At 36.9% G+C, this 144,179-nt stretch overlaps 9 protein-coding genes and 3 pseudogenes across 17 annotated transcripts; 6 read left to right on the top strand and 6 right to left on the bottom strand.

The window, feature by feature from the left end:
• Positions 1-7,939: 7,939 nt before the first annotated feature.
• Positions 7,940-13,381, bottom strand: LOC117703821 (olfactory receptor 4F6-like). Its single transcript, XM_034495661.2, has 2 exons — positions 13,107-13,381; positions 7,940-9,388 (listed from the first exon to the last, which is right to left on the bottom strand). Exons 1-2 carry the CDS (start codon positions 13,107-13,109, stop codon positions 8,423-8,425), a joined length of 969 nt encoding a protein of 322 aa, XP_034351552.2. The 5' UTR covers positions 13,110-13,381; the 3' UTR covers positions 7,940-8,422.
• On the top strand, positions 9,519-10,876 carry LOC117704010 (heterogeneous nuclear ribonucleoprotein A1-like; annotated as a pseudogene).
• A 5,905-nt stretch (positions 13,382-19,286) lies between the features above and the next one.
• LOC117703775 (olfactory receptor 4F6-like) lies at positions 19,287-25,628 on the bottom strand. The gene is made up of 2 exons (XM_034495605.2): positions 25,220-25,628; positions 19,287-23,012 (listed from the first exon to the last, which is right to left on the bottom strand). The coding sequence occupies exon 2, from the start codon at positions 23,008-23,010 to the stop codon at positions 22,072-22,074; it is 939 nt and encodes a 312-aa protein (XP_034351496.1). The 5' UTR covers positions 23,011-23,012; positions 25,220-25,628; the 3' UTR covers positions 19,287-22,071.
• Positions 25,629-29,385: 3,757 nt separating this feature from the next.
• On the bottom strand, positions 29,386-38,777 carry LOC117703795 (olfactory receptor 4F15-like). Of its 3 annotated transcripts, none has more exons than XM_076929441.1 (4): positions 38,666-38,777; positions 36,718-36,867; positions 33,304-33,375; positions 29,386-32,051 (listed from the first exon to the last, which is right to left on the bottom strand). In XM_076929441.1, the coding sequence occupies exon 4, from the start codon at positions 32,037-32,039 to the stop codon at positions 31,077-31,079; it is 963 nt and encodes a 320-aa protein (XP_076785556.1). In that variant the 5' UTR covers positions 32,040-32,051; positions 33,304-33,375; positions 36,718-36,867; positions 38,666-38,777; the 3' UTR covers positions 29,386-31,076. The 3 variants fall into 3 exon arrangements, with proteins under 3 accessions (XP_076785556.1, XP_076785557.1, XP_076785558.1); XM_076929442.1 differs by having other exon boundaries at positions 29,386-32,074; XM_076929443.1 differs by having other exon boundaries at positions 29,386-32,462.
• A 2,248-nt stretch (positions 38,778-41,025) lies between these two features.
• Positions 41,026-41,747, top strand: LOC117703206 (iron-sulfur cluster assembly 1 homolog, mitochondrial pseudogene; annotated as a pseudogene).
• A 4,728-nt stretch (positions 41,748-46,475) lies between these two features.
• On the bottom strand, positions 46,476-54,186 carry LOC117703838 (olfactory receptor 4F3/4F16/4F29-like). Its single transcript, XM_076929444.1, has 2 exons — positions 54,038-54,186; positions 46,476-49,570 (listed from the first exon to the last, which is right to left on the bottom strand). Exon 2 carries the CDS (start codon positions 49,547-49,549, stop codon positions 48,614-48,616), a length of 936 nt encoding a protein of 311 aa, XP_076785559.1. The 5' UTR covers positions 49,550-49,570; positions 54,038-54,186; the 3' UTR covers positions 46,476-48,613.
• Positions 54,187-68,091: 13,905 nt separating this feature from the next.
• Positions 68,092-74,972, bottom strand: LOC117703827 (olfactory receptor 4F3/4F16/4F29-like). 6 transcript variants are annotated; one of them, XM_076929450.1, is made up of 3 exons: positions 74,710-74,972; positions 71,937-72,002; positions 68,092-70,681 (listed from the first exon to the last, which is right to left on the bottom strand). In XM_076929450.1, exon 3 carries the CDS (start codon positions 70,658-70,660, stop codon positions 69,722-69,724), a length of 939 nt encoding a protein of 312 aa, XP_076785565.1. In that variant the 5' UTR covers positions 70,661-70,681; positions 71,937-72,002; positions 74,710-74,972; the 3' UTR covers positions 68,092-69,721. The 6 variants fall into 6 exon arrangements, with proteins under 6 accessions (XP_076785565.1, XP_076785564.1, XP_076785562.1 ...); XM_076929449.1 differs by having other exon boundaries at positions 74,155-74,972; XM_076929447.1 differs by having other exon boundaries at positions 68,092-70,704; positions 74,710-74,971.
• Positions 74,973-81,387: 6,415 nt separating this feature from the next.
• LOC117703771 (olfactory receptor 4F3/4F16/4F29-like) lies at positions 81,388-89,474 on the bottom strand. Its single transcript, XM_076928286.1, has 2 exons — positions 89,394-89,474; positions 81,388-84,174 (listed from the first exon to the last, which is right to left on the bottom strand). Exons 1-2 carry the CDS (start codon positions 89,397-89,399, stop codon positions 83,215-83,217), a joined length of 966 nt encoding a protein of 321 aa, XP_076784401.1. The 5' UTR covers positions 89,400-89,474; the 3' UTR covers positions 81,388-83,214.
• A 3,981-nt stretch (positions 89,475-93,455) lies between these two features.
• LOC117703703 (olfactory receptor 4F3/4F16/4F29-like) lies at positions 93,456-96,658 on the top strand. 2 transcript variants are annotated; one of them, XM_076929451.1, is made up of 3 exons: positions 93,456-93,541; positions 93,690-93,786; positions 94,543-96,658. In XM_076929451.1, the coding sequence occupies exon 3, from the start codon at positions 94,579-94,581 to the stop codon at positions 95,527-95,529; it is 951 nt and encodes a 316-aa protein (XP_076785566.1). In that variant the 5' UTR covers positions 93,456-93,541; positions 93,690-93,786; positions 94,543-94,578; the 3' UTR covers positions 95,530-96,658. The 2 variants fall into 2 exon arrangements, with proteins under 2 accessions (XP_076785566.1, XP_076785568.1); XM_076929453.1 differs by having other exon boundaries at positions 93,466-93,541; positions 93,693-93,786.
• A 13,186-nt stretch (positions 96,659-109,844) lies between these two features.
• LOC117703696 (olfactory receptor 4F3/4F16/4F29-like) lies at positions 109,845-113,365 on the top strand. The gene is made up of 2 exons (XM_034495492.2): positions 109,845-110,164; positions 111,245-113,365. Exon 2 carries the CDS (start codon positions 111,281-111,283, stop codon positions 112,241-112,243), a length of 963 nt encoding a protein of 320 aa, XP_034351383.1. The 5' UTR covers positions 109,845-110,164; positions 111,245-111,280; the 3' UTR covers positions 112,244-113,365.
• A 3,950-nt stretch (positions 113,366-117,315) lies between these two features.
• LOC117703923 (olfactory receptor 4F15-like) lies at positions 117,316-118,246 on the top strand (annotated as a pseudogene).
• An 8,061-nt stretch (positions 118,247-126,307) lies between these two features.
• Positions 126,308-131,217, top strand: LOC117703776 (olfactory receptor 4F6-like). Its single transcript, XM_076929454.1, has 2 exons — positions 126,308-126,494; positions 128,672-131,217. The coding sequence occupies exon 2, from the start codon at positions 128,705-128,707 to the stop codon at positions 129,641-129,643; it is 939 nt and encodes a 312-aa protein (XP_076785569.1). The 5' UTR covers positions 126,308-126,494; positions 128,672-128,704; the 3' UTR covers positions 129,644-131,217.
• Positions 131,218-144,179: the final 12,962 nt, after the last annotated feature.

Genomic DNA, 144,179 nt, shown 5'->3' on the forward strand with positions numbered 1-144,179 from the left:
CATTCAAGAACATTGTCCACCCAAACCCTTAATTGGACTTGAGACTTGTTAGGTCTGAATGAAGATGGCACTGGCCACTTCTCATCAACATCCTTTTGAAAGCAGCTTCTGCCTACCCACCCCACCCAGGGAGATACATGGGTGAACACACACAATCATGCATCCACACACATACACACTCACTCATACAAACACATTCACACAGATACACAGACATAAATACTCATACACATATGAACATAGCTTCTCATACACACTTGTGCCCAAGCAAAAACACATGCACAATCTATACCCTCTCCATATGGATGCACACATAGACATATGTGAATTCCTATACACACACATACCTAAACACAAACAATTGCAAACATGCATGCCCACACACGTGCGCACGCACATGTACATGTGCACACACAAGACACAAAAGCACATGCACACCTTCACACACATACGCACAGACACACATGTGTATATTTATGTATATATAAAGAACTCTACTAAGAAAATATGTCGAATTTCATTAATATCTCAAAATATTACCCCCTTTGATTTGAAATACTCTTTCCAGAATTAATCAAGTTAGAAATGAAAACATTAGCAAGAATACTAACAGATGTTTTTTTAAAAAATGGAAATTTTAAACAGGAAGAGAGAGAGAGAGAGAGAGAGAGAGAGAGAGAGAGAGAGAGAGAGAGAGAGAAACTGGGGCTCATAAGTTAAGATGTACCTAAACAGTTCACCTGATACTTGCCCCAGTATATTTAAAGGGTGTAGTGATTTATGGCTTTATTTGTTCAGTTGTTATATAAACTTCAGAAAATTGGTGCCATATTGGAATATAGTACATAGACATGATCTCATATTTAACTATAGGGATAAGCTATCTCTTGACCCTGTGAATTGAGTGCTGTTTCTACATTGAGAGCAATACATAGAAGAAACTTCTCTTTATTCCATCTCTGGTTTTATTTATTTACATAAATTTTGCAGTTTACTCCCTTTTCCTGGAATTTTAATTAAATATTAATCAGCTTTATCAACATTTTTTAAAAACACCAATTGTTTGTTTGTTTGTTTGTTTTAGTGTATATATTTGCATTTGTTGCTTTATCTATGGATCCCAAGACTAACTTGAATGCTGGTTCCTCATGCCAAGCTTTGAGACTGTTATGATTTTAGCAACAACAAAAGCTTTATATCATTGGCTTTTCACATGCTTTTCATTTTTATTTATGTCTGCTCTGATTTTTATTATTTCTTTTCTTCTACTAAATTTTGGGTTCATTTCCTCTTATCCATTTCTAAAATGTTTTTTACCTTTACTCTGAATATATTTAGCTACTTTGATTTATACTTTACTTTAAAACTGGATAATATTATGTAGAGTTTCTTTTCCTTGTTTAGCCACTGGGCATCTCTTTCCTTATTTCTTTTTTATTTTTCTTCATTAAGTTACTTATTTATTCAGTGTATATCACCATCACAGCCCCACCCCTTCCCAGCCCCCCTTCTTCCCACAGCCCCTCCTCCATCCCTTTCCCTTCTCCTTCAAGAGAGGAAAGGACCCTCTGGGTGCCACTCAACCCTGGCACATCAAGTCACTACAGACTAGGCACATCCTGTCCCACTGAGGCCAGACAAGGCAGCCCAGTTAAGGGAATAGGATCCACATACAGGCAACAGAGTCAAGAACAGCTCCCTCTACACTTGTGGGAGGACTCTCATGAAGACCAAGCTGTACATCTGCTATATATGTGCATGGAGATAAAACAGGTCCATGTATACTCTTTGGTTGGTGATTCAGTCTCTGGGAGCCCCCAAGATACAGATCAATTAACTCTGTTGGACTTCCTGTAGAGTTCCCATCCCCTCAGGGTCCCTCAGTCCTTCCTCCAGCTCTTCCACAAGACTCCCCAATCTCCATCCAATGTTTGGCTATGGGTCTCTGCATATATTTCAGTCAGAACAAACATAACAGTAGCATTAATAGTGTCAGGGTGACATAATTTATTGAAGAGTATCTATTTCACCCACTTTACAGAGTGCTTACTGAGTGCTAAGGAGTAAGAAAGCAAAAGGATTATCTTCAATAATACAAAATGATTCAACAGAGAGAGAATTATAATGACACTCCACCTTAGACATAGGAACTAGCTTTCTATAGGGACAGAAATGGCGCATCAAGAACATTATTAAATGATGAGTAGATTTGGCCAATTAAATTTTATTCTTTTTCTTTTTTATCTATCAATTTGTATACATTATGTATTTCTAACATACAGATTCTATAAAATAAATAAATAGTAAAAGCTAAAATTTATAAAACACATAGCTATAATAATCAGTATATTGCACTCTAAAACAATTTTTCAACTATATCTATGCAGTTATTTGACCAGTATTATTACTTTTCTTTAAATATGTTACTGTTATCATCATTATTGTTATGAAACAGGAATTTGTGTAGCTCCATGTAGCTTCAAACTTGCCATGTATTTAAGAATAACCTTGAACTTTTGAATCTCCTGTGCCCATTTCCCAGGCGATGAGATTACAAGAACATACCACCATGCCTGGTTGCTAAATATTTTACTAGAAATGTAATATACAAATAAATTCAATTTGGATACATGCAATTAAATTATTGTGGTAGTTTAAATGAGAATTACACCTATAGGATTATATTTTTGAATGCTTAGTCCCCAATTAATGGAGTCATTTAGGAAAGGTTAGGAATTGTGATCTTATTGGAGTAGGTGTGGGCTTGTTAGATAAAATGTGTTACTGTTGGTGGGTTTAGAGATTTCAAATTCCCACACTAGGCCCAGAGTCTCTGCCTGCTAGTTTTGGATTAACAGGTAAACCTACTAGGTACTTTTCTAGGCCCATGCCTGTCTGCTCCATTCTATGATGGCCATAGACCAACCCTCTATATCTGTCAGCAATCCCCAAGGTAAATGTTTTGTTTTGTAAGAGTTGCCTCGGCCATGGTGTCTCTTCCCAACAGTAAAACGATAACTAAGACAATCATGTTTGAAAATTCGTTTTTTTTCTCTGACAGTTTAATTTTTTATTCACTTTACATCCTGATGACAGACCCCCTTCCTTCCTCCTCTCCTTACAACCCCTTCCCCCGTTGCTACCCATCTTTCTCCTCAGAGAATAGGGAGACCCCCTTGGGTAACACCATATCCTAGGACATCTAGTCCCAGCAGGATTATGCACATCCTTTCCCACTGAGGCCTAACCAGGCAGTCCAGGTAGTAGCGAAGGGATTCAATGTCAGGAAACACAGACCAAGACAGTCCCTGCTCCACTTGTTAAGGGTCCCACATAAAAACCAAGCTACACATTTGCTGCAAATGTGTAGGGTTCCCTGCATGCTTTCTGGTTGGTGCCCTCTTATCTGTGAGCCCCTATGGACCCAGGTTAGCTGACTTTGTAGGTCTTCTTGTAGAGTCCTTTATACTACCAGCTTGCTCAATTCTGTTTCCTACTCTCAACCAGGCTCAGCCTGATGATTAGCTATGGCTCTCTGAATCTGTCTACATCAGCTGCTGGATGAAGCATCTCAGGAGATGATTATGCTAGGTTCCTGTCTACAAGGTTAGCAATATCATTAATAGTGTCAGGGGTTGGCTCTTTCCCATGGGGTAGGTCTCAAGTAGGGGAAGTCATTGGTAAGATGTTCCCTCAGTCGCTGCTCCATCATTATCTCTGCACACCTTGTATGCAAGACAAATTTTGGTTTGAAGGTTTTGTATGTAGATTGATGTCCTCATCCCTCCTCTGGAAGTCCTGCCTGGATACAAGAAGTGACCACTTCATTCTCTATATTCCCCCTCTGGAAGGAATCTCAGCTAGGTTCACGCACATAGACTCCCTGTATCCTCCTCTCTTCCAGGCCTCTATATAGTACCAGAAATGCCCCCCACACACACACAGATTTCCATTCCATTCTCACTCCAAGTCCTCTCCCATCCCCCTCCCCACACCTGATAGCCATCTGCTTTCCCCTCCTCATCCCAACTAAATCACCTAATTTTATTTTTCTTTATGGCTACACAAATACACACACACACCAAGTTGCGTTTTTTGTTTGTTTTTGTTATTATTGTTGTTCTTTTTCTGTTAACAGACACATAGGAGGAGTTCTGGAGCTTAGTGTCATAGTTTGGTTTTTCTTGCTGTGATAAAGTGCTGAACAAAAGCATCTTGAAGGGACAACTTACCGGTTACAGTACATCATGGAGAAAAGCCAAGGCAGGGAGGGACTCAAGGCAAAAAGCTGGAGGCAGGAACTGTATCAGAGACCATGGAGAAATGCTGATTCCGGCTTGCTCTCTGAAGCTTTTTAAACTTGCTTTCTTTTACAACTGTGGATCACCTCCCACATGGTGGCATTCACTACAGCAGGCTGGAGCCTCCCACATCAATCACTAATGAAGAAAATGCTTCACAGGCATGCTGCAGGCCAATCCAATGGAGGCAAATCCTCAATTAAGGTGTCTTCCCGGGAGATGCTAGCTTGTGTCAAGTTGACAAAAACTAACCAACACATGTAGTGATTGTGAGTCCTGCTGCACTATACATGATGGGAAGGCATCTCTATAGAATTTTGCCTTATAGGCTTTTGGGTCCCTATACTCAGAAGTGATGTACTTGGTTCATAGAGTAGTTCTATTTCTAGTGTTTTGAGGAGCGTCCATATTGATTTCCATAGTTCCTAGAACAATTTAGACACATCTTTACCAGGATCTGTGGTTGTTTTCTGAATGATAGTCATTATGACTGAAGAGGGATGGAATCTCACTGTAGTGGTTGTTTTCTGAATTATAGCTGTTATGAATGAGGAGAGATGGAATCTCATGATAGTGTTAATTCTTACTTCTTCAATAGCTAAGCATGTTGAACATTTCTGGGTTTTGGTTTGTTTTGTGTGTTTATTGGTCATTTATTTGTACTTTATCTTCTGGTATGTTTGCTATTTATCCTATTATTGAGGTGGTTGCTTAGTTTAATTGGTTCTTTATATATTCTGGACACTATTCTTCATAAAATCTATTGGTTTACTTCTTATGGGCATGTTGCAAGTTTTTCTCCACACTTCTCAGGTGTCTTCTCACTTCTTTGCTGTAAAGTTTTTGCTCTGTTTCTTTCTTTGGATGAGAGGTTGCTTTTTCTTTTTTTGACCTTGTCCTTTGTTAGATCACATGGAGGCAGCTTCCAGCCAGCCATTTGAACCTATAACTCTCATGGTTGTTTTGAGACATTGGCCCTCTGACCCTGAACAATGAAGCAAATGACTGATCAAAATGAAGTAAATTCACACTTTAGAAATTACACCATGGGGGGGGGGGGCAAATTTTTTATATGGTCTTTGACCTAAGTTTGAGGAACTTTAATTTATTCATGTTGATATGTGCTGTTTTATGTTAAAGTTTCCTGACAAAACGTTAAAACACCTACTAACATAGAATTAGTCTATAGGACCTGGGTGAGAAAGGAACATGAGGATCTCAGTAAGATACTTTCCTGCCCCATTCTTTGTCAAGAGCAATTCTGAGTTCATATTTTTCAGATGGGTGGTTATCCTCATCCCTCAACGGGGGCCATGCCTAACCTCTGGATATGACCTCTACAGGTTCTCTCTCCCCTTTGTTGGGCATTTCAGCTAATGTCATACCCATTGGGTCCTGGGAGCCTCTTGTTTTCCTGGCGTCTGGGACTTTCTGTTGGCTAACCCCAGTTCCTCATCCCCCATTGCTACAAACCTCTACTAAATTTCCTGACCCTCTGTACATCTCCTCAGTCTCCTTCCAACCCTGATCCTGCTCCTCCTTTTTTTCTCTCCCCATCCTTACTTCCTCCTAAGTCCTGCCCACCCTCTACCTCCCATGATGATTTTGTTCCCCCTTCTAAGTAGGACTGAGGCATCCACACTTTGGTCTTCCTTCTTCTTGACCTCCATATGGTCTGTGAGTTGTATCATGGATATTCCAAATTTTTTCCTAATATTCACTGATCAGTGAGTATATACCATGTGTGTTCTTTTGTGACAATGTTACCCCAATGAAGGAGTTAGGAGCTGAAGAGGTTTGCAATCCCATAGGAAGAACAATATCAAAGAATCAGACACCCCCCCCCCCAGAGCTCCCATGGACTAAATAACCAACCAAAGAATACACATGGAGGAACCCACTGCTAAGTCCTGTTGAGTGAAACTCAGAGACATGATAAGTATGACATAATATCTAGTACTGAACATGGCCAGAAAACAGATATAAATTAAAACAAACAAAGATGAGTTAAATATGAATAAACTGGAGTTAGAGTGATGTTGGTGTCCCACAGACTGGAAAGTGTGCCAGGCAGATGAATAATGACAACATCAGGAGAATCTAAACTTGGGTAAAGGGCATAAGGAGATTATACAACCAACCTTTTAATGCTTATGAATCTGAAGTAATTTATGGATAAGAATTGAAAGATTAATAGGTAAAGGAATTAACATCTAACTAAATATCATTAAAATTTGGATTAAAAAATAACAAGAACTTGTTAAAATTCAGTACTCAACTCACATGAAAAAAAGGAGAATTACATACATGGTCATGTCAGTGATAAAACAGTTGGAATTTTGGCTCCTTGAAGAAGCCAAACTAACAAATAAATGGTTGACACTATTATATAGCCTAATATTTTCTGGGCATTAGTCCACACTATTGGGCAGATTTCCTACAGAATCAATATAAAGATGTACTTTTATATAATAATGCTGTGTAGATGAATTAACACGTTCATAATTCCTGATAATGATTTTGTCAAATTAGTAAATTTATACGAGTATCTCAAGTGCCCTGTAGAATAAAAGTTGCAAATAGAGCTCTGTAAACCTTCATATGTCATGGGCTAATTGTACTAGGAAAAGAAAGCAGAAAAAAAAAGAAAGAAAGCAGGTTTGGAACAAACTTACAGTGAAGGAAAACATTACTGCTATGTTAGAAATGAGGCCACTGTCTGGTAAATACAGGTCATAAACATAAAGTAGACAATTAATTGTAGGTGCAAGGATAGAAAATAATATATTGACTAGTCTATCTATACAAGACTTCAAACTAATGAGACACAGGGAAGATGATTTGTCTCTTGACAAACCATCCAAATTATGACATAAAAAATTGCTTTAAAATTATGATAAACTTATAGAGTTAATAACAGATAATGAACATTTAGTCAGATACGAATTTTAATGGAAAGACATGTAAATAATTATCTATAACTTCTTATCCATCTAAGGCATGAATTATTGCCTTAAACTTGCTATGAACTTATGACGGTAAGAGTTTTTAGAAAACTATGAGTTCAGTTATCCTGAGAAAGTATAAACATTAAGAATGACAATAAAGAGATAGTTTAAGCCTTCTCTGCTTAATCCAGTTCTCTCTCTCTCTCTCGCTCTCTCTCTCTCTCTCTCTCTCTCTCTCTCTCTCTGTGTGTGTGTGTGTGTGTACGTGTGCGTGCGTGTGTGTGTGTCTAAACTTTCTTTTCCTTCTTTCTTTTTCTTTTCTCTTCTTTTCTCTTCTTTTCTCTTCTTTTCTTTTCTTTTCTTTTCTCTATGCTTCACAAAGTGTTAACAAACTCCAAGTCTCTTGCCTAGCCAGCAGAAAGCCCACAAGCCAAAGACAAAAGAACCCTAGTAACTAAGCCATTTTTTCATCCCCTGCCACTATCAGGGGAATTAATCAGAAGAAGGCAGTGGCTTTTGGCCACAGAATAAAAAAGAGTTAAAGAAAGAAAAGTTACCAAAAGTAAGTAACTTTTGCCTTCTTAATTGCCAATGCCACTCTTCACTGCCTTCCCCAGGAAACCCTGTGATGCCAGGCTGGGCATCAACAATACAAATAGATAATATTCACACACTGATTTTACAAACAGCTTCTTGAACATGTTTTATTATTGTATTCATGATAGTACCCAGGTCATCCCTCACTGGGATATATAAACCTTAGTTTTCAAGTATGTATGCTTTTAGACAGATTTTTTATTTTATGTATATGTGTAATTTTTCTACAAGTATGTATGTATACTACATGCATGTTGGTTCAGAGAGAGTCCAGAATGTGCGATTAGAGCCATTTGAAACTGGAATTATAGATGTTGTGAGCCTCCATGTGGGTAATAGAACCAAATTTGGTCCTCTGTAAAAAGACAAAGTGTTCTAAATCACTGAGCCATCTTTACATCCCATCAAGTCTCTTAAAGACACTATTTAGTAGTTGGTAATTTCACTATAGTTTTGAGGAAAGCAAGGAAGGGTAAATCTTCTATTAGCACACAAAACATTCTAGACAAATATAACACAGTACACAGCAATATCCTCCTGAAATATGATTTGTGTGCTCATATATCTTCAATATATTTAAGAAATTTTACTGTAATTAACAAACTGACTGCATAGTCTTCTCATTGCTACCTTCATCTCTTTGTTCCTAAATGTATAAATCACTGGGTTTAGAAAAGGAGTAATAACTGCATCAAAGATGGCAAGAAATTTATCCAGATGTGATGTTGGAAATGGCCACGAGTAGAAGAAGATTAAGGGTCCAAAGAACAAAACTACCACCATGACATGAGCTGACAGAGTGGAGAGGGCCTTACATAAACTACCCAAAGATTTCTTTTGAACAGTTACCAAAATAAATATGTATGAGATTATCAGAATTAAAAAGGAGGCCACAGAAATGAGCCCACTGTTAGCAGTAACCATAAACCCCAATGTATATGTGTCCACACAAGCAAGTTTAATAAATCTTGGAAGGTCACAGAAAAAGCTGTCTAGTTCATTAGGGCCACAGAAGGGCAAGTCTATCACAAAACTCAGCTGAGTCACTGAATGAATGAAGCCAATAATCCAAGAAGTAACCAAAATCAAAATGCACTTTTGTGGGCTCATGATGATCAGGTAGTGCAGAGGCTTACATATGGCAACATATCGGTCAAACGCCATGGCTATGAGCAGCACCATCTCAGTGCCACCTACTGCATGGATAAAAAAGATCTGAGTGATGCAACCCCCAAAAGAGATGGTTTTGTGCTTTCTGAAAAGGTCATAAATCACCTTTGGTGTTGTCAAGGAGCAAAATATCAAGTCAATGATGGAAAGGTTGCCTAATAGGAAGTACATAGGGGACTGTAATTGGGGGTCTGAGGTTACAGTTAGCACAATAAGAAAATTTCCCAACAGACTTGCCACATAGAATATACAAGAAAAGAAGAAGAGAAATAGTTGGATTGCCCATGAGTTGGAGAGTCCCAGGAACACAAACTCAGACACCACAGAGAAATTTGTTTCACCCATTGCTTCTGGTGATAACTGTTGTGCTATCTGAAATAAGAAAATAATGAGAAACTCTGATTTAGGACAACAGCATTCAGTTGATAAAGTCACATAAAAAAAACTAACATGCCTTTGGAGATAGTTTAAGGAAAAATATCAATTATTTGTCTACCAGGAAATGCCAAGATCAAAAGTAATACTTTTCTCCAGGGGAGAATCCATCAATTGGTGTCAAAGAGAGCACTATGTAGTAAGCCTGAAATCATATACATACAAGTAACATTATATGAATTGACCATGTTATATTTATGTATTTGAGAAGATAGACAGATAGATAGACAGACAGACAGACAGATGTAGCAACAATTACAGAAAAAGAGAATATGAGTGTTTGAGACAAAATATGGACGAATACATAGAGAAGTTTGGAGGAAATAAATGAGGAAATGATGTAATTATAAAAGGTAAAAAAAAAAAAAAAAAAAAAAAAAAAAAAAAAAAAAAAAAAAAAAAAGGCCTTTCTGCTCTTTGACACTGCCGAGGAAGAGTCGCTGAAGGCTCCCATCACCCTGCCCTCATGTCTAAGTCAAGAGTCTCCCAAGGAGCCAGAACAGCTGTGGCAGCTCTTCATAGGAGGGCTGAGCTTTGAAACAACTGATGAGAGTCTGAGGATCCATTCTGAGCAATGGGGAACACTAACCGACTGTGGTAATGAGAGATCCAAACACCAAAAGATCTAGGGGTTTGGGGTTTATCACACACGTCACTGTGGAGGAAGTAGATGCTGCCATGAATGCAAGACCACACAAGGTGGATGGAAGAGTTGTGGAACCTAAGAGAGCTGTGTCAAGAGAATTCTCAGAGACCAGGTGCCCACTTAACTGTGAAAAAGATCTCTGTTGGTGGTATTAAAGAAGACACTGAAGAACATCACCTAGGAGATTACTTTCAGCAATATAGGAAAATTGAAGCAATAGAAGTTATGACTGACAGAGGCAGTGGAAAAAAGAAATGCTTTGCTTTTGTCACCTTTAATGACCATGACTTTGTGGATAAGATTGTTATTCAGAAATACCATACTGTGAATGGCCACAACTGTGAAGTAAGAAAGGCTCTGTCGAAGCAAGAGATGGATAGTGCTTCATCCAGCCAGAGAGGTCAAAGTGGTTCCGGAAACTTTGGTGGTGGTCGTGGAGGTGGTTTTGGTGGCAATGACAATTTTGGTCAAGAAGGGAACTTCAATGTTTGAGGTGACTTTGGTGGCAGCTGTGGTAGTAGTGGATATGGTAGCAGTGGGGATGGCTATAATGAATTTGGCAATGACGGAAGCAATTTTGGAGGTGGTGGAAGCTACAATGATTTTGGCAATTACAACAATCAGTCTTCAAATTTTGGACTGATGAAGGGAAGGAACTTTGGAGGCAGGAGCTCTGGCCCTTACGGTGGCAGTGGCCAGTACTTTGCTAAACCATGAAACCAAGGTGGCTAGGGAGGTTCCAGCAGCAGCATAGCTATGGCAGTGGCAGGAGGTTCTAATTACAGCCAAAAAACAAAGCTTAGCAGGATAGGAAAGCCAGAGAAGTGACAGGGAAGCTACAGGTTACAACAGGTTTGTGAACTCAGCCAAGCACAGTGCTGGCAGGGCCCAGCTGCTACAACGACGACATGTTTTAGACAATACTCATATGTGTGGGCAAAAACTCCAGGACTGTATTTTTGACTAATTGTATAACAGGTTATTTTAGTTTCTGTTCTGTGAAGAATGTAAAGCATTCCAACAAAAAGGTTTTACTGTTGACCTTTTTCACCCATGCTGTTGATTGCTAAAAGTAATAGTCTGATCATGACGCTGAATAAATGTGTCTTTCTTTCTTTTCTTTCTTTCTTTCTTTCTTTCTTTCTTTCTTTCTTTCTTTGTTTCTTTCTTTCTTTCTTTCTTATGTGCTGTGTAAAGTTAGTCTGCTCTTGAAGTCATCTTGGAAAACTTTCTCAACAATGTGAAGTTAGAAATTCCATCAGGGTGGTGCCAAGTTCCATTTGGAATTCATTTATGGTTGCTTGGATGGAGAAGCCATTGTCTTAAAAAAAAAAAAAAAAACCTTGGTGTTGTTAAACTGTCAGTTACTGTTGTAACTTTTAATGAGTTTCACTATTGAAAGGGTCACCCAAGCAAGGTCACAATTTGGTTATAAAATGTTTGTTGGCACACCCTATGCAATATCAGAATTGAATAGAAGTATCAGATAAAATAACAGATGAGAATGAAGCTTGTATGCCATCCATTATCATGTGTACTCAATAAACGATTTAATTCTCTTGAAAAAATAAAAGGTAAAATAAAAATATAAAAGGTAAAAAAGTGCTTCCTCCAGGCCAAATAAATATAATTCATATTTCTCTCATATATCTTTTTGTCAAAAATATACCAAACAAATTACCTTTGTCATTTACTTGGATTAAATATAGTTGTTATATTTTAAAATATCATTTTATAAGGATATCTTTCAGAATACTCTGAGCTAAAAGGCTTTCTCTGTGTTAAATGTCAAATTCTTAACTGACTATGGTTTTCAATTTTTGAAAATATATATATTCATAGTAAAATGCCTATATACATATTTCAGGCCCAGAGATGGATATTTATCTGTAAATTGAAATGACAAGGTGACAGATGAGGGCAGAGGATACAGGATTATAGCACTCACTGTGTGTTTTACAGAAGTTAAGAAAAACATGAATACTGTGAAGCAGGTTGTGACTGATGCTCAATGGAGAAAAAAAATGGAAACTACCAGTGAAAGAGGTAACAGGAATGAGAGCAATGTGCTATAAATCTCAGTGAAGGACAAGTGAGAGGGAACATGTCAAAGGATGTGTGAAGACCAGTCTCCTTGTAAGTGAAGATTCTTAAGCTCACTCACAATTAAATTAAATCCACACCAAAATATCAACATAACAGCCTTTCTCATTCGTTAGATAGAAGATTAAACATTTGACAAGACACAAGGTTTGAGTGTGGATGGAGAGGCAGACAGGATCATAGCTGAAGACAGAAAAATCAAGTGGATAAGTTTAAAATGCCTTCTGAGTTTTTACATAGGCATTTGTTCTGATTCAGCTCTTCTACATCTAAAATTCAGAATTCATATTCATGTGAATAAGGTGGACAAAGAATGCACATTTCTTTCTTATTTTAGCCAAAGCACTGTTTTAAGCTCAATAGCTTGAAAATGCCATGTGTGTGACCTAGAATACTAGGTAAATAGCATGTCTTAGAATATTGCTGCTTTAATCTTTCAATTTAACAAAAGATTAAAAGCAGAAAAGTTACTATGGTTTGTAAAAATCTGGAATGTAGGCATCGATGTTATTCTGAACTGCCCAGTTAGTCAGTGCTCTGCTATACTTAAATTTATTCCTCCAGGCTTCAAATTTTCTATTTGTTCCCACAATAATAATGGCTGTTTTCTAAAAAGAGGGCAAGATAGTAGTTTAAATCTGTTCTTTAAACAAAAAAAAAAGATTGAAGCTGTATATAACTGAATATAGTGTATTAGTGAGAATACAGACCTCAGTCCCACTGTGTCTTTGCACTTGTGTCTACCTCTCTGTTCACATTTCCACTGTTAAGTGTAAACCACAACAGAAGGACATGCCTCTGAGACCCACTATGGGTCAGTGTCCTCCTCCCTTCTGTGCTCAGGGCTGCCTATCCTTTCCTCAGTCAAGATAAACAGAAAATAAACTTTAAAATATCTGAACTTACCATTGATGGAGCAGGCTGATGGTCTTTTTTTTGGTTAAGATTGAAAATCGATGTTTGTATTTCCTCAGGAAAATACTGGCTATTCTCTCCTGAGCAAACTCTTTTTTTCTCAATTATTAACAAAGTTGAATTAAATTAAGTGTCTCAATAGTATTGAAAATATTCTAGAAAGAGTTTAATATGGATCATCACATGTTTCTCTACTGTTTCTTCTTCCAGAGATGGACAGAGAGAGCTCCAATGTCCTAGAATTTGTGTGGAGAGGCCATTAGAGCTACACAGTTCAAAATGAGAGTCCTCGTACTGTCAGAAAAATAGACCAAGAGACTCATATCACTTCAGTGAAACTTTGCTATAGTGTCTATGATGTTCTTTTAAATTCTAAACTACAGGGGGAAAGGTTAAAGGCAGGTGATGACTCTGCTTAAGCCACAGAACAGAACAAGTTGTTGGCAAATCTGGAATAGCATGTTTGAGTCGCTTCCTCATCACTCCAGGTTGTATTCATTCCATATACTTATTTTGCTATGATTATTCTATGCTTTGTATTCTGTCTGTGGCCCAAGGAATCACAACATATCACTTGGATGAACTTGTAATAAGAAAAAATGTTAAAGACTTCAACACAAAAAATGATAATTATTTAATTCATTCTTGCTAATTATCCTAATTTGATTATATAATTTGAACATATATCTTGACAACAGATTGTATACCTATAAATATGCCCATTTTTTGAGTTTACATTAAAGATTCAATCTTTCATCCAGTATATATGAAACCTAATTTCTTTATCATTGTCCAAAATTATTAATATGTTCCTTCTGGCATACTCTCACTCTTACTTTACTCCTTTTGCAGGACTCACGTGTAAGATGTTCATGAAAATGCCACTGGAGTAACCTCTACCATGTTGAATGTACTGTCACTTTGCTCAATCCTGTGGCTTGTATACTATAGTTGCTGGTTAACATGCTTCAATTTCCACATTGAATTCATTTCTTCTGGTTGGTTAGGTTTTCTCTATGTGGTATGTGTTTCCACTTGAAATTGTTATTTTCCTCAAAGACAGTTTATATCAGAGGGTTAGAGAGGGGTATAAGGAGGAGAGATGAGTGGATCTAAAAGAACAAAGTACAACACACACACACACACACACACACACACATGCACACACACAAATACATGTTAATATGAAACTTACCATTTTGTGTACTAACTAGAGAAAACAATGAAAAAACAGCTTCCATCCATCTAACCTACCTGGATCAGTGTTGGAATGTTCATGGGTTAGACAACAACCCAAACCTGCTGAGCTCTAGCCTATGCCATGGCTTGACAGAAAAAAAAAAGTCAAATGTAATACCTCCACAGAGGAAAAGGCAGCTAATAAGAAGCACTGGAAATTTACCTCAGTACTGCCATAAAATTCTGAAACTGCCATTCTGAGCATATTTGGCCAGGGGAATTGTTTCCTAGAACCACTGTAGTTTGGCCAGAGCCAAAGGGAAAATGTGGTAATGGGTCACTTGAGGAGAAAGAAGAGAGGCAAGGGATTTAATGTTTAGTATTTAGTTTGGTTATTGAAGATCACATAATTTTACATATTTTAAATCCCTTTGCCTTAATTATGTCTTATTTATAAGAAAAAACTCCATAAAAATGAAAAAATATACTTTCCAAAAGTGAAAAAGTAATTTATCACTTTCATAAGGTAGGAATGGAGACATAAAAGGAACAAAATGTCCTGTAATGTTGACTACAGAATATAATCCATGTCCCATGATAAGGGCTGACCTAAGTAGTGGTAATAAGAGGTAGAGCTGTTTGGTCAACACTGGGCCAATTTTTCATTGATTATGTAATATGGAGAGAAAAACAGAAGTCAATAAGAATAGCTCAAATTCAGGAACTGAAAGAGTCAGGAAAACAATGAAAAGAAAAGTCATTTACACTTTGACCTTCTATAGAATAAGGGTTTTTTTCCTTAAAAAAAATCAACAAAATACAAATTTAGAGGTAAAATATGTTACTTTTCCTAAAGACCTCATAGAAATGGTCATTTGTAAACTATAACTATACAGTGTATCATATTCCATTGACAATTACATGGTACCTTAAATTAATAGTAATTTAGCTGTGCAGAAGTCTAAAGTACAGGCTAGGAAACTGAACCACTTCTCTGGTCTCAACTGGAATTCCTCAGAAGTATATAGTCAAAACATTCTCTATCATACAACAAGAACATTTGCTCAACTATGTTCACATCATCTATATTTGCAATAGCCAGAAACTAGAGACAACCTAGATGTCCCTCAACTGAAAAATGGATAAAGAAAATATGGAACATTTATACAATGTAATATTACTCGGCTATTAAAAACAATGGCATCATGAAATTTGCAGGCAAATGGATGGAACTAGAAAAAAAATCATGTGACTGTGGTAACCCAGATCCAGAAAGACAAACATGGTATGCAGTCACTTATAAGTGGCTATTACCTGTAAAGTACAGGATAGCCATGATATAATTTACAGACCCATAGAAGGTAACAAAGAAGGCCCAATGGTGAGAGATGCTTGAATCTCACTGAGAAGGGGGAATCAAATAGACATGGGGATAGTATAGATGGAGGGAAGGAGCTGGGTGGGAAAGGAGTTGGGAAAGGGTTCAGGAAAAATCAAGTGGTAAGAGGACAGAGAGAGAGAGAGAGTGCAGGGAGAGAGAATGGGAACTGGGGTGGGGGCATCTCTGGGACAAGCTAGAAACCTATGACAATGGAAGCTCTCAAGAATCTATGAGGGTCACCCTAGCTTAGACTCCTAGCAGTGGGGAATATAAAGCCTGAAATGCCCATCTCCTCTTACCAGAAAATACTAATTGAAGGACTGGGACACCAACACAGACACAAAATCTTAGAGCCACAATTTCTCCTGGCATCAACATTGTGCTGGAATAAAGAAATTGCAGAAATGGCCGACTAAAGACTGGCCTACATGAGACTCAAGCCATGAGAGAGAGTTGACACTGCCAATGATATTCTGCTATACTTCTAGAGAGTGCCTAGTGAAACTGTAATTAAGAAGCTTTGGTCAACAACTGATGAAATCAGATGCAGAGATGCACAATCAAACATTAGTCAGAGGTTGAGGAATTTTATGAAAGAGAGAAATAAAGCATTGAAGGAGCCAGAGAGGGAGGTCAAGAACACCATAAGAAAACATACATAATCAACTAATCCAGGCCTATAGAAGCCCACAGACATTGACCCACCAAACAGAGAGCATACATAGAACACACCTAGGCCTTTGCCACATATGTAATAGCTCAGTCTTCGTGTGGGAATTCTAACAGCAGGAGCAAGAGCTGTATCTAACTCTATTGCCTGACTTTAGAGACCTTTCCCCTAACTAGGCTGACTTGCCTAGCCACAATAGAAGATGCATCTAGTCCAACTGCAACTTTATATGCCAAGGAAGGTTTATATCCATGGGAAGTCTATATTTTTCTGAGTCTATTCTAAGGGGAAAAGGAGGACAGGAGGATGGCAAGGAGGTAAGGTGAGAGAGAGGGACTGGAAGGAGAGAAAGAGTAACTAGAAGCTACAATTATTGGGGTGCAAAGTAAATAAATTTAAGAAAAAGAAAAGAAAAAGAAGCATAGGCTACCTACCAGACTGGATTTGGAAGGGTTTATGTGGCTTTGCTCACATGCCTGGCTCCTTGGAGATCTATGGTCTAAACACGTCTTTGAAAACAGTCTTTGGTCATTAGTCTTGCCCAAGCTTTATCAGTTCCTGACTGTTGATCAAGCAATACAAGGAGAAAAATACCAAGCACATGCTGCAAAGCACTATTAACTTCTGAAATTCATGAAGCAAAATCTTTGCTATATCACATTGATCAAAGCAACCTCAAGCACTAAGTCAGCTCTAAGATTGGAAAATTAGATTCAACCTATTGGCAGGGAGAGTTACAGAATATATTTTTTAAATCAACCAGAGATTTTTGTGATGATTTTGAGTTGTATTGATTAGGCAAATCTCTATTATAATTAAGTTGTATCTTGAGTTTGTGATTCTCTTTTTTGCATCCACCTGAGTTCTGGAGATATAAGTTGGTGTTATAGCACCTTGCTGGGTGTGACGTGAGTCTAAACTGTTCTGAGATGACATCTTTACAACTTCTCAGCTGTCTTCCATGTCTGCTATTTTTTTCTTTTTCGCAGCGGATTTTTAATAAGCCTATAAAATATTTTCTTTCTTTATTATTTGTTTATTTTGCATCTCCTTTCCCCTACCCAGTGTGTTTCTGTGCTCATGCTACATCATGCTGTGGAGTTCAGAGGACAGCTTGCAGGAGTTGGGTCTCTCTGGCCATAATTTGAGCTTAAGGCAATGGCCTCAGGTTATTCAGCTTGGTGACAAATGTCTCTCTACCTGCACATCCACCTTTCAGTCCCTTAAAATGTCTCCTCAAGGATTTTAAATATTGATACTACAAACATGGCATGATTTGGTCACATGACCTTCTAGAATCTCATGTGCCTTCTTCTGAAGAAGCTTCTAATTCTCAAATAAGTTTCAGGAACATAAAGTAGAAGCACAGCCTGGTTACTGAAGTTGAAAGAAACTTCCTCATAAGAAAGTACTCAGCATAAAAAATAAGACTGTGTATACAAACATATATATATATATATATATATATATATATATATATATATATATATATATATATGTGTGTGTGTGTGTGTATACATACATACATATATATGTTTATACATATGTATATACATACATACATATATACACATATATATGTGTGTGTATACATATGTATTATATATGTGTGTGTATATACATACACATGTATATATATATATATATATACACACATATATATATACAGGCTCTGATTAACAGAGTTGTTCAAAGAATGGAAATTTGTAAGCTTTAGACATAAGCCTTTTGGAATCCAAAAGATAACAACAGAAAAGGCCATCCTAATCAACAAATCCAGAAAGTCATATAGCTTTATCCCTATTCACATGATCAACAAATTCCTGCATGTTCCTGCTTGTATAATGATCCTTCTTCACTAAAATATATATATCAAGGTTTTCCTAATTGCATTCATTTATAATTTTTGAGCTTTAGGTGAATGACCTTTACTCATGTTAACATTTTAAATGTGCTTTTGTGACTCTGGTTATACTGCATCTTTTAATGGTGGGAGTTTTAGAACATGTTAGTAAATGCAGAGTCAGTATTCATGAAATACTCTCTGCCATTTCATATTGATGAGACTAAATCACTTTTTCTTCTATGTAAAAATAATTTGAGAAGGCTCTGAGTTTGTTTCCCAGAACACATTCCAGGGATAGGGGTATGGGGTCGTGCCCATAACTATCTGTAATTCCAGTTAGAAGAGATCCAATGGCCTCTAGGCCATATTAGACACCTAAAAGTATATGACATACTCTGTTTCTCATCCTCTCTCACATATATAAAAATAAAGATAGATTCTAAAAATAATTGCAAGTGAATTTAGAATAAATTCATAACCTACTTGCCATAATGATTTTAAAATATAATTTGCTATAATTTATTCACAAAATCAGACTCATCTATATAAGTTTAAATAAAATAGCAGATGGTGATCAATCTAATTTGATCAGTTTGATCTAATTTGATGAAGTTTGAGTTGTACAATTTATAAAGTTCAGCTTTAGCTTTACAAACCCTTTACAAGCAACAGAAATAATCAAGTCAAAGCAATTAATCTCCAGTTCTCTCTCACTTTCAATTTCCCCTTCTGACCTTTGTTTCACGGGGCATGTTTTATTGCACAAACCTCAGAAGGCATTCTCTTGTAACTGGGTAGGGACTCTAGCTTTTATGTTCTAAACTTCTCCACCCTTCCAATAATCAGGCTGATGTTCAGAAATGAAATCACATTACTCTCAGGGTAATAATGTTCCCATTGGCTTTTATTACTTCTACTCCAGCACAGTAAGTAGGTCCACATGGCCTCTGCCTGTATCTTCAGCTGTATTTTTATTCCCATGATCCAAGAGGAAAATTCTCTAAAACCATTCATTATGTATGCTTTTGAACAGTATTCAAATCTTTGAATAATAATTATAAGACATGAAATATTTTTAACATCTAGTTGGCAATCTTCATTCAAATTTCCTCCCCCAACTACCTTTCTTGATGTATATCTCAAAAAAATGTTTAAAAAACACAAAACAAAACAAAAATTATGTGTATTTGAGTTATAAGAAGCTGTCTTTGATACATGTACATAAAAGAAATTATATGTCACAGTGATGTTAGTTGACATAGTTACTAACTCCATCATCACTTTGCTATGATGAGAGCAGTTCAGTCTCTGTTCTCAGCAATCTCAAGGATATAGTTTATATATAGGAGCTATAGTCGATATACCACATACTAGAACTCCAGGACACATCAATTTTCCTACTCAACTTTCAACACAAAACTCATTTTCCTGGCCAAATGAGACCATTAAGATTGTTGTTTGTTCTACATTTACATCAACAACTTGCCATAAATGTAGTCCCAAATGTATAAATAGTTACAGAGAAGCAGAAATAGATATCCATTATATGTCATATTTGTGTTATGATACAATATTTTTTTTCACAACCCACTATTCTACCTGCTAGTGATAGAACAAAAATCTGTGACTGTGTGTTATTCATTTTATTTTACACCTCCCCAGCGGCACACAGAAATTTTTCTAAATATTGTGTGATGCCTGTATACAGGTAATTGACCCAGTTTTACTTTCTCTGCCTTAGAAAAGAATGGGTTAACAAGAGACTCTCAGCATAGGATGACTTTTGACAATCATTTATAAGTATACAGGTCTGTTTTATTTAAATAGTGATTTTAAAAATGTATATACAAGTTCAGTAAGGATTAGTGATATACATTCATTTCAAAATAGAATTAAATGATCCAGGCTTAGAATAAGATTTCATTTACCATCAGCAAGGAAAGAAGGAGAGTAAGGGAACCAAGTGAGGTGAGAAAATTCCATCTAGATAGGCTTCTTCCTGGTCCTCTGTATACTCCAGAACAAGTCTTAGTCCATAAAATAGAGTCCAGATTGTACCCTCAAAGAATCCAAAAACCCAACCCCACTACCAATTTCTTGGGAGAAAATAGGAGTGAATTAGTTTCTGTTGTGGGAAGGCAATTGGATGGAAGAAAACAGGAAAGCAGTTTACAGGGCATATGACTACAAGGAACCAAATACTGACAGGAAACAGACAAAGAGCTTTTCAGTGACTTAGGTATTCATGGGATGTGAGTATTAAAGCAACAATAAATATGTTTCACTGTGAACAGAGATGTGATCAACTAACAGCAGTGTCTGGCAGTCATTTTTTCTATCTGTTAATCAAACGCTAGTTTAAAATTGGTTAATCTTTTGCATCAAATAATACAAACTCAGTATCGGTGATGATAAAGAAACTCCATGAAATGTCCTCCCCAAGTCTTCAATAACTTCCTCAAATGACATGACACTACCATGGAATAAAGATATCCCAACAATAGATTGTCCAGGGTCCTTCACTTATGTATTATTGTGTTTGCACTGAAGTAGACCATAGAATTATTTTACTATAAAATTTACTGCTCAGTCTTGAATATTTAACAAGAAATCAAAGTGGCAGTTTATAAATCTCAAATATAATATTTTATTGACGTGTTTACTATTTTACAGTGCTATGTGTAAAATTGTCTTTAGAAATTCTAAGTACACGTGAAGGGACTCACTTTCCTGGTGGGAGTATTTTGATTCAAAGCAGGGCTGCTTGGCTTTGCAGCCTAGATCTGCCACTTGCCAGCAGGTGTCTTGGTCTAATTAGTGAGGTTCTTGTGTCTTAGTTCTCTAATCCAAGAATAAAAATATTACCTACTTAGCATTTGCTAGAATTGAATCAATGCACAATATGCATAAAATAATTGTCGGAGGTTGTATGGAAGGGACCTGTGGGCTGTTGCAGGTCAAAGTGGTTTTGGAGGGAGCTCAGAAGTTAGCTGCAGTACAGGCATGGGTGGCCAGAATATGCAGGGTCACTAGCTGTCGGACCCAGGCTGGATCTGGAGAGTTTTTGAAAAAGTGTCAAGCTAGCCTCTAGAGGAGGACTTGGGTGCTGAGTAAGGTGGTTATATAATTAAATGTTCAATAATTTAGAAAAATATATGTCAGAATATTATCAGTCTTATTTCCTAGCCTTTGTGAGTCTGCCATAGCTTTCTCCACGTAAGCATTCTCACAGGATTTGGGGGTGGGGGAAAGAATAAAGGTATGTTTTGTTATCATATAAACATTTTTTAAGAGTTTAAAGATTTGAGGATTTTATTTAGGGCCTATTAATTTCTATAATTCAGCTGCAAACACAACCATTGCCTTCCATATCCACCACCATCAAAAACATTTACTGAGAACTTTCTAAAACAGGAACTATAACAGCAAAAAGGAGTTATGCTTATCTTCAATAGTAAATTTGTGGGCATATTCTCTGTTTAGCTCTTCTTGGAGGCTTAAGAACACTAGAACTGGTATATTAAGGGGGAAATCAACTTAGTTTGAGGTATTTTACATAGTAATCAAAAAGGAACAATCATAAATTTAAGGAAAATATTCTTTAATTTATTTTTAAAATCATCAAGGTGAAATACTGTACAGAATTATCCTAACTATGAAATACTTTATGTGAAGCATAAGGCACAGAGTGTGAAGCATAAAAAGTTCCAGTTCTAAATCCTGTTATCCGTGTTGATTAAGGTACTGGAGATGATAACTTGGTGAACTCCTAAATTTAACCTGATATACAAAATCATTAATAGAGAAGTGAAATGTCATTCAGTTTATTTTCCTCATGGTCACTGAGTGTAGAGTTGCCCTTGTTGTTTTCATGAGGTATTTAGGATGACTTCCTGTAATTCACAAGCTGGGAGCAAAGTTTCCTCATTGCTGCCTTCATCTCCTTGTTCCTGAATGTGTAGATGACTGGATTCAGAAAGGGGGTGAGGACTGCATCAAAAATGGCAAGAAATTTGTCTAAGTGTGATGAAGGGAAGGGCCAGGTGTAGAAGAAAATTAATGGTCCAAAGAACAAAACCACCACAGTCACGTGAGCTGACAAAGTAGAGAGGGCCTTCGATATGCCACCTGAAGAGTGTTTCCTAACAGTCACCAAAATAAAGATATAAGAAATGATGAGCGTGAAGAAGGAGCCCACAGAGATGAGTCCACTGTTGGCTGTGACCATGAACACCAATTTATTGGTCTCTGTGCAAGCAAGTTTAATAAGCTGAGGGAGATCACAGTAAAAGCTGTCTAATACATTAGGTCCACAGAAGGGCAAATCTACAACAAAAGCTAGTTGAGCCACTGAGTGGATAAGTCCAAGGATCCAGGATACTGCCAAGATTAAAATGCATATTTGTGGTCTCATGATGGTCAAGTAGTGAAGAGGTTTGCATATGGCTACATACCTATCAAAGGCCATGGCTATGAGAAGCACCATTTCTGTGCCCCCAATAGCATGTATAAAGAAGATCTGAGTTATACAACCTCCGAATGAGATGACTTTGTGCTTTCTAAAAAGGTCATAAATCATCTTGGGTGCTGCAATAGAGCAAACTCCAAGGTCAAGAAATGAGAGATTGGCCAGCAGGAAGTACATGGGGGAATGCAGGTTGGAATCAGCAGTCACAGAGAACACAATGAGGAGGTTTCCCATCAGACTTGCCATGTAGAACATAGAAGAAAAGAGGAAGAGAAGCAACTGGATTCCCCATCTATTAGAAAGTCCCAGGAACACAAACTCAGACACAACAGAGTGATTGGCTTTATCCATTGCTGTAGGAAAAAAAGTGAGTTATAGTCAACAAAACCTTTAAAAAAGGAAAAGAATTCAAAAACCAAGCTTTGTCTGGAGTTAGCAATTAAATCAGTTTCAAACTGTAAACACATTCCTGCATAGAGCCAATACACCTCAACATAACTTCTAACTTTATTCACAGAGTTTTGTCAGTCATTCAATGCCATGAGCCACTGCATGTCATCTTCCGTATTTCCTAACTCTTTCCAAATACAGACTGGGAAATCTTTATGGATTAGTATTAGAAAAGAACAAATAATTGACCTGAAGAAAGGCTATGAACAGACTAAATTCTCTCTGGAAATAACACACACAGAATCAATGAAATGAGGAAAACCCCTGATTTCTCTCCTAGTAGTTGCTCCTGCCCATGATGCTTTCCAGTATCAAGAACTTTCTGGTGATCTTTTTTTCTTACTCCTTTGATTACTCCAATTGGCAATCTGGTGCAGTATTATTACTCTGATTAATATGTCTCATAGTTAATCTTTTTTCTAACTAAATTTGGTTTTTTCCATGTGAATGGAGAAGATAATGTAGAAACCAAAATGGCATTCCACTTTATAGCAGTCTAGAGAGAAAAAAGAGTTAAGAATCCAAGATTGTAGAAGTATCAGACTAAGAGTAAGACTAGATATGGTACTTAGGATGCAGAAAAAATCATGGATTATATGATTATATTATATATATGTATATATGTACATATATACTATAATATATGTAATTAGTATAATATATAATATGATGTATAATATTATATATTATATTTTATATATTATATTACTATATTATATATTGTATGATCATATCAAATATATAAAATTTGATCCTTATAGTAAAGTTTATTAAAAATTTCTACATGGCTTATAGTTGAAGATCATTTCCATACTGTTTTGTCTTTCTATACTTCATTGCATAGTAAAAAGAACACTGACTTTGGAGACAGAAAAACATAATCAGGACCCAAAACCAAGACTTCGAGAACCCAAGGAGGGTTTTTTTATTTTTCTATCCCTTTTGCACTTCACTCACTGCCTGCTTCCCATTTCATTGTTTGTAAAACTAAAGGGGCTGAGGGCAGATGGTAAATAATCATCCCAAGTCTAACATTTTGGTTAATTTATAATACTAGTCTGCTATGCAATAAAACTCTTCACAATGATGGTGTTCTCTTCTCTTTGGACCACTGCTTGTCCATTTGTTTGTTTCTTGTTTGTACTTATTTATCTTTTATATTCTATAGAAGACATTTCCCTCCAATTAATTTACCTCACATTCCTTTTGTTATGCGATTAGAGAAACATTATATACTCACTGTATCATTTATATAGCTATTTGTGATCAATGAATAAATGCATACTACTAGATGGATGCCATACAAAATGGACACAATATATTAAAGTTCTAACACAGTCACTAATTTAAAGTCTTCTATTTTACTATACACAATGGAAATAATAATAAAAATGTACCTGGTATGATATCCAAATAGGTAGTGTGCTTATATAATTTTTGTGAAGTAGAAAAGACACTGTGAATCAGACCAATGAAGGTTGTAGTCTGGAGAAAATCATAATCTATGTGGAAGATTAAGATACACAACCTGTTTTGCTGTGCTTTGCTTTGCTTTGCTTTGCTTTGCTTTGCTTTGTTTCAATGTACAACTCATATCTGAACTTCAAGATTCCCTGACACAGCCAAAGAATCTTTGCAATAGTCCATGACTAATGAGTTCTCTGTGATAATAATAACCCAAACCAACCCAGAACCAGTAACAACCATGTGTATGGCACCATACTTTTTTTGAATACACAATTTTGTCCGATACTCATAACTACCATAAGTAACAACATTCTGCCATATTATTTCCCCTTCATAATTAGAGAAATTAAAAATTAGAGTAGAAGTACATTTCAGAAAAGTGAGTTGTAGAAATCCTGACAGTCTGATCAGTTTCCTCTTCAAAATGTAGAAGGGACTTGACATTTTTCTCATGACTATTCAATTGTGCTCTGTACCTTACTCTAGCTGCCCTAAAGTGACTCACAGTATACTCGGTAGATCTAAATGAGAGAGGAGGCAGTCTGCATTTGTAAGCATCTAGGCCTTTCCATTTATTTCATATGCATCTATAATTCCTGTGTCTCTTAAAAGTAAACACTAAGAATATGAATCTATACAATACCTTCAGCTCAGAGGGTTCTGGTTGTTTCCAGGCCATCATTATCTATTTCCACACGACATCCTTTAGTGTTCGATAGAGCAGAAAGTTATTATTACTCTGATGCAGAATCAATTTTTAACCCACACTCATAATGTTGCCTCCTATACTTGAAGCTCCTTGTTTCTGGATCTCAAACTTAAGAGTTAGACCAAGTAGTTTACATTTCTGACATTTTATCCATTAACTTCATTTTAATTCTTTTCTCTGGTGCAAGGTAATACTTAATTTATTTCTTTAGAAAGCAATATAACAGCAGAAAAATTCAATTCAGTACTGGTTTTTTGGGATGTTAGAAATTGTATTTCACTATGCTATTTCTATATTTGTCACTAGTGCTTTCAGAGGTTAATTTTTAAAGACTTAAGCATAGTCTACTCTTCTCCTGTTAGAAGTATCCTTATTTCATGTATAAGCATCTAAATGAATGCTGCTACTATGGGACATGCAGCTAATTGGCCCATAGAGGAGTACTGACCAAATGATACTACAGAGACTTTAGATTGTCAATATGATCTCATTTGTGCAAAAGAATAGCTACCTACAATCCTGACAAGTCAAAGACTGAAGCTTTATAACAAGAGTGAGATAACTTAGGCCTAAAAGGAAACTCATGGCATGTACTCAATATTAAATGGATATTATCCAAAAAAATTCAGAATGTGTAGGATATAATCAACAGAACTCAATAAAGTTAAGAAGCAGAGGGCCCAAGTGAAGATGTTTTAATCCCACTTGGGAGGGAGAAGAAAGAAATCACAGGGGGCAAAGGGAGGGAGAACTTGTAGAGTCCACCTCCAGTAGACAGACAGGGCATCAAGTGTTGCCATCCCACAGTCAAAAATTCTGACCCAGAATTTTTTCCTGTCTAAAAGAACTACAAGAGACAAAAATGGAAAGAGACTGAGAGAAAAAAGACCCAGTGACAGGCCCAAATTGAGATCTATCACAAGGGGAGGCTCCAATGCCTGACACTATTACTAATGCTATGGTGTGCTTACAAATAGGAGCCTTCCATGGTTGTCCTCCAAGAGGTCCAACAAGCAGCAGACTGAAACAGATGCATATACTTATAGCCAACCAAGTGTCTAGACTGAAGTTGGGGACCCCTGTGGTTGAATTAGAGAAAGACTGGAAGAAGCTGAGGAAGAGGGCAATCCCATAGGAAGACCAGCAGTCTCAACTAACCATGAACCTTGAGATCTCTCTAACACTGAGCCACTAACCAGGCAGCATACACGAGCTAGTCCAAGGCATCCGTACAGCAGAGGACTGCCTGGTCTGGCCTCAGTGGGAGAACATCCACCTAACCCTTGAGAGACCTTAAGCCCCAGGGAGATGGTGGGGTGGGGGTACATCCTCTTAGAGACAAGGGGCAGGAGGAATGATATGAGGAACTGTGGTAGGGCAAACTGGGAGGGGGGCAACGACTGGATGGTAAAAAATAAAATAAAGGTATTTTTTTAAAAAAAAAAAAAAGCTTTAAATGAGTCACAAAGGAATGTATGGAAGATAGATAAATGTGTATATGTGAAAAAACTAAAACATCTGAATAATAAAATAAAGCTGACTAGACACTTAAATCAAGCTACCTTCTTATTTTTAAGTATTCATGGAGATAGTATATGTGACCTTATATATTAAATACACTTGTATGATATTTAGGTTTAGATTAAAAGATAATTATATCAGTGCCCTCTTTCTTTTCATTGCCTTTGCTTCCTCTAATTCTTCCACTTGTCCCCACCTGGCTCCTTCTCAAATTCATGGATTTTTTTTTCTTTGTTATTCACACTCACACACACACACACACACACACACACATATAAAAATATAGAAATACTATTATCTCAGGCTGTTCAGTGTTACTTGTATGCGTATGATTTCAGGACCTACCACTTAAGGCCCATCCACGGAGAAGTCTATTTTTATACTCTCAGTATTCCTTAGTTGTCTATAGTGCTTTCTCTATAGGTTATAGAATTTCCTCTTTCATGTTAGCAAGTTTATTGGTGCTGTGTTTTTTATTAATTATTGTTTAGCAGAAATATTTCTGAAGTATTATGGGTTATTCTTCCTTGTTGTTTCTAGGAATTCACACAATCTCACAGTAGATTCTCTGGTCTTCTGCCTCTTACAACATTTGTGTCCACTTTTACATGATGCTTGCTGAGTGTTAGGTACAGAGTTGTGTTGTAGATATAGCAACTGTGACTGGGCTCCCCAAGATCAGTTGTTCTTTACATTTTGGGTGGTGGTAGTAGTTTTCTGTAAATGTCTCTTTCTGTTCCTTAGATAATATTCTTTGATGAGGGGTGAGAACTACACTTGTTGGTTGATATAATGTAAATATTAGGAGTGCAAATAGGAATTGAGATGGTTTAGTAAAATGGAGGTAATAGGTTCTCTTCTTGATCTAACTAGTCCCAGGTAGTTATCTAGGCTTATAGTACCACACAAAATTTCCTTCCTGAAGAATGGTCTCTAGTCCAATTACATAGAAATTGGCTACTACCAATATAGGAATGCCCACTATTGGACCTTTACAGACATCAGGAAAATGCTGATTAAGACTCCACTTCAACCTAGTCAGAATGGCCATCAACAGGAATACAAACAACAACAAGCTTTGGAATGAACGTTAGAAGGCAGAATCATTAAGAACTGCTAGTTGAAGTGTTCAGTGTTATAGCCTGTTTGCAAATTAGTCTGTTGACTTCTCAAAACAACAGAAATAGAACTACCACATAAATAGACCCTTCTATAACACTCCCAAGCATCACCAAAAGAACTATCACACTAACAAGAAACTTTTTATATGCATGTTCTGTGCTACTCTTTACACAACTAGGAGAGATGGAATAACCTCCAGATGTCATCAACAGCTGTTCCTCTCCAAGCTAACTGATTCAAACTGGCTTCTGTTGGATTCTGACTGGATTTTTCTCCTTGACTTCAAACTAACTCTGGCATTCTGTTCTAATCTTTTGGCTCCTTCTGATTCTCTGGTTCATTCTGTCTTCACCTGTAACCTGTTTAATTCAGCCATGTTTCTGGATTAAAATTTCTCCACAATATCCAAGGGATGCACAGAGCTGGGAAAATATCGAATTAGAAAAAATAAATAGGCCTCATGGTGAGTAGTTGTTATATCATTGCCAGATAAATGTGGCTCAGATTCTTTCCACTACTAAAGTACTGCAAATTGACTTTACAGAGAAAAAAAAAGGAAAGAAAAGAAAAAGACAGAAAAATGTAAAAGCTGTAAAAATTCTTCTGTCTACATGTAATCCTGAGGCTTCTTCTGATAACACAGTTTTCCTCAGTTCATCATTCCCTCCAAAAGAATTTGGGTTGTACAAAAGCCTCTACGTAGAAAATGAAAAAAGTTTCATTTCAATATGAGATCAATCTTGACATGATACATTTAGAGAGAGAGAAAGAGAGAGAGATAATAGTAGATATATAGATGATGATAGATAAGTAGACAGATGATAGATAGATAGATAGATAGATAGATATAGTTCATTGATACATAAACCTCATTATTTACAGTTGATGAAAACCATTTATCAGAGATTGTAAAAAGAACACTAATACAATCCTAAAATTCTAAATTTCATGTTCCCAGTCCCTATTGTGAAGCACAATATAAATCACCTATATAACTAAATGACTTCTGCATCAGATTTTTTCAGTGGTAATTCACTTGCGGGTTAGACCAGCATGTATGTTCACATATTCACAAGTGACACTCATGTTTTCTTCTCCATGGAGAAAGTACTACAAGTTAAATGCATGCATGTGCAGAGAGAGAGACAGAGAGAGAGAGACAGAGACAGAGACAGAGACAGAGAGAGACAGAGAGACAGAGAGACAGAGGGGCAGTTGGTTTTAATGTCAACTTGCCACAAATTACAAATTACAATCACCTTAGTGGGGAGCCTCTCCTGAAGAATTGTCAGATTCTCTTGACTGGTGTACAAAGCCACACCTATTTGTAGCTGCACCGTCAGCTAGCAGCCCGGATTTTTTTTTTAAATGTGAGGGTAGGGCAGATATAAGAACCTTCACCTCCTTACTAGGCCAAGGTCACTAGATATGGTCATGAGGAATTAAATCAGACCAGGTTGGAGGGATCATAGAACCGAGGATGGAACAATTTTATTGAGATCAATCAGCCTTTTTTTTTTTATTTATTTACAAGTCAGCCATTGCCCTCACCTCCCAGTCTCCCCTCCAACAGTTCTTCAACCCATTCCTCTGTCCCCTGTCTCCAAGAGGATACTCCCCCATTGCCAGGCCTCCCACCTCCCTGGGTCTCAAGACTCAAGACTCAAGATACCCTGGGGCCTCAAGAGGATTAGGCACATCTTTTCCCACTGAGACTAGACAGGCAGTCCTCTGCTATATATGTGGGGGAAGGGAGGGTGCTCATGAACATTACCAGGTTGGTGGCTCAGTCTCTGGGAGCTCCCAGGAGTCTCAGGTGAGTTGAGACTGCTGATCATCCTATGGGGGCTGGTTGTCCTATGGGGTCACCCTTCTCTTCTGTTTCTTCCATCTCTTCTCTAATTCAACCATAGGGGTTCCCTACTTCAGTCCAATGGTTGGGTGTAAATATCTGTCTATCTCAATTAGCTGTTGGTTGGGTCTCTCCAAAGACATCCATGTTAGGCTCCTATCATAAGCACACCATAGCATCAATAATAGTGTCACACCAAAGTATCTCCACATGAGGTGGATCTCCAGTAGGGCTAGTCACTGGACCTTTTCCTCAGACTCTTCTCCACTCTTGTCCTTGTAGTTCTTTTAGACAGAAACACTTTTGGGTCAGAAATTTTGACTGTGGGTTGGTAATACCATTCCTTCACTTGATGACCTGTCTTTCTACTGGAGGTGAACTCTATGAGAGTATTCGACCATTCAAATGGAAGCCTTCATTGTCTCTCAAATGAGAAGACAAAAAAAAAAGAAAGAAAGAGAAAAGTAAGAAAAATTTAAGGGTATTAAATGTCTCTTTGAGTAGTCTACTAGAATCAGCAGGAAAAAAATCACAATGTTCCCTTGACTCCTTCTTCCTGTTCCAAACATAGTTCACACCATACCCAAGCATATGTATATGTAAGACTCTGAGGTACACTCAAAAATTCTAACCTCCTTTCATAGCTGGAAAAGTTCAAAAGGAAAAGAGAGAGTATGTGTAAGGTGCACACATGGGGGAAAATGATCCAGTTAAATATTTTTGTATAAATGCTCTGTGAAATGTAGCAAAAAACCTCTTCCTATCATAAATAGTTCTATTCAAAAATAGAGACAGAGTCTAGAGAAAATGCTCAACTATTAAGCCATGTACTACCCTTTCAGAAGACCCAAGATTAGTTCTCATAATCTAGTCAGGTGGTTCAAAACAACATGTAACTACATCTTCAGCATATCCAATGCCCTCTCCAAGTTTGCAGATAGACCTGCACTTACATATGCAAAGACATATATATATATATATATATAATCTTAAAATAAAAATAATATTTTTAAAGGAGAGAGGTATTTTCTATTCTAAATTTCTTAAACATCCATCTTCCTTAAGTCTAAGAATTTACTTCATGTAGGTATTATTTCTTAAGAATTGAGTTTTATTATATTTTGAAACATGTATATGTGTGTGCATGCAAGTGTGAGTGCATGCTTTCATAAGATAATGTCCCTTCTTAGTAAATATAAGACAAAATAGTGTATATGTAAGTATAAATAAGCATATCAAAATACACAAAGAAATACTTTTCTCAGAAATTGGTTAACAATAAACTTCTATGCTCAGTTAAGGCTGTTCAAAGTTCAAGTGTTTAAGAATTTGCCTATAACCCATTAGCTTGCTGAACACTCTCATCATTGCCATTTTCATTTCTTGATTCCTCAATGTATAGATCACTGGGTTCAGAAAGGGGGTGACGATTGCATCAAATATGGCCAGAAACTTATCCATGTGTGTATAAGAAGATGGCCATGTATAGAAAAACATCACAGGACCAAAGAATAAGACCACGACAGTAACATGAGCTGAAAGTGTAGACAGCGCCTTAGAGGAACCACTTGAAGAATGTTTCTGAACAGTAAAAATGATGACAATATAGGAAATGATCAGTATGAAGAAAGAGCCCACAGACATGAAGCCACTATTGATTGACACCAATAATTCCAGTTTGTATGTATCTGTGCAAGCAAGTTTGATAAACCGGGGAAAGTCACAATAGAAGCTGTCCAACACATTTGGTCCACAGAATGGTAAGTTTACTACAAAAGCCAGTTGAACCAGAGAATGCATAAGGCCAACCACCCAGGCAGCCACTGAGAACAAGATGCACATCCTTGGGTTCATAATGGTCAGGTAATGGAGAGGCTTACATATGGCCACATATCTGTCAAAGGCCATGGCTATGAGTAAAACCATTTCCACTCCACCAATGACATGGATGAAGAATATTTGAGTGACACAACCTCTAAAAGAGATGACTTTATGCTTTCTGAACAGGTCACAAATCATCTTGGGAGAAGTAACAGAAGAAATACCCAAGTCAATAAAAGAGAGATTAGCCAACAAAAAGTACATAGGAGAGTGTAAGTGAGAGTCTGAAACCACAGCGAACACAATTAGTGAGTTTCCCATCATGCTTGCCACATAAAATATGGAGGAGAACACAAAAAGGAATAGTTGGATATCCCAAGAGTTGGTGAGTCCCAGGAACACAAACTCTGACACCACAGACTGATTCACATCTTCCATTGACTTTGGGGGCTTGAAGGAGTAAATGAGAGAAACTGTAAATTTTAGTTGTGTTAGTAGAATAGGTGACTCTCCAAGTTATGAAAGCCTATTTTTACTTCAACATTATAACTAACATAGAGTCAAACAGAGATATGAACAAATGTTGAACATAAGCAATCATAAGATGGTTACAGACAAAATCCATGCTGAACTAGGACTTCACACATGTGAAAAGGTATTTGTAAACATAAAAAGATGACAAGGTTGAGTGTCTCTAAAGAGATGATATCCTAGGCTAGAAAGATGGTTCAGCTGTTAAGAGCACTTGCTGTCTTCCACTGGACCCAGGTTTGGTTGCCAGCATGTATGTTGAGCAGCTTACAGCTACCTGTAATTCCAGGTTCAGAGAATCTAATACTTTTGTCTGGCCTCCACAGACACCTGTCCATACATGACATATACATGCAAATACACAAAAAAATTAGAAGTAAATCATTTAAAATAGGGTATTATTATAAACTTTTAGTGAGAATATCAATTAATACATTCATTATAAATAATGGAGTGTTTTCAAATCTTTAAGTGCAGACTGGATTTATAGCACAATGAATCTCCATTTGTCTACCATATATAAAACCATGTGCTTAATCCTCAATAGTACAAAACAAAAAGAGAAGTTCACAGATTGCAAGGGGGGAGAGGACAAGAGAGGAGACAAAGGGAGAGAAGAGAGAGGGGAAGGGAGAAGGACAAGGGGAGAAGAAAGGGGTAAAAGGGGAAATAAAAGGACAAAAGGATAGGAGAGAAGAAGAAAGAATGGGAGAGGAAAAGAAAAGAGAAGAGAAGAAAAGAGAAGAGAGGACACGTCAAGACAGGAGAAAAAAAGAGAGGTAGAGGGAAGGGGATAATGGCAAGGGGAGTAGAGGGAGAAAGAGAGGGAGAACAAGGGATAGAAGTGGAAAGGAAGGGAAAGAAGGGAAGAGGAGATGAGACAAGAAGAGAGGAGAAGAGAAGAGATACGGAAGATTAAAGAACTATCACATGATAGAGAAATTCTCACCTATAGGGTATATATTGAGAAGAAATGACATTACCAAGTAAAAACTATCTTTTTATTGTATTATTATAGCATTATCCATAAAAATTATTTGTGAGTAATCTGATTTCTTTGATAGATGCATGTAGAACATAGTCACATACCATCATCCCTGACTATTTTTTACCCTTAAAAGAAAATTACCTATTACATAAATTATAATAAAATATAATTACATAAACAAACCTGGAAGTCACCATAATAAGTGAAAATCAAGTCATGGAAATTGTTATGGAAAGATCTCAAGGGAAATGGAACCTAAAGAAGCCAGGAAGAAAAGGTAAAAACATGGTTAGATCCAGAAGTGGTGGATGCTCCAGGACCAGACACAACAGTTTATATGATGCACATATGAACTCACATAGACTATCATAGCATGCCTAAGTTCATGCCAGACAAGTTCCCAGCACTGAGAAGGAGAAGTAGACACAAGATACTATAACTAATCAAGAAACTGTTTTAATTTCATACTTGCTGGGAGAGACTTAATTTTGTCCAGTGAAGTGACACTGGTGAGATCAGCCACACTCCAAGTTAAGCCCCATGCTCAGGAGTCAGTTAACACAGAATGCACTCATATTTTTGTGTGCTTTGGTTGGTTGATTGGTTGGTTGGTTGCTGGCTGGCTGGTTGGTTGGTTGGTTGGTTGGTTGGTTGGTTGGTTGGTTGGTTGATTTGGTTTTCTTTGTTTTGTTCTGGTATTTTTGTCTTTTGGATCTCTTTGATTGGATTTTCAGATTTTTTTAGAGAAAGAGAAAGATCACTAAGTTGGGTAAGTAGTCCATTGAGGAGAGTCTGGGAATAATTGTTGGGAGTAAAGAGTATGATCAAAATATAGTGTACAAAAAATATTAAGTAAATAAGCACAAAAAAAGCTATACTCATGGAAGAAGAAAATATGGCAATGCATCATAAGCATGCTATGTGAAGAAAGAAAAGGTATTTCTCAAAGGAGAATAATAGTGAGTTAACCAAGGTGAGGCGTTCCTGGAGATTTAGTATAGCAGCATGTGACTGTAGTTGAAATTTGCACTATGTCATATATGTGAATATTGCCAAGTAGATTTTCAATGTTCTTATCATGAGTAGATATGTGAGGTGAATGTTATTTAGTTTCCTTTAGTCAAACAATAATGTTCACATGTATTTAAACATCTCATTGACACCATGAATATGTCCATAAATTTGATAATTAAACTTTTATAAAAGATGAAAGTACTTTTATACTCATATTTTCAGATTGTGATCATACACAGAAGATAGTAGCAGTCATGGTATAATGTGATGTTTCATAGATATTTCTAAATTTAATAGCCTTCACAGTTTAATAAAAAGCTGTTTTATGTGATAAATCAGCCAACATGAAAAATATTATGAACCTAAGTTCTTTCAGTTATCTTTGAAGACTAATACATAGTCTGTTCTATTAAAAACAAAAAAGTTTATGTTTTTCAATACTGTATTCATGCTGAAATTACAGAGCTTATTCTAACATATAAGCCCTTAGTTCTTATCTCAAAAAAAAGTTTAACTTCAAGGTTTACCAAATGTTAACCATAACATCTTTTTATATCATTTATATCATCATCATGTTTTATTAATGCTTTAGTTGAGTTAACTAGATTCAAAATTCATGCTCCAAATATAGGTGTATTCATATATATATTTCCTTTCTCTGAAACAATGAAAAAAAGGTCCATAGAGAAGGATAAGTCTATGAAATGGCAGATACTGGTATACATCATGTTAGGTACACAAATTGTAAGTATTGAGAAATGTCTCTAGCAATGTGACATTACAATAAAACCCAAGTATCAAAATTTACATTTTTCTAGGCTATTGGTACATCAAGCCTGAGTATAAATATAATTACTGTCACAGAATGAATCCCACATGATCCAGATGCTTAAACCACTCAAAGACAGAGTTGCATGTCAGCATTTTGTCCAAAATTCTATGAAAAAAAAATGTATCATATTATATTGTACTTTTAGTTTTATTTAGAGAAGAAACAGCATAGAAGGCAACATTTAGGCTTTGGATTGAAGACTCACGATTAAGTTCATGGTTTATCCAGGGACTGTCTCCTATCGGAAAGGATACTGAAAGCCTTGACCTTATGTTTTAATTCTCTATTAAACAAATTAAAATGTTTGTTTCAGTTAACTTATAGAAATGAAACAAATATCACAATCATGTGTTCAACAAAGGTTGGTCAGCATAAGCGTAGGATGCCATAGACACAATGATGTCCTCAGTAGATAGGTGCTCCATTTGTGGACACTCAACAGATGCTAACAACATCAATGCTTTTCTTCCTTTCTCTTGCTCATAATAGTGACAAGATCATAAGATAAATTACTCAAAAGCATTAATAAATATGAACAAACAGTAGACATCTACTGCCATGTCTAAAATATGTTTCAAACTGTACTATCTGCCATACGGTAACACATTAATATGCTAATTACGTTTGTCATATCATTTTAGTGACCAAATAATGAAATTTCAAATATAAACAGCACAGCTGCTCTCATAGAACCCTGTATCTATGTTTAGTTCTAAATACAAATTTAATTCATTGATTAATTTCTCAATAAGACAATAACACCTATAAGGTTCAACATTCTTAGCCATCAGAGAAATCAAAACTAACACTACTATGGAATTCTACCTTAAACTTGTCAGAATGGCTAAGATCAAAAACACAATTGACATCTCATGCTGGTGAAGATGTAGAGCAAGGGGACATGCCTCTATTGCTGGTGGGAATGCAAACTTGTACAGCTACAATGGAGATGAATATAGTGGTTCCTCAGAAGGTTGGGAATCAATTCTACTCCAAGACCCTGCTATGCCATTCATGAACATATATCCAAAAAATCCTCCATCTACTAGGACACTTGCCCATCCATGTTCATTGTGGCTTTATTCATAATAGCCAAAACTGGAAACACCCTAGATGTCTCTCAACCAAAGAATAGATTTAAAAAAAAAAAAAAATGTGTTACAATTGCACAATAGAGCATTACTAGCTGTTAAAAACAATGACATCATGAAATTTGCAGGCAAATGAATGGAACTAGAAAAGCTCATTCTGAGTGAGGTAACTCAGACCCAGAAAGACAAACATGGTATGTACTCGTTTATAAGTGGATTTTAGTTGTTAAGTAAAAGCTAAACATGATACAATCCACAGACACAGAGAGATTAAATAACAAAGAGAGCTCAAGGAGGGATTCATAGATCTCCCTGGGAAGGGGAAATAGAACAGATTTTAAAAAAAATAGGATTTGCAAGTGAACTGGGTTCAGATGGGGATGGGAACAGGGAACAGGAAAGATCAGGCAAGGGTAGGGCATGAGAGAGACTAGAAAGTCCTGGGAGAGACGACTGAATTGGGGTGGGGGCACTTGGAGTGATGTAGAAACCTAGTGCAGTGGAAACTCTGGAATCTACAAGTGTAATCCTAGTGAAGTCTTCTAGTAAGAGAGGACATGGAGCTCAAACTGGCCATCTACTATAACCTGGCAAGACTTCTAGCATTGGAACTGGAACATCAACCCAGCCACAAAACCTGGGACCTACAGTTTGTCCTACCTGTGACAATGTGACGTCTGTGGCAATGGCAGCATAGAACTTTCAAGAGTGAACAATCCATGACTAGTCCAACTTGAGGCCCATTCTTCAAGCTGAGGAAACCCATACCTGACACCGCCTGGACAGTCAGGAGTCAGAGGCAGTACAGCTCTATAACATAAAATAGAAATAAATATGACTGGCAAAAAATAAATTAATGAAATCATTCCTAATGATATTCTACTATAGTCATAAATCTGTGCCTGAACAAATTGTCATCAAAGGAGCATTATCCAGCAATGAATGGGACCAGAGACCCACAGGCAAACAATAAACAGAACCCCACAGAACAGTCAGAGGAAGAAATGTAGGATCCAGAAGGGTCAAGGACTCACAAGGACAGGGCCCACATAATTGACTAAGTGGGTATCATAGGAGCTCACAGACAATGAAACAATAAATGTGGACCCTATATGGGTCTGTAGTAAGTCCTCTGCATATACCTCACAGATGTCTGGTGTGTTCTTGTCAAACTCCCAACATTGGGAGTAGGGGCTGTCTCTGACTTTTTGCCTATGCTCAGGATCATTTTCTTCCTACTGAGTTGCCACTTCCAGGCAAGATATCATGTAAAAAGGTTTGAGCCCACTCTTTTATCTTATTAAACAATGTTCAGTATAGGCCTGCTTTTTTAAGGGAAACAGAGGAGGAATCAATATGGTTGGTCTGGGGGAAAGGAAGGTTCAGGGAGTGATTGGGAGGAGTGGAGGGAAGAGTTGAAGATAGAATGTAATATATAAAAAATTAAAATTAAAAAAAGAAAAAAATGGGACATTAAAAAAGGCACATTAAGCATACATGATTGTGTAATATGAAAAGATAGTCAAAGGAATTGCATAAACTTATGAAGTGATGAATTAAATAAATTGTAGCATTTGCTTTTAACCTTACTCTCTCTTTAAGCATGGTCCTTTTTATTCTTTCTTTAAAGAAATGGTAAAGCTTAAAATTGGTCATAATACATTTGTGAATTGGGAATTTATCTCCCTCAATTGAGTCTGTCTGTATTACCATTTTACAGATTGATTCAAGGCCATTCTTAAACCAAAAGAAATTTAGACCCTCCTAATTTAACAACATCTCCACATTCATTTAAGTGGCCCTGTATTCTTTTTAAATAAATATTTATGTGAAAGTTGCTTCATATCCCTTTAAACCTTTCATGATCAGATCCCTGATCAGAATCAAATGAAGACAAAAACCCCATCTATAGTGGCAGATGAAAACAAGAAAATAAATTAAACTGGCATTTTTAATTACTATTTTGTTTTGAAATTTAAAACTGACATTCTAGCAGAACATCTGCTTTCAGAACTAGGAATTTTAGGGGGTATGGCTCAGGGGTAGAGCATTTGACTGCAGAACTAGGAATTTTGATGACATGTTAAAATTTACTTCTCATCATGTATTTACTTCTAAACTCTGCTCCTATTTTGCAGAATATTCACTAAATGTTCCACAGAAGGTAAATAGTTCATATTCACCTATTTTTAAAAGTGAATAGAAAAATACAATTTTCCCACTTTTATTTGTATGTATTGATATTTTCTTTAGTTGTCAGTTCATACGATATTAAATCATTCGCCCAATCAATCATCAGTGAGCATATAATGGCTAATTATAACAAACTTAAGGAAAATAACATAAAGTTGTTTGATTTCTCAAGGCCATTTACAATGTGGTTCCAGCTCAAAGGCTGTCAGGTACTTAGCCTTTTCCAATAATTGAAATTGATGTTTAACAACTATCCTCCTGTGCTGTTCAATTCCTTTCTCTGATTGCTCTCTGCTTCACTCTAGGCTTCCACAAACACTTTAGGAAGTGACTGTGTCACAGCAGTTTCAACCACAAACTCACATCTAACAATAAACTACACAAGCGTTAAGTTTATTGCCACCCGTTTATTTACCTAAATGAGAACAGCATCTTGGCAGAGTCAGGTTTCCCTGTGTCCTCTCACATAAAGTGCCACATGGAATCTTCCATTAGAGGGAGAAGAAGCTAATTATATACACATCGAGAGGTCACTTACCAAGAGGTACTGTAAAAACATCATAATTTAGAAGAATCACATGGATACAGAATTCTTGTCTCTGGAGACTTAAATGTTTTGGCCTATGTGACCAAAAAACTTTACAACTCACAGTATAGTAATTAGTAGAAAGATAAGAAAACTGAAGTCATCTTGGTATTATTATCCTACATAGATACAAAAGTTACAATTATGGCTGGGAAAGGTGGTGTATGCCTTTAATCTCAACATTCAGAAGACAGAAGCAGGTAGTCTGCTGTGAGTTTGGGGTCAGCCTCATCTACATACTGAGTTCTAGAATAGCCAGGGCTATCTAGTGAAATGCTGTCTCAAATATTTTAAAATAATCATTTCTATTATTCCTTAATTATCTCAACTTTAATCTTAAATATTATCTCAAACTATCATTACTTAGTTAAATCAAACTAATGTGCTAATTACAGTATAGTTTAGTAAATAGAATATAAAGTCTTAGAACACCAGAAAAAAAAAAGAGAAATAAAGACAGCCTAGATCAACTTGGATAATGAAAATGTCCTATATTTACACATGGAATAATGAATTATTATTCAGCTAATAAAGATGATGTTATAAAATTCAGGTAAATGTATGAAACTTGAAATGGCTTTATTCTGAGTAAGATAACCCAGAACAAGAAAAATAAAAGTCACATGTTTTCTCTTTGAATCTTGAGTTATGTATTTATTTATTTTATTTCATTTGTAACACCCACAGAGGTTAAGAAATTAGTGATGGACTTTCTGGGTTGGCTTTTCATGAAAGGAATGTAAAAAAACTGTCATAAAAGTTTCTTTAGTTTCACCTACTTTATGTACAAAATCAAAGACTAACATAAAAGTTCTCATTTGTATATCTTGTGCTTGTAATTCTTTCATTGAGTGCCATTTTTAACTGTGAGCAGATTTAAGTTTCAGTTGAATGTCTTATAACCTATGACAGATACCAATCAACTTCAGTCATAGCAAAATAGCATGCTAGTACATACGACACTGAGAAAGAAAACCCCTTTGCTGTTCCCCACTCCACAGATTCTCACTGATATATCTTTTATTCTCTGTCTCTACTAAGTTCAAGTATTGTATGACTTTCCCTGAGAACACATAAGGAAGCACCTACTAAGCCCAGATAAAGAAGCCACTCACGCAGCGAAGTTTTCCCTTCACGCCCACCTTAGTAATAACCAATTAGTTATTGTAGTTGTTTATGGGAGTTGAGAAACTCAGAAGAGGTCACATCACCAGGACTCTAACACATTATCAAATCATTCACAGTTATACCAGTGAACAAAAACAAATATAGTCAATGGATAAGGTCTAATATAAACTCAAGGATGTGTGAATACCAGTGAGTCTCAGGAATTCTGTAATCCTCGTGAACCATGAGGTCTCAGAGCACCTTTAACTCTTAATGAGGAAATAGTAACAGGTGCCATCAAAGTCTCATGAGTGAAATCACAGCTTCTCCTACTCTCCATTTAAAACCAGAAGGAAACAAATACAGAACCCACCACCTGCTATAGCATTTCCTTTTCTCTTTTATAATTCCCATGTTTCCTCCACTATTACATCAGTATGCTCAGCATTAAATAAGGATTTGTCTACTCTCTTACTGAAATATATGATAAAAGTTTCTATTCTGCTGAAATCCTTTGCATTAAAAAATTCATCAAAATATTTGTCTCTTTCTCCATGGTTTTTATTTTCTTTTTTCATATTTCTCTCACTTTATTTTTTAATTTTATTTAATTTTTTTACACTCCAGATTTTATCCCCCTCCTGGTCCACCCTCTGACTATTCCCCATCCCAAATTTCCTCCTCACCCCGTCTCCACGAGGATATCCCCCCCACCCCACCCCACCCCCACATTTTCTAGCAAACATCTTCCATTCAAGATTCCCTGACAATCATGCCACTAAAACTTTCCTTTACATATTACTGATCCCTCCCAGATCTAAATTGAGTGAATGATTTTTAATCATTTTAAGCCAGGAACTTATTATGTATGTCATCAGCATAGTAGCTTTATTTGACCTTGGCATTAAAAAATTCACAATTTACACAATCCCACTTGGGAGAGATTAGAAATCAATCACAAAATCTGGGTAAGGAAGGAGGGACCTGGTTGGGAAAGGGTACAGAGAGGAGAAAGGGGGAACATTATCAGGTATTGGGAGGGATCAAAACTAAAGCCCTGAGGGCCAGCAGAAAGAATGGAAATGGACAAACTTAGAAGGTAAGAGGTGGGGGGCCCTCTAGAATGTACCAGAGACCTAGGAGGTAAAAGACTCTCAGAATTCAAAGGGAGGAACCTTAGATGAAATGCCCTATAATGGGGAGAGGGAACTTGTAGAGTCCACCTCCAGTAAAAAGACAAGGCACTAAGTGGAGGGATAGGGTTACCATCCCACAGTCAAAAACTCTGACCCAGAATTGTTCCTGTCTGAAAGAACTACAGGAACAAAAATGGAGAAAAGCAGTCAAAACGCCCACCATGTCCATGGAGAGAAGCTGAGGCCCTACGCTCCAGTCCAAGACTGAGGCTGCAGACATTGCAATGTGGACAAGTCGTTGGTCCACACCACCGTGTGGGTCGTCAGCAAGAGGAAACTGCAGCACACGTGGCCGGCGCTCACGCTGACCCATCTGCTGTGAACTAGATAAAACTTCTTAAAAACAAGTCAGAGCATGTGGGTCTGAACGTTGGCATGTGAATCAGGGGCTGTAACGGCCTCTCTTATAGCCTGGAGTATCCAAAGACAAAAGGAGATTCTGATGAAGAAGGTTTTCAAGATAGAGTCCGAGTATTCATCGAGAAGAAAGCACAGTTAACCCTGTTAGGGACAGAAATGGACTAGTTAGAAGACTGTCCAGTGTCTTTGTGTTCAATAACCCCAACATCAAGGGAACCTGTGGCTGCGGTGAAAGCTTTAACATTTGAAACCTCAGGACTGCAAGCTCCAGGAGAACTATGTCTACGTTGCAGCTTACTGAAGAAATCATGTGATGTCACGTGCTCAGAAGTTATAGTGTGTGGCTGCCTCATGGGTGAAAATAAAGTGACGCATTTGGAAATCAAGCCAACGTTTTAAGAGTTCCAAAAATGTGGTATCTGTGCTCTGTACAGAAACTGAGAAGCGGTTGGTTTCCTTGAGTCATTCTGTACAGAAAACTCCTATCCTGCCCTTCCACTGTAGCCTGCTTTGTGCTGGAACCAGCTTTGCTGCCATTGCTTTGCTGGGAATTAAGGAATGAAATAACAGACGTGCACCTAGTTCACAGAAGGGCTTGAGAGTATCTCCTGGCCCTTTCTCAATCTTTGCCAACCACAAATTTCAGGCAGAACAATTGGGTAACAGTGTAGTGAGACCTTGTTTCCTTCACCTTTGGCATGGCCCAATACAGGAGCCTGGTATGGCTGTCCTTTGAGAGGCTCTGCCAGTACCTGTCTAAAACAGATGCAGATACAGCCAACTGTTGGAATGAGTCCAGGACCCCAGTGCAATAGTTAGGGGAAGGGCTGAATTAGCTGAAGGGGATTTCAACCCCATAGAAAGAACAACAGTATCAACTAACTGGATCACCCAGAGCTCCAGGGACTAAACCACCAACCAAAGAGTATAAGTGGATGGGTTCATGGCTCCAGCTACATATGTAGCAGAGGATTGTCTTATTTGGCATCAGTGGAATGGGAGGCCCTTGATCCTGTGGAGGTTTGATGCCTCTGCGTAAGGGGATGCTAGAGTGGTGAGGCAGGAGTGGGTGAGTGGGTGGAGAAGCACCCTCATAGAGGCAAAGGAGAGGAAGAATGGGATGGGGGTGTTTTGGAGGAGAAACTAGAAAGGAACTATCATTTGAAATGTAATGAATAAAATGATTAACGAAAAATGAAGCACAAAGTTAGATAAAATACAAGATAATACAAACAGGTAAAGGATATTAATTAAAATATCCAAGAACTTAAAATGGAAACAGAATAAAGGAAATACAAGTGACATCACATGCTGGTGATGATGTAGAGAAAGGGGAACACTCCTCCATTGCTAGTAGAGGTGCAAACTTGTACAACCACTCTAGAAATCTATCTGATGGCAGGAGGCTCCCGGGAGTCAATACATGTCACCTAAGCCAAGATGCTTATGGAACCTGAAGAGGTCAACTCCTGTAGCCAGGCAGGACTCCTAGTAGAGGTGTAACAATGCTAGTCCACCCACAAAACCATTGACCCAAAATTTGCCCTGTCTATAAGAAATACAGGGACAAAGATGGAGCTGAGAGACTGGCCAACTTGAGACCCAACACATGGGCAAGCACCAACCCCTGACACTATTAAAGGTACTCTTGTAGACTGGAACCTAGCATAACTGTGTTCTAAGAAACTCCACCCAGTAGCTGACACAGATGTAGCCACCCACAGCCAAACACTAGATGAAGCTCTGGAAGTCTTATGGAAGAGGTAGCAGAAGGATTGAGGAACCCAGAGGGGAATAGGAACTCCACAAGAATTCCAACAGAGTCAACTAACCTGGACCCTTGTGGGCTCCCAGAAACTAAACAACCAACCAAAGAACATACAAGGACTGGACCTAGCTCCCACCCCTCCACACACATATGCAGCAGACATGCAATTGGTCTTCATGTGTGTCCCCCAACAACTGGAGCAGAGGCTTAACCTGACTTTGTTATCTCTTTGTGGATCCTGTCCCCCTAACTGGGCTGCCTTGGCTGGCCTCAGTTCTGCAGTGACTTGAGATGTCAGGGTATGTTGGTAACCAGGGGGGAACCTCACCCTTCTCAGAGATGAAAGGGAAGCAGTGGGTAGGGGCTTTGTGAGGGGGCACTGGAAGGAGATGGGGCTGCCATGGGGATGTAAAGTGAATAAATAAATTACTTAATGGGAAAAAAGAACAGTTGTCTCAGTTCATTAACCCATTTATTACAGGATTATGTTTGTTGATTAATTTTTATTCTTTATGTATGTAAGATAAGAATTTGATTTTAAATAAATAGCTGGCAAAGATTTTCCCATTTTGTAGGTTCAGAAAGTTTGGGCAATGATTAGACATTGCGATTTCCCCATGCTTCCCAGCACTGGTTTCAGAGATTAGGGTCTTACATTAAGATCTTTCATCAGTTTTGGGTTTTGTTTTGGTTTGGTTTAATTTGGTTTAGTCTGGTTTACTTTGGTTTGGTTTGGTTTGGTTTGGTTTGGTTTGGTTTGGTTTGGTTTGGTTTTTACAAGATAAAAATTGAAAGTCAACTTTAACTATTCTACATGAGCATATCTAATTTTGCCCAACCCCACACTTATTAAAGTGACTTTCATTTTTCCATGTCATCTTTATTAAGTATTTATTGGCTGTCATGAGAGAAGCTTTCTCCTGCAGTATATGGGAACAAATACAGATACCGACAGCTATGACACTGCAATCCTGAAAGACCATGAAACACTCTGATTCTTGAGATAAGAATCTTGGATTTAAGACCTACCCCAGGTTGACTTACTTATCCCTCCCAGAAGAAAGGGCAAAGCAAATATGGGAGGCAGCAAACAGGATGGGAGGAAAAGAATGACACCAAGAAAACAAGGCCCTCTAAATCAATGTGATGAAATCTCATGTGAACACACATAAATTGAGGTAGCATGCACAGAGCATTCCATGCTCTGAACCAGATGGGGTCTTAGAGCTGAAAGGAGAAGTGAACACATGGCCCTGTCTGTAACCCAGAAGCTGTCTTCAACTGATAACCACTTGCAAATGGAAAATTTGTTTTTCTCCAAGGGAGTCTTACTAGAGAAAAAAAAAAAAAAAAAAAACTACTCTTAAGGATAGGCTGCATGCCCAGCACTAGATAGCCAACAGAAAATGAACTCACTGGAGGTTCCTTGTCTCATAATGTCATGTCAGACCTTTTTTACATTATTTTTCTCTCTTTTTACTCTACAGGTCCTTTGTGTATGTATATTGTGGCTTCCATTTAGTGGTTTTATGGAATGTCTGAGTGTGCAAATGAGTAGACATTTGCATCTATATCTGATTCATGTACTTTTCTTGTGTTTTTTTCCTTCTGTTTGTTTTGTTCTTTTTCTAAAACTGGCTATTCTTTTTTTCCCATTGATTAATTTATTTATTTATTCACTTTATATCCAGATTACTGCCCACTCCTCCTGGTTCCCTCAGTTCCCACATAATCCCTCCTGTTCTCCTCTGAGAGGATGGAGCCCCACCCTAGGTATACCATATCCTGGCATATCAAGTTTCTGCAGGGCTAGGCACATCCTCTCTTATTAAGGCATGACAAGGCAGACAAGATATAGGAATGGCATCCACAGACAGGCAACAACTTTAGAGACAGCCTCTGCTCTAGTTGTTGAGAGACCCACATGAAGAGCAAGAGGCATGTCTGCTACATATGTGGGGGAGGCCTATGTCCAGTCCTTGTATGATCCTTGGTTGATGCCTCAGACTCTACAAGCTTCGAAGAGTCCAGGTTAGTGACTCTGTTTGTCTTCCTGTGGAGTTCCTCTCCCCTCTGAGACTCTCTATCCTTCTCCCAACTCTTCCATAAGAGTCCCCAAGCAACTTCCAATGTTTGGCTGTGGGTCTCTGCATCTGTTTTAGTCAGCTGCTGGGCAAAGCCTCACAGAAGACAGTTATGCTAAGCTCCTGTCTTCAAGCATTAGAGTATTATTAATAATGTCCATTCCTCACACTTATACATCAAATACATTGCCCACTATCCTCATTCATATTTCTATACAAATTTTAATATTGATATATTTTATTTATTTAAAAAATATAATCTGAATTTTGGTAATGCCAATGTAGGAACACACACAAAAGGGTAAAAGTCAACATTTGCAACTACATGACTGGCATGTGGCACTCGTAATGACATCATCATTATGGCAATGAGGAGGGATAGCACTACCCCTCTATTGCCTTAAGTAATGTGATTTCTTCTCTATTTCTATTCAGTTATTCCATAATATCTGAAGGTGGTATTCAAGCTGCAAAAGAGAAAAGTAATGAATAGTGTTAACCAGCTCTAAAGCCTATGAACCATAACAATGACCAACCTGGCAAGATAACCCCAATAGTGCAAGAATGACACTTCCACCTGAAAAATAACTGACAAATGTCTAACTAGACTCAACATGAGGAAATCCATGCCTGATACTGTAAACATAGAAAACTACCCATAGATGTAGACATCATTAGATTCTAGAAGAGAACCTATTACAGCCATTCTGCTACAGGCAGTCAATGGATTCTAAGAAACCATGAATCAGTTTTTACAAGGAGTGACATCCCAGATAGGTTGTCCAATCCTATGTGATCAGGCATGAACACATGTGCATATTTGCAATACTAAATGAACTCAGAAAGCTATCTGTTTGTGTGTGTGCACACAGCAGTAATAATTAAAAAGGCAGTCTTGAATTTGAGACAGACTGGGGAAGGACATCAGAGGAGTTACAAGGGCAAGTGGAAAATATGAAAATGATATAAACACCATAGTCATGTATGAAATCCTGAAAAAATAAATTATTTTTATTGTAACAGATAATACATATATTTATATACAAATATACATATATACATGGATACACATATATACATATATATGCATGTATGTGTGTATATATATGTATATATATGTATATGATAAATGAAATTGAATGGCTTTGAGTAGCAAATTTTTCCTTAAGTGGAAAGTGTCAGTACATATTGTTGGCTTCTTCTTGCTCTTCTACACATAGTTCACAAAACTTCTACTTGCACTCTTTAGACTTCCATGGGTTCTCTGGAAACTCTAACCTTCTTCCAATACCAGAAAAATCCCGAAAATTAAAAAAGAGTGTGTGAACTTTTACATACATGCAATCACTTAGTTCAGTATCCCAAGATAAATGTTCCATGGAATATAACCAGAAATTACAGATCTTGAAAACATTTTCTATTAAAAATTAAATTTTTTCATGTTCTAAAAGTCTTTTAAAATTTTTTTTCTATATGTCTAAGTGTTTGTTTCAAATTAATGCTAATCCTTAAGAATTAAAGAAGCTGGCAAGCCAAGGACAGGTAAGATTTTGCACAAAGCCTTACCAAACTAAGACAGAAGTGCATTGCTTTTGATAATGCATATTCCACGACAGATAAGGAAGGCATTCTTGTCAACACAACCTAAGACAGGCTCAGTATTATTTATGAAATAAAAAGGGGAAGATATAGAGAGCTTTGGGAGATGCTTGGCAGGAATCTGACATTAGGCTAGAACAAAGAAGTAATTTCAGGCAGGAAATCTAAATCTTCGGCTAGAACAAGGAAGTAGGCTTTCGGCATGAAAATGACTTTCGACTAGGACAGGGAAGTAGGCTCAGATATTTTGGTCATCCTGTAAAGCCCTTAGAAACAGTGATCATGGGAGTGAGCACTGGACTTTGTTTATTGCCTGGCTTGTTCCTTGATTATTTGTGTTTATTGTCTTGCTTGTTCCTTGACTATTTTCATCTATTGCATTTCTAGTTCCTCAACCTAGAGCTGACCTTAATACTTGTGTGTAATTAAAATGGTATAAAATGGATAGGGAAAAAAATTTAAAGACAGAAGACAGAAAATGGAGAAGAAAAAAGTTGTGATCAGGGGGTATTGCACAAGCTATGTCTTGTGCAATCAAACTTACTAAAAAGTGTAAATCTTACATACCATTTTCAAGGTAGAAATAAAATACAGTCAGCAGACTCTATAATACAATTGGTAAAAGTTAGTATAATATGGCTAATAAAGCAGTATTGCACAAAGGGAACACAGGGTGTTTCAACAGCATCGCAGTCTATTCAGTAGCAATGAAACTGATGACCTTAGTATCTTCGTGGGGAATAAATCAAGTTCTCAGGATCTGTAACCCTAATTACTTTAAGGCCTGAATAAAACCCACACCTAATGTCCCCTTTGTTCTTTAATCAAGTCTTGAGTTGATCTGGCTTTCAATATTTTATCAATAGTGGTACTCTTTGATGCTACATATAAGTCATCAATTTTTAATGGGAATTTGCTATATTAAGAAATAAAAAGAAAATGAAAAATTCAGATTGGAAACTAAATAAGATAGCTAATCAAGATAAATAACAAAATACTAATATAGTCGTTACTCTAAGATATGTCAGTTCTGTTCAATAAATATATTTATACATTATTATCTTTATCTATTATCATTTTTTGAAATATTTTATTTCTTTTCTTTCTTCACACCAACCATGAATATGTACACCAAGTCTAATAACAAACACTCTGGATGGAGTTGTGTAGATTCAGTGTCTATTTTGGGTTACAACATGGAAAAAACAGTTTATTCTTTAAGAGGACCATGTTATACAAAGCTCCATCATTATGTTCTGTAATCTCCTCTCTGTCATGGGGATATCAACTTAGTTTAAATGAGAGTCTCTAGACTATACAAAAAATATAAGTTGATCTTCATAATGAAATGAAGTTCTTGTTATAAGATATATAAGTCATTTTGTAGTCTCAAGAAAGTATGTTTAATAATAAAATTCAAAATTATATAAAAAATTAAAGCTCTTGATTAATATAGTCTTTCGACTATAAATACATGGAACTTTTGTCTTCATTTGGAAGAAAGGGTCCCTTTCTTATAAGTATTATACAAAATGGTAGATATGTATGTATATATTGTATGTATGTATGTATGTATGTATGTATGTATATGCTAACACAGGTTTTCTTCAGAGATTGGCCAACCATTAATTTCTATGCTTAATTAACACTCTTTGCAATGTAGTTAAGAAATTTGTCTATAGCCCATTAGGTGTCTGAATACTCTCCTCATTGCCATCTTCATTTCTTGATTTCTCAATGTGTAGATAACAGGGTTCAAAAAAGGAGTAACGACTGCATCAAATAGGGCCAGAAACTTATCCAGGTGTGTAGAGGAAGGCCATGTATAGAAAAATATGGCAGGACCAAAGAATAAGACCACTACAGTCACGTGAGCTGAAAGTGTAGACAGAGCTTTGTAGGAACCACTTGAAGAGTATTTCAGAACAGTAAATATGATGACCATATAGGAAATGATTAGTATGAAGAAGGAGCCCACAGACATGAATCCACTACTGATTGAGATGAGTAATTCCAGTCTATATGTGTCCATGCAAGCAAGTTTGATGAATTGAGGAAGGTCACAGTAGAAGCTGTCCAATATATTAGGACCACAGAGGGGTAAATTTACTATGAAAACCAGTTGTATCACAGAGTGCATAAGACCAACTACCCAGGCAGTAATTAAAAAGAAGATGCACATCTGGGGGCTCATTATGATCAGATAACGAAGAGGCTTACATATGGCCACATATCTATCAAAGGCCATGGCTATGAGCAGCACCATCTCCACACCACCAATTGCATGGATGAAGAAGATTTGAATAATACAGCCTCTAAAGGAGATGACTTTGTGCTTCTTGAATAAATCATAAATCATCTTGGGTGAAATGGCAGAAGAAATACCTACATCAATGAAGGAGAGATTGGACAGAAGAAAGTACATAGGGGAATGTAAGTGAGGGTCAGAAGCCACAGTGAAAATTATGAGGAAGTTTCCTATCATGCTTGCCACATACAACATTGAGGATACCAGAAAGAGTAGCATTTGGATATCCCAGGAATTTGTGAGTCCCAGGAACACAAACTCTGATGTCACAGAATGATTTACTCTTTTCATTGGCTTTGTTATCAGTAGTACCTATAGGAGAATCAGGAAAAGCAGTAAATCATGATAATTATATTAATAGAATGGAAGGGGAAAATCTGAGATGCATGAAATCCTATTTGTACTTTAATGTCCCACCCAACCTAAAGACCAACATATACCTGAACAAGTTCTAGACATGACTAATTAACAGAGAAGTATAAATTTTACTCATGCTGAAACATCACTTCACACTTCTTGAAAGTAGTACTATCAAGACCTCTAAATATAACAAGGTTTATAACTGCTTTTCTCAATTGAGTAGTAGGCATAGAACCTTCAAATACTATGAAAGCTAACCAATAAGGGTGAATATTAGGTTGATTTTTCTAAGTGAAACAGGGCCAAGAACTAGTGATAACAAAGGTCACAATTTGAGGGAATAATCTACTAGTATTACTCTGTTAAATTGACACAGTATTTAACAGATTCCTAATGACTTATGGTTATACTCATAGATTAATGCATCTCTCAATCCTCATCAGGGAACCTAAGTTTTCCTGTAAAGACCAACTGCCCAGGCAGTAATTAAAAAGAAGATGCACATCTGGGGCTCATCATGGTCAGATAATGAAGAGGCTTTTGACAATTAAGAAAGATATCCACAACTGACCAAGGTGAAGACAATAAAAGACTGGAGAATTTTCAGCCTTAAAAAAAAGATATCTGTATCACACTCCTCTCCTTAAGGCTCTAGAATTGTTTTTAGAATAGGGGCAGAAAAAAATTAAAACTAGACATGGTGAATAAGTACAAGGAAATGGTGTTTTCCAGACACAGAATGGCAGTTGCACTTATACATTCACACTCACCAGGACCTGTAAAAGTTCAGTCCATACTAAACCTCAACATAGAAAGGAAAAGTGTTCATGAAGTCCCATCCCTACCTGGGGGGCTATGGTCAATTGACAGGTATTGGGAGAAGAAAATAATGGACAAAAACAAAATGTAAAAGAAATAGAACTTGGAATCTAGCAGGATCTAGCAATATTACATTTGGCAATATTTATACAGGAGAAATTAAATAATTATATTGAATAATTATCTCTCAATTTTTATTTCAACATAATTTACAAGTAACCAATATATAAAAACAACCTGTGTGCACTAATGAAATCATAATGACACGCACACATACCTTGAAATATTTCTCGACATTTAAAAAGGGAATTCTGTGTATTGTAATAATGTTAATAAATTTGGAAGTTGTTATGCTAAGGGAAATCAAGGTGAGAGAAAAGAAAAATACTCAAGGTCTCACTGAAATGTGGAACCTGAAACCATAGTCATAGAAGCAGAGAACACATTGGTAGACCATAAAATAAAAGAAATAAATTGTGGAAAAACAATGAGAAGATGTTTGTCAAAAGATACATACAGAAAGATGAGATCATTAGTTTGGGAGAATTAATTATTCATTATTTTGACTACAGCTAATAACCGCATGTTGCACACTGGAAAAAATTGAGTAGAAATTCAAATTATTTTACAGTAAATAAGCATGCAAGGCGATGTATATGTTAACTAGCCTGATTTAATTATTTCACTTTGTAAATATTTATTGAAATGTCACATAATATATATTTGTTAATTATAACTTACTAAGATAGAAAGAGGAAAAAACAATATGCCCATACATATTTAATAAAGTGACCACATAGAAAATTAAGTGGTTATATCTGATGGTTGTATTCTATGCAATGTTTCTGAATTTAATTTCTCACTGCTTTCCACATGTGATGCTTCTTATGAGATAGAAGATGGGCCATAGAGTGATGTAAGTCAGTGAACTGTCATATTGCAATTTTTATCATGCTAGACACAGAAATGGCAGGTGTTTCAAAATTTATCCAGATATTTTCCACTATGGCAAATTCAAATGTCTGCATATGCATTCTAACACAGTGTCAGTGCATAAAGCATTAGGATTTAGCCCTGGATTATCCAGTTCATAATCTTCCAGATCAAACCACTGAAAAGTACAATGATGTCATAAAAAGTAGTTTTGTTCAATTCCCTGATACAAGGATTTATCACATTATATTTCAAGTCTACTTGTATTCTTGTATCTGGTGAAGCAACATGACAGAATAAACAGAATGTGGTCATGAGGTTCAAATTACCAAGATTATGTGACCTGTGAGCTTCAGATTACTTGTCAAATACACTTAAAATAGTTTGATTTTTCTCCTAAGATTTAGGGTGAAACAACTAAAATCGTAATAATGCATTCATTGTATTAATCAATGTTAATATTTCTTTAATGTACCTTTAATAGCACCAGAATATTTGAAAAATTAATAAATAAAAAAGAAGTATCATTAAGAATAGGACATCAAAACTACAAATCAAATGTATATACTTCAAAATATAGTTCAGTCTTTTTATCCAACAATGGGTTATACTATTCATATTGTTTTAGTGGCAAAAGTATGAACTTCCAATAATAAATTTAATATATGTATGTATTTTTATAATAGTGCCTACTACTGATGTAATTCACTGATAAGATTTCCCTAAATTAGACAACTCTATAAATGGAAGGACTAAGTATGTATCCTTATCAGACTCTCAAAATACAGAGTTACAGAAGATATAAAACAGGAACAAATAACTACTAGCTAAAGAACAGAAGATGAATTTGAATTGTTAAAAGCCACATGAAAATATACATGAATGTAAAACCAAAGAAGACAGGTAAAAGACATTGGAAGAGTTCAGAAGTGACAGGAAATATGAGATGAGAAATGAAAGGAAAATTGGGGAAAGGGGGAAGAGTACGAAAATGACAAAAGAAAAGCAAAAAAATTGAGAAGATCGATATAACTTGAAATGTATATTACCATGAAAAGAAAAAGAAAGTATTATATTTACACTAAGTAAAATAATTTAAAATATGATTTGCAAGTCTTCAGAAATGACAAATTATACTATATGCCCTGGTATTTCTCAAGTGCTAAAGTTCTTGGAACTATGTCCTACTGATGTCTCTGTCAGTTGGAAATTTATCTGTCTATAAGTGGCCAATTCACACCATCCAAACAAAAACTGGGATTTTTTTAATGATGTGGAAATTAGAAAAAGATGTAACTCTTGAACATATTCAAATATCAAAAAATAGGAACTGATACAGTTTGACAGTAAATATTTTAAAACATCAGCCAAAACATCAAATTCCAATCAGAATTGGGAGGAACGGTCTTTCAAAGGTTTCTAGATGAAATGCCAGGGTAGAGTGTTACTAGAGTCTTTACCTTGATTTACACAGAATTCACTTATCTTCCTAAACAGATTTCCAGACTTTCAATCATCATAAAGAGCAAATTTTACAATTATTTTAAAATAAAGATTTGAGCATAATGAATAGATACTGCCAAAGACTGAAGAAAGTGGTCATGTGAATAAATACCTATGCTTTATTTTCCTTCTCTATAAGCACAGCAAGTTCATTATCTTCCTAGCTCAAACATTTTGTATATTTTGGCTTCCAAATTGTCGCAAGACTTCTTTAAACATAAGCAAAACCAGGGTCTATGTTGTTAATTCCAAAATATCTTTATTTTTACTTATTATAGTAAATATAAATAATTCTATATGATTTAAAATATTTAAGTATATACATAAAATAAAGTTGTCCAGTAGCTCCAAGAAGCTCAGTCATTTTAGCAATACCCATCTGTATTACTCTAATATTTTTCTCACCCTCTATTACAACTAGAAAAATGCTGATTTGTCAAAACTTTTTACTTCCTCCTTATCCTCTTAATTCAAAAATAAAAATAATACAGATAGTTATGGTGAGCAAAACAAGAAATATAATTCTGGATCCTAGTAGATTTATATATCATTTTGAAATTTTCCATATCACGTTTCAAAGTAAAATTACAATAAGAAGCATTTTTTCATGTTGATTATTTTGATTCCCATGTCAACTTTTATTTCTGCCCAGGTGTCTCTGATGTTTCCATAAAGCACACTTGAGAAGTCCCTAAGAAATTTTATTCTATTTTATAAGACCACCAGTTTGTACCCATTGCTTTTGAAAGCTAGTGAATAAAAAACATACAATATTTGTGACCTTTATTTTATGTGTCATCAAATTTTTTCTATTTACCAAGTGGTAGAAGTTAAGATAATTTATAAAATCATCAGAGTATTCAACTGCAACATCTGATTAATCCAAGACATTATAAAGCTATTTCCAACATCTTAGTTTTCCAGATACAAAGTACTTCTAGCTCAAAAAGCCTGCCATATTTTCTCAATATGACATTAACTGATTTTACAATGATTCTCCTATGTTGCTCAGTTCCTTTTCTTGGATACTATCTGCTCTACTAGACTCCCTCATAAACTTTATGATATGATCATGTTCATAACAATTCCACCAAAAGCACCGTGTGCAGAATAAATAAAGCCACTTTTCTATATCTAAAGTTCTACATACCCATCCATATTTACCTGTATGGAAAGAACTGTATCTTTACAGACTCAGATATCCTGTACTCTTTAACATAACATATCAAATATCTTGCCATAGGCAGATGTGAAACCAGTTATACATATCTCAAGAGATACTACAAACATGTAGTTTAGAAGGGACTTATGGTTCAAGGGACATTATCTCAAGAGAACCATTTGCTTTGGCCCTTAAAGAAATTTAAAAAGTTTAAAGTTCTTGGTCATCAGGGAAATACAAATCAAAACAACTATGAGATTCTATTTTACACCCATCAGAATGCTAATATCAAAAGCTCAAGAGATAGCACATGCTGCAAGGATGTGGAACAAGAAGAAAACACCTCCATTGTTGATAAGAGTGCAAACTTGTGCAGCCACTTTGGAATTCAATTTGGCATTTTCCCAGAAAACTGGGAATAGTTCTACCTCAAGACCTGGCTATACCACTCCTGAGCATATACTCAAAATATGCTCCAACATCTCACAAAGACACTTAGACAACAATGGTCTTAGCAGATTTAATCATAATACCCAGAAACTGGAAACAACCTACATGTCCCTCAACAGAAGAATGGATAAAGAAAATGTGGTACATCTACACAATGGAATACTATTCAGCGATTAAAAACAAAGATACCTTGAATTTTGCAGACAAACATATGGAACATTAGAATATCATCCTGAGTAAGGTGACCCAGTCCCAAAGGACATGCATGGTATGTGCTCACTTATAAGTGGATATTAGCCATAAAACACAGATATCATGATACACACCACAGATGTAACGAAGCTAAACAATAAGGAAGACCCAAGAAAAAAAGCTTGAATCTTACTTAGAAAGGGGAATGAAATAGTCCTAAGAGACAGATGGAGGCAAGGAACTGCAACGGAGGGGAGGTGAGGAGGGGAATGGGTAGTTCAGGATGAGGTGTGGGGAAAGATAGGAGAGATGGCTAGATGGCCATGAAAATGAACAGAAATCTGCAACAGATGGGGGTGAGGAGGTGGGGGCCATCCCAGAATGAGACAAAGACCTGAGATAAGGGAGGTGCCCAAGAATCATTGGGGGGGGGTGGATGACATTATCTGTGACTCAATACATTGTGGATATGGAACCTGAATAAGTCACCTGCTATAGCCAGGCAGAAACCCCAGTAGAGCAACCCCAGTAGAGATACCAACTCATCCAAAAAACTTTCAAAACCCAAATTTATCCTATCTACAAATAATACAAGCATGGGTGAGGGAGCAGACTGAGGGAATGGCCAGCCAATAACTAGCCCAACTTGAGACTCATCCCATGGGCAAACACTAATCCCTAACACTATTAATGATACTCTCTTATACTTGCAGACAGGAGCATGTTGTCCTCTGAGGGGCTAACTCAGCAGCTGACTCAGACAGACACAGACATCCATGGGCAAACAGTAGATGGTGCTTGGGGACTCTTATTGAAGAATGGGAAGAAGGATTGTGGTCCTCGAAGGGGATAGGAACTCCATGGGAAGACCAACAGAGTCAACTAACTTGAACCCTTGGGGCTCTCAGAGTTTAAACAACCAACCTAAGAGCAAACACTGGCTGGACATAGGCCTCCTCGCACATATACAGCAGATGTGCAGCCTGGTTATCAGGTGAGTCCTGAACAACTGGAACAGGGGCTATGCCAAAAGCTGTGGCTTGTATGTGGGATCCAGTTTAGCTGGGCTGCCTTGTCTGGCCTCAATGTAAGAGCAATCGCCTAGTCTTTCAGGAGACTTGAAGTACCATGGTGAGAGGATACCCAGGGAGGAGCCCACCCACTCAGAGGAGAAGGGACAGGAAATGGGGGAAGGATTATGGGAGAGAGTTACAGGGAGTGGGCAGTAAGCAGGAATTAAAGTAAGTTAAAACAAAAATTAAATTTAAAAATAAGATGAGAATTATTCAGTTTTCATGAGTATGTGGGCTTTCTGTTGCTTCTGTTGTTGTTGGGGTCCAGATTTAATCCATGGTGATCTGATGAGATGAAATGGTTATTTCAATCTTTTTGTGTCTGTTGAGGCTTGCTTTGTGACTGCTTTTATGGTCAGTTTTGAGGAGGGTTCTGTGAGGTGCTAAGAAGTTATATTTTTTTGTTTTGTGCTGAAAGGTTGTATGAATATCTTTTAGGTCCATTTGGTTCATAGAATCTGTTAGGTTCATTATTTCTCTGTTTAGTTTCTGTTTCAATGACCTGTCCATTGGTGAGAGTAGGGTGTTGAAGTCTCCCACTATTACTGTGTGGGGTTTGATGTGTGATTTAAGCTTTAGTAATGTTTCTTTTACAAATATGGATGCCCTTGCATTTGGTTTTCCAAAATGTTCCGAACTGAATGATGTTCCGAACTGAATCATCATCTTGGTAGATCTTTAATTTTATGAGTGTGAAGTGTCCTCTTTTGATTAATTTTAGTTGAAAGTCCATTTTATTAGATATTAGACTGGCTACTCCAGCATGTTTCTTAGGTCTGTTTGCTTGGGAAACCATTTTCCAGCCCTTTACCCTGAGGTACTGTGTTTCTTTGTTGCTGAGGTATGTATCTTGTATGCAGCAAAATGATGGGTCCTGTTGACTCATCCATTCTGTTTGCCTGTGTCTTTTTATTGGAAAACTGAGTCCATTGATGTTGACAGATATTAATAACCAATGAATGTTATTTCCTGTTATTTTGATGTTGGTAATGTACTCTTTTTGTTGGGCTTTTCTAGTATACTCTGTAAGGCTGAATTCATAGAAAAATATTGTTTAAATTTGGTTTTTTCATGGAATACCTTGATTTCTCTATCTATGGTGATTTTAAGTATTGCTGGCTATAGTGCTCTGGGCTGAGATATGTGGTCTCTTAGGATCTGCAAAAAATCTGTCCAGGACCTTCTGGTTTTTACAGTATCTGTTGAGAAGTCAAGTGTAATTCTGATAGGTCTGCCCTTATATGTTACTTGACTTTTTTACCTTGCAGATTTTAAAGTTCTTTCTTTGCTCTGTACATTTAGTGTTTTGATTATTATATGGTTGGAGGATTTTCTTTTCTAGTCCAATCTATTCGGTATTTGGTAAAGAAAGCCATATTTCTTTAGATTAGGAAAATTTCTTCTATGATTTTCTTGAAGATATTTTCTGAGCTGAGCCTTTGAACTAGAAATCTCCATCTTCTATTCCTATTATTCTTAGGTTTGGTCTTTTCATAGTGTCCCAACTTACCTGAATGTTTTGTGATAGAAACTTTTTAGATTTAGGGTTTTCTTTGGCCAATGTATCTTCTTCTATTATATTTTCTACACCTGAGATTCTCTCTCCCATCTCATTTATTCTGATAGTGATGCTTGTATCTGTAGCTCCTGATCTCTTTCCTAGGTTTTTCATCTCCAAGGTTGTCCCTGCTTGCGTTCTCTTTATTGCTTCTATTTTCATTTTCAGGTCTTGAACACTTGTATTCATTTCCTTCACCTGTTTGATTGTATTTTCCCATAATCCTTTAAGAAATTTATTGATTTTTCTCTTTAAAGGCCTCTATCATCTCAATAAAATGACATCTAAGGTCATATCTTGCTCTTCAGGTGTGCTAGAATATCCAGGGCTTGCTATATTAGAAGAGTTGAGTTCCAATGGTGTCAGAATTCACTGGGTTTTGTTGATTATGTTCATTTGCTTGCCTTTAACCATCTGGTTGTCTCTGGTGTGGGCTGGTCTGGTAGTCCCTGGCAGGAGTAGGCCTCTGGGAATGATTGTGCCTGGTGGCAGCAGGACTTCCAGAAAGCAAGCAGAGCTGTTACCTAGAGAGTGGAGTGCACATCCAAGATTGCAGGTAGGGTGTGTACCAGAAGATGGAGTACAGGAAGAATGGGTCATACCCCATGGCTGCTGGGCTTGCCCTGAAGACAACTCTTTTTTTAATTAATATTTTATTGGATATTTTATTTACATTTCAGATGTTATCCCATTTCTCCATTTCCCCCGACCCAGAAACCCCCTATCCCATCTCCCCCTTCTGGTTTTATGAGGATTTGCCCACTCACACCTCTCCTCCCTCAAATTCCCCCACACTGAGGCTTCCAGCCTTCATGGGACTAAGTACCTCCTCTCCCACCTATGCTCAACAAGGTCTTCCTCCCCTACATATACAGCTGGAGCCATGGGTTCCTCCCTATGTACTCCCAGGCTGGTGGTTTAGACTCTAGGAACTCCGGTTGGTTGGTACATACTGTTTCTCTCCCCATGGGGCTGCAAACCCCTTCAGCTCCTTCAGTCTTCTTTCTAACTCCTTCATTGGGAATGTTGTGATCAGTTCAATGGTTAGGTGTGAGCAACCATCTCTGTATATGTCAGGCTCTTGTAGACCTCTAAGGAGACAGCTATGTTAAGAATTATGATGGAGATGCGGAAGTGTAGCTTTCTGCAGTTGATGGCTTCTAGCAGGGATGCAGGTAGGGAAGGACTCCGTTTCATTAAGAGGTGGATGCTGAGTGTTTGACCATGCTCCAGGAAGTACATAGGAGGCACTAATTGGACTACTACTACTATGACTATGACTATGACTATGACTATGACTATGACTATGACTATGACTATGACTATGACTATGACTACTACTACTCTTTCTCCTCCTTCTTTTCCTCCTCCTTCTTTCCTTCCTCCTTATTCTCAGCCTCTACCCTTTCTCTACTTCCTCCTTCTCCTTCTATTTTTTCTTCTTCTTCTCTTTCTCCTTCTTCCTCTTCCTCTTATTCTTATTCTTTTTTATTATTATTATTATTATTATTATTATTATTATTATTATTATTCAACTTTGGAGGGGAGGTTCACAAGGACAAACCTGGGAAGATTGAAAAATGGATGTTATTGGGTGGATAATGTAAATTCACAAATGATCAACACATATGTTAATGTTGAAAACTTAATAAATGAATGGGTGAATGGATGTAAAAGTAAAATGTGGGTCATAGCATTTTGAAGGTTGAGAACCACTGTGTAAGACTCTTACTCAAAGAAAATAAATTAACTTCCTTTTCATTTATCTAATACTTTTATCAGTCCTCAGCAAATTGGCTTATTTTTCCCTTTTTTCTATTACTCATTTTATTTCTTTACATTTCAAATGTTATGTCCCTTACCAGTTGCCCACCATAAACCCCTCACCCCAAATTCCTCCCCTTTGCCCCTAAGAGTGTGCTCCCCCACCCACCCAACAACTCAACCTCACCCCTCTAACATCCCCCTTCTCTGGAACATTAAGCCTCCACAGAACCAAGGGCCTCCCGTCCCATTGATACCAGATAAGACAATCCTCTGCTACATATGTATCTGGAGCCAAGAACCCATCCACTTATACTCTTTGGTTGGTGGTTTAGTCCCTGGAGCTCTGGGTGATCCAGTTAGTTGATACTGTTGTTCTTCCTATGGGGTTGAAATCCCCTTCAGCTAATTCAGCCCTTCCCCTAACTATTGCACTGGGGTCCTGGACTCATTCCAACAGTTGGCTGTATCTGCATCTGTTTTAGACAGGTACTGGCAGAGCCTCTCAAAGGACAGCCATACCAGGCTCCTCTCTGAAAGCACATCTTGGCATCAGCAATAGTAACAGGGTTTGGTATCTATAGATGGAAAGGATTGCATGGTAGAGCCGGCTCTGGGTGCCCTTTCCCTTCAGTCTTTGCCCCAGTTTTGTCCCTGTGTTTCCTATAGATGGGGACATCTCTTCAATAGGGGCCATCTCTATTTACTGGGCCTTGTGTCTTCAGTTTTTATCTCCCCACTTTTGGGTATTTCAGCCAATGTCATCCCAATTGGAACCTGGAACCCTCTTACATCAATGGCATCTGGAACTTTCTAGTGTTTCCCCAAGTTCCTCGACCCCCATTGTAACTTAATCTTTCTTTTTTCTTTTTGTTTCTTTTTTATTTTTTTATTTTTTCTCATTCTGTTTTTATACCATTTTGATTACATGCAAGTATTAAGGTCAGCTCCAGGTTGGGGAACTAGCAATACAATAAATGCAAATAGTCAAGGAACAAGCAAGACAATAAACACAAATAGTCAAAGAACAAGCAAGACAATAAACAATCCTGTGATCACTCCCATGATCACTGTTTCTAAGGGCTTTTCAGGGTGACCAAAATATGTGAGGCTACTTCTCTGTCCTAGCCCAAACTCATTTTCATGCCTAAAGCCTTCTTCTTCATTTTAGACTAAGATTTAGATTCCTGCCTGAAATTACTTCTTTGTTCTAGCCTAAGATTTAGATTCCTGCCTGAAATTACTTCTTTGTTCTAGCCTAATGTCAGATTCCTGCCTGAAGCCTATTTCCTTCTCCTTGGCCAATGTCAGGCTCTTTGCAGAATCTAACCCATCCTTGGCTTGCCAGTCTGTTAATTTAATAACTCTTTCTGGGGGTCCATTTTTAGTTTCAAGCCATGTACTTTGGATGCCAGCATGTTGAAGCTATTAAAGACAAGCTTTAACATGATGTGCAGGAATAAAAGTATTCCCAGGACAAAAAGGGCTAGCATGGACAAGGTATATATGCCATTTTTGAAGCTTGATCAAAATGGAAATACTGACCTCAGGCCATGGATAATTTTATCAGCATTATCTGCAGCATCAAAACTCAACAGAGTAGCACTCTTTAAATTCATAATCTCACTATGCAAAATTAAAACATCCAGAGAGGTGTTAGAATTATACCTAATACCCTGCAAGTGTCTTTAAACATTTTCCTTATTATAATGAGTATCATTGTAAATTTTAAAAGTAAAACAAATACATTGATATTTGGCATGACACTCAAGATGGCTTCTTATTCTTAAACTCTGAACCTCGTTCCAATAATCTGAATAGGATGAAGAGCATCAATTTGTTGTGCCATATGCCTATCTAAATCCTCTTGTATATTCAACACATTAGTAACATTTTTTTTGCTAAGTGATTAACAAAAATAGCTGTCTTAACTTCTTCTGTCAAAGCAATTGCAGAAGCAGTGGTGCTAGCAATTAATGTAATCAAAGCTGTTATATCCACAATAATCAAGCCCACTACCCTCTTGCTTCTGCTTAAAGGATGACTCACTTCTTCCAGTACTTGCAAGCTTTTTTTTAGAATACCAAGGTCCTGTAATACTCAGGGCAATAAAACAAAAGCTGGTTGATAGACTCCCGTAACAGATATGCAGGGTTTCAACACACTAACACAATTAGAAAGTGTACAATCAATGCAACTTACATTAAATACTGTAGAAGAAACAAAAGTACTTTTAACTTGACAATTAAAAGAGCCTTAACACATGCACTAACACTTGTTTGAAATCCTGATCCTGTCCCAACTTTATCTCTTGTTAACATGACATCATAGAGAACTGCAGCTAACTTCCAAATATGTCTCTGAAAATGTCCAGAACCAGCTTTCCAAATGAAGAGTGTTAATTCCAATATTGGGTTGACTTCTAGACCAATCTATGCTTGAGTCCGAATAACTGGTCACATTTTTAAAAAATACAAGAGTTGTTATAACCTCTTTTTAATTCTCTGTCCCACAAGGTCTAAGAACTTGAGACAAGACAGCTTGTTGCATCTGGTATAAAGGAAAGCAAAAGTAGGTCAGGAATATATATCCAATACAGCTTCCCAGTCACCATTGTCAGAGCACTCAACAAGCTCACAGGTCAGCATCATTCTTTGTCCCAGCATCAGCATGTCTCACCAATCATTCTGGCAGGCACCATGCTCTTTCAACATCCTGCAGAAAAAAACGCAAACATACCCTCTTTCTCATATTAAGTACCTCATCGGGATCATGCCATATGCTAGTAAGTGGATCCTTCCTTTTCACTTATGCATAAGTATCCCTAGATATAGGGTGCCATAGATACTCAGCAGAAAGTTCCTTGGCATCCAAATTTTTAAAAATTTAAAATAAAAAGAACATGATTTAAATTTTATTTGTGGTGTACGGGAATATACTTTCACCTTTGTATTTTATGAAGATGTTGTTTTAAAGTTCCATGGGCTTGTTCCACAAAACCTTGTCCTTGAGGATTATAAGAAATCACAGTAATATGGGTAATATTAAATTGTTGACAAAAAGTCTCAAATGCTCAACTAAAATAGCCAGTTCTATTATCTATTTTAATCTGATTTGGAACAGCCAGCATAGAAAAACAATGTAGGCAATAACTAATTACATTTTTAGTTGCTTCTTCCGTTGAACCAGTTACAACTAGAAAGCCTGACAGGATATCACTAGTCACAGGTATATATTTTAATTGTCCAAAATCAGAAATATGAGTAACATCCATTCAATATAATTGATTAGATATGAGTCCTCGAGGATTAACACCTTTATGTGTTACAGGTAGAAACTGAAGACATTCAGGACAAGTCTTTACAATTTGGCGTGCACATTCTCTAGAAATACCAAATTGTTGTCTCAAGCTATTACTATTTTGATGATGTACAGAATAAGATTGACTGTTCCTGCGTAAGGCCTAGAATCTACCTGGTATACAAATTTGCTGTTGCATTGCCCTAAAAGGTCCAAGAAATCCAGTATGAGCTCTTAAATGTCTTATAAAGTTAAGGAAGAGTATGTTCACTTAACTTGAGTTGTATTTGCATAAGTAATTGCAAAATTTGAGAATTAGCAGTATCTGAAAAAAGAACAGTTTCAAGTAATTGTAAACCATGAGCCATATATTGGTTATCAGTATACAAATTAAAAGCTTGATTCTTCAGCATTACTTTTTTTAATTATATATTTTATTTATTTACATTTCAGACGTTATCTCCTTTTCTAATTTCCACACTGGAAAACCCCTATCCCATCCCACCTACTCCTGCTTATATGAGAGTGTTCCCCCACCCACCCACAGACTACTGCCTCCCCACACTCACATTCCCCCACACGGGTCATCCAACCTTCATGAAAACAAGGGCCTCCTCTCCCATCGATGCCCAACAAGACCATCCTCTACCATATATAAGGTTGGAGCCATGAGTCTCTCCCTGTGTGTTCCCAGGCTAGCTGTTTAGACCCTGGGAGCTCTGGTTGGTTGGTATTGTTGCTCTCCCCATGGAGCCACAAACCCTTTCAGCTCTTTCAGTCTTCTCTCTAACTCTTCCATTGAGAACCCCATGATCAGTTCAATGGTTACCTGTGAGCATCTGCCTCTGTATATGTCAGGTTCTGCCAGAGCCTTTCAGGAGACAGCTATATCAGACTCCTGTCAGCATGCACTTTCTGGCATCCACAACACTGTCTGCATTTGGTGACTGCACATATACTAGATCCCCATGTGGGGCAGTCTCCAGACAACCCCTCCTTCAGTCTCTGTTCCACAATTTGTCTCTATATTTTCTCCCATGAGTATTTTGTTACTCCTTCTAAGAAGGACTGAAGCAACCCCAATTTGGTCTTCCTTCTTGAACTTCAGGTGGTCTGTGAGTTGTGTCTTGGGTATTTTGAGGTTTGGGCTAATATGCACTTATTAGTGAGAGCATACCTTGTATATTCTTTTGTGGTTGGGTTACCTCACTCAGAATATTTTCTAATCCCATCCATATGCCTAAAAATTTCATGAATCATTGCTTTAAATACCTGTGTAGTACTCCATTGTATAAATCTACCACATTTTCTGTATCCATTCCTCTGTTGAAGAACATCTGGGTTCTTTCCAGCTTCTGGCTATTATAAATAAGGCTGCTATGAACATGGTGGAGCATGTGACCTGGTTATATGTTGGAGCATCTTCTAAGTATATGCCCAGGAGTAGTGTAGCTAAGTCCTCAGCTATGTCCAGTTTTCAAAGGAACCGCCAGACTGATTTCTAGAGTGGTTGTACCAGCTTACATTCCCACCAACAATAGAGGAGTGTGCCTCTTTCTCCACATCCTCACCAGCATCTATCACCTAAGTTTTTGATCTTAGCCATTCTGACTAGTGTGAGGTGGAATCTTGGGGTTGTTTTGATGTCTATTTCCCTTATAACTAAGGATTTTGAACATTTCTTTAGGTACTTTGAGAACATTTGACTTATCTCAGTTGAAAAATCTTCGTTTAGATCTGTACCTCGTCTTTTAATAGGGTCAATTGTCTGGAGTCTATTTTCTTGAGTTCTTTGTATATATTTGATATTATCCCTCTACCGGATGTAAGATTGGTAAAGATCTTTTCCCAATCTGTTGATGGCCATTTTGTCCTATTATCAGTGTCCTTTGCCTTACAAAAGCTTTGCAATTTTGAGATCCCATTTGTCAATTCTTGATCTTAGAGCATAAGCCATTAGTGTTCTGTTCAGAAAAATTTCCCCTGTCCCAATGTATGCAAGGATCTTCCCTGATTTCTCTTCTATTATACTCAGTGTATCTAGTTTTATGTGCAGCTTCTTGATCCACTTGGACTTGAGCTTTGTACAAGAAGATAAAAATGGATCAATATGTATTCTTCTACACTCTGACCTCCAATTGAACCAGCATCACTTGCTGAAAATGCTGTCTTTCTTCCACTGCATGGTTTTAGCTCCTTTGACAAAGACCAAGTGACCATAGGTGTGTAGGTCCATTTCTGGATCTTCAATTCTATTCCATTTATCTTCCTGCCTGTCTCTGTACCAATACCATACTGTTTTTATCACTATTGCTCTGTAGTACAGTTTGAGGTCAGGGATGATGATTCCCCCAGAAATTCTTTTATTGTTGAGAATAATTCTCGCTATCCTGGGTTTTTTGTTATTGTAAATGAATTTGCAGATTGCTTTTTTTAACTCTATAAAAAATTGAGTTGAAGTTTTAGTGGGGATTGCATTGAATCTGTAGATTGTGTTCAGCAAAGTGGCCATTTTAACCATACTAATTCTGCCAATCTATGAGCATGGGAGATCTTTCCATCTTCTGAGATCTTCTTTGATTTCTTTCTTCAGGGACTTGAAGTTCTTGTAAAACAGATCTTTTACTTGTTTGATTACATTCACACCAAGGTATTTTATATTATTTGTGACTACTGTGAAGGGTGTCATTTCCCTAATTTCTTTCTCAGCCTGTTTATCCTTTGAGTAGAGGAAGGCTACTGATTTGTTTGAGTTGATTTTATATCCAGCCACTTTGCTAGAGTTGTTTATCAACCTTAGGAGTTCTCTGAATTATTCCTGTCTAACAGAACTACAGAGACAAAAATGGATAATTTTCTAGACAGATACCAGGTTCCAAAGCTAAATCAGGAGTAGATAAACCATCTAAACAGTTCCATAACCCCCAAATAAATAGAAGCAGTCATTAAAAGTCCTCAGTTCCTGTTGTTATATATATATCCCTCTTCATTTCTAATTTTATTAATTTGAACACTGTCTCTGTCCTCTGGTTAGTCTGGCTAAGGGTTTATATATCTTGTTGATTTTCTCAAAGAACAAGTTTCTGGTTTTGTTGATTCTTTGTATAGTTCTTTTTGTTTCAACCTAGTTGATTTCAGCCCTAAGTTTGATTATTTATATTAATATTTCCTGCCTTCTACTCCTCTTGGGTGCATTTGTTTTTTTTTTGTTCTAGAGCTTTCAGGTATGTTGTCAAGGGTCCAGTGTATGTTCCCTTCAGTTTATTTTGCAGGCATTTAGAGCTATGAGTTTTCCTCTTAGCACTGCTTTCATTGTGTCCTACAAGTTTTTGTATGATGTGCCTTCATTAAATTCTAATAAGTCTTTAATTTCTTTCTTTCTTTCTTTCTTTCTTTCTTTCTTTCTTTCTTTCTTTCTTCCTTGGTCAAGTTATTATTGAGCAAACCATAGGAAGACCAGCAGTCTCAACTAACTCAGACCCCTAAGATCTCTCAGACACTGAGCCACCAACCAGGTAGCATACATGAGCTGGTCCGAGGCCTCAGACACATATAACAGAGGACTGCCTGGTCTGGCCTCACTGGGAGACATGGGGGAGGAGGAATGGGATAAGGAACTGTGGGAGGATGGACCCAGAGACCACTACTGGATTTTACAAAAATAAAAGCAATAAGACAAGAAAGAAAATATGATAGGAGAAAACTGCATAGTGGTCTCATGTCTCCAAAACTATATTTCTTCCTGTTTTCTTCTCCTGTTTTCCTTTTTGTTTTCTGTGGATCATAAATTCCAAAATCTATTTGTGAATTTGTTATTTAGTTTTCAGAATTGTGTAAGATAATTTATGTTTTTTGTTTCTGAAAATTACAACTCTTACATTGTTGACACAATTATTTTCTTTAAAAATATTGACAACTTTTGTCTGAAGTTTCGGAAGTGTTTCAGGTAACTTGATACACAGGTGCCCTCTACTGTGTTCCTGTTTGTAGTTTTCGGGTTTTTGGGGGGTTGTTGTTGTTGTTGTTGTTGTTTTGACATCTCATACATACTTCTTTACCACATTAAAATAATGACATTGAAACTCTGTTTCTCGTTCTATTGCCTTACAAAATAGAAGCTTCTCCAGGGAAAAAGCACAAGCATTTCCTTATATAAGTCTACATTCACAAGTTTCTGTTAAGATTTAAGCATTCAATGAATACTTGTTTAACAAAGCAAAACTGTAGAAGTGCAGAAAAATTAATTCAAAGATTATGTATGAAGAAATAATAAAAATAGTTTAACCTATAATTGTAAAAATAAGAGAACTATAAACCATAATAAGATTGTCAAAAATATGAATTTTAGTTACAAAAATTTACAATAATTCATACCACTGCTTCACAAGAGATCTTACACATAGGAGCAAAGTGGGGCAAGAACATCTGAATTCTCCCATAGGTTCTTCTAAAGTTCTTTCCTTTTATGACTCCCAAACTTGCTTTAAAGGAGGAAAGGGGATGACATCTTTATTGTAAACAAATAAAATATCCAATAAAAAAAAGCTTCTGCAAACATGTGGGATGTATTTAATATAATACGGTTAATAAAATTCTTATTTTAAGATTTGTAAGTGATACTATGAAAAATTTTAATCCTCCACAAATAATCACAGTATGACTTGATAGCCACAATGATCATTCAGAAACATTTTAAATTTTTAAAATAATCTCTAAATATTCACAATGTATTGTGAATTTATTCTCTTTTAATTTTATATGAAAATAGTTTTTATACAACATATTCTTATATTCTTATTACAATTTTACATTCTCCAAATCCTTTCAACTCTTCCCCAGTTCCCAACCCAACAAATCCATACCCTTTCCCTCTCATTAGAACAAAAACAAGCATATAATGATAATATGTAAAAAAAAGTAGAAAAAGAGCCATATATATCAGAGCCACAGACAGACACATATTCACTCACATATAATTCCCATAGAAACACAAAACCAGAAACCAATGTAGGGTGCTGAGATGGAAGTAGTTGGGTGGGTGGCAGAGCCCCCTCATAGAGGCAGGAGGAAGGAGACGGTATGGGGGTTTGTGGAGGGAAAACTGGGAAACGGAATAACATTTGAAATTTAAAGAAATAAAATAAGCAATAAAAATGAAAAAATAAAAAATAAAAGCTCTGGCAAACATTATGAGACAAAGAACCACCAAAAATGCCATTGAATTCATTTTGTGTTGGCTGAGCATGAGAGCTGACCTTACAAGTGGTTTATATAACCAGTGAGACTCTCTTAAAGAAAACTAACTTTTCATTTGTGAGTTGCTATCAACTGAAAATAGCTTCTAGGTTAGGGATGAGTGTGTGTGTCCATTTCTCCTCTCAGTGCTAGGATTCCATCTGGCCCAGACCTACTGCAGGCACTGTGCATCTGCCACAGTCTTTTCAAACTCATATGTGTATCGGTCCTACTGTGTTTAGAAGGCCTTGTTTTTTTGATCTCCTATTCTTATTTTAAAACTTCATCACAAATAAAGTCAAATACATTTTTATTAGGGCACTCAATTCAAAGACTTTGATATTTCTTCAGACAGCATCATTTAGTGTGTACTTTTCGTGGCCTTTATTAGGCATTGTATTTATAATATGTGTATTTTCCTTTATAGATGAATATGGACTCACTATTTCATTATTCTATAGGTATTATGAGAATCTACTCAGGATCCAGGCAAGAAGACAAACTGCTTTAATGAGTAAAACAAGACAATCAACTGAAGAAATTATGTAATAGTTTGAGAATATGTATGAGGACACAAGAAAATTATAAAGAAAGCCGGGATCAGCAAGAGCATTATTACACCTATAGGGCTCTGAGGATTTCTACAATCAACAGCCAAACCTATAATTCCTTAACAGGGTGAGACAACAGGAGGTATAAATAGGAGAGTGTCCCAGCTAATTCTGCAGTTTATCTTGGACATTATTTATCTTCTATTGGAGAGCACATCACCCTGAGATGTGGTGCTATAATTCCCATTGTAACTGAATAAACTATGTTACTAAACCTGTAAAGTCAGTTGCTTGTCATGGCACACATCTGTAAACTAGTAAATTTTGTATTATGCTTCATTTGTTAGAAAATATGTCCCCTGGTCAAACAAGACTTTGTGTAAGTATTTGTGTGTGGCTTGAGTGAAGCAGTCTATGAACCCACATATAAGCTAGCAGACATGTAGAGTCTACCTCACTCATGGTTGAATCAGTGAAGTAGAAAGGTATGGATGATATACAATAAATGATTGATCACAAGAACTAGATTTATCTAATTCTCGACACACAGAACTGCCCCAGGGAGGTTGTAACCTCATTTTAGATGCAAAGCTACAAGTACTAGAATCCCATAATGAAAAATGGACATGAGATGGAGACCAAGGATAGTTAATACTATGTCTCTCAACGCCTCCAACTCCAACAGTGCAGTTGATGGCTAGCCTGGTGACTATAATCATAAAGATACACTTGCAACTACCTTGAAACATGGAAGAATTAAAAGGGGATTTGGAAAAGAAAGCAAAACGACAGCACTACTTCTGCTCCATAGTGTCAGGTTGAACCAGCATATATAGTGTGTCTATGAGGTACCTAGTTACATACACTGTACCAACTGTTAAAAAAATGCTATGGCTTCATTTGCATATCTATAATATGCAAATATCTGTGTGCTGAATTCTTATATAGAAATATAAAAAGAAAAAATATATGAGAAAACAGTAAAGAAAAAACATAATAAATTTGACTGTCATAATGTTAATTAGACAGCTTATAAGTGTGAGTATCGAGTGTGTATGGTTGCAGATTCTAAACATTTTGAATAACCACACAGACAATCAAAAGAGAGGCTAGAGTATATACAATGTACAGAAAATGGGGGGAAAATGACCTAGATGAATGTTAATTTGTAAATTTCCCATGAAGTGCTGCCAGTAAGTCGTGCATGTGAGAAATTTATGTTCATGAAGAGAGAGACAGAAATATAGACAGAGACAAAAAGAGAAAATATGTTTCTCTTTCTCTTTTAGGCTTTAAAGGACTTTTCAACCTTTTGTACAATTGAAAGTTTACTTCACAAAAATGTATTCTTTTGGGAATTGAGCTCTGCATTATTATAATCTTTGTTTCATAAATATAAACTTTATCCCCTGTTGTTAGGGCAAATTTAAATCTCTCCTCATAGAAGACAAAAGTCACCAAAATATCAGTATATGTAAACAAATCCTATCAGGCAAAGTAATAGTCACTGAATTTGATCAACAATGAACTGTGTGCAATAACTAATGTTCACATTGCAATCATTTAGGAGATCTTCCCATATTTTAATAGCTGTCTGCATACTCTTTTCATTGCCATCTTCATATCTTGATTTCTCAGTGTGTAGATCACAGGGTTCAAAAAAGGAGTGCCAACTGCATCAAATATGGCCAGATACTTATCCAGGTGTGTGGAGGGAGAAGGCCATGTATAGACAAATATCAAAGGACCAAAGAACAGGACTACAACAGAGATGTGAGCAGAAAGTGTAGACAAAGCTTTGGCGGAACCACTTGAAGAATGTTTCTGAACAGTGACTATTATGACAATATAAGATGTGACCAGTATGAAAAAGGAGCCTACAGAGATGAAGCCACTGTTGGCTGAAACCATTAATTCTAATTGGTTGGTATCTACACAAGCAAGTCTGATGAACCGAGGAAGGTCACAGTAAAAGCTGTCCAAAATATTTGGTCCACAGAATGGTAAATTTACTATATAAACAAATTGAACCAGAGAATGCATAAGGCCCACCACCCAGGCAGCCACTAAGATGAAAATGCACATTTTTGCATTCATAATGGTCAAATAATGGAGAGGCTTACATATGGCTACATATCTATCATATGCCATGCCTATGAGCAGAACCACCTCAACACCACCAATGACATGGATGAAAAAGATCTGAGTGATACAACCTCTAAAGGAGATGACTTTGTGCTTTCTGAACAGGTCATAAATCATCTTGGGACAAGTGACACATGAAACACCTAAATCAATGAAGGAGAGATTGGCCAACAGAAAGTACATAGGAGAATGTAAGTGAGGGTCAGAAGCCACTGTGAAAATGATGAGGGAGTTTCCCATCATGCTAGCCATATAAAACACTGAAGCAAACACAAAGAGAAGTATTTGCATCTTCCAGGAGTTGGTGAGTCCCACGAACATAAATTCTGTCACAACAGAATGATTTGTTCCTTCCATTGCTCCTGTTGTCAGTGCTGCCTGAAGGACAACAGCACAAGAAACTGAAAGGTATGATAATTATGTTAATAGACCACAAAAAATTAGAACTCAGGGTTATAAAATCTATTTTTGATTTATCAATAAATCTTTATCATAATGATGAACAGATATATGAGCAAGTGCTTACATGGCTATTTATCAAGAGACTGCAAATTACAGACACTCTGAAATACCATTTTATACTTGTTAAAACAGCTTTCATGCAAGGTTCAAAAATAAAAGGTTTGAGTTAGGTCTTAAAATGGGACAGAGTTGGGAGCATAAATAAGTATATTCATTTAACAAAGCATATAGCTATCTCCACAATAATTTTAAAATAAAGCATTGGTATGTAACCACTGTCTTCCAATGTATAAGACTCTAGATTTCATCCCTGTCAAAAAAAAGGAAGGAAGGAAGGACAGAAGGAAAGAAGAAAAGAAGGAAGGTAAGAAGGAAGGTAAAAAGGAAAGGGAGAGGAACAAATAGAAAATGGAGAAATATGAATGATTATAAAGAGAAAAGAAAGATGGAAAACTGGAGAGATGGCATAGAAGACAAAGAGATGCATAAAGTCGCTATGCTAAATGAAACAGAGGTATGAAAAGGCAAATGCTGAAGGATCTTCTGTACATATAAAATCTGAAGAAGTCAGACTTATAAAAGCAAAGAATATGATGGTGGAACAGGCAAAAATGATGCGGGGAGTAGGCATGAAGTAAGATGATGATGGTTAAAAAAAATCCAAAAGCTCCAATGGCATGGTGGTTGCTTTCTGGAGATCTACAGTATCATAGTGATTACAGACAATGATAATAGTGAGTTGCAAGCTTGGAAATTTCTGAGAGGCTATTATCAATGTTCTCACACACAATAATTATGTAAGGTAAGCATGTTCATTGGTTTAATTATATGTAATATATAATGTAACTTCATATCCATTGCTATATATTTTATATAACAATATATTTTATAATCATGCTGTAAACCAAAAATATAAACACTATTTATTTGTTAATTGTTGCTATATGAAACCAAAATGGGAAAAAACGCCTATTGAGCCAAAGAATTTTAAAATACAGACCACACAGTGAAGCTTATGGCAGTCATGTAGTGTTCTGGTTCATGTATTATTTCTGGATTACAGGGATGGCATTCAGTATAGAAAACAATTCAATGTCTGATTTTACATTCTACCTACATTTGTCCATAAAATATGATACATAGGTGAGAATCCCTGCCTTGGAGAGCTCACCTCATGAACAGAATATTTAATCCTCTGAAGGTAGCCATGTTGTGGTAGAAAGCATTTTGTTTGAGTCTGAAATAAAGATTTTATCACATTATGTTTTAGTTTGCTTCTCATTAGAGAATAAACAGCACCATGGACAACAAATGGGATTTTAATTCAGAAAAACAAAAAAATCCATTGCTCAGCCACTAGCAATTTATTAGGCATATACTTTACTAATCTATTGTATAAATTTTAAAATGACAGTTTATGTTACAGTTTAAACATAACAAGTATTCAAAACTGCATTCAGTATCTATGTGTTCTATATGAAGTAATTAATAAATATTGATGCTAATAATTTTTATTTTTTCCATGATATTGTGAATTTATTTCATGAATACATAAAATAAATAAATGAATGAAAAAGAGAAACAGAAAACATGAAATTCTATTTCTGAAAGGCCTTTCAAAATATACTAATTCTCCCCTTCTAATAAAAGATTTTTAAAATATATTAACTACCTCTTATTCTATAATAAGTTATTGAATAACTTATTATTATTGAATAATAAGTTATAGTGTTCAAGTTACTTAGTAATCAAAGTGTTCTCTCAACATAATTTAAATGTATGTTTCTCAAGGAATACTACGTGTCTCTTTAGTGCTTATAATTAACTAAGTGTAACTCACTAAATGTTCCTTCTCAACTAGATTCAACTCCAATAGACTTAAGGACTATAGCTGTATCCTGTGTAATCCATCCTAAAACTCAGAACCACATCATAATGTATACAAATATTTGCTGAAACACAGAAAATGTGTGTTTTGATTATTTCAAATACAGATGAAAATATGCATGATGATAGCTTTAAAGATAAGCAAGGGAACTGCAGAGTTTTAAGGTGACAGAGTAAGTAGATGTCAAACTATCATAAAAGTAAAGAAAAAGACTATGATGCTAAATGAAAAGCTTAGGAATGGCAAAATTTGAAAAGTATGTGTTGTCCTGGGAAGGAAACGTTTAAGTAAAAGACAATTTATTTAATTTTTTTTTTTTTTTTTTTTTTTTTTGCCTTTTGACAATTCTTTTAAAACTGCGTAGCTATAAACTATCACAGGGCTTCAAGCATCTTTCAAGAGCTAAAACTACAGGAGGCATTATCAATGAAGCTGTAACTACTGTGAATTTGTCTTTTGGACAGCCAATCTTCATCACCTTGGTAAAACCTTGGTAAATTTAGAACAGAATGATTTGTAAGTATACCAAACTATTACAGAATTTAGAAGCAGATAAAATTTGAGACATGATATGCTTAGATTCACTTATGGTAGAATAGTATCTGAAAATAAGTCCAAAGGAAGACTCGCATTGATGTCTGTAACTGGAGAGTGAAGAATATGATGTTAATTTACCTATAAGCCACAAACACCCACAGAGAAACACTCACAGAACAGGAGATTCTATATCACCTTCTCTTACACTTGGTTGGATCTTAGTCATTCTTGTTCTTCATATAATGTACATTTATTTACTACTATTAGAATACCCACAATGCAAAAGGTCGTATTTAAGTCTTTGACTTATGTCATGAGTAGTCTCCCTCATTTGTATGTTTATGTAGTCCTACGTCTGTTATATGAGAATCCTTCAAGACAGATTTCTACTACCTACTTTTTAAAGGAGATATTTGTTAATGAGGTTCCTAACAGAGTCATAAGTTTAGTACCCCACAGTTATCAGCTAGGCTTGAGCAAAGCACCCATCAGAACCATTCGTATGCATACCTTCTCCTGTTTTGATTAATAGTATAAGTTCATTATTCCCTCAAGATAAACTCTAGGCTTTTACGTCTCAATTTGTCATAAAAGGTGCTTTATACCCAAAATAACCCAAACTCTTCTAATTACAACTCCTGTTTTTATTGGTTATTGAAGAAAATATAACTAACTCTACATCCTTTTTAAATAACCACTCATGAGCATGAATAAAACAAAGGAGCCTTACAGCCTTTGAAATAGATTCTGAAAATCATTTAATTTCTCTGATTCTCATTCTTGTGTTCTGTTACCCTAGAAAAATAAATTTTTCCATTTGTTTAAACTCTTTAACTGTTTACTTACAATTCAGAAACAAAAGTAGTGTGTGCACTTATTGTATAAAGTAGTACATATTGTATAAAAGTAGTGCATGCACAGGAGATAGAGTTGCAGGGATAGCACAGTGACTAAGAGCACTTACTGCTCTTGCAGAGGAAACAGATTTGGTTTATCAGCACCCTTGTCACACCTCACATCTTTCTGTAACTCCAGTTCCAGAGGATCCAATGCATTCTTCTTGCCTCCTCAGAAACTGTTCCCAAGGAGTGTACATACATATATTCAAACAAATATATCATATGCACAAAATAAAAATAAATCTTCTTAAAACAGTAGAAAATGTGAAATATATAATTTTTGATTTTTAAGTATTATTCTGTTTTCATAGTCTCTACATCATATTGCAAAATAGCTAAGTATTGGAAAATTTCACCTAGAATATATTCAAAGTATTACAGAGCTGATGATGCTTTTCAGTGTCTTTCATATTTTTTGGACACAATGTTATTCTAGCTCAAAACCAAATCCAATAAACTTTTTCCTATATGTCAGAAAATTTTTCATAGTAATCTTTCTGTGCTATTCATTTTTTTTTCAGCATGATGCCTATTTTTGCCTTAAAAGAACACAAGCATTTAGGGTGTAATCCATTCTCATGGCATTTTCAAAGCAAGAATATCCACTAATAAAGCCATACCTCTCATTGTTTAAACATCTCTGTACATTTTACCAGCATAAATAGAAAGCATCTTCACAGACTTATTTTCCTGATTTCTTTAGCCTAAAATACCTAATAATAACCTGACATAAACTATATGAAACTAATTAGTCAAACCTCAAGAGACCAGTGAGCAAAAGATTCTGAAAACATTAGATAGTTTTATATGTGCTCGTAGTTCAGACTTTCTCCCCGGAGAACTGTTTGATTTGTCCAGTGCAACTAAAGGATTTCAGGTTTTATGAAACAACATTAAAAAAAAGAAAAATGGAAAATTTTATATCATTGTACTATCTCATTGTAAATATTGATTATTAGTCATCATAATTAGTACCAAAAATAGATAATTAGCCAAAATCCTGACTATAAACAGTCATTTAATTACTTTAGTATGTTTTAAGAAGAAATATTTATGAAGCTTTTGTTTTTATATATTATATAAAATATATAATTTGTATATACATTTGAATTTGTATATACATTTAAATGTATAGAAATTCACAGAAAATGTGAAATTTAAATGTCAATAGAATAATTTAAACACCTATCACAAAAGGGGGAGAAGAGCAGAAACAAGACAAGAGTCCTAGTCTCTCCATTACAATTCAGTATAATTCTTGAAGTCTTAGCTACATCAATAACACAAAAGAAAAGAAAAAACAAAAGAAGGGAAGGAGGGTGGGAGGATGGGAGACAGGGAAGAAGGAAGGAAGGAATACTAATAGAAAAAGAAATCAAAGTATTAAGGTAGCTCTACTTGTAAATAACATGATTAAATACATAAGAGACCTTAAAGCCTCCACTTAAAAACTCTTAGAACTGATAAATACTTTCAACAAGTGGCAGCATACAAAATTAACATGCAAAAAATCAAAAGCCAATAACAAAAATATTGCAAAAGGAATCCAGAAAAACAATTATAATAGCAAATGAAAAAAAGGAAGGAAGGAAGAAAGGAAGGAAGGAAGGAAGGAAGGAAGGAAGGAAGGAAGGAAGGAAGGAAGGAAGGAAGGAAAAAAGAAAAAGTATCTAGCAATGGATGGGAAGAACTAACCAAGAAAATAAAGAACTCTACAACAACAAAAAAAAAAAAAAAATGAAGAAAGAAATTGAGGACTATACAAGAAGATAGAAAGGTACTGATTCCCATGGTTCAGAAGGATCCATCTGAAAATGGATATTCTACCAAAATTAACCTACAAATTTGATGAAATCCCCAGTAAACACTAGGACCATTCTTTACAGACATAGAAAAAAATCTCAAATTTTATATGAAGGCACAAAAGATTTAGGATAACCAAAGTAAATACTGAAGAAAAACTACCATGAGACAGATTTCAAATTATACCACAGAGTCATGCGTGGGGCAGGAGGGAACATCATGATACTGGAACAAAGCAAACACAGATCAATAGAATAGAGTAGAGTAGAATACCCAAACATAACTACATAACCACGGATGTCTGAACTTTGACAAAGAGACCAAAAAAAGACAGCATATTCAACAAATGTTGTTAGAAAACCTGAACTTTTCAACATGAAGAAAACTTAGACTAGAGTCTTACCAAAAGGTAAACAAAACTCAACTCCAGGTGGATGGATGACCTCAACATAAGATTTGATGCCCTGTAATTTCTAGTAGGGAATGTAGGAAGAACACGTAAAGTGACAGGCACAGATAAGAACTTTCTAACTAGAACCCCTGTAACACAGACACAAAAGCCAACAGTTGAGAAATATGATTTTATCAAACTAAAAACTTCCATGCAACAAAGGAAGCAATCAACTGAAGAAAGAGATCCCCAAAAGTGGAAAAAATATTGTCCAGCTGTGCATCTGACAGCAGACTATTATATAGAATATACAAAGAACTCAAAAACAGCCCAACTGGGGGGATCACTGAGTGCTCTTCCAAAGGTCCTGAGTTCAATTTCTAGCCAGCACATGGTGGCTCACAACCATCTGTAATGGGATCTGATTCCCTCTTCTGGTGTGTCTGAAGATAGCTACAGTGTACTCATATACATGAAATAAAATAAGTCTTTAAGAAAAAACAATCGAAATATCAGCTGTGGGACTTGGAGAGATGACTCAATATATAAGAATATTTGATGTTCTTGCAAAGGACCTAATGTCGGTTTCCATGACCACATGGCAGCTAAGAACTACCTGTAACTTCAATTCCATGAGCTCCAACACAATCTTCTGGCCCTAAGAATACACACAGTCCACATACCCACATGCAGACAAGACTCATGCACATAAAATAACTTTTAAAAAATACATACAAGCACTACTTTGAGGGAAGCAGGGAAGCTAGCTACAGGTCTTTGCCTCTCCCTCTGCTCCTTCAGATCCAACCCTCCATTCTCATTCCTGGCTTTTTTGCAGAACACCCGATGTATTCCTTTACTGTCTAACTCCATCTCCAACAGATCATAAAGACTGCCCCCTCCAAACTTTCTTCTCGAAACTCATCCTAGTATCCCAGCCTCCAATGCCAGAAGGAATTCCCTGGGAACACATCAGCTGAGCAGGCCACAAAAACAAGTAAGCTATCTGAAGACCTTTACCAATCCCTCCTCTCCTCTAAACACAATCTCCCAGCCTCCTCCTTAGTTCTGCAATAGAACACCTGCTGCAGCCTTCTTTTGCCACTAGCCCACATTTCCAGTTGATCCCACAGACATTCCCTTCCTAACCTACCTCCCCCAACTCCATTATCCCATCCCCCAACTCCAGCAGGCACTATAGCAGACCACTCTTTTCGGGGGGAGGGGGAGGTAAGAGCAGGGGACCGAGCCTTCATTATATGTTGGGATTCTAGAGTTAACTGCCTAGAGGCCAGACCTCAATGCTCTGACCTGCCTACTCCAGAAGAAGAAACCCTTAAATTGTGCACTTACGGTTTTTGCTTTTGTTTATTGCCTGGTAAGTCATGATTTTAAAGGTGTCTCCATTAGCCAGTCCATCGGTGGAGAGAGGTAGAGGCAGGTGGATCTATGTAGTTCAGTGTGAGCACTAGGACCTGTACAAATGCTTCTGATGACATTCCATTTCCATTTTTGGACCTCAAACACATTCATTTTTCTCAACTGTATGTTTATTCTTCAATTTCATGGCTTTCTTAAGAGATATACTCATTTCCTCCAGTTTTTGTTGTTGTTGTTGTTGTTGTTGTTGTTGTTGTTGTTTTTGGTTTGTCTTTCCCTCAATTTTTTAAGGGATTTATTCATTTCTTCTTTAAGGACTTCTATCATCTTCCTAACGTTGGTTTTGATGTCACTTTTTTGGGCTTCAGCTGTGATGGAATATCCAGCGTTTCCTGTGGTAGAATAACTGGGCTCTGGTGGTGCCATAGCTGTTGTTGCTTATGTTTTTACACTGTCATCAACACTGGGTTTATGGTGAATATAGGTCTAGGTGCACATTTCTGGGTTTTCTTTTGTCAGATGGGTGTTTTGTTCCTTGATATCTGTTTTCTTTTTAGTCATCTGGCCTCTATGGCCTGTGTTTGAGCAGGGTTTTCCACCTGAGTTGAGGCTAGACTTCTGTTGGTCAGTGTGGTCTCCAGTGCAGCAGAAAGTCTCTGCATGAGTTAGAGTTGTGCATAGTGAGGAGCAGAGGAGAGTCAATTGGGGAGAGTCTCATAGGGAACACCAGAAAGTGGAAGAGGCCTGTGGGTAGGTGGCCTGTCTGGTGTTCTGGTGACCAGTGTGGTCTCTGGTCCAGCAAAGAGAGTCTTCCTGAGTTTAGGGCTAGAATCTTAGGAGGAGAAGAGGAGGATGACTATGGATGTGATGGGTAGCCTACTTGGTCTTCTGGCAAGTATGGTCTGTTATTGGGCTTAGAGTTTCTGCCCAACACTTTGATGAGTATGAAGTGTCCTCCCCACCTCTTTTGATTAATTTTGGTTAAAGGTTTATTTTAGAATGACTTCTACAGCTTGCTTCTTGGTTCCTTTTTTTTTTTTTTTTTTTTTTTTTGAAACATTTTTCCAGCCCTTTACTCTGAGGTAATGTCTATCTTTGTTGTTGAGGTATGTTTCTTGTATGCAGCAGAAAAGATCCTGGTTTCACATCCATTATGTTACCATGTGTCTTTTTACTAAGTCCATTGACATTGAGAGATATTAATGATGAATGATTAATTTCTATTATTTTGATGGAGTCAGTGGTAGAGTGAGTGTGTGTGTGTGTGTGTGTGTGTGTGTGTGTGTGTGTGTCCCTTCTTTTGGTTTTGCTGGTGTGGAGTTATTTATTTCTTCTGTTTTCTTGTGTGTAGTTAACCTCCTTGTGTTGGACTTTTCCTTTTAGTATCTTCTTAGGGCTGCATTTGTGGATAGATATTCCTTAAATTTGGTTTTGTAATGGAACATATTGTTTTCTCTATCTATGGTGATCAAAAGTTTTGCTGGTGGGCATGTACAGAATGAGACATAGCTAGAGACAAGGGAGGCGCCCAAGAATCAATGGGGCTGACCTTGGCTGTGACTCACTGCACTGAGGATGTGGAACCTGAAGAGGCTAGCTTCTGTATCCAGACAGGAACCCCAGTGAAGCAATAGTGACATCAACCCACCTAAAAAACTTTCAACCCGAAATTTATCCTGTTTACAAATAATGTAGACATGGGGAAGGGAGCAGCAACTGAGGGACTAGCCAACCAACTTGAGACCCACCCCATGGGCAAGCACTAATCCCTAACACTATTAATAATACTCTGTTATGCTTGCAGACAGGAGCATGGTATTCTCTGAGAGATTCCACCCAGAAGCTGACTCAGACACATACAGACAGTCACAGCCAAACAGTGTATGGTGTCTGGGGAACTCTTATGGAAGAATAATAGGAAGGATTGTGGGCCCCAAAGGGGATAGGAACTCCATAGGAAGACCACAAAATCAACTAATCTAGACCCTTGCGGCTCTTGGAGTCTGAACCACCAACCAAAAAACATACAGAGGCTGAACCTAGGCCTCCCCATTCATGTGTGGCAGATGTGCAGCTTGACCTTCATGTGGGTCCTGAACAACTAGAGCAGCACCTATCTCAAAAGCTGTTTTCTGTATGTGGGATATGTTCTGTTAGCTGAGCTGCCTTGTCTTGCCCTAGTGGGAGAGAAAGCACCTAGTCTTCAAAAGTCTTGAAGTGCCAGGGTCTGAGGGATATCCAAGGGGGACTCCACCCACCCAGAAGAGAAGAGAAGAGGGAGGGAGGGAGGACTGTGGGAAGGAGTGACCAGGAGGGGGCAGTGAGCAGTATGTAAAGTGAATAAATAAAAAAATTAATTTAATTTTTTAAAAGATTTTTAAAAAGTTTTGCTGAGTATAATAGTCTGGGCTGACAACTGTGGTCTTTTAAGAGTCTGCAAGACATCTAACTACCCAGGTCCTTCTGGCTTGTAGAGTTGCTGTAGAGAAGATGGGTATAATTCTAATAGGTTGCCTTTATATGTTACTTATTTCTTGGCTTTTTTCCCTTGCAGTTTTTCATATTCTTTCTTTGCTCTGTCCATTTAGTCTTTTGATTATTATCAAAAAAAAAAAAAAAAGGAAAGAGGGTTTTCTTTTCTGGTCTAATTTATTTGGTGTTCTGTAAGCTTCCTGTATATTTATAAAATCTCTTTCTCTAGGTTGGGGAAATTTTCTTCTATGATTTGTTGAAACTATTTTCTGGGCTTTGGAGCTGGGAATCTTCTTCTATTTCTATTATTCTTATGGTTGGTCTTTTTATAGTGTCCTAGTTTTTTTTAGATGTTTTGTATCAGTAACTCTTTAGACTTTGACTGTTTCGATTTCTTCAATTGTGTCTTCTACATCTGAGATTTTTTTTCTCCCATTTCTTGTATTCTGTTGGTGATGCTTATCTCTGTAGTCATTGCCTGTTTAATTTTAGATAGGACAAAAGATATGCCTAAATATGAGTGTTAAAATCCTAATTTTAGTATGAGCAAATGCAACTATTCAAAGTCACAGAATACCTGATAGAAGCAAAGATCATTGGCTACTAATGTTGAGTTATAAAATAATTTCTAATTATACAGAGTGTTTTAATCTATCCTCGGCTCGCCCCTCCTCCAGTCTGAGGCCTGCGGGTGAGTGCACCCCGGATTCCGCCAGACACATTCTGGGGGATCCATAGAACCCATAGCCAGCGCTAGCACGCCCCTTCCGCCGCTCGCCCCTCCTCTGGTCAGAGGCCTGCGGGTGAGTGCACCCCAGATTCCGCCAGACACATTCTGGGGGATCCACAGATCCCGCAACCAGCTTTAGGTAGGAAAACCCACATTCTACCCTGAGCTCATAGCTGGGTGCCCTGAGTGCTCAGAATCCAGCAGATACCCCTCCCCCCCCCGCTCCCCTGCCGGCTATCACCCCCCTTTTGCCCATCTCCCGGGTTTGACGCCCGGACCAGACCTCTACCAGGACCCCGGATCCCGCCTGAGACATACTGGAAGGTCCACTCAACCCAGAGCCACAGAGGAACAATTGAACTCAGAGTGTCAGACAACATATCCTGAGATATCCAAGAGGAGACACTGCACCCAGAACAGCAGACATCTAGCTGGACTGCTACCTTGGAGGCACCATATCCTGAGGCATCCTAGAGATACCACTGTAATCAGGGCAGCTGGAAAAAATCACAGAGACATCTGGACTCCTAGAAGACCAAACACAAGCAAGACAACTGGAAAGACAGGCTTCAATCAGAGACAGAAGCACAGGTAGCACTAGATTTAACATGATTCATAAAGGCAAAAATGTTTTGAACATAACCTGTAATCCATGTCTTTTATCTTTCTATAGTGAAAAGCATCCTGTGGTGTATACTCTTCTATATCTTACTTGTGCTTTACATTTATATGTATTTGTCTTTTTAAATATAAATTCCTGCACTTTTTTTCAACAGTTTTCAGATGGTACAAGTAATTTGTTGAAATCTGGGAAGAAGACATATAACATTCGCTCTACATGAGTATTCTTATGGTCCTACCATAAGAACTAATAAAGCTATCAAAATGAATGAATTCTAAAACAACACAGGCTATTGTCATTGCCTTTGGTTACCCTCCATAGCTACATGAGAAGAGCCTATTGTTGAAGACATCCCATCATTTGGCCACAGGGTATAGAAGAACCAGTGTTGAAATGAAGAGGAAACCCTCCTGATAGCTAGATTTTACAATGCTAAAGGGTTCTATGTACGCTCATGGAGAGTAAATAAAAATTAATGGTCGTGCCCAGTGCAGAACCTTGCGTATTGTAATAATATTGTAATAATGATCTTCCAGGCACTGGTGTCATGTTGGTACAACTGCTATATGAACTAAGGGATCACTGATGAAGTTGAGGCCTGTTCCACAAAATAAATTTACATGCATGCATGATAACATAATCCTTATAAAAAAAACTCATGCTTGAGAAAACTCATGAGCTCTAGAGTATAGCTTTCTATTTTACTTTAGTCCATGCTTCTCCTTTCACATTACCTTCTAAAATAGTTATTTTTATATCCATAGACATGGTCAAAAAAGCTTCTTTTTGTGGTGGGCAAAATTAATTCTGAGATGCATAACTTTTCAAAGTGGTAGAATAAAAGACTAAGAGATCAAGCCTAAATGGAGCAGCATTCTCAATCTCCACCATGCTGCCAAGGCCCAAAGAAGATTGTGGAGGAGGAGGAAGCTGAAAGAACATAAATAAGAAGGGTAAGAAAGAGTGCAATGGAATGCTGTCTTTTGAACATTACACAACTGTCATACTCAGGAACTCCAACCAGCTGTAGTTACTTGCACATGTTGTACACAAGAGCAAGCCAACCAAACTTCAAAATAGATGAAAGGGATACTTTTCAGGCTTCATTCCTTATTGAGAAGCTATCGGCAGTTAATAGCTCCTACGGAAAGTAAAATTATCTTTTCGAGAATGTTTCTACTGGGTGGCTTCTCATACTGTAGTGGATGGCCCTACACTCATTCACATGGGCAGCACTAGCAACATTTAGTAAATTATCAAAAAAAAAAAAAAAAAAAAGGAGATGAAGTTAGGAGGGAAACCTGTTTGAAAGTTGAAGGAGAACAATTAGGGAATAGATAAGATCAAATTTCATTGAAATTCTTAAGAATAAAAAAAAAATATTGTTTAAAAGACAAACAAGTATTCCTAGTACTTCCAGAATTCCTATATGTGATTTTATTTAAATCGTATTTTCTCTGTTTTAAATGACTTGGTGTAGGTTCCAGCTTCTTTATATACAAAAAAAAAATTAGATCAAAAATATTCCTTGGGAATTGAGGCTCATTATTATTGTAATATTTACATTGTAAATACCTGTGATTTCTTTTCTATGTTCAGAAGGGATTGTCTCACCCTCCTAAGTAGAAGGAAATAGGTTAAATATTAGTGTTTATAGACAAAGTGTAGAAAGGCAGTTTTTCCACTGAGATTGGTAAAAATGCACTCTACATTCACAAGATAAGCACTTAAGAGATCTTCCTATAACTCAGTAGCTGTCTGCATACTCTCTTCATTGCCATCTTCATTTTTTGATTTCTAAATGTATAGATCACAGGATTCAGAAAAGGAGTGATAACTGCATCAAATATGGCCAGAAATTTATCAAGGTGTATGGAGGGAGATGGCCATGTATAGACAAATATCAAAGGACCAAAGAATAAGACCACTACTGAGATATGAGCTGAAAGTGTTGACAGGGCTTTAGAAAAACCACCTGATGAGTGTTTTTGTACCGAGATTATGATTACAATATATGAAATTATCAATATGAAGAAGGAGCCCACAGAAATGAATCCACTGTTGGCTGTGACCATGAATTCTAGTTTATGAGTGTCAGTGCAAGCAAGCTTGATGAACCGGGGAAGATCACAATAGAAGCTGTCCAACACATTTGGTCCACAGAAAGGTAAGTTTATGACGAAAGCCAGCTGAACCAGAGAATGTATAAGGCCAACTAACCAAGCAATCACTACAAAGAAGAGACACATTCTTGGGCTCAAAATGGTCAGGTAATGGAGAGGTTTACATATAGCTACATATCTATCAAAGGACATGGCTATGAGTAAAACCATCTCCACACCACCAATAACATGGATGGAGAAGATCTGAATAATACAACCTCTAAAAGAGATGACTTTGTGCTTTCTGAACAGATCATAAATCATCTTGGGTGAAGTAACAGAAGAAACACCTAAGTCAATGAAAGAGAGGTTAGCCAACAGGAAGTACATTGGAGTATGTAAGTGAGGGTCTGAAGCCACAGTAAAAATGATGAGGGAGTTTCCCATCATGCTTGCCACATAAAACATAGAGGAGAACACAAAGAGAAGAAGCTGAATGTCCCAGGAATTGGTGAGTCCAAGAAATACAAACTCTGATACCACAGAAAGATTTGTTTCTCCCATCAGCATGTATGTCTTTACTACCTGAAGAAGAAAACAGGGAAAATATAAATTATATTAATGTAATATACTAATAGCCTATATTAAAAGTATATCAAGAAAAATTATGAAATTCTGTTTATAATCTAACATTAAAACCAAAATAAGTCAGATATATGAAAAATGAACACCACTTAATATTGAGGAATGAACTTTAAAATAAAAGTATCACTTTATAGATGTTAAAGAGTTTATCAAAAGCTCAGAGTGGATTGAAAAAATAGACCCATCTTTAAGTTGTTGATATGCATATAAAATAAGGCACCATTACAAAAGTATTGTATGAAGCATCCTCAAATTTTCAAAATATGGTTTTATGTAGCTTTAGAATAAAGTATTCACCTATTAGGCATTGACCACAATTTTGGAAAGGAGAGGGAGGGAGGGGGAGGATGGAAGGGAGGGAAGGAAGGATTCTATTAAAGCTACCATGTGATTAAGCAATATTCATTTTTTCACAACCCATGCAACCTGGGAAATTATGTCATCCTATGAAAATAATTTCTTCCTGTTTTCCTTGCAACATCACTTAGAATAATCAACACAAAAATATCTAAATGCTCATGACAATTGAGTGAATAGTATACAAACACACACTAACATATAGGCAGAATGAAATATTCTTCAGGTTTTTTTTAAAAGAAGGGAGTCCTGTTTTATAATAATCTGTCTAATCCTAGGGGTCACTGTTATACATGAAATTAAAGAGACATAAAAGTCAATACTGACAATCTCACAAATAAATAGAATTCAAAGATGGCATGTTCAGAAAAGCAGTGAATACATGTTGTACCATGTATGTCTTAGTTAGGGTTTTACTGCTGTGAACAGACACCGTGACCAAGGCAACTCTTATAAGGACAACATTTAATTGGGGCTGGCTGACAGGTTCAGAGGTTCAGTCCACAGGCAGAATCCCGGCAGAATCCGGGCCGGCATGGTACAAGAAGAGCTGAGAGTTCTAGATCTTCATCTGAAGGCTGCTAAGAGAAGACTGACTTCCAGGCAGCTAGGATGAGGATCTTAAAGCCCATGCTCACAATGACATACTTCCTCCAACAAGGCCACACCTCCTGCAACAAACCCACATCTCCAAACAGTGCCACTCCCTGTGCCAGGCATATTTAAACCACTACAATGTAAAAATAAAGATGATTGGTAAGTGGAAAGAAAAGATACAGATATTCTTCTAGGATGCTCTGTTTCTGAAGATCCATCATGGATCATAACTGTGGTCAACTGTAATGCTGTATTACATGTTTGAAATGTGGAGATTGTCAGTGTTCTTACAGGAAATAAATTTATGAGACGTCTAAGTAGTTTGGTTTAATTGTTTCACAATGCATATACGCATCAAGACATCATACTAGATTCTACATAGAAATAAGAGTTATACATTAGCTGGTTATACCTTAATAAAACTGGAGAGTGGGAACCACCTACAACATCTAGGAACTGTGAAAAGGTAGCCAACCACACAGGGAAGTAGGTGGCACTTGTGTAGTGTTACCATATTCTCTCTCTCTCTCTCTCTCTCTCTCTCTCTCTCTCTCTCTCTCTCTCTCTCTCTCTCTCTCTCTGAATTTCATGTTCCTCTGTTTCCCTCACAGTGGGTACAGAAATATTCCCTTTGAGAGAGAAGACTGGCCAACATGGAAACAATTGATTTTGTTTCAAAATTAATTTACAACCTGGTCCACATGTGAAAACAATCTCCTTTTGAAGTCCAACAATACAATCTTATGCTGACAAATAAACCCTTCTTTCCCCTACCTACTTCTGGAAAACACATAATAACTTCAAGGTTTATTAAATTATTAACCAAACTATGAGGTCTTTCTTCACATTATTAGCATTTATTTTATTGCTTCTTTCATTTTTGAGATTATAATCCAGTTATATCACTTCTCTCTTTTCCCCTCCAAGCCCTCCTATATACATCTTCTTGCTCTATTTCAAATTCATGGCTCTTTTTATTTATTTTTACTATCCCTAAAATTGACTAAACCTTTTACAATACTAGCCAAATACTGATAAGCATATTGAATATAAGTGTCATGACATATGTATATTTGTATACTCTGAAGGAATTGACAAGTGAAGTGTAAGCCTTTCTGTAACTGTCAATTCCCAGTGTGCATCAGAAACAGTAGGTGCTTAAAAACATTTCTATCATAACAAAACTAAAATGCCTCAATTTAAACTCAAAGTATTGGTCCATGGACCAGTAGGGATAGGTTAGAATCGCTACCATGGAGTGCATAGTATGTGCTTTGAAAACAACCATCTAAAAGGAACGATGTAGTAGACTACATTATGTTCTAACATTGGTGACAGAATTTAATATATTTTATTATAGTTTTACTTTTATTTAGTAAAGAAATATAATGCAATAAATACAATATGAGTTTTGGATTCTGATCAAAAAATTACAACTGTGGTTCACCCACCATCAAATTAGTAGTAGGTATAAGCCCCTGATTCTCAGTCTATTTGTCTACTGAACACATTTTTAAATCATCGATTTTATAATACAGTTAGGAATAACATAATTTAAGAACATAATTACATATTCAGCATGTAGGTATTCCATATACAACTGCTTGGTAAAATTTTATGGTACTTTCCATTTTCCATTTGCACATGAATAGAAACAAAGTGTTAGCGAGCCAGGAGTGTCAAATAACTTCACTGAAAGACATTCCAAAATATATTAACTCTTTTCTTTTAATAAAAGATTTTCAAAATATATGTGGCTCCTATTTGACAATATATAATATCCATATTGTTTTAGTGATTAAAATGGAAACTTTAATCTAAAATTGAGTATATTTGCTTTTAAAGAACATTAGTGTCTCTTTAAGTGGTTACTACAAATCTAACCCATTAAAATTCCTTCCCAAATAGACCATAACATCCATAAAGCTAAAGACTATACTGTTCACAGAACTCATAATCACAGAACATAATATGAATTTTGGTCAAAACATAAAAAGGACATTTTAATACTTACAACAGCATTAAAATGTGTTATTATATAGTCAAAGAAGATAGACAAAGAGACTGGCCATAATTATAAAGTGATAATGAGAAATTATTGAATTATTGATGTAGAGATTTGGAGAAAAGGTAGAAATAAATGAGATTAAAGAGAAAATCTAAAGATTAGTAGAGAAATTGAATACCATGTGTACAACTATGAGAAGTAAAAGAAACCAGGTCCCTTTAGTAAAATAATGGTTAATTTATAGGGAATGATAAGCATTGATTTTCAAAGCTATCCTTTAGAAACTATATAATTATAACAATAATAATACAGTAACTTCAGGTGTGTTATACATAAATATGTATTAGCATATGTTCATTACACATAGTGATAGATTTCATAAATCCATTATTCCTTTTAATTCTTTTGAATTAGTGTATAAGGTAACAGTTATTATTATGGCATCTTTAAGTTTTAACTTTCAAAACTCTTGAAAGATGTTCTCAATTTACTGTCAGCTCTAAATTTACCTGTCTTTTTTTTATTTGCAACCCCCTTCATCTAGTAAGAACTAGATGTGAGTTAAAGTAAGTTTAGCTGATTATGGTGACTTATGATGAAAGAATAGTGACATATAAGTATGGAAAAGATACCAGAAGATAGCATATATGATAAATTGGGAAAATTAGAATTAGACGTCATCAGAGTCAAGAGCTAAATTTCAGTACAGAGAAAGTTGTGTAGAATTTTCTGAATGGATATGATTTTTACATATGTAGAAGCTATATATTCCTGTAGAAAAAACTCCTAAAAGATGGTGTTTGGAATTGTCTTTACTTTCAGAGGAGCTGTATTTGAAAGTGCTGTTTCATAAGTTCATTCTTTACACTCATAACTAAGAAAATATTCACAATGAGAAAGAACACCTAATGATATACAACAATTAATTAGTAATTATTTTCCTTGGTCTAAACAGAACTAATGAATCCAGGAAGACATATTCCAAGGCATTCAGTCCTTATAGATGAAGGATATATTTGGTACTGAGTCAACAACATATTTGGTGCTCATGTAAACCATCATCTGTGTGTATTCCTTCCTCAATCAAGAAATACTGTGAGCTCACTCACTCAATTGAAACCTTTTCTAGTTTTACTTCTCCAATTAGTAAGAATATCTATATTTTTAAATATTATTATGGGAAATTTAGATGATTATGTCTCCTTTTAAAATAAATACATACAAAAATAAAAAAATGATTTCATAGCTTTTTACAAGACTCAATAAACTAAATGTTTAGTTTTTTCTGAGACAGTGTCCTTTTTGTATCCCAGGTTATCCTCAAACTCATGGCAATCCATCTGTGTCTGTCTCCCAAGCTGCTCACCAATATGCCCAAATTATCTTTTTCAAACCTTTCCATGTTATTCTGTTTCTTTTTCACCTTCTCACCCCTAAAATATTACTACTTGTTAAAACTCTTTACCCTTATCTCTTCTATTTACTGTTCAGAAATAAAATTAGTGCCAAATTAGCTATAAAGTACAGACGACAACCAGAAAAATAAATACAATTCCTGGTGGCTTTAGGTATTATTTTGTTTTAAAATTATTCATGTTATATCTTAAAGAATGAAATTACATTGTAAAGTATGTTTTTAGCACTGTATCATTTGGTGTCCATGTCAAGTTATATTTTGTATCAAGTGTCAATGACACACTTCACACTGGAAGACTTCCAATAACCTTATTTCTATTTTAAAGATAATCAGTATATGCACAACTCTTAAAAAGTCAATAGATAGGAAAATATAACTTTTATGATTCCAGCCTTTGTATCAATAAACACTTACTGATTTTTCAAGTAGAAGAGGCTAAGGTCATTCATGCATCATCAGAGAACTGAATGGTTAGTTATCAGATATGCCAAATAAAAAATATTACAAAGCTGTTTGGTGTTTACTAATGCCTTTTACATTTCCCCAGGTAACAACATACTCCAGCTCAAACTAAAAATCAACAATGTTTCTAGTATGTTAATAAAGTTTTTACAAGTATTTTCTTATGCTGTTCAGTTGATTTTGCTAAATGTTATCTATTTGTTTTAGACTCACTCGGCCAGTTTAATATATAACTCTAATTCTTAGCAATTCTAACAGCAGAATCACACTTATAAATAAATCACTATTCTCTTTGCTAAATTTTTAGTGACCATTTACCTGCATAAAATGAACATGAACCTCATGGATACAGATTTCTCTATGTTCTTCAACATAAAGTAGTTTTGATATCCTAACATAGCAATATATAAAACTAATTATATATTAGTGGCCAATGACCAATACAGTTTTAAGATGCTTGTAGTTTGGGGACTTTTTCTCTAGAGGACCATTTGATTCATCCAGTGTAACCAAAGAACTTCAGATCCCATTATACAATACTAGAAATATAACAAGAAATAATAATGGGAAGTTTTATATCATTGTATAATTTTGTTAGATGTATTTATAAATAGTGTAATTAATTTCTAAAAGTATGTAAGTATTAACTAAAAAATAAATATACACACAACTCCAAGAAGCACAATGTGACAATTATCAATCTACTTTAAGAAATAAGAGTATATTTTGTCTTCCTTTCAATATAGTCTATAACTATGTATTTCTACATAAATTTACTGTACAAAGCTTTATTCTAATGAGTAACATTTGAAAGTGAAAAAATGAAAACAATAGTAAATTTAAAAATTATACTATATGAAAAAATTAAATTCCTTGAAGCCATTGAAAACAACACTCAAATTGTTGTATAATGAAAGACAATCAAAACACACTGTGCACATAAAAGTGGACAGCAGAACAGAATACAGTATAGATTCCCTCCTTTGGGGTCACCCTCAACCCAAACACAGATATCTAGTTAGCTCTGTAACAACATGGCCACTATGGCATGAGGTAACACATCTTACATAGCAGACCAGTATTGTAGCTCAGAAAGTTCAAGCTGGTTAAGACTATTCATGCCTTTATTCTCCCAACAGTCTGCATAAAACCATCTGGCACTATGAAACATAAGTGCACAGAGTACCCTTTCAACTTAATTCCAATTTCATTTCTCTATATTATGCAAGCAAGGTGTATTGGCTGGGGGCTTCTAGGCCCTTTCTGGTGAAAAATTAGCAAGAAGGTACCCCACACATGGCCTGCATATTTGTTGTCATTAATATTTTTTATTTAATATTAAGTTTTTATGTGTTTTAACTATTGATTCTGTTCAAGACGTATAGAGGTCAAAGCTTATCTCCCATTCTGTATGCTATGTCTTCACTCTGTATAGAAACTATATATTTGATTCAGTCTCATTTCTTCTTCTATTCTAATTGTCCCTTTGCTATAGCAGTCATGTTTTAAAAGTCAATGCCTGTGTATATATATTAAAGTTTTTATGCCATATTTTCTGCTACAATTTTCATGTATTAAATTAATGTCTTTAATTCATGTTGAATTGATTTTTTACAAATGAAAAAAAGGTGTCTACTTTAAGTCTTTTTCATGAAGATTAGTAGTTTTTCGAGCACCACTTTTTAAAAAAAAATAAGGAGCAGTACTTCTTTTCTTTTCTTTTTTGATTATTTTATTTATTTACATTTGAAATGTTGTCACACTTCTCTGTCTCCCCCCCTGAAGCCCACATCCAATCCTGCCTCCCCTTTTCCTCTAAGGTGCCCCCCACCCAACTACCCACTCCTGCCTCACCACTCTAGCATCCCCTTACGCTCAGGCATCAAGCCTCCACAGGACCAAGAGCCTCCCCTCCCATTGATGCCAGATAAAGCAGTCCTCTGCTACATATGTAGCTGGAGCCATGGATCCAACCAGGTACACTCTTTGGTTGGTGTTTTAGTCCCTGGGAGCTCTTGGGTGATCCTGTTAGTTGATATTGTTGTTCTTCCTGTGGGGTTGCAATCCCCTTCACCTCCTTCAGTTCTTCCCCTAGCTCTTCCATTGGGGTTCCTGGGCTTAGTCCAATGGTTGGCTGCGTATCTGCATCTGTATTAGTCAGGTGCTGGCAGAGCCTCTCAGAGGGACAGCTATATCAGGCTCCTGTCAGTAAGAACTTCTTGGCATCATCAACAGAGTCAGGGTTAGGTGTCTGCAGACTGGATAGATCCCAAGGTGGGGCGGTCTCTGGATGGCCTTTCCTTAAGGCTCTGCTCCATTTTTGTCCCTGTGTTTCCTTTATACAGGAACTACTCTGGGTTAAAATTTTTAAGATGGGTAGGTGGCCCCATCCCTCAACTGGGGGCCATGCCTATCTACTGGAGGTGGTCTTTATAAGTTCTATCTCCCCTTTGTTGGGTATTTTGGCTAATGTCATCCGATTTGGGTCCTGGGAACCTCTCAGTTCCCTGGCATCTGGGACTTTCTAGTGGTTCTCTACCTCAATTCCACGCCGCAACATAATTCTGTTCAGTTCCTGACCCTCTGGACTTCTCTCCTGTCTCTACTCATACCTGATCCTGCCCCTCCCTTTAGCCCTTCCCATCCTGATTGCTTATTAAAGAGGCTCTTTTCCATTCCAGGATGTATTTATCACCACTATCGAGAATATTTGCTGTTCTATAAGTAGATGGATAGATAGATGATAGGTGAATGAATGGTGGATGGAGAGATGAATGGATGGATCAATGGATTTATACCTGAAAATAGAATAATTATTTTTACTTCTATATTAATACAATATTATCTCTCAAACTTTCATAGATAGCTGATCATACTCTCAAGTATGATTTTTTATTTCTAGTTTCTTCAGGAATTATATTTAAGATGGAATATTATATTTTCTCAAAGATATTTCTCATGTTTGCAAATAATGATAAGAAGATGTTGATACTGTATTTCCTTTTGTATTTCTTTTTAAGGGCCATTTTTTTTTCATTTTTTGATTCTTGAACAAAAAGAACAATTGGCTATTTTCCTTTATCATGTTCTTCCCTAGTTCTAATATCAGGGTAACACTGATATTGAAGAAGGGTCTGAAAATGTTTCTACCCTTTATATTTTATAAAATGGTGTGAAACACATTGGAATTAGACCTTAATTAATGGAATTATAGGGTACATCAGCGAATTTCCCTGGCTTTGTGCATTTCATAGATGGGAAATTTCTTATTGTTTCAATCTCATTGCTCAGATATTTTCTTGGTTGGTTGTAGGCACCATTCTGGTTGAATGTCAGTAGGTCTGGCATCTGTAAATATTTTGTCATTCTATGTTTTCTAGTTTATTGAAAAATATTTTCAGAATATTTCCTACAGTTCCTTTTTTGACAGATTGCACTGTAATCTCAATAATGCAGCAATCAATATGATCATGCAAGCATTGTATTGACATGCCAATATCAGTTTTTGTTTTTTTTTTAATTGAGGAATCTCCACATATTCATTTAGCATGTAAATTAGTCTTTATTCTAGCCAACTCTGTATGGGTTTCCATTATTCCTCATCTCATAAAAATTGGTCATCACTTGTCTGTGTAATGATAACCACTGTATTTTATCCAAATATGCTGGTAAAAAGAAAAAATTTATTGGCTGCATGTTCTACATTGGATGCCCCTTCTTTCTTCCCTTCACACATTAGGTTGAAGGACAATATGGCAGTGCTCTTGAAGTCTGTACATTGTATATTTTCATAGGAATTGTCTTGGAACATTAAAATCTGAAGGATGATGAATATTATAGAAATACAGAAAATACTATTTTAGGAAAATTATAAAATGTACCTAATTGTTAAATATGGTCACAGAGAGTTGGGTGAAAATGTTGTGACATAAAAAAGAAAGAAAGAAAATGTTGTGACATAACAATACCTCTTCTACTTAGTAATTATCACTCAATTATTTGAACATATTTCAGATAGGAATATCTATAGCCTAAGGTCTGGGATTGCAACTGAATAGAACTGGATGACACAGATTGGCAGAGGGAATGACAGCTTGGTGTGCCCTGACTTCTCATTTAATGAGTTTTCCTCACTAATTTTAGAATGAGTAGCTGACTCCTCTGTCTAGCATATCTGCCGCCCAGATTTCTGAGGGGTTGAATTTCTCATCAGTTACTTTAGTCACTCATTCTGAGACAAAAATTATTCTAAACATCTAGGTGTGAGCTGCTTTTGTTCTTCATGCCTTTTGTCCGTTTTATTCCCTGGGTGACAGTAGACTCAGTGGACCACACTAATTAGAAGCTTTTTTACTGGGGAAAAACAAGATAAGGCTCTTTGTTTTGGAAACGGTGATGCTCTTCATCAGAATTGAAGTTATCCTCCTCTAAGCCTGGAAAAACTCTCCCACTTAAAGCATTGCCGTGTAAGTAAAACAAATGTGTGAGCACAGGGTTCACAGTACACATCAGTCCAACCTGTGGAGAGAGGATCTGCCTACAGCTATTGGTCATAAATTATTTTACCTCACATTAAGCTACAACCTATTCTTGACATGATTTTTTTTGTTGTAGAAGCAGAGAGAAGAAAATCAAATGAGCATGTGTGACTTGTGCTCATGCTTTTGCAGAAGATGTTTACAGGAGGCTCCAAGCTGGCTATAAACTGAAGGTAGCATGCTTATCACAAACAAGTATTACATAGGAAAAGTACACAATATTTTCATATTTTTATTCTATATTTCTTTCTTCTTTTTCTTGCCTTTTTAGTTTTTCATAGCAATATTTTCTAACTTCTATTATCAGCTTCTCTGCTTCATATAGTCTTTATTCCTGTGAATGGAATAAATGTAACATGCTGAGGGATGGGATGAGAGTGGTCATATGCATTGCACATATGTATAAAATTATCTAAGAACAAATGTAATTAATGAAAAAGTACTAGTTTAACTAAGCAAAGATTTTTAATATTTTTTAAATTATCTTTTTCATTTATGAGAATACTGAAAAACTAGGAAAACAAGATGTATCAGTAATTTAGACAAAATAAAATCCAGAACAAAGTAAGTAAGCAAGGCATAGCTGCAGAAAGCACAGATTTCTTTTAGCATGCATACAGGTAATTTCTCATGTGGAAGTTGATGAGGACAAGAGCCTGGACAGCTTCTTTGACTCTCCTTAGAGGCCCAAGTGATTTGCTTCTATTTTTCCTCTCTTGATTATACGCTGGCATAGTAAATTTAGGTTTAAATTATCAACTCACCCTAAATATGTAAGCAGAGAAAAATTCTGTGCCTTGTCTCTCTGTGATTCTGTATAATCGCACTGTAAAACAACAGGTTGGTTTAATGTTTAATTTGGCTCATTACTTTACAACCAAGAAAACCCTTCTGCATAAGAATTAATTTTCCCCTCTTATGCCCTTCAGGTAACAGTCAACTCATGGTCAAGCTTCCACAAGTTGATGGATGGAGGAAATCGCTCAGTGGTATCAGAATTTTTGTTGCTAGGCCTCACCAATTCATGGAGAATCCAGATTCTCCTTTTCCTGTTCTTCACAGTGTTTTATGTGGCAAGCATGCTGGGAAACCTGCTTATTGTGCTCACAATCATCTCAGACCATCACCTGCACTCCCCCATGTACTTCCTGCTGGCAAACCTCTCCTTCATTGATACAGGTGTGTCCAGCATCGCTACTCCAAAGATGATTTATGACCTCTTCAGAAAGCACAAAGTCATCTCCTTGAATGGCTGCATCACTCAGATGTTTTTCATTCACACTGTCGGGGGAACAGAGATGGTATTGCTCATAGTCATGGCCTATGACAGGTACATTGCTATCTGTAAGCCCCTCCACTACCTGACCATCATGAGTCTCAGAATGTGCATTGTTCTTTTGGCTCTTGCTTGGACCATTGGCCTTATCCATTCTGTGGCCCAATTGGCTTTTGTTGTAAATTTACCCTTCTGTGGAGCTAATAAAATGGACAGCTTTTATTGTGATTTTCCTCGGTTCATCAAGCTCGCGTGTACAGACACATACAGACTGGAGTTCCTGGTCACTGCCAACAGTGGTTTCATCTCCATGGCCACTTTCTTCATCCTGATCGTGTCTTATGTCTTCATCCTGGTCACTGTGCGTAAACACTCCTCGGGTGCTTCCTCCAAGGCGCTCTCCACTCTCTCGGCTCACATCACAGTGGTTGTTTTCTTCTTTGGTCCTTGCATTATTGTCTATGTGTGGCCTTTCCCTACATTACCCATAGATAAATTTTTAGCAATTTTTGATGCCATTATCACTCCTTCTATGAATCCTGTCATTTATACACTTAGAAATAATGAGATGAAGGTTGCAATGAGGAGACTCTTTTTTAGGGCTTTAAGTTTCATTGACAGTTTAAGAGTTTCAGATTAAAATAGAACATTCTTGAGGGTAAACATTTTTATTCTGTACTGAGTAACTTCTTTAGATACACATACATGCAAACAATATTGAATAAACTAAGCAGGTTTTATGTATATTTTATATGATATGTATAGATATGTGTACATATAATTCATATGTATATATGAAAATAGTAAAAGAAAATGAGCCCTTGAATTTGGGTTTGGAAGAGTTTTCAGACATGAGAGGGATACAAAGGAGAAAATGGAAAAAATAAATGATGTGATTGTCGCTTAATTAAATATTTTAATTTAAGCCAGCGGTGGCACAGCGGCTAAGGTAGCCACCTGCAGAGGGCTCTCTCTCTCTCCAGGTTCGAATCCCTCTTTCCCGTGTGACTCTGCCTGAATTTCATGGGAAAAAAATATATTTTAATTTACTAAAAAATCTATTTCAAAAGTCTCTTCAACTTAATGTTTTAAATATCTACTGTACAATGCTTCCTCAAGTATTCCATTCAGACCTGATCAATTTTTGCTAAAGAATTTCTGGTTTCTGAAAGTACTGAAAAGCAGTAATTCCAACCTAAAATATGATTTCTGTCAGATGCCATATGAAACTGATGGCAACTGCTGGACCTCACACTCTAACATGCTTTGTTATCATTTCAAATGTTGGAAACTACTCTTTTACACTGGTCCTCAGAGGTAGAGGTAACTCTTTCTAATCTGCACAACCACCTTAATTCATGCCTTGTGAACTGCTCAGAATCTGTTCAACAACAGAAATATACAAAACAAAGATCTTTAGTTGGATAAATTCAAGAATTCAAGATTTTTATTATCTGAATTAGTCAATGACAGGCAGATTTGACTATTTCTATGAGTTTTACAGGTAGTTATAATTGAAAAGTAAGCTTTGTGGTCAATTACAGAGAAAAGTAGTAAAATTTTAATAATTGTAGACAGTACATATTTTTGAGCCTAGAAGATGTAAATTACTATTGCACATGTGTATATTAAAAATGCTGTACTCCCTCTTTTTCTAGTTATTGTTTTTGCAAAGAAATATATTCAACCTGTAAGTCATTATAAATGTTTTGAATATTTTCTAGCTGAAAAGTGGAAATACTGATTTAGTAATAAATTACAAAATAATATTTTCTAAGCTTTGTTTATAACTATATAAGAAGAAAAATGAGAAAATTATAATATAAAAAGCATAACAAACAATAAATAGACATAAAAATGATGAAGAAATATATTATGCTTTTCATATATGATTTATTGTACATATAATTGTTATAATTAATACAAAATTTAGGAAGAGTATCTTACAGCTTGTATTACCAATGCTTCAAACTAGGTGTCACCTGAATATACTATTTTTTTTTTAAGTTTGGGTTATATAACTGATATGATGCAGACCTGCCATGCATGCGCTCCCAAATTACCTACAGCACTTCTTGCAAAAAAAAAAAAAAAAATCTATGAGCAAAACAGAAAAGCAATGCTGAGAGCTTCAATCAGTATCTTTCATTAATGTCTTGCACAAACACTCCACTGAACCTCAGCTACACTATCAGAGTATCATGAACTGGAAAACAGATGAGCCGGCAAAACTTTTTAGAGCCAACTTTTTCAAAACACCTTGAAATATCCTCCAAAGGCTCCAATGCTGGCTTCTGTCTTGAATTTCAGGAAATAATATTGAAAGGGAAATTTCATGTATAGCATACTAATGAGATAGTTACTCTCCCATAGAGCCCTGGTTCTTCTGCTTGTTTTGATCTTGGCATAACTAATCAATCTTAGTTGCAAAGGAAACCTAGATCCTGCTCCTTCTTTGCTAGAATCTGCATTTTATTTTGTTCTGGTTTAGTTGTTGTCAGCTTTGGTTTCTTGTTTTGAATATGCACATATACAGGCACACACATACTCACATTCGCACACACATACACTCTAATATACACACAAACAGAGTCACACACATACACACATAAGTACAGTCATACAATTGGCTATGATAAATGATACACTGGATTTATTTTTCAATTTAATTTTATATTTTTACTTATTCATTTTACATCCCACTCACTGCCACCCTTTCAGTCAAAAAAAAAAGACTAAAATAATCTCATGCATCCTATCAGATCACCATGGCCTAAGGTTGGTCTTCAATAACAGCAAAAACAACAGAAAGTCAACATACACATGGAAACTAAACAACTCTCTACTCAATGATAACTTGGTCAGGGAAGAAATAAAGAAAGAAATTAAAGACTTCCTGCAATTTAATGAAAATGCTAATACTTCATACCCAAACTTATGGGACACAATGAAAGCAGTGCTAAGAGGAAAATTCATGACACTAAGTGCCATGGTAAAGAAATTAGAGAGATCTTACACTAACAATTTAACAGCATACCTGAGAGATCTAGAACAAAAAGAAGCAAACTCAACCAAGAGTAGTAGACTTCAGGAAATAGTCAAACTCAGGGCTGAAATCAACCAAATAGAAACAAAGAGAACAATACAAAGAATTAACAAAACCAAAAGCTAGTTCTTTGAGAAAATCAACAAGATAGAAAACTCCCTAGCCAAACTAACTAAAGGGCCCAGAGGCAGTATCCAAGTTAACAAAATCATAAATGAAAAGAGAGACGTAACAACAGAAAAAAGGAAATTCAAAAAAAAACATCAGATCCTACTATAAAAGCCTATACTCAACAAAACGGGAAAATCTAGATGAAATGGATGGTTTTCTAGACAGATACCACAAACCAAGTTAAATCAGGAGCAGGTAAACAATCTAAACAGGCCCATATCTCACAAGGAAATAGAAGTCATTAAAAACCTCCCAACAAAACAACAAAAACAAACAAACAAAAAAAAAATCCAGGGCCAGATGGATTTAGTGCAGAATTCTACCAGACCTTCAAAGAAGACATGATACTAATATTCCTCAAACTATTCCATAAAATAGAAACAAAAGGAACACTATTGTTCTATGAAGCCATGATTACTCTGATACTTAAAGCACACAAGGACCCAACCAAAAATAAAGAACTTCAGATCAATCCTGCTTATGAATATCTATGCAAAAATACTCAATAAAATTTTTGCAAACCCAATCCAAGAACACGTCAAAACTGTCATTCACCATGATCAAGTAGGCTTCATCCCAGGATTGCAAGATTGGCTCAATATGCAAAAATTCATTAACATAATCCACTATACAAACTCAAAGAAAAAAATTACACAATCATCTCTTTAGATGCAGAAAAAGTATTTGACAAAATACAACACCCCTTCATGTTAAAAGTATTTGGAGAGATCAGGAATTCAAGGCCCATACCTAAACACAATGAAAACAATTTATGGCAAACCAACAGTCAATGTCAAATTAAATGGAGAGATACTTGAAGCAATCCCACTAAAACCAGGGAAAAAACAAGGATGCCCACTCTCCCCATATCTATTCAATATAGTATGTGAAGTGCTAGCTAGAACAATAAAACAACAAAAAGATATTAAGGGGATACAAATTGGCAAAGAAAAAAATAAAGGTATCACTATTTGCAGATGATATGATAGTATACATAAGCAACCCCAAAAATTCTACCAGAGAATGTCTCCAACTGATAAACAACTTCAGCAAAGTGGCCAGATATAAAATTAACTCAAATAAATCAGTAGCCTTCCTTTATACAGATGATAAACAGGCTGAGAAAGAAATTAGAGAAAAAACTCCCTTCACAATAGCCACAAATAATATAAAATATCTTGGGCTAACTCTAACCAGACAAGTAAAAGACCTGTATGATAATAACTTCAACTCTCTCAAGAAAGAAATCAAAGAAGATCTCAGAAAATGGAGAGCTCTCCCATGCTCATGGATTGGCAGAATTGACATAGTAAAAATGGCCATCCTACCAAAGGCAATCTACAGATTCAATGCAATCCCCATCAAAATCCCAATGCAATTCTTCAAAGATGTGGAAAGAGCAATTCTCAAATTCATCTAGAAATGGAAAAAACAAACAGAATAGCCAAAACAATTCTTAACAATAAAAGAATGGCTGGGGGAATCACCATCTCTAACCTCAAGATTTACTACATAGCAATAATGATAAAACCTGCATGGTATTGATACAGAGACAGACACCTGGATCAATGGAATAGAATTGAAGACCCAGAAATAAAACCACACACTTACAGATACTTGGTCTTTGACAAAGATGCCAAAAATATACAAAGGAGAAAACAAGCATCTTCAATAAAAGGTGCTGGTCTAACTGGCTGTCTGTATGCAGAAAAATGAAAATAGACCCATATTTGTCACTTTGCACAAAGCTCAACTCCTAGTGGATCAAGAACAAAAAAAAAAAAAAAAAAAAAAAAAAAACCCTCAAAACCAAACAGTTACACTTTGTCTAATAGAAGAAAAAGTGGGGAAAAGTCTTGAACTCATTGACACAGGGGGGATCTACCTAATAGAACTCCAATGGCACACACTCTAAGAACAAAAATTGATAAATGGGACCTCATGAAACTGGAAAGCTTCTGTAAGGCAAAAGCTATAGTTAATAAGACAAAACAGCAACCTACATATTGGGGAAAAAAAATCTTCACTAACCCGACGTCCAACAGAGGACTAATATCCAAAATATTCACAACACAGGAATCTTGAATGGCTGAGAAGCACCTAAAGAAATGTTTAAAGTCTTTAGTGATGAGAGAAATGTAAATCAAAATGACCCTGAGATTCCACCTTACACCAATCAGAATGACTAAGATCAAAACCTCAGGTGACAAAACATGTTGTCAAGGATATGGAGAAAGAGGAATACTCCTCCATTGCCGTTGGGATTTTAAACTGGTACGGCCACTCTGGAAACCAATCTGGAGGTTCCTTGGAAATTTGGAAATAGATCTACCTGAAGACCCAGTAATATCACTCTTAGGAATATACCCAAAAGATGCCCCACCATGCCACAGGGGCACATGTTACACTATGTTCATAGCAGCCTTATTTGTGATAGCCAGAAGCTGGAAACAATCCAGATGTCCCATGACAGAATAATGGATACAAAAAATGTGGTTCATCTATAGTAGTATTTCATCAATGAAATACTACTCAGCTATTAAGAACAACATCCTGAATTTTGCAGGCAAATGGATGAAACTAGAAAATATCATCCTGAGTGAGGTAGTAGCGTTTAAACATGGGGTTCAATAAAGACAAAATGGAAAATTTGATTTCATATGTCATAGAGTAAATGGTATGGAAGGAAGGAATGGGTTATTTTTTCAAGAGGCCAACAAAAAACTTACTGTAGCTGCTTCCACTGGGATATCTCCCATCTTTCTCCCATAGGGAATTTTCTGGTTTTGTTATAGTTGTTGTTGCTACTGCTGCTGTTTGTTTGTTTGTTTGTTTGTTTTTCTTTATATATTCTGTTCAAAAAGGGTTGGAAGGAGCTGGAGAGATGGCTTAGTGGTTAAGAGCACTGACTGTTCTTCCAGAGGTCCTGAGTTCAATTCTCAGCAAACACATGGTGGCTCACAACCCTCTGTATTGGGATCTGATGCCCCCTTCTAGCGTTTGTCAGAAGAAAGCTACAGTATATTCATATAAATTAAAAAAAAAAAAAACAAATAAATCTAAAAAAAAAAAAAAGGAGTTGGAAGAATGGCTGAATGTTGGGGGCCGACTTTTAGCAGAAAGCGGCTATCAGCTTTGCAGCCATCTTGAGCCATATACCCTGACATGAGATTTGAATTACAATAGCCTACAACAGCTGAGAACACTCTGATAATCTTGGTTTAGATACCTTGAGATTAAAGGTGTGTGAGATTATAGAGATCAGAGTTAGAGACAAGACCTAAGGGCATGATTAAAGGTGTAACTTAGAGGCGTGGCTTAGAAGTAAGACATATAAAATGCAGAGGCAGACAGTAGGATTCAGACATTAGGGAGACTATAGAAGACAGAACCAGACATCAGACCAGAGAGAGAGATGCATACACATCAGACATTAGGTAGAATCTGCCCTCACCCTCGCTCTTGCTGAAACCCGACCTGCAGACCGGAGCAGCAGCTTGGGCCGGGATACAGTGGCCGCCCAAACGTGGGTCAGCCCGGGCCTCAACATTTTGCCTGGGCTGCAACATTTATTTTGGCCGCCCCAACTTGGGGCTAGTGCGGACCTCAACAGCTGAACAGTTGGAAAAACTGTGGGTGGAAATGGAAAGGCCTATCTTGCCAAAAGCAATCTACAGATTCAATGCAATCCCCACCAAAATTCCAACTCAATTCTTCATAGAGTTAGTAAGAGCAACTTGTGAATTCATTTGGAATAACAAAAAACACAGGATATCGAAAACTATTCTCAACAATAAAAGGACTTCTGGGGGGATCACCATCCCTGACCTCAAGCTGTACTACAGAGCAATCCTGATTAAAAAAACAAAAACCAACAATGACTGTATGGTATTAATATGGAGACAGACAAGTAGATCAATGGAATAGAATTAAAGACCCAGAAATGAACCCACACACCTATAGCCACTTGATCTTTGACAAAGGAGCTAAAACCATCCAGTGGGACAAGGAAAGCATTTTCAACAAATGGTACTGGTTCAACTGGAAATCAGCATGTAGAAGAATGCAAATTGATCCATTCTTATCTCCTTGTACAAAGTTCAAGTCCAAGTGAATCTAGGACCTTCACATAAAACTAAATACACTGAAACTAATAGAAGAGAAGGTGGGGAAGACCCTCGAATACCTGGGCACAGGGGAAACACCAATGGCTTATGCTCTAAGATCAAGAATTGACAAATGGGACCTCATAAAATTGCAAAGCTTCTGTAAGGCAAAGGACATTGTCAATAAAACAAAACGGCAACCAACAGTTTAAGAAAAGATCTTTACCAATCCTACATCCGATAGAGGGCTAATATACAATATATACAAAGAACTCAAGAAATTATACTCCAGACAACCAAATAACCCTATTTAAAAAATGGAGAACAGAGCTAAACAAAGAATTCTCAACTGAAGAAACTCGAATGGCTTGGAAGTACTTAAAGAAATGTTCAACATTCTTAATCACCAGGGAAATGAAAATCAAAACAACCTCATACCAGTCAGAATGGCTAAGATCAAAAACTCAGGTGAGTGCAGATCCTCCATTGTTGGTGGATTTGCAAGCTGGTACAACCACACAGGAAATCATTCTGACAGTTCCTCAGAAAATTGGACATAGTGCTACCTGAGGACCCTGCTATACCACTCCTGGGCATATACCCAAAGATGCTCCAACATATAACAAGGACACATGCTCTACTATGTTCATAGCAAACTTATTTATAATAGCCAGAAGATGGAAAGAACCCAGATGTCCTTCAACAGAGGAATAGATATAGAAAATGTGGTACATCTACACAATGGTACTACTTCAGCTATTAAAAACAGTGAATTCATGAAATTCTTAAGTAAATGAATGGAACTAGAAAATATCATCTTGAGTGAAGTAACCAAATCACAAAAGAACACACATGGTGTGCACTCACTGATAAGTAGATATTAGCCCAAAAGCTCGAAATACCCAGGATACAATTCACAGGCCACATGAAGCTCAAGAGTAAAGACCGAAGTGGGATACTTCAGTCCTTCTTAGAAGGAGGAACAAAATTACTCATGGGAGGAGATACAGAGACAAAGTGGAGAGCAGAGACTAAAGGAAAGGCCATACAGAGACTGCCCTACCTGGGGATCTATCCCAAATACAGGCACCAAACCTATACACTATTGTGGATGTCAAGAAGTACATGCTGACAGGAGCCTTATATAGCTGTCTCCTAAAAGACTCTGCCAGAACCTGACAAATACAAATACAGAGGTGGATGCTTGCACCCAACCACTGGACTGAGCATGGGGTTCCCAATGTAGGAGTTACAGAAAGGATTGAAGGAACTGAAGGGGTTTCCAACCCCATAAGAGGAACAACAATATCAAACAATCAGACCTCCCCCCACAGAGCTTTCAGGGACTAAACCACCAACCAAGGAGTACACATGAAGGTACCCATGGCTCCAGCCTTGTCTGGCATCAATAAAATAGCCTTGTCTGGCATCAATGGGAGGAGAGGCCCTTGGTCCTGTGAAGGATCGATGCCCCAGTATAGGGAAATGCCAGAACGGGGAGGTGGGTGGGTGGGGGAACACCTTCATAGAAGCAGGGGGAGGGAGATAGGATAGGGAGTTTCCAGGGAGGAAAACGAGAAAGAGGATAACGTTTAAAATGTAAATAAAGAAAATATCAAATAAAAATATGCGTATATAAAAAAGAAAGAAATGGAAGGGCCTGAGGGGGAAAAAATTACTGAAATGGTAAAACAAAAGGGGTTAGTCTAGTCTCTGTTTTCTGAAAGGTCTGCAGAGTTGGTGGAGCAGCTAGAAAGATTCCATGGAAATGGAAACATTTGGGAAGGAAGGAGCACAGGAGAAGAGGGAACAAAAAGGCCCAATCCCAGTGACCAAACAAGGGAGCTGGAGTTTCCTACAGGAGGAAAGAGAGAAACTGTGCCAGATGAAAGTCAGGTCAGAGAAAAGCTGAAAAAACTGGGAGGACAATCTGATGAGATGGCCCATTTAAAAAGGGTTAATCTCACACCAACTGTGCTACCAGAGTTAGCGGAGGATTAGCCTAGGGCTAAGAAAACACCATCAGTTTTCCCAGCAGTCATACAGCAAATTCTTGTTAATGGTGTGGAACAAGATTATGAAGAGATAAGATGGTATCCTACAGAATTGATAAATCTAGGGCATTTTAAAGAGGTTATGATTTCATATTGGATGCACTCACCTTATATGAAAAAATTCTAAATAACTGAGCTACTCAAAACAGAATTATTTTCCAAGACTGGAAGCTGTACTAGAGGCAGTCAGCAGCCACAATCGCTAACATGGTGGAGGAAAGAAGCTGTTAATTGAACAGTGTAATAGAGCAAGTGGAATGAATATAGATAACGACCTGTTGCTAGGTGATGGGAAATACTCTGATATAAACAACAGATTCAATGTGATAATGTTCCTACAGAATAATGGTGCTTAGTGGCTTTAAGAACTTGAGACAAAGTTGAGGAAGCCAAGAAAAAGTCCACCTCATTTACAAAGACTATATAAGGTTCTGGAGAAAACTTCACTGTTTTTTTTTTTTTTTTTTTTTTTTTTTTTTTTTTTTTTTTACAAACATTAGTCTCAGCTGTGAGCAAAGCTATATCAGACCCTTACAAAAAACAGGTGTTAATAGAGACCTTGGTGTTTGAAAATGCAAATATTGAATGTAAAAATGATACTAAACTATTAAATGCCTGGGTAGCTCTATGGATGAATGGATAAGGGATACAAGCAAAGCTGTTTCTAATGTGTACCATGCTAATATAATTGGTCAAGCTATAACTAGAGGTCTCTGATATCAAGATGTCCAGTGCTTTAATTACAGGAAATACAGTCATTTGCAAAGAGATTGTGACCAACCTAAAAGCCTCAGATCTCAAAATGCCCAGTGCATTAATTGCAGGAAATACAGTACTTGTCCCAGAAAAGTGATCAAGCCATTTCTATGGGCAATGGTTTTCATAAATCTCAAACAAAAAGAATGTCCAGGCTTCCCATGGTTTGTCTTTGAGATGGAAATGGCTGCCATTTGGTTCAGGTACAGATCCAAAAGAAATATTCAAGATAATTTCTTAACATCTGGAAACAAACGATAAGATTGCTTGACTGCTACTGTTTTCCTACATCAAAGGCAAAGCTGTTCCAGTAAAAAGAACAAGAGACTTTGAAAGTACTGGAAAACCCGCTCTGGCAAACAGTTGTTAATGATGAGAGGCCAAGTTAAAATTGCAAGTAAATGGTCTGGAATAGGTTTTGTGGATGCAGGAGCTGTGTAACAATCATTTCACAAAACTCTTGACATTCATAATGACCAGTGTAAAAGGTTATACCCAGTTTTAATGAATTGGAAAGTTATCTCAGATAAAACAAAGTGTGTAATGGGTTAAATGTGTGGGACCAGAAGGTCAAACAGAAAAGCTAAAGCCTTACATGGCTGACATATCCATAAATTTATGGGGGAAAAATCTTTTACAACAGTGGGGTACTCAGACTAATATTCCTGCAATCCCAGAGACAGCCTACAATGTAATAAGAGATGAAACGGTAGATGCTCCTGGGTGAAGGTATTGATATAGGTCATCAAAAATAAACCCAGGTTGAGCCAATTGTCTAAACACAGGACATAACGGGGAATAAGTTTCTAAATTTATGGGGGTGAGGGGCACTGCTGAAATATCAATGGTCCTACCATTAAAATGGTTAACTACCAAGCCTATGTTGCCTATTCGCTTATATGAGTAACAGGACATTGAATCAGACAAAAGGATTATGATGATAATTTCTGTGAAAGAATACTTATACATGCTTGCCAAAGATATTTTATTGTATTTTTCAAATCTACCTGACACCCATTTACCCTTTCCAGAAGCCCATTCACAGTCAAAGTTGATGTTTCTGAGACAGCACAAGAGGAGTCCATTAAGCTTATTAACAGCAAGTTACTGTTAATAAGTGCTGCAAGATCTCATTTCTCTACAGTGCCAGTTACAAAGTTCTGGATCAGTTCTGCACTCATAATGCTTTTCTATTTGAGATTGTATTGTGCATTCTTCTTACAATTTCAACAACATTTTTGTGAGACAGGGTTTCACAGCTTGTAAGTTATTGAATCTAAATACAGAAGTAGATTTGTGGTAGATGATCTTGTGCTCTTGCAAAAGCTGTGCAGAGAATTTCTGGTCTAGTGAGAAAGAAAGAAGCAATCGAATGGTACACTGAGGTTGACTTTTTACACATACTGTTGAAAATGTATCAGTGTAGTTCACTGTTGTTATACTAAGACTATTACGCATGCTACACCAAAACAAAGTTTTATTTATTGTAATTAGAAACAAATATTTCACAATCTTTAACCATATATTGCTTTGTGATTAATCACTATGCTTTAATTGTGTTAAATAAAAATACATCCTGCTGCTTTGCAGGATATTTATTTACATTAAGATTCATAAAGTAACAAACTTACAGTTTTGAAGTAACAATGAAAATACTTTATGGTTCAGGTCACTGCAACATGAGGAGTTGTATCATTAAAGGTCCACATATTAGAAAAGTGGAGAACCACTAAGGTACAGAGTAAGACTTTAACACAAAGAACTAAATTATCTTCCTGTTAATCTAGCCAACCTTTTTATCAGTTCTTAACAAATTTGTTTCTCGTATGAGGAAGAGGATAAAATCTGTGACTTTTGTTCTTGGTGTTGAGGGAGCTTTTTATATAAGACACTGAGATGGATATTAGATGCTAGTAGAATTCTGACCACATGAAAATGTATTAGAAAAAAACTGCACAATGATCTTACATCTTCATTACCACATTACTTTCTATTTTCTTATTCTATCTTCCCTTTTTGTTTTCTGTAGTTGATAAATTCCAAGACCTATTTGTGATTGTCATTTACTTTTTTTAAATTGTTTAAACTAATTCATATTTTTTATCTTTGGAAATTTCCACTCTCACACAGTTGAAGCATTTTATTTCCTTGAAAAATGGTGAGGACATTTGACTATATTTTTTGGAAATGCCTCGGGTAACTTGATACATAGGTGTGCTCTACTGTGTTCCTGTCTATAATCTTCTGACATCTTGTATATACTTCTCCCTATACTAAATCAATGATGTTAAGAATCTTTTTATTTTTTTCATTCTATAGCTCAACAGTGTAAAAACTTCTCCAAGGAATAAAAATTGTCTTACATAGCTATTTATCCACAAGCTTTTGTCAAGATTTAAGTATTCAGTGAGTACATGTTTAACAAAACAAAACTGTAAAATGGCAGAAAATTTTACTCCAAAAATAATGTATAAAGAAATAATAAAAACCGGTCATAAATATTCATCTCTAAACTGAACACAAATATCCATAGTGCTTGTAGAGTAAGTAATATATGGCATATGTGGCACTAAATAATCTCAAGCATATAATTATTCCATGTATCCTGTATACCTTGATGTACAAACACATGCCCCAGTAGGTTTTATAATTTTTAACTAGGAAAGAATATATCAATCATATACTTCTTTCAAACACTTGAAGTTCATATCATTAATCTAGATTTTGCTAAAATCTAGCAAAAAATGCTATTTGAACATTTCTATGTATTTTTTTCATTTTTGTAACCTATTCACTTTACATCCATCTAACTGCCCCTCCCAGTCACCCCATCATATCTTTTGTTGCTTATTTATTTAAGAATGATAATTTACCATGGAATGGTAAATTTACTATATAAACAAATTGAACCAGAGAATGCACAAGGCCCACCACCCAGGCAACCACTAGATGAAAATCCACATTTTTGCATTCATAATGGTCAAATAATGGAGAGGCTTACATATGGCTACATATCTATCATATGCCATGCCTATGAGCAGAACCACCTCAACACCACCGATGACATGGATGAAAAAGATCTGAGTGATGCAGCCTCTAAAGGAGATGACTTTGTGCTTTCTGAACAGGTCATAAATCATCTTGGGACAAGTGACACATGAAACACCTAAATCAATGAAGGAGAGATTGGCCAACAGAAAGTACATAGGAGAATGTAAGTAAGGGTCAGAAGCCACCGTGAAAATGATGAGGGAGTTTCCCATCATGCTAGACATATAAAACACAGAAACAAAATGAAGTACTGCATCTTCCAGGAATATGTAAGTCTTACAAATGCAAATTCTAACACAACAGAATGATTCTAATCCATTGCTTCTGTTTAAAGTGCTATGTGAAGTACAGCAATGGAAGAAACTGAAAGTTGTGATAACTATATTAATAGTCCAAAAGGTTACAGCTCAAGGTTATTAAAATATATTTTGATATAGCATTAAAGATTTAACATAAAATGGACAGAAATATGAGCAAGTGCTTACATGACACTCTGAAATACCATTCCATACTTGTCAAAGAGTTTTTATCAAAGGTTCAAATTTTAAAAAGTTTGGTTTGGTATTCAAAAAGGAAACTTGTAAATTATGTTCCAACATAAATTAGTACATTCATTTTTAAAAGGATAGAGTTATATCCATAATAATTTTAAAATACACCCTTAGTAGGTAACCAGTATAGAACACATTCCTTCCAATATGTAAGGTCCTGGTTTTCACTCCTGTCAAAGAAAGAAAAGAAAGAAAGGAGAAAGAAAAGGAGGAAGGGAAGGAGGGAAAGATGGAGGGAAGAGACAAAGAGAGGAAAGAAGGGAGGAAAGAAGGATTTTTCAGTAGAGTGCATTGTAATATAGACTTTCAATAATAGAGCAATCAACATGATCATGTAGGCATCTTATTGACATTCCAATATTTTTTCTTGAGGAATCTCCATATAGTCACTTAGCATCTAAAATACTCTTCATTCCCACCAACATTTTATGAGTTTTCATTCCTCCATATCGCATAAGAGTCAGTCATAATTTGTCTCTGTAATGGCAGTCACTGAATTTGATCCAAATACACTGGTAGAAAGAAAGTATTTATTTGTTAAGTGTTGACTATATGTTCTACATTGGATACCACTGCTTGCTTTTTTTCACACATTAGGAGGTAGGACAATATGGCAGTGATGTTGAAGGTTGCCAATTGTAATTTTCCACAGGATTAACTTGAGGCATTTATATCTAAAGAATGATGGAATTTATAGAACTTGAGAAAACACTGTGAAAAAATTATAAAATGTGGGGACAAAGTCTTCTTAAATATGGTCACAGAATTGACTGAAAATATTGAGGCATAAAAATACTACTCTACTACTTAATAATTAGCACTCAATTCTTTGACTATCTTTTGAATAGGAAATATCTACAGCCTAAGGTCTGGGATTGAGACTGTATGGAACTGAAAGATTGCCAAAATGAATGACAGCTTGGCATACCCTAGTTTCTCATTTAATAAGGCTTCATTGCTAATTCTACAAGGGATACTTGACTATTGTCTAGCATTTCTGCCTCTCAGATTTCTGAGGGGTTGAATTTCTCATCAGTTACTTTAACAACTCATCCTGAGGCAAAAATTATTCTGAACATCTATCTGTGAGCTGCTTTTGTTCTTCATGCTTTTTGTCCTTTTATTCCCTGGATGACAGTAGACTCAGTGGACCACACTAATTAGAAGCTTTTTTACTGGGGAAAAACAAGATAAGGCTCTTTGTTTTGGAAACAGTGATGCTCTTCGTCAGAATTGAAGTTATCCTTCTCTAAACCTGGAAAAACTCTCCCACTTAAAGCATTGCCATGTAACTAAAACACATGTGTGAGCACACGGTTCACAGTAGACATCAGTCCAACCTACTTGTGGACAGAGGATCTGCCTACAACTATTGGTCATAAATTATTTTACCTCACATTAAGCTACAACCTATTCTTGACATGATTTTTTTGTGTGTTGTAGAAGCAGAGAGAAGAGGATCAAATGAACATGTGTGACTTGTGCTCATGCTTTTGCAGAAGATGTTTACAGGAGGCTCCAAGCTGGCTATAAGTTAAAGGTAGCATGTTTATCACCAAAAAAAGCATTACATGGGAAAATGCATATTTTCATATTTTATTTCCCATATCCGTTTCTTACTCTTTTAGATTTTCATAGCAATATTTTCTAACTTCTACTTTCAGGTTCTTTGCTTTATATAGTTTTCATTTCATTTACTTTTAAGCATCAATTAAAGGGATACCTGTTTTCCCTTTGGGAATTATAGCTCTCAAATGATTGAAGCTTCTCATTTTCTCATACTTCTTTATGAAAGTGATAAATTCAGTTGTATCTTTTTGGCAGACAAAACTGACATTTTTACTCTTCAGTATGAGTCGTTGCTCAGGCTCAAAGTAGAATTGTCTCTAGTTATGTACCCACTGCTGAGCATGCTGACTTCCAAAAGAGAGCACCAGACCTGTAGCTAAACAGCTGAAACTGATTAAACTAAGTGGATCACAAAACAAAACAAATGTGTATGAAAATAATGGAATTTGGGGGGGAAAGGTATGAACAAGGTGGATGGAAGATAAAAAGAGTCGGGAATGAGGGTGGACAATATGCATTGTATTCATACATAAAATTATCAAAGAACAAATTTAATTAATGAAAATGTACTAGTCTAAGCAAACAAATATTAATATTTTGAAAAATATAATTTTTATTTATGAGAATATTGCAAAGCCAGGAAAACAAGATGTATCTGTAATTTAAACAAAATGAAATCCAGAACAAAGTAAGTAAGCAAGGCATAGCTTCTGAAAGCACAGATTTCTTTTAGCATGCATAAGTAATTTCTCATGTGGAAGTTGGTGAGGACAAGAGCCTGGACAGCTTCTTTGACTCTCCTTAGAGGCCCAAGGGATTTGCTTCTATTTTTCCTCTCTTGATTATACGCTGGCATAGTAAATTTAGGTTTAAATTATCAAATCACCCTAAATATATAAGCACAGGAAAATTCTGTGCCTTGTCTCTCTGTGATTCTGTATAATTGCACTGTAAAACAACAGGTTGGTTTAATGTTTAATTTGGCTCATTACTTTACAACCAAGAAAATCCTTCTGCATAAGAATTAATTTTGCCCTCTTATGCCCTTCAGGTAACAGTCAACTCATGGTCAAGCTTCCACAAGTTGATGGATGGAGGAAATCGCTCAGTGGTATCAGAATTTTTGTTGCTAGGCCTCACCAATTCATGGAGAATCCAGATTCTCCTTTTCCTGTTCTTCACAGTGTTTTATGTGGCAAGCATGCTGGGAAACCTGCTTATTGTGCTCACAATCATCTCAGACCATCACCTGCACTCCCCCATGTACTTCCTGCTGGCAAACCTCTCCTTCATTGATACAGGTGTGTCCAGCATCGCTACTCCAAAGATGATTTATGACCTCTTCAGAAAGCACAAAGTCATCTCCTTGAATGGCTGCATCACTCAGATGTTTTTCATTCACACTGTCGGGGGAACAGAGATGGTATTGCTCATAGTCATGGCCTATGACAGGTACATTGCTATCTGTAAGCCCCTCCACTACCTGACCATCATGAGTCTCAGAATGTGCATTGTTCTTTTGGCTCTTGCTTGGACCATTGGCCTTATCCATTCTGTGGCCCAATTGGCTTTTGTTGTAAATTTACCCTTCTGTGGAGCTAATAAAATGGACAGCTTTTATTGTGATTTTCCTCGGTTCATCAAGCTCGCGTGTACAGACACATACAGACTGGAGTTCCTGGTCACTGCCAACAGTGGTTTCATCTCCATGGCCACTTTCTTCATCCTGATCGTGTCTTATGTCTTCATCCTGGTCACTGTGCGTAAACACTCCTCGGGTGCTTCCTCCAAGGCGCTCTCCACTCTCTCGGCTCACATCACAGTGGTTGTTTTCTTCTTTGGTCCTTGCATTATTGTCTATGTGTGGCCTTTCCCTACATTACCCATAGATAAATTTTTAGCAATTTTTGATGTCATTATCACTCCTTTTATGAATCCTGTCATCTATACACTTAGAAATAATGAAATGAAGGTTGCAATGAGGAGACTCCTTTTTAGGGCTTTAAGTTTCAAAAATTCTTTCATTGGCAGATTAAGAGATTCAGATTAAACTAGAACGTTCTTGAGAATAAAACATTTTTTTACCCTGTACTGCATGCTCTTCCATAGAAACATATACATGCAAGCAAAATTGAATGGACCCAGCAGATGGTATTTACATGCCATATGGTATGTATATATACATATATATGTATAGATATATATATAGATATACACATACAGATACATATGTATATGCATATATTCATGTGTAGATATATGTATATATACATATATATGTATGTGTTTGTAAAATTTATGTTTATGTGAAAACAGTAAAAGAAGATGAGGCCTTGTATTTGATGGGGAAGAGTAGTCAGACATCAGAGGGGTATGGGAAGAAATTAATGATGTAACTGTAGTTTAATTAAATAGATTTTAATTAAATATTTTTATTTAGTGCTTAAAAATAGTTTCAAAAGTCTTTTCAACTTAGTGTTTTAAATAACTATTGTGAAGTACCTCATCAAGTATTCTCTGCAGATATGATTAATTCTTGCTAAGAACTTTTGAATTCTAAAAGTATTAAAAAGCAGTAAATTAATTCTAAAATACGACTTATACCAGATGCCATGTATTTTATGGAAGAGATGGCAACTTCTGGAACTTCACACACTGAACACACTTTGTTATTTATCTCAAATGTTGGTAACTTCTCTTTGACACCGGTCCTCAGAGACAGGGGTAGCTTTTCTAAACTGCATAACAAACTCGATTCAAGCCTTGTGAATTGCTCAGTATCTGTACAGCAACAGAAATACACAAAATGAAGATTTTTAGCTGGATAAATTCAAGAATTTAAGGCTTTCATTATCTGAATTAGTTCACTGACAGGCAGATTTGACTATTTCTAAGAGGTTTACATGTAGTTATAATTGAAAAGTAAGCTTTGTGGTCAATTACAGAGAAAAACAGGAAACATCTAATAATTTTAGACAGTACATATTTCTGAGACTAGGTGATGTAGATTACTATTGCACATGTGTATATGAAAATATTGCATCCTCTCTTTGTCTAGTCATTGTTTTGACAAAGAAATATGTGTGGCTTGTAGGTCAATATGAATACTTTGAATATTTTGTAGCTAAAAAGTGAAAATACTATATTATCAATAAAATACAAAATAATATTATTGTGGGCCTTGCTTATAACTATGTAAAAAGTACAGAAATTAGAATAGAAAATAATTACATCTTTGCAGTTAAGACAAAATTAGGAAAATTACCTCACTACTTGTATTACCAGGTGAGTTAGACCAGGTGTCACCTGAATACACTATTTTTTATGTTTGGGTTATACAATTGATATGAAACAGACCTGCCATGCATGGCTCCCAAGCGATCTACAGCACTCCTTGCAAGAAACTATGAGAAAAGCAGTAGAGGGGCAAAGCTGAGGGCTTCAAGCAATATCTTTCATTGATATCTGGCATAATCATGCCACTGACCCTCAGCTACAGTACCAGCAGAGCATTGTGAACTTGGAAAATAGATGAGCTGGCACTCCTTTTTCGAGACAACTACTTCAAAATCCCTCTGAAATATCCTCCAAAGGCTCCAATGTGGGTTTCTATGTAAAACTCCAGCCAATGATTTTGAAAGAGAAATTGCATGTGTAGCATACTAATAAGATTGTCAGTTTCTCATAATGCCCTAACTCTTTAGCTTGTCTCTAACTTGGCATAACTATGTATCTTAGTTGCAAAAATTACCTAGATTCTGATACCTATTTCCTAGGATTCTTTTTCCCTGTTTTGGTCTGATTTGGTTTGATTTTTCTTGGATTTGTCTTTTTGTTTTGCAGAATCACACACACACTCATGCACACATGCATACATACGTGTCTGTGCATACACACACAAAAACATATACTCATACACACAAATATTCACACACACACACACCTACACTCACACATACCATACATACACACATACACACAAATGCACACACAGACACAAACAAACACACTCACAAACACATACACACACAAACACACAGCACAGTACAATGGACACACAGCACATTGGGAATTAATCCTAAGATATCTAAACTAGGCATTCATTTAGACAGTGTAATAAATCCCTAATTTATTCCTAATGTAGCACTCTTCATTAGGAATTGAACCTTGTTTGCATTAGACAACCACTCTTCCAGTGGGCTTTATCCCCCAGTCTTCTGTTAGTTCTTTCTAACATTGTATTTTGTCTTTTAATCTCACTTTTCAATGTCTTTTCTTAGTTACTCTCTTATCCTTAATGTCCTGACTCCATCTCAGAATTGAACCTCTTGGTAAATCCACCAAAGATTTTCTATAAATCTGATCATGTAATTCCCTTGATAACCAGCTACCATAGAGGATTCCAATTCTTCCCCTCCTCTACATTTCTGCTGTAGGAGTAAGGAGATACTCATGTGTGGATTAACATGAATATATTGAGATTTCATGTTAGTGAAACACATGAGTTCTTTGCCAGAAAGCCTGGTATTTGTGACAACAGTGAGTAGTTTTAAGAATCAGTGTTGCAGGACTCAGGACTTCCTGCCTCATCTTCCCTTTGGTCAGCAACTGTGCCTGAGGGCAGATCATATGCTCCAGCCCCCTCCCTCCCTGTGCCCATCACAACCAAACTCACAGATGAGACTCTCCCTCCCCAGCCCCAATGCCTGGCTTAACAGGGACACACACACCCCAGGGCCCAGAGGACACAGGACTTCCTGTCATGCCAGAGACACACATTTCTTCCAGTTTACAACTGGTGCCCTGGAACAAATCCTGTGCTGCAGCAGTACCACCCATCCACCCACATCCAGAGACAGCTTGACTCCCAGGAGGTCCATCACAACAAGGCTCAGGAGTGAGAGCCCCTGCCCCAATACCTGGCCTAACAGATACTCCCACCCCACCCCACCCCACCCCCACTTCCTAGGGTGCAGAAGACACAGGACCTCCCACCCTGCTGGTGACAAATCTTCTTTCCAATCTGCGGGGGGGGGGGGGGGCAGGGGGGAGGAGGAGAGCAGATCATGTGCTCCAGCCCCCCACCCCACCTGTCAAAACCAGGCTCACAGACTCACAGGCTCATAGGCTCAAAGGAGGGACAGGCTCCAATCAGAGACAGCAAGGCTAGTTAACATCAAAGATAACCAGATGGGAAGAGACAAGCATAAAATCATAAGCAACAGAAACCAATCCCACTTGGCAGCATCAGAACCCAGTTCTCCCACCAGAGATACCTTAACATACCTAAAAAGCAAGATTCTAAGTTGAAATCCCATCTCATGAAAATGACATACAACTTTAAAGAGGACACAAATAACTCCCTTAAAGAAGTACAGAACACAGGTAAACAGGTAGAAACCCCTTAAAGAGAAAACAAATAAAGCCCATAAAGAATACAGGAAAACACATCAAACAGGGAAAGGAACTGAACAAAACTATCCAGGATCTAAAAAAAATGGAAATAGAAACAATAAAGAAATCACAAATGGAGACAACCCTAGAGATGGAAAATCTAGGAAAGAGATCAGGAGTCACAGATGCAAGTATCTCCAACAGAATACAAGAGATAGGAGGGAGACTCTCAGGGGTAGAGGATACCGTAGAAGACATTGACACAACAGTCAGAGAAAATACAAAAGGCACAAAGCTCTTAATCCAAAACATCTAGGAAGTCGTGGACACAATGAAAAGATCAAACCTATGAATAATAGGAATAGAAGTAAGAGAAGATTCCCAATACAAAGGGCCAGAAAACATCTTCCATAAAATGGTAGAAGAAAACAGGTGTCTTTTTTATTTCACAAAAGTTTTCAGAGCACATTACTTGCTTGGTGATCTTACAAGGTGCATTTTTACTATTATTTACATTGTGTGTGCTAAAATAGAATACTTAAGAGCACTGTATATGGACTGGAGAGATGGCTCAGCGGTTAAGAGCACTGACTGCTCTTCCACAGGTCCCAAGTTCAATTCCCAGTAACCACATGGTAGCTCACAACCATCTGTAATGGGGACCTGATGCCCTCTTCGGGTGTGTCTGAAGACAGTGACAGCGTATGCACATACATTAAATAAATAAATAAATAAACTGTATATTATAAAATAACTAAAATGTTAGACTTGGAATAATTATTCCTCATCTGCACTCAGCCCTGGAACTTCTACAGACAATGAAATAGGAAGCAACCAGTGAGTAGAGTGTGAAAGGGAGAGAGAAAAGAATCCTTCCTTGAGGTCTCAAGGACATGGGCTTAGGTCCTGATTATATTTTCTGACTCCAAATTGGTGAGGTTTCTACCATGCATTGAAGTGTGAAAATGATCTACAAATCTCAACCTTGTAGAAATTTTTAATAAACTTTACAACAAAAATTAAATTTTCTATATTTTATTCACATAATCCATGCTTTTTATTTGCATCTTAAGTATCATTTCTGACCTTGCTCCTACTCTGATACTTCTACAACCTAGACCTCTAACCCTTTGTTCTCCCTGGACTGAGAAAACATGGGATGTCATTATGGTTTCTACATTATCTTCTCCATTTATATGGACAAAGTGATTGTCATTTGACAAAAGATTAACTATGATACATGTTAAAGAGAGTAATAGTACTCCACCAGATTGCTAAAAGGAGTAAGAAAAAAAAGATCACCAGAAAATTCTTGACATTGGGAAAATGCCATCGATAAGAGCAACTACTGGGAGAAAAATTAGAAGGAGGAGTGTCTTCCCATTTTTTTTTATTCAATGTGTGTTATTTCTGGGGAGTCTTTAGTCTATTCATAATCTTTCTTCAGGTCAATTATTTGTTCTTTTCTAATATTTACCCATAAAGATTTCCCAATTTTTATTTGGATGATGTTAGGGAATAAAGGAAATGATATGCAGTGGCTCATGGCATTGGGTAAATGACAAATTCCTACAAGAGCACATAGAAGTTATGCTGAGGTGTATTGGCTCTATGCAGAAATATGTTACAGTTTGAAACTGATACAGTTACTAACTCCACACAAAGCTTCCTTTTTCATTTCTATGCCTCTTTCAGGTTTTCTTGGATACAATTCTGTTCTCCATAGCAATGGATAAAGACAATCACTCTGTTCTGTCTGCGTTGGTGTTCTTGAAACTCTCCAATAAATGGGGAATCCGACTGTTTCTCTTCCTCTTTTCTTATGTGTTCTACATGGCAAGTCTGATGGGAAACCTCCTCATTGTGTTCTCTGTGACTGCTCACGCCAACCCCCATGTACTTCCTGCTGGCCAATCTCTCATTTCCTGACCTGACAGGTTGTTCTGTTACAGCACCCAAGATGATTTATGACCTTTTTAGAAAGCACAAAGTCATCTCATTCGGAGGTTGTATAACTCAGATCTTCTTTATACATGTTATTGGGGGCACAGAAATGGTGCTTCTCATAGCCATGGCCTTTGATAGGTATGTAGCCATATGCAAACCTCTTTACTACTTGACCATCATGAGACCACAAATATGCATTTTAATCTTGGCAGTATCCTGGATCCTTGGACTTATCCACTCAGTGGCCCAACTAGCTTTTGATGTAGACTTGCCCTTCTGTGGACCTAATGTATTAGACAGCTTTTACTGTGATCTCCCTCAGCTTATTAAACTTGCTTGCACAGAGACCAATAAATTGGTGTTCATGGTCACAGCCAACAGTGGACTCATCTCTGTGGGCTCCTTCTTCACACTCATCATTTCTTATATCTTCATTTTGGTGACTGTTAGGAAACACTCTTCAGGTGGCATATCGAAGGCCCTCTCTACTTTGTCAGCTCACGTGACTGTGGTGGTTTTGTTCTTTGGACCATTAATCTTCTTCTACACCTGGCCCTTCCCTTCATCACACTTAGACAAATTTCTTGCCATTTTTGATGCAGTCCTCACCCCCTTTCTGAATCCAGTCATCTACACATTCAGGAACAAGGAGATGAAGGCAGCAATGAGGAAACTCTGCTCCCAGCTTGTGAATAACAGGAAGGCATCCTAAATACCTCATGAAAACAACAAAGGCAAATCTACACTCAGTGACCATGAGGAAAATAAACTCAGTGACATTTCACTTCTCTATTAAGGATTTTGTATATCAGGTTAAATTTAGGAGTTCACCAAGTTATCATCTCCAGTACCTTAATCAACACAGATAACGGGATTTAGAACTGGAGTTTTTATGCTTCAGACTCTGTGCCGTATGCTTCACATAAAGTATTTAATAGGATAATTCTGTACAGTATTTTACCTTGATGATTTTTCAAAATAAGTTAAGAAATATTTTCCTTAATTTTATGATTGTTCCTTTTATGATTGCTAAGTAAAAATACCTCAAATCAAGTTGGTTTTTGCCTCAAACTACCAGTTCTAGTGTTCTTAAGCCTCCAGTAGGGGTTACACAGAGGCTATTCCAAGCATTCACTCTTGTGGATGAGCGTTACCCCTTTCATGGTTATAGTTCCCTGTTCCAGTAAGGGCCCAATAAATGGTTTTGGTTAAGATGGTGAAAACGATGGCTACAGAAGGCAATGTTTGTGTTTGCAGCTGAGCTAAACCAATTAATAGTCCCTAAAAACCCTGTGAGAATGCTGATGTGGTGAGTGTGTGATGCTATGACAGTCTCACACAGGCTAGTAAATGAGACTCTGAGGGCAGGAAGACGGATGATAATCTGACGTCATTTTGTTTTAATCGTTAAACATTTAATTTTATAACCAGCCTACTCGGTACCCAAGTCCTCCTCCAGAGGTGGTTATTGCCCTTCTTAGCTTTTCCATAACACTCCAAACCTAGCCTGAGTCCTACAACTAATGGCCGTCTACTCTGCCACCCATGGGTGCATCACAGCCAACTTTTAGGCTCCCACCAGGATCCCCCTATCTGCAACCACCCACAGGTCCCTCTGTACAACCTCCAAAAAGTTTTATATGTATATAATATTCCAAGTTGTATATGTGCATTGATTAAATCCTAGCAAAAACTAAATGGGTGATATTTTCATTCTTGTATTATAGATTAGAGAACTAAGACATAAGAGTCTCACTAATTACACCAAAGATACCAGCTGGCAAGTGGCAGATCTAGGCTGCAAAGGCAAGCAGTCCTAATGTGAATCAAAATACTCTTCTGCCTCACCTGCATTTAGAATTTCTAAACACATTTTTGTACCTTCACATAGCACTACAAAACAATAGAACAAACATCAAGTCAATAAAATATATTTGAGATCTATAGTCTGACATGTTAATACCTCGTTAAATATTCACTTCTTTGCTATTCAGATATGATAGGACTGAGCAGTAAGTTTTATAGTAAAATAATTCTATAGTCTTCTTCAGTCTAAACACAATCATACATAACTGAAGGACAGTGAACCATCTATTGTTGAGATATCTTTATTCCATGATAGTGTCATGTCATTTGAAGAAAATATTGAAGACTCAGAAGACATTTCATTACCACAGAATGTAAGTTTGTATTATTTGATGCAGAAGATTAACCAATTTTAAGCTAGTGTTTGATTAACAGGTGGAAAAAAATGACCGCCAGACATTGTCCTTAGCTGGTCAAGTTTCTTTTCCCAGTGAAACACATTTACTGTTGCTCCCATGAATTCTGAAGATGTCAAGAATTCCTAAGTCACTGAAAAGCTCTTTGTCTGTTTCCTGTCAGTATTTGGTCCCTTGTTATCATATGCCCTGTAAACTGCTGTTCTGTTTTTCTTCACCCAATTACCTTCCAACAACAGAGATAATCCATTCCTATTTTCTCCCCAGGAATTGGTAGTGACCTTGGGTTTTTTGTTTTGTTTCTTGGTTGGTTGGTTGGTTGGTTGGTTGGTTGGTTGGTTGGTTGGTTGGTTTGATTTGGGGGCGGGGATTCTTTGGAGTGGGATCTGTAATCTATTCTTAGACTGAGAATTGTCCTGAAGTACACAGAGGACCAGAAGGAAGCCTATCTGGGCTTACTTTTCCTAACCTCACCTGGCTCCCTCATTTTCCTTCTTTCGATGCTGATGGTGAAAGAAATCTCATTCTAAAACTGGACATTTCATTCTATTTTGGAATTAGTGTATTTTATTAAGCCTTGCTGAACTACCCTTTTTATACATATTCTTAATCAATAAATGGTAAATAAAAAGGACCGATGCACTTTTTTTTTAATGATTGTCAAGAGTCAGCCTATGCTGGAAGCCTCTGATTAACCTTTTCTTTATCTAAAGCAGAAAAATTAAAATTAGATCAATTACCTTTATACAGGCATCAATATTCAGAAAAATTACTATGTGCCAGTGGAAGATAAAATAAGATTAATGATGCACAGTTACAGATTTCAGGGCTGTCACCACTTAGTAGAAGAGTGGGTCATTGAAAAACAAATTATTTTAACACAACACATAAATGGCATGTAACAGATATCTATTCCTGCTTCTCTGTGCATCTATGACTACATCTATAACAAGTTGCTGATGTAAAGGTAGAACAAACAATAGTCTAAAGGTCATTGGGGCAGGAAGATGAAATTTGTGTTAAAAGTTGTAAAGAAAAATGCATTCTAGTCTGTCTGTCCTGAAGTTCTAGTCTGTGGCATGGTGACTACAGCTCCTCATTATGTACTATATGCTCTAAATTGCTGAGAGCATAGACAGAAATACTTTCACCATGGCAAAGTAATGGTGGAGTTAGTACCTAAGTTAACTAACTTCACTGTGACTTAAAGTTCCCTTTGTATATCAAAGACAGTTTCATACAACTCAAATACATATAATTTTTATTTCAAGTTATATAATCAAGAAAGTTTGTTGGGGAGAGGAAAATTGAATAGAAGATTGTCAACTAGATGTTAAAAAATATTTCACAGCTCATGACTATCACTCAAAGATATGGCATACTGTTAAAAAGCAGGCCTAGAGGATGAAGTGCAGGAGTCTTCCTATTGGATCATGGAGAATAAAGATACAGCTGAAGAGGTAGGCAGAGGCCATATGGACCTGCTTAGAGTAATGAGAGATAAAGGGAGCATTGTGACTCTGAGAGTAACATGATTCCATTTCAGTTCTGAAAGTCAATTTGGTTATAGGAAAGGTGGAAACATTTAGAACATCAAAGTGAGAGTCCCTACCCAGTTACAAGAGAATGCTTTCTGAGGCTTATGCAGTAAAAAGTGCCTTGTGAAACAAAGGAGCACAAGGGGAAATTGAAAGTGAGAGAGAACTGAAGATTAATCGCTTTGACTTGATTATTTCTGTTACTCATAAATGGATTATAAAGCTAAAGCCAAACTTTAGAAATTGTATAACCCAAACTTTATCAGATTTGATCAAAGTGATCAAATTAAGTTGATGATCAACTGCTATTTTATTTTAAATTAGATCTACAAGTCTGATTTTTATAAATAAATTATGGAAATCATGCTTTAAAATCGTTATGGCAAGCAGGTTTTAAATTTACTCTAGCAAAATAACCAAAAACACATTCAAAATATTAACATGAAAAAAATGCATTCACCAAAAGGTGGAATGTTTTTAAGTTAAAGCAATATAGTGGTTTGAATATGTTTGGCTCAGGGAATGTCACTATTTGGAGGTGTGGTCTTGTTGAAAGAGTTGTGTCACTGTGGGCATGGGCTTTAAGACCCTCATCCTAGCTGCCTGGAAGCCAGTCTAATAGCCTTCAGATAGAGATGTAGAACTCTAAGGTCCTCCTACAACATTCCTGCCTGGATGCTGCCATGCTCCTGCCTTGATGATAATGGGCTGAACCTCTGAAACTGTAAGCCAGATTCAAATAAATGTTATTCTTAAAGGAGTTTCCTAAGTCCTGGTGTTTGTTTACAGCAGTAAAACTAAGACAGAGCAACTAAGAAAACCTTGATGTATAGATTTAGTCAAAGCAAGGTCATTACATTTTCTGCATTGTATCCAAACACTGCCATTTCCAGCCTGCACAGGAGCATGTAGGAATTTGTAAGCCATGTGAGAGGGAAATCAAGCTACATGACTCTCTTGATACTTTTGTTACTTAGAGTGGCCTTGTCTGCTGTTATCTTTCAGACTCATAAAGGCTTTGTCTCTCATCTCCCAAACTTCCATTCTATAAACATCACAGTTAATCAGAGACTATGTATATATGTATGAAAATATGTGTCTTTGTGTGTGTGTGTGTGTGTGTGTGTAGTAAAAAGATATGTTTGTATGCATAATCTGATTCATTGGTGTTGAAGATTTTGTTACCATAGATTACTGAAGGGAAGCGCCTTTCAACTTTAGTAATCAGGCTGTTTCTACTTTATGTTCTTGAAACGTATTTATGTACAGGAAGCCTCTTCAGCACAAGGCACACAAAACTCTAGAAGGTCATGTGAGCAAATCAAGTCATGTTTATAATATCAAGAGTTAAACTCCTTGAGAAGATATTTAAGGGACAGAAAGATGGATGAACAGATAGATAGACAATTGCCACCAAACTGAACAACCTGAGGCCATTCCCCCAAGCTCAAATTATGGACGGAGAGACCCAACTCCAAGTTGTCCCCTGAACTCCACAGCATGATGTAACATGAACACACAAACACACTGGGTAGGGAGAAGAAAGAGAAAATAAATAAGAAATAAAACATTTTATAGTCTTACTATAACCCTGTTGCATATGAGATAAAGTGGCAGACATGGAAAACAGCTGACATTACTTTGAGAATGTCACAATGACACTGTCTCAGAACAGTGGAGAGTTACACATCACACTAAGTAAGGTGCTAATACCAACCTGTAACCCCAGAACTCAGAGGGCTACTACAAGAGAATCATGAGCTCACAGCTAGCTTGGGCTACATACTGAGATCAGTTCTCAAATAAAGAGGTCAGGAAAAGTAGTAACTTAATTACAATAGAGACTTGGTTAATCAACACAACTCAAAATGGTTAGTCATAAAATCTCTGGTTGAGATATATATATATATATATTCATTCTGCCAATAGGTGGAATCTATTTCTCCAGTCTTAAAGCTGACTTGGTGCCTGAGGTTACTTTGACCAATGAGATGTAGCAAAGGTTTTGTTTCGTGGATTCCAGAAGTTAGGTTGCTTTGCAGCCTTGCTTAAGAATATTTTTTCTGCTTGTATTCTTTGATCAACAATCAAGAGCTAACAAATCTTGGGCAAAACTGACAACCAAAGACTATTTTCAAAGAAGTGTCTATACTACAGATCTCCAAGGCTCTAGGCATGTAAATAAGGCCGCATAAACCATTCCATATCCAGTCTGATAAATGGCCTATACTTCTGGGGAACTCTAATTGAAACAGAACAACTATTCAGCATCTTAGCTTGAATTTTAAAATTCTGCACAGCTAAACTAACATTAATTTAAGGTATTATGTCATCACCAATGAAAAACTATATAATTATGAATTACAAATGGCCCTTTCTACAAAGTTTTTATAAAAAGTAACACATTTTATCCATAAATTTTAGGTTCTATTGATTTTTTTTTCTTTTTTTTATTAGATATTTTATTTACACTTCAGATGCCATCCCCTTTCCCCCCCCTTAGAAAACCCCTATCCCATGCCCCCTTTTCCTTTTTGCATTTATACATTTTTTTAAATAATGTTAATCATAAGCGTTATAAGTTTGGAATTGTTCAATCAGAGGTGTAACCCACTCACCGACCTAGATATAACAACTATCTTTGACTGGTGGAGATACATGAATATCTGCCTCCCTGTCTCCCCTCCTCTTTCTCTCTTTCATCACCTAGCTTCTCCTATCCTTCTTCTCCTCCTCTTCTTACTCCTTTTCTTCCTCTCAGTACTCCTCCTACCTTAGCTCCTCCTACACATCACCCTTCCTGTTAAAATAAAACTTTTCTCTCAAAATACAATTAGAGCATAATTATGCCAATTTGTACCAGTGAGGTACAAGATAGTCTTAATACCCAGTCCATCATTTTGTTGACTAACCAGCACCTCTGTCATCTATCCTAACTAAAACATTTAGTTCTGAACCTGGCTTTAGGATGAATGTCAGCTGCCAACCATCCACTCAAATCTTTTCTCTTACGGTAAATAGCTATAAGTTTTCAACCCCGTCAGAAATCCAGAATGACTGAGTTAACTATAATTGTGGGAAGCACAAATCATAGCTTCTAAAACTTAGCCAATTTATAGAGACCTCTGAACACCTGAAAAGCCCCTATACTACCGAACGTTGGAGCATTAAATCTTCAGCCTTCTGGCCCAGAATCATCTGACAGACCTTGGTGATGCAGGATTATTAAGGACTGATTACTCTGTCTAGGCAGATATAATCAGTCGACTATTCTGCATGTGTGTCCTTTTCTGGACAGTAATTTGTCTGTAGATGGAGAGAGGCAATTCTTGCCTAGTGGCTGTTACCACACAACTGGAGTAACTCCAAGGATGCTCAATTTCTTCTTAGAATCCACAACAGGAAGCTGTCAGGAGCAGACAGGTCTCTAATCAATATGAACATTAATATATAAATATTTGTAGCATCAGTTCTATGGACTTCTGATGTTTTGAAAACCAACTATCCATGTAAGGTAACCTGGACTGTTTTCTGTTGACTCCTCTCAGCTATTTCTAAGTAAAATATGGAAAGCACCCTAACAATAAACTCAAAAATATGAATTTGCTATAGTCCCTTAACTCATAGGTTAACCGTCCCAAATAAGTTAAAAAAGTTAAAAAAGGGCTGGGTCTAGGCCTTGTATTCCTAAATGTGTTATACAGGCACAATGCCCATGAGCGTATCAATATTCATCTCACTTTTATATTAATAAGGAGCTCGTACCAATGAAAACCTTAAATTTGAGATCAAAGTAAATTTTGTACCATTTAAGAATTTATAACTTCATCTTGATAATAATTATACAGATTTCTACCAGTAGGTTATGGCTATGCAGTAAGTCCTAGCTAATCCCCCCTGTTCCAACAAAACCACTACTTGTCCCTAGAAAGACAGACCATTATTAACCACATTAGTCCCCAAGCTCAGGGAATAGGGGCGCTGACTCTTCTTTAACTTCTTCAAGCTGATTAAGGGCGTTGAGATTTTAGAAGAGGGGTTGGGGGGAGAGTAAGTTGATAAGCCTCTGATGCTGTGTCTTCACTGAATCCAGATGGAATTCCAGGACATCAGAGGTTTGGGCAGGTCTGCTCAGTATGCTTGATGAGTAGATACACCAAGGCTGTGTATTCTGCAATATACAATTCTCAGAACAAGTTTTAGTATCAAGAAAAAAAAATTTCCCACCCCCAGGGGCCTGACATTTTTTTTTTTAAGATGTTGGTTCTGAAGACTTTTTTTTTCCCCGCTTCTTAAAATTGGTTGTAGTATTTACATTTCAGATTTTATCCCCTTAGCCTACTTCCTCCCACCACCCAGAAACCTATCCCATCCCCCTCCTCATGCTTCTATGAGGCAGTGACCACACCTACCCCCCTCACTATCCCCTCCCCGCCCTCACATCCCCCCCCCACGGTGTGTTTATTGATTTTTATAAGTTAAAAAAACTTAGTCTATGAAAGGTCAAAATATAAATAACTTGTCTTTTCATTGCTTCCCCGGCTCTTAGAGTTTCTGAATTTGAGGTAATCTTATTGATTTCTGTTTTTCTCTTGATATCACATAGTCAATGAAAAATTGGCTCAATGGTGACCAAACAGCTCTACCTCTTATCACTTCTAATTAGGTCATCCCTTATCATGGGACATGGATTATATTCTGGAGTCAACATTACAGGATAGTTTATTCCTTTTATGTCTCTATTACTAACTTATTAAAATAATAAATTACATTTTTACTTTTGGAAAGTATATTTTTCACTTTTATGGAGTTTCTTATAAGTAAGAAATCAATAGGGCAAGGGGATTTAAAATATGTAACATTGTGTGATCTTCTAACTAGACTAAATACTAAACACTAAATCCCTTGCCTCTCTTCTTTCTCCTCAAGTGACCCATTACTACATTTTCCCTTTGGCTCTGGCCAAACTACAGTGGTTCTTGGAAACAATTCCCCTGGCCAAATATGCTCAGAATGGCAGTTTCAGAATTTTATGGCAGTACTGAGGTAACTTTCCAGTGCTTCTTATTAGCTGCCTTTTCCTCTGTGGAGGTATTACATTTGACTTTTTTTTTTTTTTTTCTGTCAAGCCATGGCATAGGCTAGAGCTCAGCAGGTTTGGGTTGTTGTCTAACCCGTGACCATTCCAACACTGATCCAGGTAGGTTAGATGGATGGATGGAAGCTGCTTTTTCATTATTTTCTCTAGTTAGTACACAAAATGGTAAGTTTCATATTGACATGTATTTGTGTGTGTGCATGTGCATATGTGTGTGTGTGTTGTACTTTGTTGTTTTTGATCCACTCGTCTCTCCTCCTTGTACCCCTCTCTAACCCTCTGATAGAAACAAACTATCTTTGGGGAAAATAAGACTTTCAAGTGGAAACACATACCGCATAGGAAGAACCTAATCAACCAGAAAGAAATGAATTCAATGGGGAAATTGAAGCATGTTAACCACTGAGCATCAGTCAGAATCTGCTCCACAGTACCCATGCTTTTCTTAATTCCTCTAAAACACACAGTGAGTGCTATAAACCTGCATCCTCCGCCCTCATCTGTCACCTTGTCATCTCAGTTTACACGTAAATGTTCATCTCTGGGTCAGAAAAAAAAATATATATATATCATATATATTTAAATATATATATATTATTAATATACTAAGGAATTTCCAAATTATGTAAACCACAGTCTCTTAAGAATTTCACATTTAATATCCAAAAGCCTTTCAGTCATCTGAAAGATGTGCCTACAAAATTATATTTTTTAAATATAACAAATATGTTTATCCAATTACATTAAAGATTTAACTTTCGGTATACTATATGAGAGGCTTATCAATTGACTTTTATTTTTGGCCTGAAGAAAGCACTTTTTTATATTTCTTGAGGTTTCTTTTTTTTTTTTAACTTCTTCTTTGTGAGTTTCACATCACAGACCCCAGTCCCACTCAGCTCCCATCCCTTTGTACCTGGCCTCCACCTTTGCAACCTCTCCTCTAGAAGAGAAAAATAATCTCATGAAAACTGTAGTGTGTCACAGTATGTCTCATTTTTATCCCACAAAATACACCCTTTTGTCCACATTTCTTTGTTTGCAGAGTTGTTGGTCTGGTTTGGAGCTTCTGGCTTCTTCTACACTATCAATACTGGATCCTCACTAGGACTTTTTTCAGATGCCTTGTGTAATGGAGATTCTGCAAAATTTTGGATCTTTAGGACTTGCCCCTCCATGGGATCCAGCAGTTCATCGATGGCATAGATTTGGGGTGGGTAAACTCAGAGTCCTGGATCTGAGCCTGGGTGGAAGCTAGTCAACTCACCAGCTCTCCTACACCCACACCACCAGGGTGAGCTCTCCAGCACTGCATCAGCTAGCTCACTTAATGCCACAACCAGCAAGGGGCAGAGCTAGCTCTCCTACTCTCATTCTCTCGGGGCTGGTCCCCAGAGTCTGCACCAGCAGGGCCAACTCTGCTGTGCTGCTCAGATGAGGTGCAGGGCCCACCCCCTGAATGTTGAGGCCCCCACCCCAGTGTTGCAGTACACCATGAAGAACAGTGCCAGCTTTCCTGCTTTCATGACCTGGCCTGCTCTTCCTTCTGCCTTAGGTGACAAGGGGCAGCAAGGAGTGGAAAGGGCATCTCTCCCTTGCTCATACCATGGTACAGCAGACAAGTTGCAGACAGCCTTAGGCCAGCTCTCCCACGCCCCACCACACAGAAAGGTCAGCTCCACAGTGATGCCCAGTGAGGTGCAATGCCCACTCTCCCAAACACTGTAGCCAGTCAGGAACAGAGCCAGCTTTCTTGAGTTCATGGCCCTGGGGCCAGCTCTTCCATCTGCTAGAGATGACAAAAAGTGACGAGGTGAGAGAAGGTATATTTATTTACTTGTTGAAATTATAATATGACTACATCATTTCCTCCTTTTCTCCCTCCAATCTTTTCCATGAATTACCCCTTTACTTTGTTTCAAATTCATGGCTTCTTTTTTTTTTTTCATTGTTTACGTGTGTGTGTGTGTGTGTGTGTGTGTGTGTGTGTGCATTCATATATATTCTTAAATACATAAATATAATCTGCTCAATCCATATAGTGTTACTTGTATATATGTGATTTCAGGGCTGACCATTTGGTACTGGATCATCAGTTGGGGGACTCTTCCCTGAATTATTTCTCTTGCTCTCAGCTCTCATTTCCCAGTAGACTAATAATTGAGATTTTACTTAAACTGTCTATAAAGGCATGTTAGTCCTTTAAATTGTCTGTGACTTTTTTGTCAAATAACTAATGCTGTCCTAAACCAGAGTTTTTCATCACTCTTCTATTTCAGGTAGAATAAGGGTTGGCACAGCCACCAGAGGCAATGGGTAGAACAAACCTCTCTTTGGTGTCTGAGTTTGTGTTCCTGGGACTCTCCAACTCATGGACAATCCAGCTATCCCTTTTCCTCTTTTCCTGTGTGTTCTACGTGGCAAGTCTGTTGGGAAACTTTCTCATTGTGCTAACTGTAACCTCAGACCCCCAATTACAGTCCCCTATGTACTTCCTATTAGCCAATCTTTCCATCATTGACTTGATATGTTCCTCATTCACAGCACCCAAGATGATTTATGACCTTCTGAGAAAGCACAAAACCATCTCTTTTGGGGGTTGCATCACTCAGATCTTTTTTATCCATGCAGTAGGTGGCACTGAGATGGTGCTGCTCATAGCCATGGCGTTTGACCGATATGTTGCCATATGTAAGCCTCTGCACTACCTGATCATCATGAGCCCACAAAAGTGCATTTTGATTTTGGTTGCTTCTTGGATTATTGGCTTCATCCATTCAGTGACTCAGTTGATTTTTGTGGTAGACTTGCCCTTCTGTGGTCCTAATGAATTAGACAGCTTTTTCTGCGACCTTCCAAGATTTATTAAACTTGCCTGTATAAACACCAACACATTGGAGTTTATGGTTACTGCCAATAGTGGCTTCATTTCTGTGGCCTCCTTTTTAATTCTGATAATCTCTTACATATTTATTTTGGTAACTGTTCAAAAGAAATCTTTGGGTAGTTTATGTAAGGCCCTCTCCACTCTGTCATCTCATGTCATGGTGGTAGTTTTGTTCTTTGGACCCTTAATCTTCTTCTACTCGTGGCCATTTCCAACCTCACATCTGGATAAATTTCTTGCCATCTTTGATGTAATTGTTACTCCTTTTCTAAATCCAGTGATATACACACTTAGGAATAAAGAGATGAAGGTGGCAATGAAGAGACTATGCACACGGTTAATGAATTATATTAAGCTTTCTTAAATATACCATAGGTACATGGACATGCAAAGTAGAATTTTAGATGGATACATGCTATATAAACTACTTTATATCTAACAGAATGTCACTGGGTACTAATATGTTATGTACTCTTACTTGTTTTCTGCTTGAATTGGATTTGGATATCAGTGCATCAACTGTTTATACAACGGACTTGGAGTCAAAAGAGTTTGCCAGCCTTACCCCTCCAATAATTTTATGTCACTACCATGATCGGTACAATAATGGTCAGTGTTAAAGAGCACATTTGTAAAAATCACATCTTAAATAGACTTACTTTAAACACAAATATTAACTTTCATTTCATCTGATTTGTTTTACTCTCCTGATGATCTATTTTCTGTCCCTTTGGCTTCTTATTTATTAGCCCTTTATTTGATGACCTGGCTCTTTCACAATCCAGTAAAGAGAAATTGCTGAGGGCCATGTCGCTGGAACAACAAATGTTTAGAAGTCATGGAACGCAGCCCACCAGTTAGCCCAGTTTCAAGGAGTGAGCCTCAGAGAAAGATGACCCCTAAGGACTTCATGCTGTTTGGAGTTCTGCTCTGCTTGCTGCCCTCACTTCCCTCTCAATCTAAGAATTGTATGAAAACTGTAAGGAGGCTTCCAGCCCTGCACCGGGCAGTATCTCTGGCACTCACAACAACAGAGCCTGATCTCTTTCAGGCATTGCTGATGGAGCAGATTAATAATTAAGTCACCACCCTAGAGAAGAACTTTAGAGATGTAAGTTGTCAGCTGTGACCACGACCCTTAGAAAGCATTTGGACAAATAAAATTGTTAGTGAAGGCCAGGCGGTGGTGGCGCACGCCTTTAATCCCAGCACTCGGGAGGCAGAGGCAGGCGGATTTCTGAGTTCGAGGCTAGCCTGGTCTACAGAGTGAGTTGCAGGACAGCCAGGACTACACAGAGAAGCCCTGTCTCAAAAAAACAAAAAAAAATTGTTAGTGAAGCTAGGTTGAGATGTTTTTGCTACTGACTGTGATATAGAAAATCTGAAGGAACAATCTGAAGTTCAGAAAGGCACACCCTTAATAGTTAAGCTAGAAACTTTGTAAGGTCAGGGAACAAGAACAACGGCAGCACTGACAGACATGACTCTCACTGATGCTGGGCTGGTGATGATTGATTTCTTGTATCCATTTTCCCCTCAGCTTCCTGATATGATTTAATAAAAAATGCTGATGACTAGATTGTATACTGAGGATTTAAAGATTTGACTGGTTTTTGTATAAAAGTTTAAATTTATAGTTCTTTTAAGATTCTTATAAGATTACTTTAAAGATAAGTAGCAAAATAATTAATCCTTTCTTTGTAACCACACATTGCTGCTTTCTGGTAAGAGAAACTGACTGAGAAAACTACCTTGCTTGCTCACACTTTGTTAATCTATAACAAGTTGCTTAGTTACAACTGTACATGGGTTCTTGGGAATATCGTGTTTTCTTTACCTGTACTATGGTTATGATTTTTTCTTGTAAAGGTATTGGGGAACACACTGTTTTTTCATAGTCATTCACTCAAAGAAAAATAGAAGGCAATCACATTGTAATTTTACCTGCTTGGACAACTTTTGTGGGATATATAAACTATGGAAGAAAAAACAGTGTCGGCGCTTGCTCCATCCAGCAGGGGTGTATGTGTATATGTGTATGTATGTATGTATACATGTGTACATGTGTAAAACACTTGGAGCCTGCTTGATGGAAATTTGCTCTAGTGACTCAATGTTTGACTGTGTATATGTATATTTATATGTGTATGTATATGTATGTGTATATGTATATGTGTATATGTATATTTATATCTCTCTGTAGGTCTGTCTGCATGCATGCATGTATGTGAATGTGTATATGCATACATGGATGCATATATTTGTATGTATGAAGTTATTGGACGCTGCCTTTTGCTTCATCCACTCAGTGTGTGTGTGTGTATGTGTGTGTGTGTGTGTGTGTGTGTGTGTCTTTGTGTCTGTGTGTGTATTCACTTTCCTTTTCTTTCTTGCCAGCCCATAAGAGTTTAAAAAAAAAAAAAAAAAAAAAAAAAAACCTGAAAGGTTTCCAATAGCCACCGGGAGTGCCAGGCCCAATGAATCAAGCTTTGTTCCCTCAGAGAAAAGCCTTCTGAGTGATTTCTCTAATTGCTGGCTGCCTTAGGCTAACCCCTTCTTAAATCCACTTGGTTCATAACTTCTGTTAGTTTCACTGTATCTCTGTTTAGTTTTGTTTCAATGACCTGTCCATTGATGAGATTGGGGTATTGAAGTCTCCCACTGTCTACGGCCATACCACCCTGAACGCGCCCGATCTCGTCTGAAGTCTCCCACTATTATTGTGTGAGGTTCAATGTGTGTTTTGAGTAAAGTTTCTTTTTTGAATGTTGGTGCTCTTCATTCCCCATTCGGGGCATAGATATTCAGAATTGAGACTTCTTCTTGGTGAATTTTTGCTTTGATGAGTATGAAGTGTCCTTCCCAATCACAGTTGATAACTTTTGGTTGAAAGTCTATTTTATTGGATATTAGAATAGAAGCTCCAGCTTGTTTCTTGGAACCATTTGCTTAAAAAACATTTTCCAAGCCTTTTACTCAGACGCAGTATCAGTCTTTTTCACTGAAGTGTGTTTCCTGTGTGCAGCAATGCTGGATCCTATTTGTGGAATCCATCTGTTAGCCTCTGTCTCCCCACCACCACCACATCCCTTCTCCCTCTTGCTCTGGCCATACTCACTTCACCCTGACTCGCTCTGGGCTCCATTCTTTCTCATCAGATATCATTACAGATGGTTGTGAGCCACCATGTGGTTGCTGGGATTTGAACTCATGACCTCCTGAAGAGCAGTCGGTGCTCTTAACAACTGAGTCATCTTACCAGCCCAGCCTGTGTCTTTTTATTGGGAAATTGAGTCCTTTGATGTTGAGAGATATTAAAGATAGATGATTGTTAGTTCTTGTATTTTATTGGATATTTTATTTATTTACATTTCAAATGTTATTCCCTTTCCCAAATTTCTCTCCGGAAACCCCTATCCCATCATGAAATGAGTAGGTGGCCCCATCCCCCAACCAGGGGCCTTGCCTAATATCTGAATATGGTTTCTACACATTCTTTCTTCCTTTTGTTGGACATTTCAGCTTATCCCTGTTTGGTCCTGGGAGCCTCTGGCTTTCCTGGCATATGGGACCCACTGGTCGCTACATCCCCCATTGCTACATACCTCTGTTCAAATTCTTGACCCTCTGTATATCATCTTCAACTCCTCACATACATGATGCCCCCCCCTTTTTCCCCTCCCCTCCTCTACTCCCAAGTCCCTGTGACCCTCAACCTCCATGAGTATTTTGTTACTCCTTCTAAGTAGGACTAAAACATCTAAATTTTGATTTTCCTTCTGCTTGAACTTCACATGGTCTGTGAATTAATCTTGGATACTCCAAGTTTTGGGGATAATATCCATTTATCAGTGAGTGCATACCATACGTGTTCTTATGTGACTGGGTAACATCATTCAGGATGATATTTCCTAGTTCCATCCATTTGCCTAAGAATTTCATGTAGTTATTATTTTTAAGAGCTACATAGTATTATATTGTGTAAATGTACCACACTGTCTGTATCCATTCCTCTGTTAAGGACATCTGGGTTGTTTCAAGATTCTGGCTATTATAAATAAGGCTGCTATAAACAGAGTGGAGCATGAGTCCTTGTTATATGTTACAGCATCTATTGAGTATATGCCCAGGAGTAGTATAGCTGGGGCTTCAGTTATGACTACCTCTAATTTTCTGAAGAACCACCAGATTTATTTCCAGAGTGATTGTACCAGCTTGCAATCCCACCAACAATGGAAGAGTGTTCCTCTTTCTCCACATCCTTGTCAACATCTGCTGTCACATGAGTTTTTGATCTTAGCCATTCTGCTTGGTGTGAGGTGGAATCTAAGGGTCTTTTTGATTTGCATTTCCCTGATGACTAAGGATGCTGAACATTTCTTTAAGTGCCTATCAACCATTTGATATTCCTCAGTTGAGAATTACTTGTTTAGCTCTGTACCCCATTTTTAAATAGGGTTATTTAATTCTCTGGAGTATAACTTCTTAGGTTCTTTGTATATTTTGGATATTATCCCTCTATGGGATATAGAATTAGTAAAGATCTGTTCCAAATCTGTTAGTTGCCATTTATTCCTATTGACAGTGTCCTTTGCCTTACAGAAGCCTTGCAATTTTATGAGCTTCCATTTGTCTACTGTTGATCTTAGAGCATAAGCCATTGGTGTTCTCTTCAGGAAAATTCCTCCTGTGCCCATGTGTTTGAGGCTCATCGCCACTTTCTCTACTGTTACTTTCAGTGTGTCTAGTTTTATGTGGAAGTCCTTGATCTACTCGGACTAGAGCTTTGAGCTTTGTACAAGGAGATAAGAATGAACTGATTTACATTCGTCTACATGCAGACTGCTAGGACAATGGGAAACAGCACCATTTGTTGAAAATGCTGTCCTTTTTCCGCTGGATGGTTTTAGCTCCTTTGTCAAATATCAAGTGACTATAGGTGTGTGGATTCATTTCTGGGTCTTTAATTCTATTCCACTGATCTACCTAGCTGTCTCTGTGTGAGTAATATGCAGTTTTTATCACTGTTGCTCTGTACTACAGCTTGAGGGCAAAGATGGTGATTCCCTCAGAAGTTATTTTATTGTTGAAAATACTTTTCTATATCCTGGTTTTTTTTATGATTTCAAATGAATTTGCAAATTGCCCATTCTACCTTTATGAGGAATTGAGTTGGAATTTTTATGGGAATTGCATTGAATCCGCAGACTGCTTTCAGTAAGATGGCTATTTTTACTATATTAATCCTGTAAATCTATGAGCATGGGAGATCTTTCCATCTTCTGAGATCTTCTTCAATTTCTTTTTTCGGAGACTTGAAGGTCTTGTCATACAGATCTTTCACATGTTTGGTTAGAGTCACACCAAGGTATTTTATATTATTTGTGACTATTGTGAAGGGTGTCGTTTCCCTAATGATAATGATGCAGAATTATTAAGGGCTACCAGTTGATTATTCCTAAAGTGTGTCCTTTTCTGGACAGTGATTTTTCTGCAGATGAAAAGAGGCAATTCTTGCCTAGTGGCTGTCTCACCACAACTGGAATAACTCCAAAGATGCCCAATTTCTTCTTAGAATCCAAAACAGGAAGCTGTCAGGAACAGACAGGTCTCTAATCAAAATGAACATTAATACAGACATATTTGTAACGTCAATTCTGTGGACTTCTGACGTTTTGAAAACCAACTATCCATGTAAGGCAATCTGGACTGTTGTCTGTTAACTCCTCTCAGCTATTTCTAAATAAAATATAGAAAACACCCTAACAATAAACTCAGAGCCATGAATTTGCTATAGGCCCTTAACTCACAGGCTAACCATCTCAAATCAGTTAGAAAAGTTAAAGAAGGACTGTGTCTAAGCCTTGTATTCCTAAATGTGTTATATAGGCACAATGCCTATTCCAGTAACAATATTAATCTCACTTTTATATCAATAAGAAGCTCGTAACAATGAGAACCTTAATTTGAAATCAAAGTAAATTTTGTGTCATTTAAGAAATTATAACTTCATCTTAATAACAATTATACTTATTTCTACCAATAGGTTATGGCTATGCAATAAATCCTAGCTAATCCTCCCTGTTCCAACAAAACCACTACGTTTCCCTAGAAAGACAACCCAATATTAACCACCTCAGTCCCCAAGCCCAGGGAATAGGGGCACCAACTTGTCATTAACTTCTTCAAGCTGATTAAGGGCATTGAGAAATTAGAAGAGGGGCAGGGGGAAGAGTAAGTTGATAAGCCTCTGATGCTGTGTCTTCACTGCATCCAGCTGAAATAGCAGGATATCAGAGGTTCAAACAAGTCTGCTCAGCTTGCTTGATGAGTAGATACACCAAGGCTGTGTATTCTGCAATACACAATTCTCAAAATAAATTTTAGTATCAAGATAATTTTTTGTTTGAATTCTGGAATCTATTCTTCTGGTGGCCTGCCTCTGTCATAAGACAGCATTTTCAACAAGTGATGCTGGCTCAACTGGCAGTCAACATGTAGAAGAATGCAAATTGATCCATTCTTATCTTTCTGTACAAAGCTCAAGTCCAAGTAGATCAAGGACTGCCACATAAAACCAGATACACTGAATCTAATAGAAGAGAAAGTAGGGAAAACCTTGAACACATGGGCACAGGGAAAAGTTTACTGAACAGAACACTAATGGCTTATGCTCTAAGATCAACAGTAGACAAATGGAAGCTCATAAAATTGCAAAGCTTCTGTAAGGCAAAGGACACTGTCAATAGGAATAAATGGCAACTAACAGATTGGGAAAAGATCCTTACCAATTCTATATCCCATAGAGGGCTAATATCCAAAATATACAAAGAAATCATGAAGTTATACTCCAGAGAATTAAATAACCCTATTTAAAAATGGGGAACAGAGTTAAACAAAAATTCTCAACTGAGGAATATCAAATGGCTGAGATGCACCTAAAAAAATGTACAACATCCTTAGTTATCAAGGAAATGGAAATCAAAACAACCCTGAGATTCCACCTCACACCAGTCAGAATGGCTAATATCAAAAGCTCATGTGACAACAGATGCTGGCAAGGATGTGGAGAAAGAGGAACACTCCTCCAATGCTGGTCAGATTGCAAGCTGGTATAAACACTTCAGAAATCAGTCTGGTGATTCCTCAGAAAATTGCACATAGTACTACCTAAGGACCCAGCTATTCCTCCTGGGCATATATCCAGAAGATGCTCCAACATGTAATAAGGACACATGCTCCACTACATTCATAGCAGCCTTATTTATAATAGCCAGAAGCTGGAAACAACCCAGATGTCCTTCAACAGTGTGGTACATTTGCACAATGGAATAATACTCAGCTATTAAAAACAATGACTTCATGAAATTCTTAGGCAAAAGGATGGAACTACAAAGTATCATCCTGAGTGAGGTAACTCAGACACAAAAGAATATACATGGTATGTACTCACTAATAAGTGGATATTAAGCAAAGAGCGTGGGATACCCACAATACAACTCACAGACCACATGAAACTGAAATGGAAAGAAGACCAAAGAGTGGATGCTTCAGTCCTACTTAGAAGGGGGAACAAAACAATCAAGGGAAATAGAAGGTGGGAGGGACTTGGGAAGAAGAGAAGAAGGGGAGGGAGAAAAGAGGAGCAGAATCAGGTATGAGAGGAGATAAAGGAGATGTACAGAGGGTCAGCAAATTGAACAGAGATGTTCAATGAGTGATGGGAAATTGTAGGTAGCAACCAGAAACTCCCAGGTGCCAGGAAACCTAGATACTCCCAGGACCCCATGGGAATGACATTAGCTGAAATACCCCACAAAGAGGAGGTAGAACCTGTCAATACCATATCCAGAGGTTAGGCACAGCCCCCCCAGCTGAGGGATGGGGCCACCCATTCATCTCCAAAATTTTAACCCAAAATTCCTCCTGTCTAAAGGAAATAAAAGGACAAAGAGTGGAGCAGAGACTGAAGGAAAGGCCATCCAGAGACTGCCTCAACTGGAGATCCATCCCTCATGCAGACACCAAACCCAGACACTATTGCTGATGCCAAGAAGTGCTTGCTGACAGGAGCCTGATACAGCTGTCTCCTGAGAGGCTCTGCCAGATCCTGACCAATACAGATGCAGATGTTCATAGCCAGCTATTGGACTGAGCACCAGGACCCCAATGGAAGAGTTAGGGGAAGGACTGGAGGAGCTGAAGGGGCCTTATCTGAAATCAGTGGGAGAGGAGGCCCTTGGTTCTGTGAAGGGTAGATGCCTCAGCGTAGAGGAATGCTGGGGCAGTGAGGCAGGCGTGGATGGGTGGTGGAGCACCCTCATAGAAGCAGGGTAAAGGAGGATGGGATAGGATGCAGAGGGGAAACCGAGAAAAGGGATAACATTTGAAATGTAAATAAATAAAACATCCAATTCAAAAAAATGAGAATGTAAATGTTAGCAAAAATTTTAACTAGACAAAAAAAAAAAAAACAAAGTTTGCTTCTTGTACTTTTAATTCACTCAAAGACAGCAAGTGACTGTGACTTCTGACTGCCATCCACTTGATTCGTGTATTTTAATAAAAACAGGCAATGTGTGCATATTCTCCTAATGTTCACAGGATATCATGGGAACTGTAGACTATGTTAAATGCTAACTTCCTTAGGATTGAAACTCTCGCATAAAAACAAATGACATATTCAACTTCAGAAGATTATTTTGGTTTAAAAACTTGAATGGGGAACAGAAAAGGAAGAAGGGAGAAAATGTGCTTGTTCTATCACATGCTGTTCATGAGAGGGAGAAATTATTTTAATTACTTGGAAGCATAAAATGTATTCTGTACATATTGATTTTTCTCATTCACTCTGCTAAGTTTAGGAACAGAATTTATTTGAGGAGAAAATGTATAATGTCCTAATTGAATTTGCTTTTGATTATTAAAATATTAAACAATAAGCTAATTAACTTTAAACGTTTTTGAGGTACTATGTAAGCTAAAATTTGCAGGATAAAAGTGTAACATTTACTGAATACAAATTCAAATATGAAAATTTTAAAAAATATATTCATTTTATCACATTACAACTTTCATAAACTGGGAAAATTATGATCCCCACTTTTCATGGGAGAAATAATGAGAGTTATAGACTACAGAATATGACAGAGAAACAATATTCAATAAACTGTGGCTAAATGAGTGAAAAAAAGAAAACTGTCAAAACACTAAAAAAAAGAAGAAGAAAGAAAAGAAAGTGAGAAATAACCTTGAATGTATTCCTACAGGAGACAACTTTCTGAACAGAACACCAATGGATCAGGTTCCTTGATCAACAATTAATAAATGGGACCTCATGAAACTGAAAAGCTTCTGTAAGGCAAAGGATATGGTCAATAGAACAAAATCAGAGCCTACAGATTGGGAAAAGATCTTCATTAACTCTATATCCCACAGACAGCTAATATCCAATATATATAAAGATCTCATGAAGTTGGACACCAACAAACCAAATAACCCAATTTTAAAATGGAGTGCAAAGCTAAACAGAGAATTCTCAACTGAAGAATCTCAAACAGACAAGAAGCACCTAAAAAAATATTCAAACTTGTTAGTCATCTGGGAAATGCAAATCAAAAGAACCCTGAGATTCCATCTTACACCTATTAGAATGGCTAAAATCAAAATCTCAAGTGAGTGCACATGCTGGCAAGGACGTGGAGAAAGAACTACACTCCTCCATTGCTGGTGAGATTGCAAAGTGGTGAAACTACTTTAGAAATCAATCTGAGGTTTCTCAGAACATTGGGAATAGTTCTACCTCAAGACCCATCTATACTGCTCCTGGGCATATACTCAAAATATTCTCCACCATACCATAAGGACACATCCTCTACTATGTTCATAGCAACTTTAATCATAATAGCCAGAAGCTGGAAATGACCCAGATGTCCCTCAACCAAAGAATGAATACAGAAAATGTTTCATTTACACAATGAAATACTAGTTAGCTATTAAAAACAAGGACAATATAAATTTTGCAGACAAATAAATGGCACTAGAAAAATATCATCTTGAGTAAGGTGACCCAGACCCAAAAGGACATGCATGGTATGTACTCACTTGTAAGTGAATACTAGCCATAAAGTACAGCATACCCATGCTACACTCCACAGATCCAAAGAAACTAATCAAAAAGGAAGGCCCAAGCAAGGATGCTTGAATCTCACTTAGAAGGATAAAGTAGTCATAGGATGCAGATAGAAGGAGGAAACTGAGTGGGAGAGTGGGGGCTGGGGGAAATTTCAGGATCAGGTGTGGGAAGAGACAGGAGACAGGGCCATAGGGCCAGCAGAATGAATGAAAATCTGCAGCTGGTGGGGTGGGGGTTGGGGGCATTTCTAGGAAGTGCCAGGGACCAGGGATTGGGAAGTCTCCCAGGAGTCCATGGGGTGACTTTAGCTGAGACTTATAGCAGTGGGGATATGGATCCTAAAGAGGCTACCTCCTGTAGCCAGGCAGAATCCCAAGTGGAGGAATAAAGACACCAACCTACCCACAAAATATTCAACCCAAAATTTGTCCTGTCTACAAGAAATGCAGAGACAAAGATGGAACTGAGGCTGAGGGAATTGCCAACCAATAACTGACCTGACTTGAGATGCAACCCATGAGCAAGCACCAGTCCCTGACACTATAAATGATACTCTATTATGCTTGCAGATAAGAGTGTAATATAACTAACTGTCTTCTGAGAGGCTCTACCCAGTAGCTGACTGAAACAGATGCAGAGACCCATAGCCAAACACTAGACAGAGGACAGGGACTCTTGTGGAAGCATTGTTGGAAGAATTGAGTACCCCAGCCCAGATAGGAACCCACAGGAAGACCAACAGAATCCATTAACCTGGACCTTTGGGGGCTCTCAGAGACTGAACCACCAACCAAAGAACATACACTGTTTGGATCTAGGCCCCCTGCACATGTGTAGCAGATGTGCAGCTTGGTCTTCATGTGGATCCCCAACAACAGAAGCATGGGTTGTCTCTAAAGCTGTTGTCTGTTTATAGAAACCTTTCCCTCTAACTGGGCTGCCTTGTCTGGTCTCAGTGGGAGAGGATGCCCCGAGCCCTATAAAGACTTGATTTGCCAGATAAGTGGGAAAAGATATGGTGATTTGCGGGATGGATAAGTGAGAAAGGATATGGGGGAGAAGGGGAGGGGTGGGGCAGACACTGTGTGAGAGGGAGACCAGGAGGGAGGAAAGCAATCAGGATGTAAAGTGAACAAACAAATTAATGGGAAATAAAGAAATTAAAGATTTTTAATACTTAGTGTTGATGATCTTCAACATTAGAATTAAACACATTAGTTAACTCCTGATGACTTAGGAGTTATATATTATTACCCATATTATTAAAATAGAAAATTATACTGAAAACTACCAACTGCTAATGGGAAAATGCCTGGTTATATCCCTAAAGGAACTTTAGTCATCCTACAACAAGGATATGTGCATATCCATAATTTGTGGCACTATTCATAATAACTAAACTATGAGCACAATCTAGTTCCCACCAACAGGTAAATTAATAATGAAAATTATATATATATATATATATATGTATATATGTGTGTGTGTGTGTATTATACATATATATATATATATATATATTAGTAATGTATTATTCAGCCATAAAAAGATGTCATTCTTTGACATTTGTAGCAAACTGGATGGAGCTTCAAGACATGTTACATAAATATGCAAGACATAAGAAAGACAGGTCCACATTTGCCATATATATAAAGTAAAAACAATATAACACTAACCGGAAAGTCAAATACTGACTGCTGTATATGGCATAAGAGAGGACACTGATATTCTAGGGCAAATCATACATTTTGTAACTATGTTTGTTACAGATATTAATCCCTGTTTTGTGAGACAGAATCTCGTGTGGCTTTGAGCACACTGTGAGGTAGAGAATGGTCTTCCTGCCTTAACCTCTACTTATTGGGCTTATAAGCGTGTAGTGCCACGCCCAGCAATACAATACATTACGGTGAACAAGAAGTTCAACTTCTAGGAGAAGTGTATGTTCTTGCTGATGAAAATACAATAATTTGCCACTGACACCAGGAAGAAATGTCACCTGAAAGAAGATATCAAGAAGGAGACATTGTTTTGAGCTCTTAGCATCTTCTTAGTTAATATTGAAAGGGAGGTTATGACACAAAAAGATCAGAAACTGAAAATCACCTGTTTTACAGAGTTGTCTTCTAGTCATGCACTAAGACTGGTGTGCTTGAAGAAAACGATTCCACAGGTGTAGGTTGAGCAGTGAGGTATTTAAATCCTGAATTACAGAATCCATTAGAAGAGGTTCATACAAAATGAAGTGATCGTTAACACACAAGTTCACTTCAAACCACAGCGTGACTGTATCTGAGGTGAAGATGAAATTGGTTACACTTAACTGTTATGTTTGGCAATAGTAACTTTTTGAAATCATTCTTTGCTGTTTGGCAAAATCTGTTTTCAGAATTTTAAGGGAAGCTACTCATAAAATGGAAGTTGATTTCTATTTTCCAAGTGTTAATAAGTCTCTTGACACATTGAGCAGTGACCTGGAGGAGTCTATCCGTGCACTGACGAATGCTCAGAAGCAACTCTGTGCTATGAACTTAATGCCAGTTATCAGACCTGTCGCTGCGACAGTTACATGAAATCATACCAAATGTCCACTAGGGGGCAGTCACTGCCAGCAGGGAAGCACTATTGTTCAGTCAAGGCTATTTCAGGGACCAAATTGAGAAAGCTGTACATTCTAAAAACATTCAGGCTATGAAGTAGAGGTATATTTATTTTAATTCGTACTTTGGTTAATTTATTTTTAATTTTCTATAGGTTAAGCATTTCATGCTTAAATACTACATAATAATAAATAAAAAGTTTTTATAAAACTAAACTATAAATAAACTAATAAATTTTTCTTGGAATAAGGGACATATTTTAAGCATTTTCTCAGCATATAGGAGGCCCTGTATTTGATTCCTAACACAACAAGAAAAAATTTTAAAAAGCCTTAGCTTGAGGTCTTTCTAGGGCCACAAAATAGACATATTTATAATCTTATTCTTCCCCATGCTGACATAAATGTATACCTCTTTGCTACTCGTGTTGATAAAATACTATTGAGATAAGATCCATTTTCAGTGTTTTTTTACTTCTCCTTACTATAATTAGATAATTTATAATTAGAAAATGATATTTAAAAGTAAGATCCTCAGAGCATGGTGGCACACATATGAAATCACAGGACTTGGGAGGTTGAGGCATGAGGATTGCTATGAGTTCAAGTCCATCCTAGGCTATAGAAGGTACAAGGAGAGACCAGCCATGGTGGCATTCATCCTTATTCCCAGAACTTGGGAGGAGAGGCAGGCAGACCCAAGAACCATGACTGCTTTCAGTTAATAAGCCTTGTGCAAAAATAACACACAGCGTATAGTAATAATGACAACCATCCAATGTGGGATTAATGGCTCCTCGTTGCTTTCATTATCTTTAAAGCCAGAGTTCCAGTGAAAGGATTGACAGACAAAACAGAAAGTCCTACTGAAGGCATTTCACAGTTTATCTTTTCCCAAAAAATAAGAACAATAGAGTTGTGTAATCATCTTAATATCAGACACACAAACATATACACACACACATAAGTTTGTGCACCCACACATAAAATTATAAATAAAAATAAACAATATAAGGATCACCTAACCATTCTACTCACCAAGAATAGACCCAGATTTCCCGGGCCTAGATCTCTGTGACCAGTCGTTTATATAACCCTGGCTTTAAATGAACTATACAAAGACATCTAAAAATTCAAATAGTGGCAAATCAGGAAGTAGAGAGTCATGCTTCCTAAAATCAGCATGAAAAAAAATTCTACAGACTAGAATACATTAAAATAAAGACATTGCTTTTGTCTGCTGTACACAGCCTCCCACTGTATTCTGGAGTGTATTACTGAGGTTCCTTGTGTAGCTGAGTTTTGTACTTGTACCTTTAATAAAGGATGTTTTCATTTTAATTTTGATGGTTTTATATATTATTTATTACATTGCAATCCTAATGACATGGAATGGCTACAATACCTTTCTTTTTTTTTTCTTGGTTACCATCCCATTCCTGGTGACATATTTTTTTTTCTCATAAGCTATTTTCCACACCAGCACTCTCCATTTCCTCCCTATGGGTCCTCAGCACCAACTACAATTAGATTACTGGGATTATTTTCCCCACTCTCTGCTCATATGTTTCACTGAAAATACACCAGATAGTTTTTATCTTTCTGGAAATACTACTGGTTTTATTTATAGTGTTGGGGTCCAGGAGTTGCTCCAAAACCACATAAATAGGGATGGTTTACTGAATGGACACCCTAAGACTGATTGATCAGGGTCATAGCTCAGAATTTGGGAGCAGAGGCTACGACCCTGAACAGTTTTCTATGCCTTACGCGGGTGCCGGAAGTGCTGCCTGGTGGTCAGCATTGAGTCAAGCCTTACAATTCATACTGACCTTTAATTTGATGGGTCCTGCATGAAGCTTTGTGGAATTTAGATTCCCACTTCTTCCATTTCCCTTCCAAGGCAACACTTCCTGACGAGCTCCCCTCCTTTAGTTATCCTTCCGTCTGGCTCTCTACACAACTCACACTGCAACCCTCTGTTTCTACCTCCCAGACTAGGCACAAGCTACGGGAGAGAAGAAAGCATGAACATCCATCATCCAGCACAGAAGTGGGAACATAATAGAAGCTGAAGTGGTCTTCACTGTATGAATAATAAATAAGTAAAACCACCCAAGCTCGAAACTATGGTTCTGTAATATTTCAGAAAGACGGGGGTCCAAC

This window comes from Arvicanthis niloticus, chromosome 2 (assembly GCF_011762505.2).
Source record: "Arvicanthis niloticus isolate mArvNil1 chromosome 2, mArvNil1.pat.X, whole genome shotgun sequence".
NCBI classification, from domain to species: Eukaryota; Metazoa; Chordata; class Mammalia; order Rodentia; family Muridae; genus Arvicanthis; species Arvicanthis niloticus.

Bases quoted from the DNA above. Each gene is read 5' to 3' on its own strand.
- LOC117703775 (XM_034495605.2), bottom strand. From the start codon at position 23,010: ATGGATAAAGCCAATCACTCTGTTGTGTCTGAGTTTGTGTTCCTGGGA.
- LOC117703795 (XM_076929441.1), bottom strand. From the start codon at position 32,039: ATGGAAGATGTGAATCAGTCTGTGGTGTCAGAGTTTGTGTTCCTGGGA.
- LOC117703838 (XM_076929444.1), bottom strand. From the start codon at position 49,549: ATGAAAAGAGTAAATCATTCTGTGACATCAGAGTTTGTGTTCCTGGGA.
- LOC117703703 (XM_076929451.1), top strand. From the start codon at position 94,579: ATGGATGGAGGAAATCGCTCAGTGGTATCAGAATTTTTGTTGCTAGGC.
- LOC117703696 (XM_034495492.2), top strand. From the start codon at position 111,281: ATGGATGGAGGAAATCGCTCAGTGGTATCAGAATTTTTGTTGCTAGGC.
- LOC117703776 (XM_076929454.1), top strand. From the start codon at position 128,705: ATGGGTAGAACAAACCTCTCTTTGGTGTCTGAGTTTGTGTTCCTGGGA.